Source organism: Muscardinus avellanarius (genome assembly GCF_963383645.1).
Source record: "Muscardinus avellanarius genome assembly, chromosome: 10".
NCBI lineage: Eukaryota > Metazoa > Chordata > Mammalia > Rodentia > Gliridae > Muscardinus > Muscardinus avellanarius.
The window spans coordinates 19020158-19160841 of record NC_137796.1 but is presented as its reverse complement, the minus strand read 5'-3'; the positions used below and the strand labels follow the sequence as shown (position 1 = coordinate 19160841).

General features: G+C 45.5%; 4 protein-coding genes across 9 annotated transcripts; 2 read left to right on the top strand and 2 right to left on the bottom strand.

Annotated features, from left to right (window-relative positions):
* Positions 1–19932: 19932 nt before the first annotated feature.
* CBFB (core-binding factor subunit beta) lies at positions 19933–81161 on the top strand (the record flags this gene model as incomplete). Of its 4 annotated transcripts, XM_080702169.1 has the most annotated exons (6): positions 19933–20010; positions 20171–20257; positions 31070–31186; positions 59818–59934; positions 66494–66589; positions 81093–81161. In XM_080702169.1, the coding sequence occupies 6 exons, from the start codon at positions 19933–19935 to the stop codon at positions 81159–81161; spliced, it is 564 nt and encodes a 187-aa protein (XP_080558295.1). The 4 variants fall into 4 exon arrangements, with proteins under 4 accessions (XP_080558295.1, XP_080558297.1, XP_080558298.1 ...); XM_080702171.1 differs by lacking the exon at positions 31070–31186; XM_080702172.1 differs by lacking the exon at positions 59818–59934.
* Positions 81162–97344: 16183 nt separating this feature from the next.
* PHAF1 (phagophore assembly factor 1) lies at positions 97345–127903 on the top strand (the record flags this gene model as incomplete). Of its 3 annotated transcripts, none has more annotated exons than XM_080704380.1 (16): positions 97345–97408; positions 106591–106673; positions 113138–113221; positions 115786–115829; positions 116645–116724; positions 116990–117084; positions 118139–118236; positions 118326–118438; positions 120623–120756; positions 121999–122082; positions 123938–124020; positions 124581–124624; positions 125078–125121; positions 125271–125329; positions 126563–126635; positions 127817–127903. In XM_080704380.1, 16 exons carry the CDS (start codon positions 97345–97347, stop codon positions 127901–127903), a joined length of 1269 nt encoding a protein of 422 aa, XP_080560506.1. The 3 variants fall into 3 exon arrangements, with proteins under 3 accessions (XP_080560506.1, XP_080560505.1, XP_080560507.1); XM_080704379.1 differs by having other exon boundaries at positions 124581–124646; positions 125055–125121; XM_080704381.1 differs by lacking the exon at positions 113138–113221.
* A 2095-nt stretch (positions 127904–129998) lies between these two features.
* B3GNT9 (UDP-GlcNAc:betaGal beta-1,3-N-acetylglucosaminyltransferase 9) lies at positions 129999–131165 on the bottom strand (the record flags this gene model as incomplete). The annotated part of the gene is made up of 1 exon (XM_080703498.1): positions 129999–131165. The coding sequence occupies one exon, from the start codon at positions 131163–131165 to the stop codon at positions 129999–130001; it is 1167 nt and encodes a 388-aa protein (XP_080559624.1).
* A 2666-nt stretch (positions 131166–133831) lies between these two features.
* On the bottom strand, positions 133832–135729 carry TRADD (TNFRSF1A associated via death domain; the record flags this gene model as incomplete). Its single annotated transcript, XM_080702929.1, has 4 exons — positions 135576–135729; positions 134578–134864; positions 134295–134496; positions 133832–134148 (listed from the first exon to the last, which is right to left on the bottom strand). The coding sequence occupies exons 1-4, from the start codon at positions 135724–135726 to the stop codon at positions 133832–133834; spliced, it is 957 nt and encodes a 318-aa protein (XP_080559055.1). The 5' UTR covers positions 135727–135729.
* Between the last annotated feature and the right edge of the window lie 4955 nt (positions 135730–140684).

The window sequence follows — 140684 nt, the reverse complement described above, 5'->3', positions numbered from 1 at the left end:
GGTTCTGGTCAGCCTCAGCAACTTTCTAAGACTCTGTTTCAAAATAAAGGAATAAATCAGGCACGGCGATGCACACTTGTAATCCCAGCATTCGGGAGGCTGAGACAGGATGATCGCAGTTCATGCACAGCCTCAGCTACTTAGTGAGGCCCTTTGCAACTCAGTGAGACCCTGTTTCAAAATAAAGAATAAAAAATAGGGCTGGGGGTGTAGCTCAGAGGTAGAATACTCCTGAATTTTACTCCCAGTACTGTAAAACAACAGCAACAATAACAATAATAATAAAATAATGATAATGATAATAATAAAAACCACATTTATTTATTTATTTACTGTTGATTGATGGATTGTACTGGAGATTGAACCCAGGGATGTTCTACCTCTGAGCTCTGCCCTCAGCCCTATTTTATCTTTTTCTTTTTCTTTCTTTCTTTTTGGTGGTACAGGGGGTGGAACCCAGGGGCTTTCTACCTCCGGGCTATCCTCCCAGACCTATTTTATATTTTATTTGGAACCAGGGTCTCACTAAGTTGCTAAGAGCCTCACTAACTAAGTAGCTGAGGCTGGCTTCAAACCCGTGTGATCCTCCTATCTCAGCCTCCCAAGCACAGGGATTACAAGTGTGCACCACCACCCTGGCCTATTTTATTCTTTTATTTTGAAAAAGGGTCTCACTGAATTGCAGAGTGCCTTACTAAGTTGCTGAGGCTGGCCACAAACCTGTGGTCCTCTGTCTCAGTCTCCCAAGTACTGGAATTACAGGTGTGCGCCCCCACGCCCAGCTTAAATATATTTAAAAGGTGGCTTCCCCACACCATCTCATTGGAAAGTTTCTAGCTCCAGCCAGACTCAGGTAAATTATGGGAGATGGCATTAGATGAGATTCTCATGGGAATAATCCCTTGCCACTGTCATAGGTTAAACTCTTCAGAAATTCCCTGCAAGGTATTTGTGTGCATGTGGGTCTGGGGATGGAACCCAGGGGCATTCAACCTCCAAGCTACACCTTCTGCCCTATTTTTTTATTCTTTATTTTGAAACCGGGTCTCACTGAGTTGCAGAGGGCCTCACTAGGTAGCTGAGGCTGTCTGCAAACCGTGATCCTCCGGTCTCAGCCTCCAGTACCACCAAAAACAAAAAACAAACAAAAAACAAAACAAAACAAAACCAAGAGTCTCGCTAAATTGCTAAGGCTGCCTTGACTCAGCCTCCCATGGACTGGGATTATAAACCTGTACCACCAAGCCTGGCTCAAGTGGACACTGCTGAATGAATGGATAAGAAATTCAGCTCTGATCTCTTGTATCCCTGGCTAACAACTTCTGTTGTCTAGCTTACCTTTTTCCATTTCCTGGCCAGGCGAATTCATACTCTTTCATCAAGTGTGGTTCGGAAGCCTATGAGCAGGCTTTATCACCACTGCCCTCCCTGAAGACGACTGAACTTCCTAGAAGGTACCCCAGAGTCTCAGTAGCTTCCCCACCCCTCCCTTATGCTAACTTCCTCTTGCTCCTTCCTGACCAAGGGGAGCTCCCAGCATGCCTTGCAGCTTAGGCAGTGTTGGTAACTTAATATAGACACAGAGATGTGCCACCCAGATTTCTCCAGTGAAGGACTTCTCACCTTAGCCCCTTTCATGATTCCTTGAGCTATAGAGAGCCACCTGCAGATCACTCCCTTCCTGGAAAGGTTACATCCAATGCCTAATCAAGGTCAGAGTACAACAGCTGGCCAGGACAACGCTGCTGGGCTCTATTCAGTCGGGAGATCCCTGTGTGGTGAGGCTCTTTGGGTCTGAGGTGTATTCCCAATCCTGCTGAGACCGGAGGATCACGGATGGAACCCTTCTGCCTCTGGGCTATACTCCCAGACCTATTTTATATTTTATTTGGAAACAGGGTCTCTTAAACTAGCTGAGGCTGGCTTCGAATCTGCACGATCCTCCTGTCTCTACCTCCCAAGCGCAGGGATTACAAGCGTGCGCCACCACGCCCGGCAAGACACTGTTTTTTAAATAAAAATAAGCCAAGTGTGGTGGCACACACTTATAATCCTGGCATTTGGGACCCTGAGACAGGAGGATCACGGTTTGCAGATGGCCTCAGCTACTACTTAGCGAAGCCCTTTGCAATTCAGTGAGACCCTGCTTCAAAATAAAGAATAAAAAAATAGGGCTTGGGGGTGTAAGTTGGAAGTAGAATGCCCCTGGGTTTCATCCTCAGTGTCAAATAAATAAATAAATAAATAAATAAATAAATAATAAGTATCCCAAGTACCCAAAAAAAAGAAGCTATAAATAAAATTAAAATCCCAAGTACCAAAAAAAAAAAAAAACCCACAGAAAACACCAATAGTGTCCCCACCTGAAGCCAGGTGCAGTGGCTCAGAGGTAGAACCCCCTGAGTTCAATACCTAGTAACACACACACACACACACACACACACACACACACACACACACACTGTCCCCTTGAGGAAGACAAAGGTTGTCTGCTTCATTAATTGTTCCTCCTTGTTCCTAGAAGGAAGGCGGCCTGGCAAGGTGGCGATGGGCTGGTAATTCTTTCTGCCTATTTACAAGGCAGCATTATAGCATGATGAGAAACCCTGCCTGCCTGGAGGGTTTAGAGCTCGAGACTGTTGGGAAGGAATCCAAGAACAGGACAGAATATCAAGGTGTCATCAGCAGGGACACAAAAGGAGAGAAGGTAAAAGGATGAGGCCTGTGGATCCCACAGTCGATAATGAGCCAGAGTGAGTGTTAAATTATTCAACCTCCTTTATTGATCAATTGATCGCTATCTGCAGGTCTTGGTTTATTCTTGGTTGGCATTTCCTGTGTCTGAGACACCGAAAAGAGAAACTGGAGGAGGAGGGAATATATTTTTAAGACTCAAGAACAGAGAAGAACCAGTGCCAAAGTGAAATTTGGCAACACGTATCAGGACCCATACAATGCCTACACCTTTTGACCTCGTGGTTCTACTTCTGGAAATTGATACTAAAAACATCCAGGACTTTTAAGAAACCGCCTGTGCACCACAGTATTCATAGCAGCTTTATTTGTAACAAGGAGTAACGGGAAACAACCTAAATGTTCACAGCCAGGGATTGTTGGAACAGTAGAGCTACAGATGCCATTAGGAATCTTAAGTGATAACGTGGGGAAATATTTATGCATGGAGCTAGGGTGATAACCCTAACAAAGCTTTCAAAAGTGCCAATACAGAAAGTCATAATTATGGAGGGGGGATGAGAAAATGAGGATGAAACAAAGCAGAAGGAAATCTACTAAATGTCAGCATTAACAGTTTTGGTGGTTGTTTTCCTGTTTTTGTTTTTCTTTTTTAATGAGTCTGGGGATGGAAGGCAGGGGCATTTGACCTCGGAGTTACATCCTCTGCTCTATTTTGTATTCTTTATTTTGAAACAGGGTCTCACTGAGTTGCTAACAGCACCACTAGGTAGCTGAGGCTGTCTGCAAACCGCGATCCTCCCGTCTCAGCCTCCGGAATGCTGAGATTACAAGCGTGTGCCATCACACCCGGCTTGTTGTTGTTTCCTATTGTTGAGATGGGGGCTCTATGTTGAGCTCAAGAGACCCTCCTGCATAAGCCTCCCAAGGAGCTGGGACTATAGGTGATCCCCAGGGGCAGTCTACTTTTTTTTTTTTTTTTTTTTTTTTTTTGCAGTACTGAAAGCCCTTCTACCTCCGGGCTACACTCCCAGACATATTTTATTTTTGGAAACAGGGTCTCTTAAGCCAGCACGGCTGGCTTTGAACCTGCGCGATCCACCTGTCTCCACCTCCCAAGCGCAGGGATTACAAGCGTGCGCCACCATGCCCAGCAATACCCTGTTTTTAAATCAATTCTTGTTGTTTTTTGCAGTACTGGGAATTGAGCCCAGGGGCATTCTATCTCTGAGCTACATCCTCAGCCTTATTTTTTATTCTTTTCTTTTTTTTTTTTTTTTTTTTTTTTTGCGGTACTAGGGATGGAACCCAGGGGCATTCTACCTCCAAGCTACACGCCCAACCCGATTTTTTCTTCTTTATTTGGAAACAGAGTCTCACTGAGTTGCAAGGGCCTCACGAAGTAGCTGAGGTTGTTTGCGAACCGCGATCCTCCAGTCTCAGCCCCCCAAATGCTGGTATTACAAGGGTATGCCACCACACCAGTTTATTCTTTCTTTCTTTCTTTCTTTCTTTCATTTTATTTTATTTTATGGTGCTGGGGATGTAACCGAGGGGCATTCTGCCTCAGAGCTACACCCCCAGCCCTATATTTTAGTCTTTTTTATGTTTGAAACAGGATCTCACTGAGTTGTAAAGGGCCTCACTAAGTAGTACCTGAGGCTGTCTACGAACCATGATCCTCTCGTCTCTGCCTCCGGAATGCTGGGATTACACCACCACGCCCAGCTTATTCTTTATTTTTGAAACAGGGTCTCACTAAAGTCACAGAGGGCATTACTAAGTAGCTGAGGCTGGGCGCGAAGCTGTGATCCTTCTTTCTCAGCCTCCCAAATACTAAGATTATGAGCAATCTTTACTACACCTGGCTGCAAATAAAATTTTTTGAAATTTTATTTCAAAATAGGGCTGGGGGATGCAGCTCAGAGATAAAATTCTCTGGGTTCAAACTACACACACACACACACACACACACACACACACACACACACACACACTGCCCAGGAGAATAAACACAAATTCTTAGGTAGCCAAATTCTCTTAAAACCTGAAGTGCTACTGCGCCCCAGCTGGGCGATCTCCTTGGCACAGAGAGTGCAGCTAAATGACAGAGTTAATAGCTGCTGAAGGGATGGGGGGCATTCATTTTGTGGCAGATAATCAGAGGCCCCCAAACTCATCTTTTAGAAAGAAGTCGGAGTTTTGGCCAGCAGAGAAAGGGAGTCATGTCAGAGCATGTGGGAAACAGGGGCAGGCCAGTATGGTTGGGTCACTGGGCGCCCGGGGAGAAATGATGAGATGGGACTGGGAAGGAATGATTGTCTGGGGGTCTCCAATGCTGGGCTTTGTCTTTCTGCCACAGTCAAATGGGAGGCGGGGGAGGGTCGTGAGCAGGAGGGCGGTGTGGTTAGCAGCCATTCCCTAGCCTCCTGTCTAGTCTGTTTCCCATCACTTCCCAGAAGCTGGGAGGGGAGGGAGGGAGGGGGTGGGGGAGCCAGCCCCGGTCAGCCCGGCCTCTTGACCCCAGCCTGGCCCTCTTCCCACCACACCAGGCTGGATCCCCATCCCCAGGCACCCAGACGAACCCCTCCATCCTCCCCCTCCCCATGACAGAGAGGCTCATTTGGAGCCTGGGCAAGATTTGCAAACGTCAAACTTGTAATTACAAGGATGAAATCATCTGGTTCCTTTTAAGCAAACGGGTTTATTGATCCCAACATTGAAGAAATGCTATTCTGGGGAAACTGGCTCCTCTCTGCCCTCCTTTCCTATGGCCTGGCTGAGCTGGTGGGGGAGGGTGGCAGGAGGAGCTAAAAAGGGGAAGAAGCCCCCCAGAGGATGGGAAAATTCTTTAGGACCCAAGGGTGAATTTTGTAATACACGAATATTATCTCAAAAAAAAAAAATGACTGGGGAAACGGCCACAGGCAGATGACACCCTCATCCTGAATTTAGACCCATCTCCTAAAATCTAGAAGCTGCAAGGAGTCAGGACGTTAGGCCTGGTGCCAGCCACTAATTTTCCTTCTCTCCCACCCCCCTCAAGTCTCATTTGTGGCTCCAGATCCTATTTCAGCTTCAAGATGGTATAATATTCTCTAAGGGACTGAGGGAAACAGTTTTCTTAGAAAATAATGACTAGAAGCTCAGACATCTGGGGGGTTGGGGAGACAGATGTCGCTGCTGACACCAGACCAGTAGATGTTCTTTCGGCCGACCTGGGGAGGCAGGACATCTAAGCTTTGACCTTCCAAGTCAGAGAGAAACAGAAGTTGGGCTCAGGGGTAGGAAAGAACAACTATCAAAGGAAGAGCCATATCCTCCCATGAAGCCTACAATAGGACCCCTTTATTCACTCTGTTGAAGAGCTTGGGATGTGGTGGGACACCCCCCCACCCCCCCCAGCCACAGCTCTCCACAAGATCGCAGTTTAGAGAGAGTCAGGCAGGGCTGTTGGCATCTCCACCAGCAGAGTAGAATCATGACAGCCAGAACCCTGGGGTAACTCACCCCTCTGGACCTGTTTCCTTGTCTATAGAGTTGGATCAGTAATGCCAAACTTCAGGGCGGTGGTGAAAAGCCAATAAAGAGGATGTACCCTGGCAGGCCTGTGGCACACTCCTGTAATTCCAGCTACTCGAGAGGATAAAGCAGAAGGACCACAAATTTGAGGCCAGCCTAGGCAATTTAGTGAGACCATTTTTTTCTTTTTTTTTGTTTTTTTGTTTTATTTTTGCGGTACTAGGGATTGAATCCAGGGGCACCAAATAAAAAGTAAAAATAGGGCTGGGGATATAGCCTAGAGGTAGAGGGCCCCTGGGTTCCACCCCCAGTACTGCAAAAAATAATAATAAATAAAAACTAAATAAATAAATAAAAAGGGAGGGAGCATAGCTCAGAGGTAGAATGCCCATGTTCAATCCCCCCTACCACACACAGAAAAAGGGGAGGTGAGCATCCCTAGGTATATGACTCAGTGGGAGAGGGTTCCATCCCCAGTACTTCAAAAGTAAAAAATAAAAAATAAAAAATGTTGTACCCCAGCTGGGCGTGGTGGCGCACACTTGTAATCCCAGCATTGAGGAGGCTGAGACAAGAGGATCGCAGTTTGCAGGCAGCATCAGCTATTGAGTGAGGCCCTTTGCAACTCAGTGAGACCCTGTTTCAAAATAAAGAATAAAAAATAGGGCTGGGGGTGTAGCTCAGAGGTAGAATGCCCCTGGGTTCCATCCCAGTACCACAAAAAAAAAGAAAGAAAGAAAGAACAAAAGAAAGAAAGAAAAAGAGAGAGAAAGGCTGTCAGCAAATTACACTCTGATTCAAATTTCAAAATAAAAAATAAAATATGGCTGGGAGTCTAGCTCAGGGGTAGAAGGACCCTGGGTTCAATCCCAACAGCACAAAAACAAAACAAAAACAGAAGATGGTAATGTGAATTTACTGAGGTAACAAGCATAAAAACACCCAGCTCAGCGCTTCATGGTTAGGCTAGACAAGTGAGAGTTCTCCAGCTCTTGCTCAGAATTATTATGTGTTCCCTACCCACTCAAAAACAGTTTGGGGGCCAGGTGTGGCAGCACACACTTGTAATCCTAGTACGTGGGAGGCTGAGACAGGAGGATCACAGGTTTGCCACCAGCCTTAGCTACTTAGGCCATCTGCAACTTAGTGAGACCCTGTTTCAAAATAAAATAATAAAATAGAGTTAGAGGTGTAGCTCAGAGTTAGAATGCATCTGAGTTCCAACCCCAGTACTGCGCACACACACACACACACACACACACACACACACACAGGCACGCACGCACACACGCGTGCACAAAAGCATAAAAAAAAAGAGATCAGAGCCGGGCATGGTGGCGCACGCGTGTAATCCCAGCATTTGGGAGGCTGAGACAGAAGGATCACAGTTCATGGACAGCCTCAGCTATTCAGTGAGGCCCTTTGCAACTCAGTGGGATCCTGTTTCAAAAAAATAGAGAATAAAAAATAGGTCTGGAGGTGTAGCTCGGATGTAGAATGGCTCTGGGTTCCATTCCCAGTACTGAAAAAGAAAGATAATTTTGGGGACCCTGCTAGAACAGCCACCCACACCCAAGAAAGTAGGAGGGTCAGAGGAGCCCATGGGCTGATGGGGTGTTTAAGAAAGAAAGGTTCCAGGTAGCAAAACTTCAGGGAGTTCAGTCAGGTTTTAGGACAGTGTGCAGCAGGTGCTTCTAGGCAGCAAGGAGACACCCCCAGGCTTCCATCTGTGGCCCTCAGGAGAGCTGGATTTTAGCGAATTCCTCCATAAAGTGGTGTGGTGGCATCTGAATCAATCCATGCCCAGCTGGACAGTAGCCAATGCAATTAGGAGCACAGCCCTAAATGTACCTGACTTGGGTGAAAATTTCCTTTATAAATTTTATTTTAATTCTTTTTTTTTTTTTTTGGTGGTACTGGGGGTGGGACCCAGAGGCTTTCTACCTCCAGGCTATACTCCCAGACCTATTTTATATTTTATTTGGAGACAGGGTCTCAATAAGTTGCTGAGAACCTCACTAAGTAGCTGAGGCTGGCTTCGAACCTGTGCGATCGTCCTGTCTCAGCCTCCCAAGCGCGGGGATTACAAGCGTGCGCCACCACACCCGGCTTTAATCCTATTTTTAAAGCAAGCAAGGAGGGGCCTGGTGTAGTGGTATACATCTGTCATGCTAGTACTTGGGAGGATGAGACAGGAAGATGGCAAGTTTGAGGCCAGTCTCAGCAACTTAGCAAGAACCTGTTTTATTTATTTATTTATTTATTTATTTATTTATTTATTTATTTATTGTGTGTCTGGGGATGGAACCCAGAGACATTTGACCTCCAAGCTACAGCCCCTGACCAATTTTTTATTTATTTTATTTTTTTTTAATTTTTTTCTTTCTTGGTGGTACTGGGGTTCCTGGAAGCCCGTCTATCTCCAGGCTACACTCCCAGACCTATTTTATTTTTGGAAACAGGGTCTCCTAAGCCAACGCGGCTGGCTTCAAACCTGTGCGATCCTCCTGTCTCTGCCTCCCAAGCGCGGGGATTACAAGCGTGCGCCACCATGCCTGGCCTTTATTCTTTATTTTGAAAGAGGGTCTCACTGAGTTACAGAGGGCCTCACTAAGTAGCTGAGGCTGTCCACGAACCGCCATCCTCCGATCTCAGCCTCCCAAATGCTGAGATTACAAGCATGCGCCACCACGCGCCCGGCTAAGACCCTGTTTTAAAATGAAAAATAAAAGCTAGGTGTGGTGGTACACATTTATAATACCAGTACTCGGGAGGCTAAGACAGGAGAATCACAGGCTCATTGCCAGTCTCAGCAACTTAGTGAGGCCCTCTGCAACTTTGTGGGACTCTTTTCAAAAAAAAAAAAAAATAGAGCCGGGGCGTGATGGTGCACACTTGTAATCCCAGTACTTGGGAGGCTGAGACCAGAGGATCAGGTTCTTGAGCAGCCTCAGCTACTTAGTGAGGCCTTCTGCAACTTAGTGAGACCTTGTTTCAAAATAAAGAATAAAAAATAGGGCTGGGGGTGTAGCTTGGAGGCAGAATGTCCCTGGGTTCTATCCCCAGTACCACACACAAAAATAAAAATAAAATAAAATAGGACTGTGGGTATAGTTCAGAGGTAAAACACCTCTGGGTTCAATTTCCATTATCAACATCCCCCCCCCAAATAAAGAAAGAGGAAAAAATTAAACAACAACAAAGGCACACAAGAGTTCAGCCAAGAAGAGCGCCTGTGGCTTACTTCCCAGTCGTCCCTGCCGGTTGGATGCTAGACGACACCAAGTGGGTTACCCAGCAGCCTGGGGTTGCCAGAGGTTTCTGCTGTTCTGGGTCTGCTTGGCAGGCTTGCCATCTCTTTCCCTGGTGACTGATAAGTAAAATAAAAAATTAAATGCGAGTAAAATAAAAATAATGTGCGTACGGCGGAGTGTGAAAAACACGAGAGAGGTCCGGTACACGTGGCATGTAAAGTTTTAATGGCACGGCTCTCCCGGGGATCAGGGCGAGGCACTGTGGGGCCCGCGCGCCTGTCCGAAGCTAGAGGACGCGGGCTCTCCTTTTAAAGGCATGCATCTCGCGAGATGGGGGTTTTACTCGTGGGAACGCCCAATTCTCGCGGGGGTTTCAGCCCCTCCCTTGCCCTGCAGAGGTCATGTGACACAAAGTCACATGAGTGCAGGACCCAACTTAACATTCCGGCCTTTTGATGGTAGGGATAATGGATGACGATTGGACCCTCTAGCTTCTTCCTGCTGTCAAGGGGCGTCGTCAGGGGCCCCAGGCCGGGAGGAGTCGGGAGTTCAGTCCCCCAGAAGGGGGTGCAGGTGGGTGCATAGCTGCAGTGCGAATTGGAGGTTACCCTGGACAGCTTAGTGATGTGCGCTTGAGGAGGCTTGAACAGGCAAGGGCTATTAAAGAAAAAAACAAATCATGAGATTGAGCAGGCGACCAAAAAGGAGACTGGCTTACTCAGTACCTGGAGAGCTACCCTGAGCTGGCAAAGAGGATGGAGGTTGAGGGATCCAGGAGCCATCAGTCTTCAGCCAGGCTGAGTAGGGCCAGCGGCGGGGCCTGGTCTGGAAAGGTGCTCCCCCTGTGTTGAGGCACCTGGGGCTCACCCTTTTCCAAGGGCACTGTTCCAGTGGCCCTCCTGGCCACACGCCGAGCAGTCTGATTGGTAGGCGTGGCTTTGCCCCACTTGAGGCAGGCTCCTGGAGGTAGTTGTTGTTGCAGTCCTCCACACCTAGGTGGCGCTCCAGGGGGCTGAGCCGCCACAGCCAACCGAAGGGCAGCTACCAGGGATCTGCTTTTTGGCAAAGTCGGAGTGTATGCTCCATTTCCGCCTGTTTCTCTCTGGAATTAAAACTTAGATGCTATGTTAAGGTTCTGTCAGCTATGACGGACCTATACTCACAAAGAGCGCGTCCCGGGGCTGGTGTCCGGCAAGAATGGCAACGCAGACTCCTCACGGGCAGAGGGTGTCGCCCCAGCCCCGGCGTTTCCCACAGCACCTAGGGCGCGCCCACGCGGGCCGCCCAGCAAAATTGCAGTCTGGCGCGGGCCAAGATGGCGACTGTGACATCACCAGGCAGTGACTACGCGCCATCACAAAATGGCAGCTGGCGGGAAAATAAATGGAAGCTGATGGGGGAGAGCATTTGGAAGGATACCAGACCGCTTATAAAAGTTCCTAACTATTCCTGGGCCACCGCAACCTATTTCCCAACTCGTATCAAGGCAGACAGGCTCTCAGGGCATCTGCTAGTATAAAGGTTCGACTCCCCATAATTGGTTCGCGGGCGGAAACGAAGAACAGGAAATGGGCGTCCCCGATTTCCCTGCTCAATCGTTCGGAAACAGAGGTTAAGAGATAGGGAAGAACGTCTTCATTCCTTCTCAAAACCGGAGGATGACCTGGTCATCCGCAGCGTGGTCCCAGTGGACCGGGGGACAATGGGTCACCAAGCGCTTGGATTTTTAGGTCCCAGTGGACCGGAAGACCCAAGTCCGGAACCCGCTAACCAAGGGAAGGAGGCAGTTTACCGGAGTATAGTGATGTCGGCCAGCGCTGGCTGTGACAGAAGCGCTGAGAAGCTGCTGGGGGCGCAGTGGAGCCAGGGCGCGCGGATGCCGGTGGCTGGTGTGGACGGCACTGGCGGCTGGTGGGATCAGTGGGGGCGCGCAGGCGGCATGGCTTGCCGGGCCCGCGGCGTGGAGACAAAATGGCTTCCAGGCACGCGCCAGACGCTGAGGCTGGGCCCCGAGGAGCACTGCCAGTGAGCCTGGCTCGGGGCGGGTGGGGCAAACCGGCCAGAGGTCCCGGCGGTGACCGGAGAACCAAGCTGGAATGGTGCTTTAGGAGGTCCAAGCGGCAAGCAGAGGTCCTGGCCCGCGCAGGCAGTTGGCAGGCAGAGCAAGTGCCAAGCTGCCTGGCTCGGGCCGGAAAGATGGCCGCCGACTCCTAGGATTGGTTAGGAGTGGAAAGTGGGAGGGATTAAAGATTGTGAGGCCTCCAGTGAGGCCATGAGGTGGGAGGGGTTAAGGATGGCGAGGCCTCCAGTGAGGCCATGAGGTGGGAGGGGTTAAGGATGGCGAGGCCTCCAGTGAGGCCATGAGGTGGGAGGGGTTAAGGATGGCGAGGCCTCCAGTGAGGCCATGAGGTGGGAGGGGTTAAGGATGGCGAGGCCTCCAGTGAGGCCATGAGGTGGGAGGGGTTAAGGATGGGGGCCTCCAGTGAGGCCATGAGGTGGGAGGGGTTAAGGATGGCGAGGCCTCCAGTGAGGCCATGAGGTGGGAGGGGTTAAGGATGGGGGCCTCCAGTGAGGCCATGAGGTGGGAGGGGTTAAGGATGGCGAGGCCTCCAGTGAGGCCACGAGGTGGGAGGGGTTAAGGATGGCGAGGCCTCCAGTGAGGCCATGAGGTGGGAGGGGTTAAAGATGGTGGGGCCAAGATGGCGGCCCCCCAGTGATTCCACGTGTCCAAGATGGCGGGCCAAAGCTGGCGACCCCCCCCCAGTAATTCCATGTGGCTGCTTACCGGAATGGCCAGGCCCAGGCAGCAGGGGTGGGCAGGCACAGGGTGAAGGGCGCCAGGGCGCGAGTCCGAGTGGAGGAACCAGCTGGAGCGCGGGCTGGACTTGGCGGGCTGGGGGCTGTTTAGCAGAGTGGCGGCCGCCTAGATGGAGGAGGCAGGCGGCCTCGGCAGGCGGGTCTAAGCAACGCCAGGCGCGGAGAAGACATAGGCGCGCAGTGTGGCGCAGTCCGCGGGCGGCATGGTCCCATTCCAGCGGCGGGCGGCGTGGGCAGGCGGGAACGGCGGTTTTAGGAGGTCCAAGCAGCAGGCAGAGGTCCTGGCCCATGCAGGAGGTCAGCAAGTAGAACAGGTGCCAGCATCACCCAAGGAGCCTGGCTCCGGGCGGGTGGAACTAGCAGCCTGGCGGCCGGTGGAGCCTGCACGCCCCGGCGGTGGTGGCCGCGGAAGATGGCCGCCGGCGCTCCGGAAGAGAGCACATGGGCGGGAAAAGATGGCCACCGGCTCTCAGCAGAGCGCGGGGCCGAAAAGATGGCCGTGAGCTCTCAGCAGAGCTCGTGGCTGGAAAGATGGCCGCGAGCTCTCAGCAGAGCTCGTGGCTGGAAAGATGGCCGCGAGCTCTCAGCAGAGCCCGGGGCGGGAAGAAGGCCGCCAGCTCTCCCGGAGAGCGCGGGGCCAGAAAGACGGCCTTGAGCTCTCAGCAGAGCGCGGGGCTGAAAAGATGGCCTACGGTCCGGGCAGGCACGGGGCAGCAGCGGCGGCAGTGGTGGGAGCAACGCCTGCAAGCGGAGCGCTGGTGTGGGACCTCACAGTCGAGCTGCTGGCGGGTCGGAGAGTCCGGGGCTCAAAAAGAGAGTAAAAATAAAAAGAGAAAACAAAGAAAAAAAAAAGGAAAAAAAAATGGGGAGGGACCCAAGAGTTCTCCCGGGTTTCGGCACCAAATGATAAGTAAAATAAAAAATTAAATGCGAGTAAAATAAAAATAATGTGCGTACGGCGGAGTGTGAAAAACACGAGAGAGGTCCGGTACACGTGGCATGTAAAGTTTTAATGGCACGGCTCTCCCGGGGATCAGGGCGAGGCACTGTGGGGCCCGCGCGCCTGTCCGAAGCTAGAGGACGCGGGCTCTCCTTTTAAAGGCATGCATCTCGCGAGATGGGGGTTTTACTCGTGGGAACGCCCAATTCTCGCGGGGGTTTCAGCCCCTCCCTTGCCCTGCAGAGGTCATGTGACACAAAGTCACATGAGTGCAGGACCCAACTTAACAGTGACGTGGTTCTCTGTACGTACCCATTCAGCAGACAGAGCAGCCGGGCCTGTTCTACCCTTCCACCCATCCAGGGGCATATTTTGTGTGTGCAGTACTGGGGATTGAACCCTGGGGCACTTTGCCTCTAAGCTACATCCCCAGCCCCTTTTTTTTTTTTTTTTTTTTTTAACAAGGTATCTCTAGGTTACTAAGTCTTTCTGTCTCAGTCCCACAAGTACTGAGATTGCAGGTGTGTGCCACCATGCCAGGCTTCCCCTTGCTCTTCACCTTTTTGCTTGCCAAAGCTCATGGTGTCTGCCTGCTGGCCGTTTAGACAACTCTAGATATCTTCTGATTTATTTATTTATTTATCTATTTATTTTTGTGACACTGGAGATTGAACTCTGAGGCATTCTACTTTTTTTTTTTTTTTTTTTTTGGTGGTGGTACTGGGATTCCTGGAAGACCTTTAGCCCTTTTACCTCTGGGCTACACTCCCAGACCTATTTTATATTTTTATTTGGAAACAGGGTCTCCTAAACCAGCGTGAGAGGCTGGCTTCGATCCTCCTGTCTCCGCCTCCCAAGCACCGGGATTACAGGCGTGTGACACCACGCCCAGCTGAGGCATTCTACTTCTGAGCTACACCCAGGATCATTTGACCTCCGAGCTACACCTCCTGCCCTATTTTTTATATTCTTTATTTTGAAACAGGGTCTCACTAAGTTCCAGAGGGCCTCAGTAAGTAGCTGAGGCTGCCTGCGAACTGCGATCCTCAGGTCTCAGCCTCTCTGCTGGGATTACAAGTGTGTGCCACTACGCCCTGCTATTTATTTATTTATTTATTTATTTATTTATTTATTTATTTATTGCAGTACTGAGGATGGAACCCTGGGACATTCTACTTCTGAGCTACACCCCCAGCACTATTTTTTAGTTTGTATTTGGAAACAGGGTCTAAATGAGTTGCAAAGGGCCTCATTAAGTAGCTGGGCTGGCCGTGAACCTGGACCTTCCTGTCTCAGCCTCCCAAATACTAGGATTATAAGTATGTGCCACCATACCTGGCTCCTATTTTACTTTTATATTTGTTTGTTTGTTTGTTTGTTTATTGCGGTACTGGGGATGGAACTCAGGGGCATTCTACCTCCAAGCTACACTCCCAGCCCTATTTATTAGTCTTTTGTTTTTTGAAAGAGGATCTCATGGAGTTGTGAAGGGCCTCTGCTAAATAGCTGAGGCTGTCCATAAACTGCAATCCTCCCGTCTCCACCTCCTAAATGCTGGGATTACAAGCATGTCCCACCACGCCCGGCTTTATTTTTATTTTGAAATAGGGTCTCACTAAGTTGATGAGAGTCTCACTACTTGCTGAGACTGTCCTCAAACCTGTGCTATTCCTGTCTCAGCCTCCCAAGTACTGGGGTTACAAGTATTTTTTACTTTTATTTATTCCACGTTTCTCATGGCAGAAACTATTTGTTTGTTTGTTTGTTTGTTTGTTTGTTTATTGGTGGGTCTGGGGTTCCTGGAAGCCCTTCTACCTCCGGGCTACACTCCCATACCTATTTTATATTTTTATTTGGAAACAGGGTCTCTTAAGCCAGCATGGCTGGCTTGGAACCTGAGTTATCCTCCTGTCTCCGCCTCCCAAGCGCGGGGATGACAAACTGTGCACCACCACGCCCAGCGCAGAAACAATTATTTCTAGAGTCTAGAGCCAAAGTTAGTCTGTGAGTCCTGCTTGAACCCACTTTGGAGTAACAGTGCTTCTTGTGGAATTTTTTCTTTTTCTTTTGTGGTACTGGTAATTGAACCAAGAGGCATTCTACCTCTGAGCTACACCCTCAGCCATCTTCCTTCCTTCTTTCCTTCCTTCCTTCCTTTCATTCATTCACTCATTCTTTCCTCCTTTCTTTAATTTATTATTATTTTTTTTTTTGTGCCAGGGATGGAGCTCAGGTGCTTTGTACCTCTGAGCTACACTCCCAGCCCTATTTTATTATTTTATTTGGAAACAGGATCTCACTAAGATGTGGAGAGCCTCACTAAGTTGCTGAGACTGGTCAAGAATCTGCAATCCTCCTGTCTCAGCCTCCCAAGTACTGAGATTACAAGCCTGTGCTGCCATGCCCAGTTTTGCTGAGGGTTTTGATCCCTTGCTGGGGCTATCTTTGAACCTGCAATCTTCCTGACTCAGCCACCCAAGTACAATGATTATAGGCATGCACCATCGCGCCCAGCTCTGTGTGTGTGTGTGTGTGTGTGTGTGTGTGTGTTACTGGGGGTAGAACCCATGGGCTTTTCTACCTCTGGGCTACACTCCCAGATCTATTTTATACTTTATTTGGAAACAGGGTCTCACTAAGTTGCTGAGAGCCTCACTAAATAGCTGAGGCTGGCTTTGAATCTGTGCAATCCTCCTGTCTCAGCCTCCCAAGCTTTGGGATTACAAGCGTGCGCCACCACACCCAGCTCTTCTTTTTATTTTGAAACAGGATCTCATTAAGCACATTTGTAATCCCGGTACTTGGGAGGTTGAGACGGGAAGATCACCAGGTTTGAAGCCAACCTTAGCAACTTAGCAAGGCTTCCAGCAATTTAGTGAGACCCTGTATCAAAATAAAAAATTGGGAGTGGGTGTAGCTTGGAGGTAGCATGACTCTAAATTCACTCCCCAGCACCACCGAAAAGAAAGAAGGAAAGAAGAAAAGAAGGAAAGAAAGAAAGAAAGAAAGAAGTGGCATCCTTTGCAAGATGTAGCTGATAGAAACTGTTCAGTCGACCCATAATGCACTCTGATATCTCCTTCTTTCAACTGTCAGATTCTTTCGAGGCTGCCAATCAGAGGCCCCCAAACCCTGGTGGGAGGGCATATGGTATAAACTGACCAATCATGTCACCATGTCTGCCTTGGCATAGTGTTGTGGCAGAAGGGAGAAGACATTACCCAGGATGGACTATCAAAGTCTTTCCCAGTAATTTTATGAGATAATGGAGGGGTGGCTGCTCCCATACTTTGCCAGAAAATGAATGTCATTGAAGAGAATTTGAGAGAATTAAGCAGTGAGAAGAAATGAAAAAGAGAATATTACATGAATGGTGTTCATCTCTGTCTCTCTGATATGCTTGACATAAAACAGACCTACCCTCCCTTTTTTTTTTTTCAGTACTGGGGATGGAACCCAGGGGCATTTTACCTCCGAGCAACACCCCCAGCCCTATTTTTTATTCTTTATTTTGAAACAGAGTCTCACTGAGTTGCAAAGAACCTCACTAAGTAGCTGAGGCTGACCTCAAACCACAATCTTCCTGTCTCAGCCTCCTGAATGTTGGGATTACAAATGTGCGCCACCATGCCCAGCAACAGATCCCTTCTGATTTTAAGTTTTTTGAAACTGAGTTTCTGCCACTTGCAAGAAAGAGGACTAAGGGGAAGATTCTGAGGTAGTTGAAGGCACCCGTGTCTATACCATTTTTGTTTGTGTAGACACAAATCCATTCCCAAAGGCTTGGTGTGGGTCAGGGGAACATACCCTATGAAGGAACTGTTTCTATGTTTGCTATTCAGAAGGAAAGTGTTTATCAAAATGACCAGACTACTCCTTCCTTCCTTCCTTCCTTCCTTCCTTCCTTCCTTCTCTCCTTCTTTTCTTCTATTATGTTGTGCAGACTAGCTTCAAACTCCTGGCTCAGCTGGGCATGGTGGCATATGCTTTTCATCCCAGTACTTGGGAAGCTGAGACAGGAGGATCCCAGGTTCATAGCCTGCCTCAGCTACTTAGTGAGGCCCTCCACAATTTAGTGAGACTCTGTTTCAAAATAATAAAAAAAAGAATAAAAAAAGAATAAAAAAGAATTAAAAAAAGAATAAAAATGAGGGCTGAGGGTGTAGCTCAGAAGGTAGAACGCCCTTGGGTTCAATATCTAGTATCAAAAACAAACAAACAAACAAAAAAACCCTCCTAGGTTCAAGTGATCCTCTTGCCTCAGCCTCTCAAGTAGCTGGGACTACACATATATGCCACCTCACCTGGCTGGCTTGTAAATTTGACGTTGCTGAAAAGCTTTGATCTTGGGCAATCACTACAGGCCTCAGAGTGACCAACTGTTCTGGTTTGCTAGGGACGAATTTGTTTCCTGGGGCACAGGAGACTTACATTGTTTAAATCAGGATAGTCCCTGGCAAACTGGGGCAGTTGGTTATCCTAGTTTAGTTCCTATCTCATTTAATATTCTCACTAATATAATCCAGAGCAACTGATCACACAACTTAGAGGAAGGAAGGTTTATTGGCTCACGGTATCTTGGAGATTCTGGGTTCAGTCCATATGAGGCTAGGGCCTGGAGCTCGGGGCAGGAAGCAGAGAGAAGAGAGGCTCTGCTCTCACATCATGGAGGCCGCAAGCAAGAGAGCATAAGTGCCAGGCTTAGTGGCACATGCTTGTAATCTCAGTATTGGGAGGCTCAGATGGGAGACTCACAGGTTCATGGCCAGCCTCAGCTACTTAGTGAGACACTCAAAAACTTAGTGAGACCTTGTTTCAAAATAATGAGTAAGCCGGGCGTGGTGGTGCACGCTTGTAATCCCAGCATTCGGGAGGCTGAGACCGGAGGATCGCGGTTTGGGGATAGCCTCAGCTACTAAATGAGGCCCTCCGCAACTTAGTGAGACCCTGTTTCAAATTAAATAATAAAAATTAGGGCGAGCTGGGCGTGGTGGCGCACGCTTGTAATCCCAGTATTTGGGAGGCTGAGATAGAAGTTCGCTGACAGCCTCGGCTACATAGTGAGGCCCTTCACAACTCAGTGAGACTCTGTTTCAAAACAAAGAATAAAAAATAGGGCTGGGGGTGTAGCTCAGAGGTAGACTGCCCCTGGGTTTCATCCCCAGTATGGGTGGGGGAGAGGAGAGAGACACACACAAGCAAGGAGACCAGGGACCATATATATATTCCCCAGCAATCTGTCTTCTCCAGCCACATCCTACCTGCCTAGGTTACTACCCGGATTTATCTGCTGATGAGATTACAACCCTCAGATTTAACTATATCAACCCTGAGCTCTCCAGGGTACATTCTATTTCGACCATAACAGTTCTTCCATATCTGTAAAAATCATATTAGACTGGATAGGTATGGGAAATTCTGCCAAATCCTGCTCTTGGGCAGACTGCCAGGTGACCTGGGCACTACTTCCGGTGAGTTTAGGTGTATCCTCACGATCCTTTGCCATCTGGCAGTGGTGGTACCTATTTGCTTTCGTTGGACTGAGTTTCTGATGAACTGGAACTGAAGAAACAGGATTTACTGAGGACTAACTTTGAATCAAAATTTGTCCTAAATCTGATGTCAGACTTTCTCCAATTTAGGCTAAATGACATCCCTAGAACATGTGGGTCTTGTTTTTGGAGTTGATCACACATTTGAATAAATGTATGGACTGACAAGACACACACACACACACACACACACACACACAATTCAGGCTGTTCTTTAGAAATGTAAATTTATCTAGTGTACGTTATGTTCTAGACTTACATTAAAGGCTTTCATGCTAACACTATGAGTTCATGAGTGTCTGCATTTTGAAAATTAGGAATCTGAGGCTTAGTGGTTCGTACTTGTCTAAGGCCCCAACCAGCAGGCAGAGCTGTGTGGGATCCCACTAAACCTCCCCAAACTCCAAAAGTTACCACCTTCCCACAACGTTTCAGTTGACTCTGGTGTACTTCCACCTTTGGTCTTTGATGTGCCCAGCCTATACCCCTCCCAGCCGGGTTTAGAGACGCAAAGTCCCCAGCGACTTGTGTTTCCTTGTATTCAAGTGGCCATCCGGGGTTGCTGCTCGTGTGTGTGTGTGTGTGTGTGTGTGTGTGTGTGTGTGTGTGTGTGTGTGTTTGGGGATGGGGAGTCCAGAAGTTCCAAATGGCCAAATAAGGGCAAGACAAAAAAGCCCGCCGGGACTGCTACCGGTTGCCAGCGGCTAGCAGAATCCCTGCAAGGCAGCTGCACGCCCGGCAGCGCGGCCAGCGAGGGGAAGAGGTCTGCGCCGCGGAAGGAGCCGGGCTCGGGCAGCCCAGCCGCCGCGGGCGGGCGGGCGGCGCATGCGCGGCGCGGGCTGCGGAGTTGTGAATGGTGCGTCTTGTTTGCAGGAGTTTGGGGCGGGCGGGCGCGCGCCGGGGACGCGGAGGGTGGGGCCGGCGGGGGCGGGGCGGGGCGGCGGGCGAGGTGGGCGGCGAGAGGAAGTGGCGGCGGCGGCCGGGGGCGGCGGGCAACGGCCGGGGCGGCGGCGGCGGCGTGGGCCGGGCCGGGCGCGGGCGGCGGCGGCTCCCAGACTCCCGGCGCGGGCGCCCACGCGGGCGGGCTCCGCAAACAAAGGGCGGCGGGAGCGGGAGCGCGGGGCCCGGCGGCCGCGCGGCCTGGGGCGCGAAGATGCCGCGCGTCGTGCCCGACCAGAGGAGCAAGTTCGAGAACGAGGAGTTCTTCAGGAAGCTGAGCCGCGAGTGCGAGGTGAGGCCGCGCCGCGGCCCGGGCGGGGAAAAGTTTGGGCGGCGCGGGCCGGGCGGCCAATCTGGCGGGCAGCGTCGCCGCAGGCTCTGCCCGGCCTTATCGGGCCGGGCGGCGCCGCGGATTCCGCCCCTGATTTCTTGGGGGCCGCCTCTGCTTGCAGATTAAGTACACCGGCTTCAGGGACCGGCCCCACGAGGAGCGCCAGGCGCGCTTCCAGAACGCCTGCCGCGACGGCCGCTCCGAGATCGTAAGTGGCGCGGGCACTTGTTGCGCGGCCGGGCGGGTCCGAGCGGGCGGGCGCCGCGTTCCTCCTCGGGGTTCGAGACGCGGGCCCCGCGCCGCGGCCCGGGCTGGGGGGGCGGGCTGCTGGGCTGACCGTGCACGGCGGGGAGCTCTCAGCCCGGCCCGGGGTCGGGGGGCCGGCTGCTGGGCTGACGGTGCAGGGCGGGAGCTCACTGCCCGGCCCGGGCTGGTAAACCCGGGTCTACCGTGCACGGCGGGAGCTCACTGTCCGGCCCGGGGTCGGGGACAGGCTGCTGGGCTGACCGTGCACGGCGGGAGCTCACTGCCCGACCCGGGTTTTGGGGGCGGGCTGCTGGGCTGACGGTGCACGGTGGGGAGCTCTCAGCCCGGCCCGGGGTCGGGGGGCGGGCTGCTGGGCTGACGGTGCACGGCGGGAGCTCACTGCCCGTCCCCGGCTCGGGGTCCGGCCGCCGGGTTGACCGTGCACGGCCCGGGGTCGGGGTGTCGGCTGCGGGTGTTGGGCAGGAAGAGAACACCCTCCGGGAAGGCGAGCCCGGCTGCCTTCGAGGTCAGGGAGACCTTGTTTCTTAGGAGCTGGATTTGTTGGTAAATGGGTGTGTGAAGCGATTTCGCTCTCAGTAGAGCTGAGAATAAATCTTTCTTTTCTTTATTCCAGTTATCTATTTATTGTCCTAAGAGAGAGCTGTGTGTGTGTGCGTGTGTGTGTTGGGGAAGCCCTAAAGGACATGCCATTTTCTTTTCTTAGAATTTCTTCAAGAGAATCCGAAAAAGACAGGCGGGGTAGAACACGCCTGTAATCCCATTACTTGGGCGGCTGAGACAGGAGGATACTTGGGCGGCTGAGACAGGAGGATCGCAGTTTTGAGACCCTGTTTCAGAAACAAAAAATAAATAAAATTGGAGGTGTAGCTTAGAGGTAGAACACACTTGGATTCAATCTGTAGTACAAAAAAAGAAAAAACACAACTGTTCTTAGGGCCTGCATGTATCTTGTTCAGGTTGCTGTGGATCCTAAGTAATTTTATTTTTAAATGGAACCCAGGGACATTCTGTCTCCGAGCTACACCCCCAGCCCTATTTTTATTCTTTATTTTGAAACAGGGTCTCACTGAGTTGCAAAGGGCTTCACTAAGTAGCTGAGGCTGACGGAGAACCGCGATCCTCCTGTTTCAGCCTCCTGAATGCTGGGATCACAAGCGTGCACTCCTAAAGAATTTTATGGATTTGTGAAACCCAGTTATTCGCCTAGGTGATAGATTGATTCCTCGCCTTCATCAAGCACTGTGTTGGAAAATATCTCAAGTGCCATCCTTTCATATCGCCTTTCAGTTTGTCCTATTGGAGGTGCTAATAGGCACTGTTAGGAAGAAACTATAGAATAGAGGTTGATTATATTTTTACAAAGTTGAAGCATTGTATAATGGAATCCTTCTAACTGCACCTGTCTTGGGCCAGTTGTTTGAAAGGTTAATAGTAGGAAGACATTGGAAAATTTACTCCTCTCCCTTTATAATCTGTTATTTATTTTTATCACGATGTAATTCTCCCTTTTTTGTTACCAAACCCAGATTTCTTCTTAGAGAATATTTCGTATTTAAATTATTTTAAGTATATTTTGGGATTATATTAGTGAGATGATACTGATTTATGAGGAGTTCTGGAGTATTTGGTCATTAGTGTGTAATACTCCAGCTTTTAGCCCACTTCCAAGTTTCTTGAGTAGTTGTAATGATATCTGTATGACTCAAATGTATAAGACAAATACTTTTTTGTTTGAGCATTGAGTAAAGAATTATTCATTAAGTTGGTCCAGTGACTGTATTATTACTTGCCTGCATTTTCTTTTGCAAAAGGTAGCTGATATTCTTTTTTTTTTTTTTTTTTTAATGTGGTATTGGGTTGGAACCCAGGGAACATTCTACTCTGAGCTACACCCCCAGCCCTATTACTTATTTATTTATTTATTTATTGCAGGTCTGAGCATTGGACCTCTGAGCTACACCTCCTGCCCAATTTTTTATTCTTTATTTTGAAACAGGGTCTCACTGAGTTGCTGAGGGCCATACTAAGTAGCTGAGGCTGTCCACAAACCAGGATCCTTTGGTCTCAGCCTCCAAATGCTGGGATTACAAGTGTGTGCCACCACACTCTGCTTTTTAATCTTTATTTTGAAACAGAGTCTCACTGAGTTGCAAAGGGCCTCCATAAGTAGCTGAGGCTGGCTGCGAACCAAGATCCTCCTGTCTCAGCCCCCCAAGTACTGGGATTACAGGTATGTACCACCACACTCAGCCTACTCCCACTTTTTTAAACCTGAGTTTTTTGTTTTTTTTTTTTTTAACCATTGAAGCCAGTAGGATGTTTTTTGTCATATCAAACTTTCCTGCATGTAATTCTGAATTGTGGATCTAATTCAACTCACAGTTGGTCCGAATAACTATATTATAATATTATAATATTTCTGTACTATCAGTGTTATAGATTACTATACTTGTTATACCTTTCTTTTTTTGTTTTTGTGGTACTAGAGATTGAACCCAGAGACATTCTACCTCCAAGCTACACCCCCAGCCCTATTTTTCTATATTTCATTTTTGAAACAGGGTCTCACTAAGTTGCAAAGGGCCTCGCTAAGCAGTAGCTGAGGCTGTCTGGAAACTGTGATCCTCCTGTCTCAGCCACCCAAATGCTGGGATGACAAGCCTGTGCTACCACACCTGGCTTAATTTTTTCTTTTTTTTTCTTTTTTTGTGGTACTGGAGGTGGAACCCAGGGGCTTTCTATCTCAGGGCTATACTCCCAGACCTTTTTAATATTTTATTTAGAAACAGGGTCTCACTAAGTTGCTGAGAGCCTCTCTAAGTAGCTCAGGCTGGCTTCGAACCTGTGCGATACTCCTATCTCGGCCTCCCAAGGGCGGGGATTACAAGCGTGCGCCACCACGCCCGGCTCACCTGGCTTAATTCTATAAATTTTAATAAGTTTAATTTGTTTTTTGAGAAATATTAAAGAAGGTAGATTGAGTCCTATGAGATTTGTATTTAAGATGCTACATCTCTTTTGAATAATGTAACTATTTGCATTTGAGAAGAAATTTCACATTTCCCTTTCGAGTCTCCCCTTTTTAATTGTTACACACATTTAAATTACAGGATCCTTAGCTCCTACAGGGTGAAGACTATAATAAGTCTGAATATACACTTCTAGATATAGGTACTTTGCTCAATGCCTTTTGCATCAGAGTTACTTTGATTATTTGAATTTAGAGACTACCTAGTGTAATGCCTAAAATATGTTATGACTTATGAACAGGCTGTGGTTTTTACCTGTTTAGTTGTGAAAATGGCATTATTTTGCCCCTATTTTGATAGTAGTCATATATCCAAAAGAATATATAATTTTCAAAACTTGCCTATCCTTTTTTTGCCCAGTTGTTGTTTTTCCCCCTCCCTTTTTACTTTGACTATGTCTCATGTACCAGTGAGGTCAGTAAATAATTTATCTTGAATTTTGAGGTGAAGGAAATTAAGGGTTCTGGGCGTGGTGGAGCATGCTTGTAATCCCAGTAGTTAGGAGGCTGAGAAAGGAGGATTGTAGGTTTGAAGCCTGCTTCAGCAACTTAGGCTTTCAGTAACTTAATGAAACCCTATTTCCAAATAAAATATAAAATGGAGCTGGGCGTGGTGGCGCACTCTTGTAATCCCAGCATCTGGGAGGCTGAGATAGGATGATCATGGTTTTCAGACAACCTCAGCTACTACTTAGGCCCTCTGCAACTCAGTGAGACCCTGTTTCAAAATAAAGAGTGAAAAATAGGGCTGGGGATGTAGGTGTAGCTTGGAGTTACTGGGGTTCCATCCCCAGTACCACACAAAATATACACACACACACATATACATACATATATGTATATATACATGTATGTATACAAACACACACACACACACATATGGGTCTGGGATGTTGCCTGGAGATAGAAGGTTCTGGGTTCTATCTCCAGTAACACACACACACAAAAAATAAAAATAAAAAAGAAAAAGAAAATAGGGGCTGTAGTGTTTTCCTCATTCACTACAAAATTTTATCAGCTTCCTCAGCACATTATGAAATAACACTGATGATAGAGACTAGTAAAATCTGATTTATTTCATTTATTTATTTACTTGTGGTATTGGAGATTAAACCCAGGGTATTCTGCCTCTGAGCCATACCCTCAGCCCTATTTTTCTTTTTCTTTTTTTCATTTTCTTTTCTTTTTTTTTTTTTTTTTTTTTCCGGTACTGGGAATGGAAACTAGGCATTCTACCTCCGAGCTATACCCCTAATCTTATATATTTTTTTAATGGTACTGGGGTTCCTGGAAACCCTCCTACCTCCGGGCTACCCTCCTGGACACCTATTTTTTATATTTTTATTTGGAAACAGGGTCTCAAGCCAGCGAGGGATCCTCCTGTCTCCGCCTCCCAAGCGCAGGGATTACAAGCGTGCACCACCATGCCCAGCCCTAGCCATATATATTTTTTTTTTATTCTTTATTTTGAAACAGGGTCTCACATCACTAAGTAACTGAGGCTGTCTGTGAACCGCCATCATCCTGTCTCAGCCTCCTGTCTCAGCTGGGATTGCAAACATGTGCCACGCCCAGCTTATTTTTCATTTTGAAGCAAGGTCGCTCTAGATTGCTGAAAGTTTGCTCTTTGCTGAGACTGTCCTTGAACCTGGGATCCTCCTGTCTCAGCCTCCCCAATTCTGGGATTACAGGTGTGCTCTACTATACCCAACTTATTCTTTTTAAGGGTGTTAGAGAGGTTGGTGATTTAGCTCAGTGACAGGGTACTTGCCTGGCATGAATAAAGCCCCGTGTTTGATCCTTGGCTTGATAAAAAAACAAGAGTGTTGGAGATATCTTCAATATAAATAATTAATAAAGAATCCTTATAAGCCGGGCATGGTGGCGTATGCTTGTAATCCCAGCATTCAGGAGGCTGAGACCAGAGGATTGTGGTATTAGTGAGGCCCTCTGCAACTTAGTGAGACCCTGTTTCAAATGAAAAAGAATAAAAAATAGGGCAGGGGGTGTAGCTCAGAGGTAGAATGCCCCCTGGGTTCCATCCCCAGACCTGCAAAAAAAAGAATCCTTATGAGAAGTATGGCGACTCTACTGTGGAACTGTGGAGGGAATAAAATATCGCGCGTGCTCGCTCGCACGCGCGCTCGCACACACACACACACACTCTCTCTCTCTCTCTCTCTCTCTCTATATATATATATATATATATATATATATATATATATATATTCCCCCCCTTCCCAGAACTGGGGGTTGAATCCAGGGGAATTCTATCTCCAAGCTACACCCAGCCCCCCTCTTATTTTTTTTTTTTGCGGTACTGGGGATGGAACTGGGGCATTTACCACCTAGGTACACCCCCCAGCCCTATTTTGTATTCTTTATTTTGAAGCAAGGTCTCACTGAGTTGTGGAGGGCCTCACTAAGTAGCTGAGGCTGTCCACAAACTTTGATCCTCCAGTCTCAGCCTCCCAAATGCTGGGATTACAAGTATGAGCCACCACACCTGGCCTATTTTTTATTCTTAATTTTGAAACGGGGTCTCAACTAAGTTTAGGAGGGCCTCACTAGGTTAGCTGAGGCTGGCCATGAACCTGCAATCCTTCTGTCTCAGCCTCGCAAGACTGGAATTACAAGCATGTGCCACCATGCCCCTTGACATATCTTTGATCCTGAAGATTGAATGGTAAAAGGATGTTGGATTGTCATGAGGTGTGTGGTATTAAAACTTAGAAAAACTATAAAATATAATTAAGACAACCTGGAAGACTTACTTTATACCACTGTAACATATTAATATTTTTAAGCAGCTGGGCGTGGTGGCTCACACTTGTAATCCCAGTACTTGGGAGGCTGAAACAGGAGGATCACACAGGTTCAAAGCCAGCCTCAGCTACTTAGTGAGGCTCTCAGCAACTTAGTGAGACCCTGTTTCCAAATAGAAAACTAGTCGGGAGTAGAGCCCGGAGGTAGAGGCCCCTGGGCTCCATCCTAGGAAACACACACACACACACCTTTTTTTCAAGAAGTTTTTCTTTTTGATGGTACTGGGGTTCCTGGAAGCCCTTCTACCTCCAGGCTACACTCCCAGACCTATTTTGACATTTTTATTTGGAAACAGGGTCTCCTAAGCCAGCGCACGTGGCTGGCTTTGAACCTGCGCAATCCTCCTGTCTCTGCCTCCCAAGCGCGGGGATTACAAGTGTGCGCCACCACGCCCGACTTCAAGCAGTTTTTCAACTCCACTGTATACACATACAGTGTATGTGTATACATACATAGGTATTCCATTTGAAAAGTTCCAGGTTGGCGTACTATAGCTCAGTGGTATGGCGCTTGCCTAGCATCGATGGGGTCCTGGGTTTGATACCCTGCACCTCAAAACAAATTAAAAAGAGTTCCCCACTCAAGTAAATTTGGAAAATGCTATTCTAGAAATATTTTAGAATAATTAGTTTTTACCACTCTATTTCTCTGATTTATCCTGATGAGATAATGGGCGTAAAGTGGTAAGGCAGGAACTCTCTCCTGCGGTGGTGATTCACACAGGAGGTAAGATAAGATTTGCAGAGTGTCTTTAGCGCACATCTGGTTTGGGGTACATTGGAGGTGGAAGGGTTGCTGCTGGGAGAACAGTACTGCTGGGAGGAAAATTCATGGGCTGAATTTCTGCTTTGCCACTACTCTGCTCTGGAAATTTTATTATCCGAGGCTGAAAAGGTTGCCCTTGTTATTAATTTCTGAGTTATCTTTCTCACACCGGGTGCATTGGCTGGTGCCTGCAGTCCCAGCTACTTGGGGAGGTTGAGGCAAGAGGCCCTTGAGCCCAGGAGTTGGAGGCCAATGTTGTCTCTTTTATTATTCAGCCAAAAGTGACATAGTGTTTACTTGGTACTTTTCCAATTTTTTATTTTATTTTATTTATTTATTTATTTATTTATTTATTTTTGGTGGTACAGGGGTTCCTGGAAGCCCTTCAACCTCCGGGCTACACTCCCAGACCTATTTTATGTTTTTGAAACAGGGTCTCTTACGCCAGCGCGGCTGGCTTCGAACCTGCGCGATCCTCCTGTCTCCGCCTCCCAAGCGTGGGGATTACAAGCGTGTGCCACCACGCCCGACCCTTATTTTTTATTTTGAAACAGAATCTTACTCAGTGGCTGAAGACCTCACTAAGTTGCCGAGGTTGGCTCTGAACTTGTGATCCTCCTGTTTCAGCCTCCCAAGTACTGGGATTACAAGCATGCACTACTGTGCTAGGAAGCATTTAAGTTTTCAAAGTACCTTTAGTAGCAGTAGTAGAAATAGGAAGGATAATTTTTACTCCTAAAGAATAAACTATTAAGCCAGGCATGTGCTTGTAATCCCAGTACCTGAGAGGCTGAGACAGGAGGATCACAGGTTTGTAGCCAGCCTCATCTACTTACCAAGGCCCTCTTCAAATTAGGGAAACCCTGTATCAAAATAACAGAGGTCAGATGCCCTTGGATTCAATCCCTAATACCCCCCCACACACACACAAACACACACACACAAATATTAACCATCATGGGAACTAGTGGATAGTTGTGTCAGCTAATGTTTTTAAATCCATTGCTTAAAATAACTTTTTTTTTTTTTTTTTTTTTTTTTTTTTTGCCGGTCTGGGGTTGGAACCCAGGGGAATTTGACCTCTGAGCTACACCCCCTGCCCTATTTTTTATTCTTTATTTTGAAACAGGGTCTCACTATTGTAGAGGGCCTCGCTATGTAGCTGGGCTGGCCGTGAACCACGATTCTCTGGTCTCAGCCTCTCGAATGCTGGGATTACAAGTGTGCGCCACCATGTCCGGCAAATATGAACTTCTTGCAAATGAAGACTGTACTTGGAAACAGATGATGCCAGGTGTGGTGGTGCATACACACTCGTAATCCCAGTGCTTGGGAGGCTAAGACAAGAGTATCTCAAAGGCTACTGTGCAGTAAATTAATGAAATCCTATTTCTTTTTCGTGTGTGTGTGTGTGTGTGTGTGTGTGTGTGTGTGTGTGTGTTTTATACCAGGGATTGCACCTAGGGGGTGTTCTATCTCTGAGCTGGGTCCCCAGCTCTGTTTTATTTTGATACTAGGAATTGAAACAAAGAGTATTCTACCTCTGAGCTAATACCTCTAGCCTAATTTTGTTATTTATTTAGTACTGGGGATTGAACTCAGGGGCATTCTACCTCTGAACTACACCCCTAGCCCTATATTTTATTTTTTATTTAGTCTCAGTAAGTTGTTGAGGTTCTCACTAAATAGCTGAGGTTGGCCTTGAACCTGTGATCCTCCTATCTCAGCCTCTCAAGTACTGGGATTACAAGCGAATATCACCAAGCCCTGCTCTTGTTTTTTATTTTGAAACAGGTTCTTGCTAAATTGCTGGGGGTCCGGCCAGGCGTGGTGGTGCATGCTTGTAATCCCAGTACTTGGGAGGCTGAGACAGGAGGATCATACAGGTTTGAAGCCAGATTCACTACTTAGTGAGGCTCTCGCAACTTAGTGAGACCCTGTTTCCAAATAAAATAGAAAATAGGTCTGGGAGTCTAGCCCAAAGGTAGAAAGCCTCTGGGTTCCATCCCCAGCACCAAAAACAAAACAAAAACAAAAATTGCTGAGGGCCTCCATAAATTGTTCAGGTTGACCATGAACCTAGGATCCTTCTCAGCTTCTCAAGTACTGGGATTATAAATGTGTACTACTATGCCCTAGTGTTTGTTTTTTTATTTTGAAAGTATGTCCTGCTAAGTTGCTGTGCAATCCTCAATAAATTGCTGAAGTTGGTCATGAACCTGCAATCCTCCCAAGTACTTGGATTACATGTGTGTATTACCATGCTCTGCTGAGACCCTGTTTCAAATAGGACTGATAGTGTAGCTCAGTGGTAGAATGCCCTATGCCCTGTTCAGTCTCCAGTACCATAAAAAGAAAAGTACTTACACACTGCATTTTTTTTTTTTTTGCGGGTCTGGGGATAGAACCCAGGGGCATTCGACCTCCGAGCTACACCCCCTGCCCTATTTTTTATTCTTTATTTTGAAACCGGGTCTTACTGAGTTGCAGAGCCTCACTAAGTAGCTGAGGCTGTCCGCGGGACAAATGCTGGGATTACAAGCATGCACCACCACGCCCGGCTCACACTGCATTTTTTATGAGCCCCACACTATTCAGTGTTTTCTTGAGCAAGGGAAATCGAAAAATTAAAATGTTAGCCCAGGTGTGGTATTGCATGCCAGTAATGCCAGTACTTGGAAAGCTTACAGGAGAATCACAAGTTTGAGTACAGCCTCAGTGTAGTGAGATTCATCAGCCTAGCAAGAATCTGTTTCAGTTTAAAACTAAAATAAGGCCTTGTGTGGTGGTGCACGCTTGTAATCCCAGCATTTGGAAGGCTGAGACTGGAGAATCGCAGTTCGTGGACAGCCTCAGGTAGTTAGTGAGGCCCTCTGCAACTCAGTGAGACCTGGTCTAAAAAAAATAAAGAATAGCCAGGCGTGGTGGTGCACGCTTGTAATCCCCGCGCTTGGGAGGCAGAGACAGGAGGATCGCGCAGGTTCGAAGCCAGTTGCGTGCGCTTGCTTAGGAGACCCTGTTTCCAAATAAAAAATGTAAAAATAGGTCTGGAAGTGTAGCCCAGAGGTAGAAGGGCTTCTAGGAACCCCAGTACCAAAAAAATAAATAAAATAAAATAAAAAGAATTAAAAAAAATAGGGCAAGGGGTGTAGCTTGGAGGTTGAATGCCCCTGGGTTCCATCCCCAGACCCACAAAAATAAAAAAAAAAAAAAGGCCGAAGGTGTGGATCGGAGATAGAATGCCCATGGATTCAAGTCCCAGTACCACAAAAGAAAAAAGGGGTCTCATATATAAATATATAATATATGTAAATATATAACTTTAAATTGTGGTGTGCTTTGCTGGGCATGGTGGCGCATGCTTGTAATCCTCGCGCTTGGGAGGCTGAGACAGGAGGATTGCACAGGTTCCAGGCCAGCCTCAGCTACTTAGTGAGGTTCTCAGCAACTTAGACCCTGTTTCCAAATAAAATATAAAATAGGTCTGAGAGTATAGCCCAGAGGTAGAAAGCCTCTGGGTTTCACCCCAGTACCACCTAAATAAATAAATAAATAAATAAAATCTCTAGTGCTTTGGGAGACTGAGACAGGAGGATCCCATAAGTTTGAAGGCAACCTTAGCTACTTGGTGAAACTCTCAGCAACTTAGTGAAACCCTGTGTCCAAATAAAATATAAAATAGGTCTGGGAGTATAGCCCGGAGGTAGAAAAGCCCCTGGGTTCCTCCCCCAGTACCACACAGACACACACACAAGAAAAAAAAATATATATATACATACATATATATATATACATATACATATATATGTATGTTTTAAAATGCAAGGATAGTGGCTTCTGGTTAGACATTACCAGTGTGAGATCCTAACATCAGCAAAAAAATTGACCTGAAAGAAAGTATTGATTCCATGTTTGATTTTATATCTAAGCAGCCAATGGCAAATGTCCTTAAAATGGAATCAGATGTTTGTAACTTAATACTTAAGAAAAATGATGAGTGCATGTTTTTTTTACTTTTAAGTATTCTCAGTGCTGCCTGGCTTAAGACATAAACTGATGTAAAAATAAATGACTGCCTGCATAATTTATGTAATGTCCTGCTTCTGATCCTGTTTGTATTGATTTTTCTAAAAGGCTTTTGTGGCCACAGGAACCAATCTGTCTCTCCAGTTTTTTCCGGCCAGCTGGCAGGGCGAACAGCGGCAAACACCTAGCCGGGAGTATGTCGACTTAGAAAGAGAAGCAGGAAAGGTAGGAAATATTTCTTTGCAATTTAAAATACTGCGGGTTTTCTATTAGAGGCTATCTGATGATTTACGTTATTAGAGACCATAGGTCTGATTACCCAGGCATATGATCATATTTCTTTTCCTTTTGTGTTATAAGAATGTAATCATTTTAAAAAGTAGTTGTTAAACTTATGTATCATATCATTAAGTGTATGTATATAATATTCATCACAGAAAGTTCCACCCGTAAGAAAGTAGTATGATTTCTTACGCTTAACATTTAAAACTTAATTACTTTAAAAGTATTGACAAATTTTTTGTTCTAAATATGTGTGACTATAGTACTGTAAGAAATGAAATTAAGAGAAAAATGGGAAAGCTCTGTAGGCTTAATTCAGAGTACTTAGAAATAGCTCATGGGTAAGTTTCTAATTTTATTAATGGAGCAAATTTTATTTTGAGACAAACTGAAAATTTAACTTGGAAATACTTCATTTTGAGGAAAAGTTTCTGGGAAAACATATATGCCTTGCAGTTTTTATATTAAAAGTTTAGGTTAAAATTACAAAAAAATACAGGTGATAATGTTTACTCTGAGAGTCCTGTTAAAATCTAAGAGCAGGTGTGGTGGTGCACGCTGGTAATCCCAGTACTTGGGAGGCTGAGACAGGCGAGTCACAAGTTCACGGCCAGCCTCAGCTACTTAGGTCCTCTACAACTTTGACCCTGTTTCAAAATACAGAATAAAAAATAGGGCTGGGAATATAGCTTGGAGGTAGAATCTCCCTGGGTTTCATCCCCAGTACCGGGGGTGGGGGGGAATCTGAGTTAGATGTATTAGATTATTTTGGTGAAATTTTACTAATAGTATCTTGGATTGATTGATCCTTGATGAAGAAGTTAAGGAATTGACTTCTTCAAATAAAATTCTTAGGTGGGCATGGTGGTGGTGCATGCTTGTAATCCCAGTACTTGGGAGACTGAGACAGGAGGTTTGCAGGTTTGTGCTCAGCCTCAGCTATTTAGTGAGGCCCTCCTCAACTTAGTGAGACCCTGTTTCAGAATAAAAATTAGGGCTGGGGGTACAGTTCAGAGGTAAAATGCCCCTGGATTCAATGCCTGGTACCACCCCCTATAAAAAATATTAAAGAAAAATGTTTTTTTTTTTATCCCATTTTATAATCAGTATGTTTCCTGTTTCCTTCATGTTTCTATACCTGTTTCTATCAACTTGCTAAATTACTTTTCTAATTGTCATTATGAATAGCATAACCTATTACTTTATTTGCAAAATGTAGGAAATATCTAGTAATTAAAAGATTTTTTATTACTCTATTAAAAGAATTTCTAATCTTGTATATATACAATGAGATATTTTTTGTTTTATTATATGAGATTATGTTTGATCTTTTATGGGTAACAAACCAACTTATCTCTGGGCTGGACAAAGGAAAATAGATTGTAAGATTTAAAATGAGTAATAAGCCGGGCGTGGTGGCGCACGCTTGTAATCCCCGCGCTTGGGAGGCTGAGACAGGAGGATTGCACAGGTTCGAAGCCAGCCTCAGCTACTTAGTGAGGCTCTCAGCAACTTAGTGAGACCCTGTTTCCAAATAAAATATAAAAAAGGTCTGGGAGTATAGCCTGGAGATAGAAAGCCTCTGGGTTCCACCCCCAGAACCACAAAAAAAGAAAGAAGAAAAAAAGAAATAAAAATGAGTAATAAGTAACTTGCTTTCCTGTGTATTAGCTTATTTAATTAGAAAATTAAAAGTAAATGTTGCAGATTTTTACTGTTTGGTCAGTCATATATATATATATATATATATATATATATATATATATATATATATATATATATATATATGGGGAAACTTAGAAAGCCACTGTAGGATTATTGAAATTTATTTTCCATATGGTTCATGTATGTGTGACTAAGAACTTATTTTTCCTTTGTTCAGAACATTTCCTTAGAACCAGGTGTGTGTCATATTGCACACCTGTAGTTCCAGCACTCTGTAATCGAGGCAGAGGAATCACTTGCCCAGTAGTTTGAGGCCAACAGGGGCAACATAGTGAGACCCTGTCAGAAAAAGACAAATAACCCACCACTTACTTCCTTAAAGTTTGCTTAATATAAGTAGATGGTTCAGATACTTAAAGGAATAGCCCTCCTCTTTATTTATTTATTTATTTTTATTGGTGGTACTGGGGGTGGAACCCAGAGGCTTTCTACCTACGGGCTATACTCCCAGACCTTTTTTATATTTTATTTGGAAACAGGGTCTCACTAAGTTGCTGAGAGCCTCACTAAGTAGCTGAGGCTGGCTTCGACCTGTGTGATCCTCCTGTCTCAGCCTCCCAAGCGCGGGGATTACAAGTGTGCGCCACCACGCCCGGCTAGCCCTCCTCATTTAAAAAAAAAAAAAATTGTTTTTTTGTCTTCCTTGCAGCTTTAATGCTAACTTACTTATGTATTTATTTTAAAATTTTTTAATACTGAAAATGGAACCAAGGGGCATTCTACCTCTGAGCTGCATCCCCAGCCCTATTTTTAATTATTTTGAAACAGGGTCTCGCTGAATTGCAGAGGGCTCAGTTGCTGAGGCTGTCCTCAAATCTGCAGTCTTCCTGTCTTAGTCTCCCAAATGCTGGCATTACAAGTGTGCCCCACCACGCCTGCCTATTGCTAAACTTTTTTTAAAGACTTTTAATATTGACAATTTTTTCTTTTTATATTTTTGGGAGAGGAAGGATAAGAGGAGATAGGCAGAAAAAGAGAAAAGAGAATATAAGAAAACTGGGGTGCAAGTGGAGGAGAAATACTAAACAATAGCAAGGAAAGGGGAAGAGAAAAAGGAAGGAGACCGGGTAAGAGGAGAAAGGGGAGGCGATAAGGGAGGAGTCGCAGAGAAGTGAAGGCTCCAGTGACATTTCAGTGTTACCAAAGTCTTCTGGTATTTAATTACAATAAATGGGTTATGAACGCAATGAGAAGGTATGTTTTACTTGAATTAATGATACACTTGGACCTTGGCGGTTGATATGTTTTCATTTATATGACCAACAGTAACACAAATGTTACAAGGTTTACTCTTTTATTTAGAAGATATATTTTCAGTTTGACCAAGGTAAGTAAGAGAACTGATGCATGCTATCAGGAAATTTTACATTTTACTAATATTCCTTTAGAAGTGCCCTTTTTTGCAAAGGGACAAATAGTAAATATTCAGTTTTGCAGGCTCTGATCTCTGTTTAGCTACTCGCCAGTGTTCCAAGAACGGTAGCACTGGCAGAAATCAGTATCTTTTCCTCAGGTGGAAATTTGTAAGTGTTCATGTATAGATCATGCATTTCTCAAATGTAATTTTGCCAACATCTATACTATACCAACAGGATCTAGAAGAATAAAGCATTTTAATGCAAAAAAATCTTTGGTGTGCTCTTGCATAATATTGGGATAAAGTGATCCAACTGAATTTAGAGAAAAGGTACTATCCTGTATTTTCTTATCCATGGGATTCAGATTATGGGGTCCCTTTATCGCCCCTCTTTTTGTGGTTCTGAGGATTGAACCCAGAGGCATTCTACAATCAAGTTAGAGCCTGATTTGGGAACAGGGTCTTGTTAGGTGAGAATCTCATTGCTTGCTGAGACTAACCTCAAACCTGCTAGGTGGTTCTGGCTCAGGGTCTTGCATGAAGTTGCAAACAAGCCGTGAGCTTCTTCTGGGACTGAACTGAACAGTCTCTTTTTTAAGAGTTGACTGGAAGCCGGGCGTGGTGGCGCATGCTTGTAATCCCAGCATTTGGGAGGCCGAGACAGGAGGATCTGGGTTCACGGCCAGCCTGAGCCAATTAGTGAGGGCAACTTAGTTGAGACCCTGTTTCAAAATAAAGAATAAGGCTGGGCGTGGTGGCGCATGCCTGTAATCCCAGCGCTTGGGAGGCTGAGACAGAAGGATCGCGCAGGTTCAAAGCCAGCCTCAGCTGGTTTAAGAGACCCTGTTTCCAAATAAAATATAAAAAATAGGTCTGGGAGTGTAGCCCGGAGGCAGAAGGCCCCTGGGTTCCATTCCCAGTACCACAAAAAAATAAAAAAATAAAATAAAGAATAAGGCCGGGCGTGGTGGCGCACTCATGTAACCCCCGCGCTTGGGAGGCAGAGACAGGAGGATCGCGCGTGCTGGCTCAGGAGACCCTGTTTCCAAATAAAAATATAAAAAATAGGTCTGGGAGCATAGCCCGGAGGTAGAAGGGCTTCCAGGAACCCCAGTACCAAAAATAATAATAATAATAATAATAATAATAATAATAATAATAAAGAATAAAAAATAGGCTGGGGGTGGAGCTCGAAGGTAGAATGACTCTGGGTCCCATCCCCAGTACTGCAAAAAAAAGTTGACTGGAGCAGAGGGGTCTACTTCCAAAGCCACTCCTCAGATGTCTTTAGCGCCTAGGTAGGATGCCTCTCCATAGAAAAAGAATGAAGTCGTCATGCTTTTTATTTTTTTATTTTTATTTATTTATTTATTTATTTTTGCGGGTCTGGGGATGGAACCCAGGGGCATTTGACCTCCAGGCTACACCCCCTGCCCTATTTTTTATTCTTTATTTTGAAACTGGGTCTCACTGAGTTGCAGAGGGCCTCACTAAGTAGCTGAGGCTGTCCGTGAACCGCGATCCTCCAGGTCTCAGCCTCCCGAATGCTGGGATTACAAGCGTGCGCCACCACGCCCGGCTCGTCATGCTTTTTATGACATGCTATCCAAGTCACTTGCATCTTTTTTTTTTTTTTTTTTTTTTTTTTTTGGTGGTACTAGGGGTGGAACCCAGAGGCTTTCTACCTCCGGGCTACACTCCCAGACCGATTTTATATTTTATTTGGAAACAGGGTCTCACTAAGTTGCTGAGAGCCTCACTAAGTAGCTGAGGCTGGCTTTGAACCTGTGTGATCCTCCTGTCTCAGCCTCCCAAGCACAGGGATCACAAGGCTAAGACAGGAGGATCATGGTTCAAGGACAGGCTCAGCTACTTAGGCCCTTTGCAACTCAGTGAGACCCTGTTTCAAAAATAAAGAATAAAAAGTAGGGTTGGGGGTGTAGCTCAGAGAGGTAGAATGCCCAGTCCCGCCAAAAAAAAAAAGAATGAAACTAGAAGAATCTTATTTTAAATAAGATTTTTTCCAGTATTCTGTGACTGCTTGCTTTTTCAGCCTTTTGCTTACTTTCCTGCAAGCTCTTTGTCCCAAAATAAATATTGTGTCTGTTTATATACCGTCCACAATCTGGCAGGATTTGCAGGACTCCTTGATGTTAGCTTTGAGAAATCCCAACTCATGCTTAACAAGTTCCTTCTCCTTTCTACAGAGACTAGTCATTCCAAATAAAAGATATCTGTGGTAAAGCTTTGGAATGTGATTTTCCCCAGTAGAAATTGAGACAGTTGCATACCTGGTTTGACACATCTAGATTTTAACTATTTCCATTCTACTAAAATTTCAAATATATTTTCTCTAGCAATTAGTTATTGTTAGTTTGGTGTATTGAAGTAAATGATTTTTTTTTTCTTTTAGTACTGGGAATTGAACCCATGCCCTTGCATTCTAGGCAAGTGCTTCACTACTGAGCAACATCACCACCAATCCTCAGCCCTTTGATGCAGTTTTTATTTTGAATGAGAGTCTTGTTAAATTGCCCAACTTGGCATTGAACTTAAGATCTTCCTGCCTTAGCCTGTCCAGTAGCTTGAAATACAGGCATACTCCAACACACGTGGCATCCCATTTTTGTTTTTGGGGGTTTTTTTTGTGGTACTGGTAGCTGAACCCAGGGCATTCTACCTTTAAGCTATACCCCAGCCCTATTTTTTAATTTTTAATTTTTTATTGTGAAGCAGGGTCTCACTGCGTTGCAGAGAACTTTAATGATAATGCAGCTGGGCGCGGTGGCACACACTTTAATCCCAGCTTCTGGGAGGCTGACTGGAGGATCAGAGTTCAGGGACAGCCTCAGCTACTTAATGAAGCCCTTTGCAACTCAGTGAGACCCTGTTTCAAAGTAAAGAATAAAAAATAGGGCTTGGGAGTGTAGCTCGGAGGTAGAATCCCCCTGGGTTCCATTCCCAGTACTGCAAAAAAAAAAAAAATAATAATAATAATAATAATAATGCAGATGTTGCAAGGATAACAACTGTTAAAATGTTACCAAGTGAATGTGTGTGTCTGTCTGTCTGTCTTAGCTACTGGGGATTGAACCCAGATGCCTTCTACCTTCAAGCTCTACCCCCAGATCGATTTTCTTACTTGGAAACAGGATCTCACCAGATTGATAAGAATCTCACTACTTCCTGAAGCTGTCCTTGAGCTTGCAGTCTACTGTGTCAGCCTCCCAAGTACAGAGATTACAGGTGTGCACCACCGCACTCGGTGGTAATGCATAATTTTTAGTAGGGTTCTTATATCTTAGATTTATTCCTTCTCATTTTCTCTTCTAATTTTTTAACTGACATTATTCAGGCTTTCTCTTTTTGTGTGTGTGTGGTACTGGGGATTGAACTAAGGGGCATTCTACCTCTAAGCTACACCTCCAGTCCTATTTTATTTTGAAACAGGGTCTTACTAAGTAGTGGAGGGGCATGCTAAGTTGCTGAAGCTGTCCTTGAACTTCTGATCTTCCTATCTCAGTCTCCCAAGTACTAGGATTATAGGCTTTTGTGCCCCATGCCTGACTTTTTATGAAAGTGTACAGTCTGAACATTTGGAAATTCATAATAAACTGTTCAGTGCCTGATGGTGATGTACACTTAATCCCAGTACTTAGTAGGCTGAGACAGGAAGATTGCAGGTGTTTGGTAGCCTCAGCAAATAGTGAGACTCTGATTAATCTAGTGAGATCCTGTTTCAAAATAAGAATTAAAAAAATAGGAACTGGGTGTGGTGGCGCATATGTGTAATCCCAGTACTTGGAGGCTGAGACAGGAGGATTGCAGGTTCAAAGCTAGCCTTAGCAATTTAGTGAGACCCTGTTTCCAAATAAAAAATAAAATAGGTCTGGGAGTGTGGCCTGGAGATAGAAGGCCCCTGGGTTCCATCCCTAGTACTACACACCCCCAAAAAAAGAATTAAAAAAATACAGGGCTAGAGTTGTAGCTCGGAAGTCGAATGCCCCTGAATTCAATCCCCAGTGCCACATATGCGCGCGCGCACACACACACACACACAAAATTAGAAAAACTCTTTAGATTAAACTGAACCTCCTCAAATTGGTATGTGTATAGTAATTAAGGATTTTAACTAACTTTTAAAATGTGCCTCTTTGTAATATTTCTGTGCTTTTAAAACTGATGGAGTATTGTATCCTAAAAAGGACAGGGCTGAGTCTAAGAATGCTTGGCTGGTTGTTTCTGTGTGTGAAACCTTTTTTCAATGTATACAATCAGTTTTGTTCATTTTGGTACTGGGGGTTGAACCCGAGGCATTGAGCCCTTTTTTTTTTAAATTTTGAAAAAGTCTTACTCATTCTGAGACTGATCTCAAACTTACCATCCTCCTGTTTCAGCCTTTTAGGTACTGGGATATAGGCATGTGCCATCACGCCTAGCTCCTTTCATCTTTTAAAACCTCAGGTGGGCCAGGCGTGGTGGTGCACGCTTGTAATCCCCACACTTGGGAGGCGGAGACAGGAGGATCGTGCAGGTTTGAAGCCAGCTGCGCGCACTGGCTTAGGAGACCCTGTTTCCAAATAAAAATGTAAAAATAGGTCTGGGAGTGTAGCCCGGAGGTAGAAGGGCTTCCAGGAACCCCAATACCACCAAAAAAAAAAAAAAAACCCTCAGGTGGTCTGATAGCCAGGCATGGTAGCGCAGGTTTGTAATCCCAGTACTTGGGAGGGTGAGACAAGAGGATTGCAGATTTGTAGTCATCTTCAGCAACTTAGCAAGAACCTGTTTCCAAATAAAAAATAAAATAGGACTTGAGATATACCCTGGAAGTAGATTGCCCCTGGGTTCAATCCTCAGTACTGAAGAAGAAGAAAAAAAAAAAAACTTCAGATGAAGCCAGCCATGTTGGTGCATGCCTTTATTCCCGGTACTTGGGAGGCTGAGACAGGAGGATTACAGGTTCAAGAACAGCCTCAGCATGTAGTAAGACTCTCATCAATCCCATGAGATCCTCTTTCAAAATGAAAATAAAATAGGGATGGGAATGTAGCTTGGAGATTGAATGCCTCTGGATTCAGTCCCCAGTATCACAAGAAAGGAGTGTGATGTAACTCAGAGGTAGAATACCCACGTTCAATCCATAGTACCCTAAAAAACCCTTCAGATATAAAGGCAGACTAAACTCTATATTTAAATAGATGGAAACATGTCACTTCACATGAATTTAGGTGTTTTCAAACATATTTTGTCCATATTATAGATTTCCAAAGTGTGTTCTGTGTAACAAAACTGATAATTTCTAGTAAGTGTCTGGTCTTAATTATAGAACATTATTTTAAATTATGAGCCTTTTGGAGAGGGGTGTGTGTGTGTGTGTGTGTGTGTGTGTGTGTGTGTGTTTTACTGAAGATTGAACCCAGAAGCAATACCTCTGCCTGATTTTATTTTTTCTTTGGAAACAGGGTCTTGCTAGGTTTATGAGAATCTCATTACTTGGTGAGGCTGTTCTCAAACCTGCAATCCTCTTGTCTCAGTCTCCCAAATACTGGGAGTACTGGGGATTGAACCCAGGGGAATTCTATCTTTGAGCAACACTCTTAGCCTTAAATTTTTTTTTAACATTTTTTTCTTTTCTCTTTTTCTTTTTATGTTTTGAAACAGGATTTCACTAGGTTGCTGGAAAGTCTTGCTAAGTTGCTGAGGCTAGATTCTGCAACTTTCCTGACTCAGCCTCCCAAGTACTACGATTACAAACATGCACCACCATTTCTGGCTTTCTGGGCCATTTTTAAGAATTGAAATACAGCTGGGTGTGGTTACACACATTTGTAATCTCAGCATTCGGGAGGCTGAGACCCGAGGATCACAATTCATGGACAGCCTCAGCTACTTAGGGAGGCCCTTCACAATTCAGTGAGACCGTTTCAAAAATAAAAAGACTGAGAGCCGGGTGTGGTGGCGCACGCTTTTAATCCCAGCTTTTGGGAGACTGAGACAGGAGGATCGCAGTTTGCAGACAGCTTCAGCTACTTAGTGAGGTCCTCTGCAACTTAATGAGACCATGTTTCAAAATAAAGAATAAAAAATAGTGCAGGGAGTGTAGCTCGGAGGAAAAAGGGCCCTGGGTTCCATCCCCAGACCCACAAAAAATAAAACAAAAAAAAGACTGAGAAATAGAGCGAGGGTGTAGCTTAGAGGCAGAATGACCCTAGGTTCCATCCCCAGTACTGCAAAAATAATAACAACAACAACAACAATAATAATAATAGAATTGGACTGGGGAGTGTAGCTTGGAGATAGAATATCTCTGGGTTCTGTCTCCAGTATCACGATATATATAAAAATTAACAAATTCACCATCTTATTCATCAATTGCTCAATTAAATGATCTCCCCCACCCCAGTATTCAGGATTGAACCCAGGGGCATTCTACTGCCAAACTACACCCTCAGCCCTATTTTTTATTCTTTATTCTGAAACAGGGTCTCACTAAGTAGCTGATGCTGGCCACCAACCTGCGATCCTCCCGTCTAATCCTCCCAAGTATTGGGATTATAAGTGTGCCCCCATACCCAGCAATTGAATGATTTTTAATATTTTTATAGTGTTATCACCTTATCTGCTTTTAGAACATTTTCAGAACCCTGAGCTATTCTAAATACAATTTTAACCACTGCAAACTAGTTCTTATGGTACTAACCACCAACAGTCACTGTTTCAGATGGTTTACCTCATCAGTAATTCTTTTTTTTTTTTTCCGGATCTGGGGATGGAACCCAGTATTCAACCTCCGAGCTACACCCCTTGCCCTATTTTTTTTTTTATTCTTTATTTTGAAACAGAGTCTCACTAAATTGCAGATGGCCTCACTAAGTAGCGAACCATGATCCTCTGGTCTCAGCTTCCTAAATGCTGGGATTATAGCATGCACCACCACCCAGCTTCTTTTCTTTTCCTTTTCTTTTTCTTTTTCTTTTTTCCTTGGTGGTGGTACTGGGGTTCCTGGAAGCCCTTCTACCTCCGGGCTACGCTCCCAGACCTATTTTTACATTTTTATTTGGAAACAGGGTCTCCTAAGCCAGCGCGCGCGGCTGGCTTCGAACCTGCGCGATCCTCCTGTCTCTGCCTCCCAAGCGCGGGGATTACAAGCGTGCGCCACCACGCCCGGCGATATATTTTTTAAATTTGGAAACGGGGTCTTTTAAGCCAGCGCGGCTGGCTTCGAACCTGCGTGATCCTCCTGTCTCCGCCTCCCAAGCACAGAGATTACTAGCATGTGCCACCACATATGGCGTTTTCTCTTTTTTTTAAGTTTTTTTTATTTTTTATTACTCAAAAAAGTTTTGTTTATTTACTTTCTGGTTCTTTGCTTGTGCCTTCAACCCTTTCACAACGATTTTCTGCTCCTCAATATGGAAAGCACGCTTGATCCTGTCCTGAACACATTTAGCGCTCATAGAACTATGATAGGCCCTGCTGACATGCTTTTTTGTTTTAGACAATGTCATAAGAACCTTAGGTCTCCTAGCATGAACCCCACACAATTGGACTGGGCACATACCACATGCAGATTTTGGTGCTTTCCCAGCCTTGTTGGCATAAAGGTAAACAATCCTGTTGCCAAGAGTTCAGGACAGCCTAGTTTTGTTAGAGGCTGTATTGTAGGAAAGCCCTATTCTTTATTTTTACTTTGGAACAGGATCTCATTAGGTTGATGAGAGTCTCACTACTTGCTGAGGCTGTCTTCAGACCTGTGCCCCACCACACCAGCTTGCTTGATTATACATTTGAAGAAACTGCCGTTAGAAAGACAATCTTTTTTTTTTTTTTTTTTTTTTTTTTTTTTTTTTTTTTTGGTGGTACTAGGGGTGGAACCCAGAGGCTTTCTACCTCCGGGCTATAGTCCCACACCTTTTTTATACTTTATTTGGAAACAGGGTCTCACTAAGTTGCTGAAAGCCTCACTAAGTAGCTGAGGCTGGCTTCGAACCTGTGCGATCCTCCTGTCTCAGCCTCCCAAGCGCGGGGATTACAAGCGTGCACCACCACGCCCGGCTGAGGCTTTCTGTCTAAAAGCTACACTGCAGGCCTTGTCTTATTTTTTTATTTGGAAACAGAGTCTCACTAGGTTGCTGAGAGCCTTGCTAAGTTGCCAAGGCTGCCTTTCAACCTGTGATCCTCCTTTCTCAGCCTCCCAAGTACTGAGATTACAAGTGTGCGCCACCATGAGTGGCTTGAGAGACTGAATCTTTCAATGCCATGTAGTCTCTTTCCTAGATAGAGCCAAGTTTTTTTTTTTTTAACCCTAGAGTTTGTGTTCTTTGTAGTTATCACACTGCTGCTAATAAACAATCATTATAGCCAGGCAGGGTGGCACATACTTATAATCCCAGTACTTGTGAGGCTAAGACAAGATCATAGGTTTGAGGTGAGCCTTAGCAATTAGCAAGAACTTGTTTCAAAATAAAAAGGATTGGAGGTGTAGCTCAAATATAGATTGTCCCTGGATTCAATCTCCTGTACCATAAATACATATACACATATGTATATATACTTTCATGATTAAAAATTTATAAAAGAATATTGAAGATTACCAAATTTTAGGTTAGAATAAAAATATTTTTAGCCGGGTGTGGTGGCGCACGCTTGTAATCCCCACGCTTGGGAGGCAGAGACAGGAGGATCGCTTTGGTTCGAAGCCAGCTGTGCTGGCTTAAGAGACCCTGTTTCCAAATAAAAAAAAATTATAAAAATAGGTCCCAGACCTATTTTATATTTTATTTGGAAACAGGGTCTCTTAAACCTGCTGAAGCTGGCTTTGAACCTGCGCTATCCTCCTGTCTCAGCCTCCCAAGTGTGGGGATTGCAAGCATGCGCCACCACACCTGGCTTCCCGTGCCCTATTTTTTATTCTTTATTATGAAACAAGGTCTTATTGAGTTGCAAAGGACCTCACTAAGTAGCTGAGGCTGTCTGTGAACTGTGATCCTTCTGTCTTAGCCTCCCAAATGCTGGGATTATAGGCATGTGCCACCACTCCCAGCGTATTTTAAATTGTCATATATTAGTTTCTTGGCTTAGGGTCTCATATTGTGAATCCCAGTTATTTTTTGGATAATGAGTGTATGGAAACAATTCTTAGAGCCTTTGCCTGTTCAAAATGTCTTTATTCTGCCCTCAGACTTTATTCTAAGTTTAGTGTTTGAGGTTGGATTTTTTTTTTTTTTTTTTTTTTTTTTGTGGGTCTGGGGATGAAACAGAGAAATTTGAGTTCCGAGCTACACCCCCTGCCCAATTTTTTATTCTTTATTTTGAAACAGGGTCTCACTAAGTTGCAGAGGGCCTTACTAAGTAGCTGAGGCTGTCAGCAAACCATGATCCTCTGGGCTCAGCCTCCCAAATGCTAGGATTACAAGTGTGTGCCACCACACCCAGCTGGATATTATTTTCATTAAGATGACCTTGTTCCATTGTCTTGCTTTCAGTGTTGCTATGGAGAATCTGAAGTCATTATTTCCTAATCTATTGTTTGTGACCAATTTTCTCCCTCAGCAAATCTATAAGGTTATCTTTATCTCTGTTTTGATTCTCATCTATGATCTAAGCTAGTGTGGGTCCACAGTGTTTGTTGTGCAGATGCTTGATGATCTTTCCACTGTGGCAAGTTGTATCCTTTTTGATGGAAGTCTGAATTTTGTTAACTTGTCCATTTATTAAGTATATGTTTATATGTATGTATACACACATTATGTTTAGACACATTCTCTAGTTTCCTATTTTATTATTTCGCTTTTCAACTGTAAGAAGTAGTTTACTAAATTACATTAAGTCACCATAGAAGTTATTTTTTACATTTACATGAAATCCAATTATGATTCAGAGGCAAATGAGATTGAATGACCGTCTTTAGTGATTATCTGGCAGTCGAGCAGCTGACGGTGCATTTATGAACAGGGAGGAACATGTGGCTAAAGGACAGTGAGTCACAACCAAGCTTTTTGGTTGTTTTTTTTTTTTTAACTAAAGCTTGAATCCAGGGGCATTCTACCTTCAAGCTGTACTCCCAGCCATGTATGTATGTATGTATGTATGTATGTATGTATGTATGTATGTATTTGGCACTGGGGGTATTCTACTAGGGGCATTCTACTTCCAGGCTATACTCCCAGCCCTATTTTTATTTTTTATTTTGAAACAGGGTCTCACTAAGAGCTGAGACTGTCCTTGAACCTAGGATCCTCCTGTCTCAGCCTCTCAAGTACTGGGATTACAAGCATTTGCTACCACGCCTGACTCCCCTATTTTTTATTCTTTATTTTAAAACAGGGTCTCACTAAGTTGTGAAAGGCCTCACTAAGTAGCTGAGTCTGTCAGCGAATCGCGATCCTCCTATCTCAGCCTTCCAAGTTCTGAGATTATAGGCGTGCTTTAATATACCCGGCTCCTTTTTTTTTTTTTTTTTTTTTAACTTTGAAATGAGACTGGCATCAAAGCTGTTTTCAGTCTCCCAAGTGCTGGGATTACAGTCATGGGCCTCCACACTATCCAGAACCAAGTATTTTCCTCCCCCCCCCTTTTATTTATTTTTTTTTAATTTATTTATTTACTTTTACAGTACTGAGGATTGAACCCAGGGGCATTCTATCTCTGAGCTATACCCCCAGCTCTATTTTTTTTTCTTTATTTTGAAATAGGGTCTCACTAAGTTGTGGAGGTCCTCACTAAGTAGCTGAGGCCAGCTGCAAACCTATGATCCTCCTGTCTCAGTCTTCCAAGTACTGGGATTCCAAATGTATGCCACCACGCCCAGCTCAAGTATTCTCTAAAGGAGTTTATTAAATAGTCTACAGAAATTATTACAACTCAATGGCAGGATACAGACTTCTTCAGTGGAATATCTTGTTTTCCTGGGTGTCTATAACCATCCTGGTATTACTGCTAGTCTGATGATTCATCGGTTTGTGGGTAGGAACAACTATTCATTGTCTGGGGGAAAAATAGCATCTTTCCCTTGGAAAAAAAAATTGCTATGTAAAGCATTGGTGAAAATGTATGTGTCAGCAATCAGTGTTTCTCTGGTGCTCTCTGTTTCATATATTTCATGTACATTGATTGTCTAATCGCTAGTATTACTTGTGAAGGAAGTATTACTTAGCCCTGATTTAAAGGTAATGAGTCCAAGTGTTACAAGCAGAGGATTTATAGTTTGTCTCAGATATATATACTTGATAGAGCTAGAATTTAGACCCAGGTTTAAATTTCTTTCTTTCTTTCTTTCTTTCTTTCTTTTTTTTTTTTTTTTTTTTTTGCGGGTTTGGGGATGGAACTCGGGCATTTGACCTCCGAGCTATACCCTCTGCCCTATTTTTTATCCTTTATTTTGAAACAGAGTCTCACTAAGTTGCGGAGGGCCTTGCTAAGTAGCTGAGGCTGTCCGGAACCGCCATCCTGGGTCTCAGCCTCCCGAATGTTGGGATAACAAGCATGTGCCACCACACCCGGCTCCGGGTTTAAATTTCTTTTTTTTTTTTTTTTTTTTGCGGGCTTGGGGATGGAACCCAGGGGCATTCGACCTCCGAGCTACACCCCCTGCCCTATTTTTTATTCTTTATTTTGAAACCGGGTCTCACTGAGTTGCAGAAAGCCTCACTAAGTAGCTGAGGCTGTCCGTGAACCGCGATCCTCCAGGTCTCAGCCTCCCGAATGCTGGGATTACAAGCATGCGCCACCACGCCCAGCTTCCAGGTTTAAATTTCAATTTCAAAGTTTTTTTTTTTTTTTTTTTTTTGTGGTACTGGGGTTCCTGGAAGCCCTTCTATCTCCGGGCTACACTCCCAGACCTATTTTTACATTTTTATTTGGAAACAGGGTCTCCTAAGCCAGCGCGCGGCCAGCTTCGAACCTGCGCGATCCTCCTGTCTCTGCCTCCCAAACGCGGGGATTACAAGCGTGCGCCACCACGTTCGGCTTCAAAGGTTATTTTGCTTTTACTCTTTCCATGATATCTTGAGGCTAAATATGATATTGATAGTCTTTTTAAAAATAATTACAAGCTGGGCGTGGTGGCGCATGCTTGTAATCCCAACATTCAGGAGGCTGAGACAGGAGGATTGTGGTTAGCCTCAGCTACTTAGTGAGGCCCTTTGCAACTCAGTGAGACCCTGTTTCCAAATAAAATATAAAAAAGGTCTGGAAGTATAGCCCGGAGGTAGAAAGCCTCTGGGTTCCACCAAAAATATATATATAGTAATAATAATTATTATTATTAAAAATTGTGGACGTGTTTGTGAATTACTGTGAAAGTACTCTGAGTATTGATATTAGATTTAGAGATTTAATGAATGGACAAGTTCACAGATAAGAAATTTGCAAATAATGAGGATTTATAATCATTGTGGACACATGTAGAATGACAAAAATGAGTTGCTTTCCGAGCATTTTCCCATTTGAGGTCATAAAAAAGCAATGCCTTACGCTGGGCGTGGTGGCGCACGCTTGTAATCCTCGCATTTGGGAGGAGGATTGTGCAGGTTTGAAGCTAGGCGCCCTGGCTTAAGAGACCCTGTTTCCAAAACTAAAAAAATAGGTCTGGGAGTGTAGCCCGGATATAGAAGGGCTTCCAGGAACCCCAGTACCACCAAAAAAAAAAAAAAAAAGCAATGCCCTCTCTTCTGTGTCACCTCTTAAACTGTAAGCAAGTATCTCTTTTTTTAAAAAAGAATTTTGTTTGTTTAATTATTTATTTATTTATTTTGGTCGTACTGGGGTGGAACCCAGAGGCTTTCTACCTCTGGGCTATCCTCCCTGACCTATTTTCTATTTTTTTTATTTGGAAACAGGGTCTCACTAAATTGCTGAGAGCCTCACTAAGTAGCTGAGGCTGGCTTTGAACCTGTGCAATCCTCCTGTCTCAGCCTCCCAAGTGCAGGGATTACAAGTGTGTGCCACCATGCCCAGCTGAAATTAATTTATTTTTCATTTGTGTGTATGTGTGTTGCTGGGGAAAGAACCCAGGTACATTATACCCTTGAGCTACAACCCTAGCCCTGTTTTGTTTTTTATTTGGATATAAGGTCTTGCTCAGTTGCTGAAAGCCTGGCTAAATTGCCAAGGCTGGCTTTAGACCTGTGATCCTCCTGTCTCAGCTTCTCAAATACTGGGATTATAGGTATGTGCCACCAAGCCCAGCTTTTTAAATTTAATATTTTTTCTTCTTTTATTTATTTATTTATTTTTGGCAATCGGGTCTTGATGAAATGCTTAGGCTGGCCTTGAATTTGTAATACTTCTGTCATAGTCTCCCAAGTACTGGAATGACAACCATATCCAGTTCAACAAGTGTCCTTTTTGAGGTCTCTTTAACAGTGCCATATTTTTCACATTTATTTTTGTGCTTTTTGTTGGTAATTTCACTATTTTAAAATGGTTCCACTTGTAATCCCAGCATTTGGGAGGCTGAGACAGGAGGATAATGGTTCAAGGACATCCTCAGCTACTACTTAGTGAGGCCCTTTGCATCTAAGTAAAACCCTGTATCAAAATAAAGAATAAAAAATAGGGCTGGGGGTGTTGCTCAGTGGTAGAATGCCCCTGGGTTCCATCCTTAGTAAATTAAAAAAAAAATTGCCGGGACTTCCGGGAAGATGGTGACCGAGAAAAGCGGGGCTTAAGAGCCCCGCTAACAACCAATCTCCATTACCACAAAACCAGCGCCTTTCATAGCCAGAAAACACCATCACCAGAAAAACAAAAAAACCACCAGGCTCCAGAGAGAAAGCGGACTGAGAACAGAGCTCAGAGCCACAGAGGAGATACACGCGCCCGAGGACGCGGCAGCAGCGCCATACTGCCGGCGGCAGCGGCAAACTCACCGGACAGCTACAGCAAGTCAAGGTGAGCCGCTGCGGAACAGCCAGGCGGGATCTTTCGGCGCAGAGAGCATTTAGAGCTCCCAGTGGCTGAGCTCAGCACACGCTGCAGGAACTCAAAGTGGAACTCAAAACCAGAGAAGAAAAAATACGCCAGCCTCACGGCCGAGGGCGTGGCAGCGGCGCCATATTGCCACCAGCGGCAGCAGCAGTGAATTCACTGAGTCCAGTACAGCTACATCTGCGTACTCAAGAACAGTGAGTCAAATTGTGGGCCACAGAGGAGAAATCCCAGTACTGTACCCCCTGGGACTTGACCCAGTGAAGGAGTGGGGGTGGCAGAGATATCACACCATAGGAGAACGTGCAACCTGGCACCCCCCATAGTTTAAAGCAGCCTCTATCGACTCCCTGGGTCAGAGACTCTGTGATACAACCCAGTAAAGGAGTAGTGGGGTCTGAGATACTACAGACTCGAGATCCAGAGCACCTTAAGTGAAGTCATAGTGACCCAAGGGAAGAACCCAGAGAAGGCACAAACCTCCGAAATCATGGGAAAGAGGAATAACACTGGGGCAATGAATGCCCACAACCCCACAACATCAGAACCTGATAAAACAGAAAATCAGAGATTTCTAGAAGATCAAATCAGGAAAATAACTATAGAAATAATAGAGGTGCTTCGAAAAGAACTCAGAGAGAGCCAAAAAGAGATAAAGGATGCAATTAATGAAGTAAAGGCCTCAATTCAAAGCACAAACAACCGATTAGACCACATGGAGAACAGAATCTCACTCTTAGAAGATGAGCAATCCAAAAATGAACGCATAGTTTCTAATCTAGAAAAAAATATACAACAGCAGGAATCTGACATTGAAGAAATATGGGCCCATCTTAAGAGAGCTAACCTAAGAATAATTGGAATAGAGGAGGGAAAAGAAAGTGAAACCAAAGGGATCAACAATCTCTTCAAGGAAGTAATAGCAGAAAATTTTCCAAACTTAGAGCAAGAGGTTGATACACAGGTCCAGGAAACTTATAGAACTCCCTTTAGACAGGATCAGAGAATAGGATCCCCACGCCACATAATTGTCAAAATGACCAATGTGGAAGCCAAGCAGAGAATCTTAAAGGCAACAAAAACAAAGGGCCAAGTGACATTCAGAGGCAAACCAATTAGAATCACTCCAGACTTCCCAAACCAAGTCATGAGAGCCAGAAGGGCTTGGAGTAACATATTCCAAACTCTGAAAGAAAACAACTTCCAGCCAAAAATGTCCTACCCAGCAAAACTTTCTATCAAATTAGATGGAGAAATAAGAAGCTTCCATGACAAACAGAAACTGAAGGAATTTATGTCTTCAAAACCAGCGCTAGAGAAAATACTCAAAGAGATTAACTACAAAGAAGAAATAGGTAACACTCACCAGAAACAGAGAAACAAGACTTTCCATCCAACAGACAACTAAGATTGGTTATCTGTGGAGATTCATTATTTATGTTAGTCTTTTACCTATCTCTAAATTGTATTGTTTGCCTTTATTGTTGTTAATTTTTAGGATTTCTAGTTGGAATATTAATATACCTTCAGATATAGCATTTGGAAATATTTTATCCAATTCTATTAGTAACTTTTAACTCTGTTTACATTGTCTTTGGATATACAATATTTTTTTATTATTTTTTAGGGAGTTTGTATATTCTTCTGTTGCCTGTGTCATTGAAATCATATCCAAGAAATCACTGCCAATTTCAATGTTGCGAGGTTTTATGACCCAGATTTTCTTCTAAAAGTTTATAGTCTTAAGATATATATTTAGATCTTTTATCTATTTTGAGTTAATACTTGTATGTGGGATTAGGTAAGGGTCCAATTTTATTCTTTTCCATGTAATTATTATTTTTCAACAATATTTAATTAAAAGATTATTATTTCCACCACCAAATGTTCATGGAAACCTTGTCAAAAATAACTTGGCAATATAGGGAAGAATTTAGCTCTAGGCTTGTATTTAACTCCAATGGTTTATATATCTGCCTTTAGAACAGTACTACACTGTTTCAATTATTGTAGCTTTATATGGTTTGAAATCAGAAAATATATATCTGCTAGCTTTGTTCTTTTTCAAGATTGTTTTGGGTATCTAGAATCCATATTCCATATTAGGATAGATTTTTTTTCTGAAAAATAAATATATAAATATATGATAGTTTCACCTAAAAAAACAAAAAAAAAATCCTCTGGTAGGAAAGAAAGCAAAAAGAAATATTGAAATGTTATCTTTAAGTCGTCAAAAGCTTGGTATCAGACAAATGAAACTGTTATGTGAGATTAACATTTTTAATTTTGGATAAATTGCTATAATACTAGATGTCAACCACTAAGCCAAGCATGGGAAGGAGGGATGGGGAGAGAATGGGGTGGGGATTGGGTGGGGGCTGACTGGGCGATGTGTGCATGTATGTCTACAAAAGTTTGTATCCCACTATGATGTATGAATACAGTGCACCAATAAAATAAAATAAAATAAAATAGGAAAAAAAAAATTGCCGGGCATGGTGGTGCAGGCTTGGAATCCCAGCACTTGGGAGACAGAGACAGGAGGATCGCACAGGTTCGAAGCCAGCCTCAGCTACTTAGTGAGACCCTGTTTCCAAATAAAGTATGAAATAGGTCTGGGAGTATAGCCCGGAGGTAGAAAGCCTCTGGGTTTAACCCCCAGTACCACCAAAAAAAATAAATAAATAAAAAGAGAGAGGAAGAAAAGAAAAAGGAAAGAAAGAGAAAGAACAGTTTGGGATTCACTAATTTGGTGTTCTTAGAAATTTTAGATCATAGCCATGGCAACTAGACTAGACTGCATGTGTGTGGGTGTGTAGACTATGTGCATATGTGTGTATAGGTTTAATACTTAAGTATTTTATTGTCTTTTTCATTAATACCATATTGTAAACACCTAACAAGTTCTTGTGTTAGGTAAAATTCTTTTTTTGGGGGGGAGGGTACGGGGGTTCCTGAAAACCCTTCTCTGGGCTACACTCTCAGACCTAATTTTTATATTTTAATTTGGAAACAGGGTCTCTTAAACCAGCGAAGGGCTTCGAACCTGCACGATCCTCCTGTCTCCACCTCCCAGGTGTGGGGATTACAAGTGTGCGACACCACACTTGGTGTGGTAAAATTCTTTTTAAAGATTATATAGCACTCGAATATTTATTGAACTTTTTATTGTTGCACACTTAGTTTATTTCCGTAGTTTTTTTTTTTTTTTTTTTTTTTTTTTCTTTTTCTCTTTCTGGTGGTACTAAGGATTGAACCCAGGGGCATTCTACTTCTGAGCTACACCCCCAGCCCTATTTTTTTTTTTTACCAGTACTGTGGATGGAAATCATGGATATTCTACCACCAAGCTACACCCCCAGTCCTATTATTTTATTTATTTATTTTGTGGTACTGGGGATGGAAACCGGGAGCATTCTATCTCTGAGTGACACCCCCAGCCCTATTTTTTATTCTTTATTTTGAAACCAGGTCTCACTGAGTTGTAAAGGGCCTCACTAAGTAGTAGCTGAGGCTGTCCACAAACCTCCCAAATGCTGGGATTGTGCCACCATGCTGGGCTCATTTTTTTTTGTTTTGAAGCAAGGTGTGAGAGTCTCACTATGTTCCTCAGGCTGGCCTTGAACCTACAATCTTCTGGGATTCCCTGCATCTGTTTATTCATTTTAAGGCCAGATAGAATCCATTTTGTATAAAATATTTTATTTTTCTAAAATAATGAGTTTAATCTGAGTCATATTTTAATAAATTTTCAGAGTTTGAAATAAAGCATCATTTTCAGTGAAAAATGTCTTTGTGTTTAAAGGACATTATTGAATTACATTACAAAATACCAAACTGTTAAGAGACAGAATTATATTTTTTCATACTTTGAGGTTTGTTATTCATGAACATTTGAAATAGCCAAACATTTACTTTGAAGATCTACACATAAACTATATTTATTTGAATGTGAACATTTAAATAAATCAGAAGGATCATCTAAATGTTATTTTTAATTATGATTCCAGACATTAGTCTCAATTAAGAAATTTAGCTATTTTCTAAGCCATTTAGGAATTTCTCTAAACAAATATGTAGTTTTCTTTGTCATGAGAGAACATTTGTGAAGAAGTAAAAACTGGGAATTTAAAAATTTAATAATTTTATAAGACTTTTTTTTACTATGGACATTAATATGAATAAGATAAGAGATTGGAATCTTTCATTATAAAAAATATAAAGTCTGGCGTGGTGGTGCAGGCTTGTAATCCCAACATTTGGGAGGCTAAGACAAGAGGATCATGGTTAGAAATGTGGTAAGTCAATTTATATTGATAAGAAATATACAGGAGTATTGTCTTTAGTTTTTGTGAGGCGCTGAACATTATTTCATTCAGCATAGCCACTTGTTTCAAGATGTACGTGGATGGAGTTTTAAATTCTCTGTGTGGAAGGGAATAAGCACTTATCAGAACAGAAGGAAATGTGTGGTTAAACGGTTTCAGCTATAACTGTACACTATTTCCCTTGGTCCAAATGGGAGGAGAAATGGAAGCTTACGTTTTTGGACTTTTTCCCCCAATATAAGTAGAAATCGGTTCAGCATAGTTTCTTGAAACCCTTAACAGAAATTGTTATGTTTAAGCTAGGCCTGGTGACACATGCCTGTAATCCCAGGACTTGGGAGTCTGAAACAGGAGGGTCACAGGTTTGAGACTAGCCTCATCAACATAGTAAGACCCTGTTTCAAAATAAAAAGTGAAATAGAGCTGGAGCATAGCTCAGATGTAGAATGCCTCTGGTTTTGAGGATCGTGGTTCGCAGATAGCTTTTGCTAGTTAGTGAGGCCCTCTGCAACTTAGTGAGACCCTGTTTGAAAATAAAGAATAAGCCGGGCGTGGTGGCGCACGCTTGTAATCCCAGCATTCGGGAGGCTGAGACCTGAAGGATTGCAGTTTGCAGACAGTGTCAGCTACTTAATGAGGCCCTCTGCAACTCAGTGAGACCCGGTTTTAAAGAATAAAAAATAGGGCAGGGGGTGTAGCTCGGAGGTCAAATCCTCTGGGTTTCATCCCCAGACCTGAAAAAATAATAATAATAATAATAATAAAGAATAAAAAATAGGGCAGGAGGTATAGCTCAAAGGTCGAATGCCCCTGGGTTCTATCACCAGACACACACACACACACACACACACACACACACACACACACACACAAGAATGCCTCTGGTTTCAGTCTCCATTACCACAAAATAAATAACTAAAATAATAATAAAACAAAAAGGGCAAGGGTTGTATCCGAGGTTGAGTGCCCCTGGATTCAATCCCTAGAACTCCCCCTAAAAATAAGTCATGTTTAGCAGTATAGGAGAGTGACATAAATATGTAGTGGGAAGGCATAAATTCTATAGATTTAATGTTATAGATGTCCCAGGAATACTCTTTCTAGCATTTCTATTTATTCATCTGTTTATTTTTGTTTGTTTTTGCAGTGCTGGAGGTGGAACCCAAGGGCATTATACCTCCAAGCTACATCCCCTCAGCCCCCCCCCCTTGTGTGGTACTGAGAGTGGAACCCAGGGGCTTTTCTACCTCTCCGCTATACTCCCAGACCTATTTTTTTATACTTTATTTGGAAACAGGGTCTCACTAAATTGCTGAGAGCCTCACTAAGTAGCTGAGACTGTCCGCAGACTGATCCTCCCGTCTCAGCCTCCAAGTGTTGGGATTAAAAGTGTGCGCCACCACGCCCGTCTCCTATTTTTTTATTTTTATTTTTGAAACATGGTCTCACAAGATGATGAGAGTCTCACTACTTGATAGGCTGTCCTTGAACCTACAGTCCTCTTGTCTCAGCCTCCCAGGTATTGAGATTACAGGCATATGCCACCATGCCTGGCTGCCCACCAATAATTTAAAATGTGCTAGTTGGTTATGTTGGCACACACCTTAATCCCAGTATATGGGAGGCTAAGACGGGGATTGCATGTTTGAGGACAGCCTCAGAAAGAAGGAAGACTCACAATTTAGCAGAAACCTGTTTAAAAAGGGGGAGGGGTAGCGTGAGCCTGGCATGGTGGTACGTGCTTATAATCCCAGTACTTGGGAGGCTATGACAAGAAGGTCAAGGTTCTCAGACACTGTTTCAAAATAAAGAATAAAAATAGGGCTGGGGGTGGAGCTTAGAGGTAGACTATCCCTGGTCTCAATCCCCACTACCAAAGTAAAAATAAAAAAGGGCATATGTAGCTCAAAATGCCCCTGGCTTCAAATTCAAATACCACAGTTAATTAATTGGTAGTCATTTCTTATTCAACATATCTCAAACCAAGGACCCACAATTCAATGCTGAGAAAACTGCTGACTTGAATAAAAAAATGATACACCTCTTTTCTCAAATTGAGAAACTGTTTTATTAATTTTCTGTAAGTATACGAATAATAAGATGCCAGCTTTTAGCCCACAGATACTGAAATTATCGAAAGAAAATATATCTGGTATGGGTAAATGAAAAACTTTGTTTATAATGATGTATTTGATTACCTAGAGTTTTGAAAACTTATTGAAATACTGCTTTTTTTGCATTTTAGAAGTCTTATTCAAAGCAGTAAATGATTTTTAAAAACTGTTGATTTTCATTCAGAAGACCATGTTATATAAAGTAGATGGGACTAAGCCAGGCGTGGTGGCGCATGCTTGTAATCCCCGCACTTGGGAGGCTGAGACGGGAGGATCGCACGGGTTCAAAGCCAGCCTCAGCTACTTAGTGAGGCTTTCAGCAACTTAGTGAGACCCTATTTCCAAATAAAAAATATAAAAAAGGTCTGGGAGCATAGCCTGGAGGTAGAAAGCCTCTGGGTTCCACCCTCAGTACCACCAAAAAAAAAAAAAAAAAGTAGATGGGACTTATATTTTTTAAATGTAACTAAATGTAAGAACGTTTGTAATTTGGGAGGCTGAGACAGGAGGATTGCAGTTTGCGGACAGCCTCAGCTACTTAGTGAGGCTCTCCGGAACTCAGTGAGATCCTGTTTCAAAATAAAGAACTAGCTGGGTGTGGTGGCGCACACTTGTAATCCCAGTACTTGGGAGGCTGAGACGGGAGGATTGCACAGGTTTGAATCCAGCCTCAGCTACTTAGGCTCTCAGCAACTTAGTGAGACCCTGTTTCTAATGAAATATAAAAATAGGTCTGGGAGTGTAGCCTGGAGGTAGAATGCCCCTAGGTTCCATCCCCAGTACCACCCAAAAAAAAAAAAAAAGAATTTAAAAATGGGGCTGGGGGTATAGTAGCTCAGAGGTAGAATGCTCCCTGGGTCTCATCTTTAGTACATGCGCGCGCGCGCGCGCACATATACACACACACACACACACACACACACACAATATATAACTATTAGAACAGTATGTCATTTAGGTAGGAAGATTTTGGAATTATAATAAATTTTCTATTCAGTTCTTATCTGTATCAAAATAACATATATACTTTGAGATAGTATTAACATTATCTCCTCTAAATGGATCCTTAATGATTTTTGAGAACAGTTATTTGTTTTTGTTTTTGTTTTTTTTTTTGTTGTTGTTGTTGTTGTTCTGCTCGAGAAGGGTCTCCCTTCCTTGTTGCCCAAATAGCCTCTAACTCCAAGGCTCAAACAGTACTGTCTCAGCCTCTAAGTAGCTGGGATTATAGGTGTGCACCACTATGCCTGGCAATAACAATTATATTTTGAACCAATATGAGAATTGATAGGATGATTGAAAATGTCTGAATCTGGAAATCTTAACTAAAGTGACTTTTGAAAAAGAATGGTAAAGAAACTGGTTATTTTTTCTGAAGGAAAAAAAAAAGTTAAAACTTTAAAACTTCAATGACTTCCAAAGCATAAAGATGTAAGTGTTGAGCCGGGCATGGTGGTGCACGCTTGTAATTCCAGCGCTGGGAGGCTGAGACAGGAGGATTGCGCAGGTTTGAAGCCAGCCTCAGCTACGTAGTGAGGCTCTCAGCAACTTAGTGAGACCATGTTTCCAAATAAAATACAAAATAGGTCTGTCTGGGAGTATAGCCCGAAGGTAAAAAGTCCCTGGGTTCCATCCCCAGCACTAAAATTAAAATAAAGATATAAGCATTTAGCCAACCGGGCATGGTGTTGCACACTTGTAATCCCAGCATTGGGGAGGCAGAGACGGGAGGATCGCGGTTCATGGACAGCCTCAGCTACTTAATGAGGCACTCTGTAAATTAGTGAGACCCTATTTTAAAGACATAAAGAATCAAAAACAGGGCGGGGTATAGCTTGGAAGTCGAATGCCTCTGGGTTCCAGACCTGCTAAAAAAAAAAGAAAGCGTTTTTCGTGTGTGTGTGTGTGTGTGTGTGTGTGTGTGTGTGTGTGTGTGTTCAGGGGATTGAACCAAGGGCATTCTTTTTCCAAGCTACACCCCTGGCCCTGTTTTATACTTGGAACAGGTTTTTTTGTTTTGTTTTGCGGTACTGGGGATCGAACCCAGGGGCATTCCACCTCTTAAGCAACACCCTCAGCCCTATTTTTTAGTCTTTATTTTTTGAAACAAGGTCTCACTGGGTTGCAAAGGGCCTCACTAAGTAGCTGAGGCTGGCTTTGAACCTGCGCGATCCTCCTGTCTCAGCCTCCCAAATGCTGGGATTACAAGCGTGGGCCACCACGCCCAGCTCGTAAACAGTTTCGTAACAGGGTCTTAACTGAGGATCTTGCTAAGTTGCAGAGGCCTCCTTCAAACTTGTGATGCTCCTGTCTCAGCCTCCAAGAGGATTGAGGCAATCATCATGCCTGGCTTGGTGATATGTTCTTATAAACCTAAGTGCATTCAATACCACACACCAAAAAAAATGCAGTTAAACTCCTCAGTGCAAAAACCATCATAAACATAATCACTAATGACTTGAGATGTTACTGCTGTGTGTGTGTGTGTGTGTGTGTGTGTGTGTGTGTGTGTTTACTAGGGGTTGAACCCAGGGGCATTCTACCTCTGAGCTACATGTCCAGCCCTATTTTTTTATTCTTTATTTTAAAACAAGGTCTCACTAAGTAGCCAAGGCTGGCCACAAACCTTTGGTCCTCCTGTTTCAGTCTCCCAAAATCTATTGAGATTATAAGCATGTGCCATCACACCTGGCTCAGGCTGTTAATTTTAGATGTTTTTTTCTAATGTATAATAAGCAGAATTAGACATTGGATGTGATATTGGAAGTCTGCTAATTTTCTCATTTAAAAGTATTCCCATTTATTAAGAATTCAAGATGCTTAGTTTAATTTTTTTAAAGTACTTATTAAATTTTAGCTCAACGTGGTAGCACACACTTGTAATCCCAGCATTTTGGAGACTGAGACAGAAGGATCGAGGTTTGCTGACAGCCTCAGCTACTTAGTGAGGCCCTTTGAAACTCAGTGAGACCTTTCAAAATAAAGAGTAAAAAATAGCACTGAGAGTGTAGTTCAGAGGTAGAATGCCCCTGGGTTTCACTCCCTGTTGCGGGGGGGGGGGCAACTTACTAACTTGTAGTACTTAAGAATTTCAACAGTGAGTTGAACTAATTAGATTTGGGTTAATTTACTGGTTTCTAAAGAAATGATTGATATTATGGATAGTCAAATCCTGTATAACCTTAAAACTTTTCTATGTTTTTTAATTCTTTAGTTGGTATATTATAATTGCAAACAACAGTGAGACTCATAATGATACTTATATACTTTCACAAAACATTGAAGTGATTTGAATTAAATTTCTTCTAAAAGACAGCAGTGTTTTTCCCTATATTATTTATGGCCACCTAAGTACAAACCACATATTATTTCATATGGCAGTAAATGTGTTACCAGTTAAGGTTCTTTTATCTAAAGCAATAGAAATCAACTTTGGCTAACTTAAGTTATAGAGAGAGAGAGAGAGAGAGAGAGAGAGAGAGAGAGAGAGAGAGAGAGAGGAAGGAGAGAAAGAAAGAAAGAAAGCTGGGCATGGTATAATCCTAGTACTTGGGAGGCTGAGACAAGAGGATGTCAGAGAGAGAGAGAGAGGGAGGGAGGGAGGGAGGGAGAAGGAGAGAAAGAAGGAGAGAAAGAAAGCTGGGCATGGTATAATCCTAGTACTTGGGAGGCTGAGACAAGAGGATGTCAGGTTCCTAGCCAGCATCAGCAACTTAGGCCCTCTGCAACTTCATGAAACCCTGCTTCAAAATAAACAATAGGTTTGGGAGTATACCTCAGGTAGAATGCCCTTGGGTTTACTCTCCAGTACCAGTAAAAAAGAAGAAGAAGAAGAAGAAGAAGAAGAAGAGGAGGAGGAGGAGGAGGAGGAGGAGGAGGAGGAGGAGGAGGAGGAGATGATGATGATGATGAACTGTCAGGAAGCTATGAAGTATTTTATAAAAAAAATAAAGGGAAGTTAGCCAGGCGTGTGGCACACGCTTATAATCGCAGTACTGAGACAAGAGGATCTTGGGTTCACAGCCACCCTCAACTACTTAGTGAAGCCCTCACAACTTAGACACTGTTTCAAAATAAAGAATAAAATATAGGGCTGAAGCCAGGCTGGTGGCGCACGCTTGTAATCCCCACGCTTGGGAGGCTGAGACAGGAGGATCGCACGGGTTCGAAGCCAGCCTCAGTTACTTAGTGAGGCTTTCAGCAACTTAGTGAGACCCTGTTTCCAAATAAAATATATTTTTAAAAAAAGGTCTGGGAGTATAGCCCTGAGGTAGAAAGCCTCTGGGTTCCACCCCCAGGACCACCAAAAAAATTAAGAATGAAAAGGAGGGCCAGGGGTGTAGCCCTGAGATAAAGTGCCCCTTGGGTTCAATCCTCAGAACCACAAAATAGATAAGTAAAATAAAATAAAGGGAAGCAGGAAGAGCCTGACCTGGGTGGCTGGAAGAGTAAAGATACCCACTTCAATTGTCATATTAGTACAAATAGTTCTTAACAATTCTGTATAATTTCCTTTTACCTTTTTTTTTTTTTCAGTACTGGTAATTAAATCCAGTGGCATTCTGCCTCCGAGCTACACCCTGGCCCTATTTTTTTTTTTTTAATTCTTTACTTTGAAACAATCTCACTGAGTTGCAAAGGGCCACACTATGTAGCTAAGGCTGTCTGAGAACTGTGATCCTCTTGTCTCAGCCTCCCAATTGCTGGGATCACAAGCGTGTGCCACCATACCTGGCCTATAATTTTCTTTTAAAGCTAATCTAGGGCAGGGGGTGTAGTTCGGGGGTCAAACACCCCCCACACACACACACACACATACACACACACACACACACACACACACACACATCTAGAAAAATCATGACTAGAAATAAACTTAGCATAATAAACAAAAGGTTCTGGGTTGGCTCCCCAGCACTATAAAAGAAAGAATGAAAGAAAATTCTAAGACAGATTCACGTAATTTATAGACTATTGTTAGAGGCTGTGATATACACAAACACACAATCAATTCTTATAATTTTTCTGAGAAAACTACTCATTGACATAAATATGCTTAATCTTTGGATGTTCACACATCTGATGGTTTTTCAATGGTTTTCATCCTTTTCTGTGTCTTAGGTGTATTTGAAAGCTCCCATGATTCTGAATGGAGTATGTGTTATCTGGAAAGGCTGGATTGATCTCCAGAGACTGGATGGTATGGGCTGCCTGGAGTTTGATGAGGAGCGAGCCCAGGTAGGGTGACTTCAGGCCTTGCTAAGCATGATGTCTCTTAATCTTGCCCTTTTGGGGTAAACCTGGTTTACCTAGTCTTTAAGAGTAAATACAGAAAGTATTATATTCAAATAATATTAAGGAATCTTGAAAATGTTGAGACCTCTACAGTGATCCCAATTTGGGGTATATTTTTTCTTCAGTGGTTCTCAATTTCATTGGATTACCTCTTTCTGCTTGGTGGGGACTTAAAGTCTCGTGAATGCCGGGTGTGGCGGCACATGCTTGTAATCCCCGTGCTTGGGAGGCTGAGACAGGAGGATCTTACAGGTTCGAAGCCAGCCTCAACTACTTAGTGAGGCTCTCAAAAACTTAGTGAGACCCTGTTTCCAAATAAAGTATGAAATAGGTCTGGGAGTATAGCCCAGAGGTAGAAAGCCTCTGGGTTCCACCCCCAATACCACACACACACACAAAAAAAAAAAGTCTTGTGAATGCTTTTTAAAAATATTTGCTCTTATAGCCAGGCATTGTGTTGCATTCTTGTAATTCCAGTACTTGGGAGACTGAGACAGGCAGATTACAAGTTTGCAGGTTCTTGGGTAGCCTCAGCAACTTAGTGAGACCCTGTTTAAAAAAATAAAAAAGGCTTGCCAGACATGGTGGCACACGATTGTAATCCCAGCACTTGGGAGGCTGAGACAGGAGGATCGCACAGGTTTGAAACCAGCCTCAGCTACTCAGTGAGGCTTCCAGCAACTTAGACCCTGTTTCCAAATAAAGTATGAAATAGGTCTGGGTATAGCCCGGAGGTAGAAAGCCTCTGGGTTCCACCCCCAGTACCACCAAAAAAAAAGAAGAAGAAACCAGCCTCAGCTAATTCGTGAGGCTCCCAGCAATTTAGTGAAACCCTGTTTCCAAATGAAATATAAAATAGGTCTGGGAGTATACCACGAGGTAGAAAGCCCCTGTTCCACCCTCAGTATCTAAATAAATAAATAAATCAAACAAGCAAGCAAGCAAGCAAGCTGGTGTGGTCGTGCACACATATAATCCCAGCATTTGGGAGGCTGAGACAGGAGGAGTGCTCAGGTTTGAAGCCTGCCTCAGTTCCTTAGTGAGGCTCTCAGCAACTTAGTGTGACCCTGTTTCCAAATAAAATATAAAATAGATCTGAGAGTGTAGCTTGGAGGTAGAAAAGCCCTGGGTTTCATCCCCAATATGAAACAAAGAAAGAGAAAGAAGGAGGGAGGGAGGGAGGGAGAAGCTGGGCGTGGCGGTTCACACTTATAATCCCAGTACTTGGGTGGCTCAGACAGGAGGATCACATGGGCTTGAAGCCAGCCTTAGCTACTTAGTGAGGCTCTCAGCAACTTAGTGAGACCCTGTTTCCAATTAAAAATATAAAATAGGTCAGAGACTTTACCCCAGAGGTAGAATGACCCTGGACTCCAACCTCAGCCCCCCACACACTAGAATGCCCCTGGGTTCCATCCTCAGACACACACACACACACACACACACACACACACACACACACACACACACACCTACTACTACTACTACTAATAATAATAATAATTATTATTATTATATAATAAAATAGGGCTGGAGGTGTAGCTCAGAGATAGAATGTCCCTGGGTTCCATCCCAAGTACCACAAAAAATAAAATTAAAAAGATCAGTGACAATCTGTGGCATGGTAGTCAGGAGCTGCTGTCATGCCACCCCAGATCTGTGGTCCTCGAGTTCTACATAGGCAGGACTAGTGGCTCTGCTGTTCTATCAGAAAGAACTAACTTTATTTTGACCAGTGCTTGGATAAAAATCAATGCCCAGGGATGTTGTTGAAAACAATAGAGAGCTCATTGCCCAACAGTCTGGCAAAGCTAATATTATAGGAAACAAGATAGCTGACCAGCCAGACCTTTATTATAAAGATCCAAGGATCTTTATAATAAAGGATCTTTATAATAGCCTTATTAAGATCACACTCTGCGGTTCATAAAGCTGTGTGCTTGTGCAGGGCTGTTGTTGCTCCAAAGAGAGCAGAGGGTCCTTGTAAGCTTCCTGGCTAATACAGAAGAGACAGGTAAATTCCCTCAACTACAAATGCACTTTACCTGAGCAACACACAGATTCACTGGCAAAGACCAGTGCCTGTTGGCTTAAGGTGTTTAAACAAAACCTATGACCAGTCACTGGCTTGACAGGTAAGCTTTGCTGACCCAGAGGTAGCCTCCCAGAAAGCAAGATTTAAAAATGAAAAAAGAAAAAGAAAAACACCAATAACTTAACAGTGGCATCCATGGCTTCACACTACTGGGGAAAGCAGACTGTACCATTAGTCCATACAAGTCACAGAGCAAACCAAAAACTCAGCAATAACAAACTGGAAGTAGGGACTGATTACGCCTGGCTAGAAACCATCTTTGAAGTGGCCCAAATGTCTGTTCTTAAAGATGTCAAAGTACAGCCGGGCGTGGTGGTGCGCGCTTGTAATCCCTGCGCTTGGGAGGCTGAGATAGGAGGATCGTGCAAGTTCAAACCCAGCCTCAGTTATTTCGTGAGGCTCTCAGCAACTTAGTGAGACCTTGTTTCCAAATGAAATATAAAATAAGTCTGGGAGTATACCCCGACGTGGAAATGGATGAATGAATAAAAATTATTTATTTGGAAAGGTATTTTCATGCTGTAAATAAATACGGTTATAGAGTTGTAGATTTTTTTTTTTTTAATTTTTTTAATTTGGGGGGGGGTTGTACTGGGGATGGAACCCAGGGGCCTTCTATCTCTGGGCTACACTTCCAGACCTATTTTATATTTTTTATTTGGAAACAGGGTCTCCTAAGTCAGCTGAGGCTGGCTTCGAACCTGCATGATCCTCCTATCTCAGCCTCCTAAGCGTGGGGATTACAAGTGTGCGCCACCACGCCTGGATTATCGTTGTAGATTTAGACAGTACAATAGAGGTAAAATCACTACATCTTGCAGTGGTCAGAATATTCTATCTATGCTCAGTGACAGGACTTTTATACCTCTTTCTCACATAAATTTCACAGACATCCAGCTGTATTATGTTGACTCCACCTGGCTACTTTGTGCAGGTTGTGGTATAGACCATGGAGTAACATGCTATGGCATGGTAAACCCCTCTCTCCAACACCCGAAATTGGATAGCGTTGGTTATCCCTAGCCATTAATCTACTTCGTGGGTGATCAGTAGTTGCATCAGCAAGATCTCTCCTTGAAAGGTAAATGTTGTTTGTACTGAAACAGGAAAGGATTGACGCTGGTAATTGCTTATCATCTTTCTGATTTAGCCCTTTGTTACAGTGTGGATTCTGGTGTATGGCTGCACATCTCACTTGTCACTAGGAGAAACCAAGACAGCTTGAAACTAGAAAGTAGAGGGCTACCAAATCTTTCACGGCTTGTTGTATTGCAACAATTAGTAGTACTTTTTAATTCTTTAAATGAAAAAAAATCTATGACAGGCCGGGCGTGGTGGCGCATGCTTGTAATCCCCGCGCTTGGGAGGCAGAGACAGGAGGATCGCGCAGGTTCAAAGCCAGCCGCGCACGCTGGCTTAGGAGACTCTGTTTCCAAATAAAAATGTAAAAATAGGTCTGGGAGTGTAGCCCGGAGGTAGAAGGGCTTCCAGGAACCCCAGTACCACCGCCCAAAAAAAATCTATGACCATTGCTAGAAGATGTTAATAGCTAATAACTTTCTTAGGGAATTAGATCACATCTCACATTGTATGCTCTCTCTTTATCCTTTCAGTTCCCTTTATTGCAGTTAATCACAGTTGATAATTTTATATTGATTTGCTAATTTTATATGTTTATTTTCCACCTGTCCCACTGGACCAGAAACTCCACAAGGAAAAGCAACATTTGTTCCCTCGTGTCCGTGGCACTAAGCACAGTGACTTGGACATAATAGAGGCTAAATATTTATGGAATAAATGAAAGAGTGAATAGATAAATGCATAAAACAGAAGGGTCGTTGGCAGATATGTCCCAGTTGATACCTAACTGATAATAGAAAGCCTTCAGGAACTGGGGATAGTGCTCTCTTGCAGGTACCTTGGGCCTGAATAGTACATTCTGAGAATACAATAGGTATGTATAATGGTATTCAATAAAATATATACATTTTACATATCCATAAATGCTTGTAAAAGAATACTAGCACTTATTGAATCCTGTCAGGTAGTGTGCTTAAGCACTTTTTATGTGTTGTCTTACTTAATCTTTAGAGTAGTGTTGTTGTGAAGTGTTACTATGCCCATTTTATGTGTGAGTAAAGACTTAGATTAATGAAATAAATATGTTGCCCTGGGTCCTAAAGTTAGTAGGTGCATTATAAGATTGTTTTTTCAGAGCTGAGAGTTGGACGTGGGGCCTCATGCATGCTAGGCAAGTGTTCTACCACTGACATGTGTTCTTGGCCCTAAAAATGGAATTTGATCACACTTTTCAACTCTGTTATTGACACTGCATCACTGAAAACTACAAGTGTTAAAAAATCCTAGTAAGTTGTAATAGTTTGGTAGGCTGAGACAGGAGGATTGCAGGTTCACAGCCAGCCTCAGCTACTTAGTGAGGCCATCTGCAAAATAAAAAAATAAAAAATCAGGTTGGGGGTATAGCTCAGAGGTAGAATGCCTCTGGATTCGGTCCCTAGGACCACCAAAAACATGAAAACAAACAAACAAACAAAAGAAACTAATATGCAGGCATAGTGACACATGCCTATAATTCCAGTACTTAGGAAGCTGAGACAAGATGATCACAGGTTCAAGGACAGCGTAAGCAATTTAACAACACTTGTATCAACCTATTGAGACCCTATTTCCAAAGAGAAAATAAAATACAGCTGGGGATATAACTTGGGATATAGAATACTTCTGGGCTCAATCTCTAGTACCACCCCCCCCCAAGAAAAACATAGGTATGTATGTATGTATGTATGTATATCCTAGTAATAGCGACAAAGGATTTATCACACAGAACAATGTATCCGGAAATCAGAGTTATGGCTTACTATAGCACATAATTATATTGTCAAAAGTTTTGGGTCTTTCCACCTTCCTGCTGTCCATGCACAGCATATGACTTTACCCTCGTTATTATGTTTGCAAGATGGCTGCTGTATCTCTGGGCGCACTGAGCCAATTTCCAAAAATAAAGGATGGTAAAATATTTCTTAAATTACCTCCTGGAAGGCCCCATGGCTGGAATTGAGTTACAAGACCACCCTTTGCTGCGGTGATTCCAGAAAAGTGAATACTGGTGACTTTTGCTATTGTTTTGGATCTTTTATTTACTTTAAGTGTACCATTAAAAATCTTAGCTGGAGTGGTGGCGCACGCTTGTAATCCCAGCACCTGGGAGGCTGAGACAGGAGGATCACATGGGTTCAAAGCCAGCCTCAGCTACTTAGTGAGACTCTCAGCTACTCAGTGAGACCCTGTTTCCAAATAGAAAACTAGTCGGCCCCACACACACACAAAAAGATAAAATTGAACACAACAGTTGTTTCCAGTGTGTAATGAAAACAAAAAGACTGGACTAAATTTTTCTTTTAAAAACGTACCCTGAAGCCAGGCGTGTTGGCACGTGCTTGTAATCCCTGTGCTTGGGAGGTGGAGACAGGAGGATCGCATAGGTTTGAAGCCAGCCGCGCTGGCTTATGAGACCCTTTTTCCAAATTTTTAAAAAGTATAAAATAGGTCTGGGAATATAGCCCAGAGGTAGAAGGGTTTCCAGGAACTTAAGTACCCCCCCCCCAAAATGTACCCTGAAGCTGGGTGTGGTGGTAATCCCAGCATTCAGGAGGCTGAGACCGGAGGATTGCAGTTCACAGCCAGCCTCAGCTATTTAGTGAGGCCCTCTGCAACTCAGTGAGACCCGGTTTCAAAATAAAGAATAAAAAACAGGGCAGGGGCTGTAGCTCAGAGGTCACATGCCTCTAGGTTCCAGACCCTCAAAAAAAAAAAGAACCATACCCTGAAATCAGTTGTTTGATGCTGATATTTTGAGAAATACTTTGCTGTTTGTTTGTTTGTTTGTTTAAAAAAAGAAAAAGAAAAACCCGAGCCAGGCGTGGTGGCGCACGCTTGTAATCCCAGCATTGGGGAGGCTGAGACGAGGATCGCGATTCACAGACAGCCTCAGCTACTTAGTGAGGCTCTTTGCAACTCAGTGAGACCCTGTTTCAAAATAAAGAATTAAAAATAGGGCAATGAGTGTAGCTTGGAGATCGAATGCCCCTGGGTTCCATCCCCAGACCCACCAAAAAAAAATAAAAAATAAAAACCAGGCCTGATGGTCCACATCTGTAATCCCATTACTTAGGAGTCTGAGACAGGATTGCAGGTTTGAAGCAATCCTAAGGGTCAGCTTAGCAAGACCCTTAGCAACTTAGTGAGACCCTCTTTCAAAATAAAAAGGGACAGAGATATGTAGCTCAATGCTCCTGGGTTCAATCTCTAGTACTAAATAAATATCCCCAAATTTAAAATTTTTATTATAAACCAATATTAAAGTAGGTATTTCGCATATTCTGACAGCAGGAGGATGCATTAGCACAACAGGCCTTTGAAGAGGCTCGGAGAAGGACACGTGAGTTTGAAGACAGAGACAGGTCTCATCGGGAGGAAATGGAGGTGAGAGTTTCACAGCTGCTGGCAGTAACTGGTTAGTACTTTCCCCAAAACTCTCAGGCTATGTTTGTGATATTTGTGCATGATGTTTTAATAGTTTAATTCTGTCTTTTTAAAATTGTGTTTGTTTACTTCATATTTATTAAATGCAATTGTTGTAAAGAAACTTGCTGTAATTTTTTTTTTTTTTTTTTTTTTTTTTTTTTTTTTTATTGGTGCACTGTATTCATACATCATAGTGGGATACAAACTTTTGTAGACATACATGCACACATCGCCCAGTCAGCCCCCACCTGATCCCCACCCCATTCTCTCCCCATCCCTCCCTCCCATGCTTGGCTTAGTGGTTGACATCTAGTATTATACTTGCTGTAATTTTAAGATTGTCCATGAATTCCTTATTTTTTGGTCTTCATAAAAGTATTTACTGTAATGGTATATTTTTCTCTTAATTCATTGATTGAAATATCTTACCTCTTTTCCTGGTTATTTTAAAGACTTTTTTTTTTACAGTTGTCTTATATTTATATAGAACATTACTAAAACTCTGGGAATAATATTCATATTTGTCTCTGAATATTTATTTTTATTTTGAAACAGTATAATCTTGTATCATTTATCTAATCTCATTGCTAGAGGAAATTTAATAATTTTGGACTCTAAAGAATGAAATTAGCAGACTTTTAACCTTTTTATTATATATATATATAAATCATTATAACAGGAATATGTAGCTTAATGAATTACAAGGCTGACTGACAGCCTTATACTTTCCTTCCAGGTTTAAAAAAAAAACAAAACAAAACTTTGACACTTCGGTAGCCCCTTCCACAGCTGGTTCAAAGTCAACCTCAGCAACTTAGACTCTTCCAAATAAAAAATAAAATAGGTCTGGGGCTATAGCTAGGTAGGATGCAGAAGTAGAGGTAGAAGGGAGTCTTTCCCCGGTACAGGAAGAGGAAGGGAGGGAGGAAGGGAAATTTTGATGTTTAAGTTTGTATGTCTGTGAGCAAAAATACAGTCTGTTGACAGAGGCACCAGATACTTTATTACTCAGATGATTTCCATTCAGCTTTTTTTTGTGGGTGATTGAGAACATGAACTTTGTACCTAGACTGAGTATATATTTCTGCTCTACCACTTACCAATTTCTCTTAGGTCCCAGTTTTCTTCTAAAAAATGTTGTGAGAAATAAATGGGAAAATGCTTGTAAAGCACTTAGTGAGTGCTTGGTATGTGTGTGCCTAGAGTAATAATAGCTCCGAAGTACTTCTTCAGTGCTAAAAGCTCTACCACAGTGTTGGTTCCAGTTAATTTAATTGTCTAGCTAACAAGAACATGCTTTTAGTTCTCTAAAGTGTATCAGGGCACTTTCCCTACATTATGACCTAGAGCATAGAGAAAACAGTTGAATTTTCATTAATGATTTAAGATCCCGTAGGCCCATCCAGCAGTAATTTGAAACATCAGTCCCCGTAGCGAGGTCACGGCTGGAGTCTCCAGAGCATGCGCTGGCAGTGCCATACGGGGTTTTGGGATTTGCTTGCCTTTTGGCACTTCACATATATATTTTTTTTCTTGCTTGCTTTCTAACCATAAATGCTGCTTAATGTCAGCTTATTTTCTCACAATTTCTTTTTTTCTTTTTCTAAAAGAATAGTGGGGTTAAATATTGTCTCCCTCCTGTAATTCAGACATCTCTAGGGATTCAAATATCATCTAATGTATCATTCTTAGTATAGATGATGAAAGCAAACTCCCAGAAAAATTGAGTGCTCTTTTTCAAATAGTTGATTAATGGAAGAAACTGTGAGGACTTCAGCCATAGTGGTGTACTTTAGGAGGTCTCCACAAATAAAGCCTAGTGGTGGGCAATTAATTTCCACACCACCCATAAAGAAGATTAGGCTGAAAAATAAAACCAGCCAAGAGGAGGTTAGAAACCATTTGCCTGGAATAGAAAAGGCTGAAGCAGAAAAGAATAATACTGGTTCCAGTGGGTGGTCTTGATGCCTGGCTAGAGACAAGGGGCCAGGGAACAGTGGTAGCTCGTGGGTGGCAGCGACTCAGTAAATGTCTTTAGAAGTCTGAGATTCTGGCAGCAGAGTAGCGTAAAGATGTCTGCCACTGTTTGGATAACCTTCCAGACCCCTATCCCTGTTATGCTGAACTTGTAATAGTGTGGCTCCTGAGCATATATAATGTATGTATAAAGTATGTATATAATGTATGTCCTAAAAGTGAGAAGCTGAACTTCAAAAGATTTTTATTTTCACCAGTATCTTTTTTTTTTTTCCTTTTTCTTGAGGTACTGGAGATGGAACCCCAGGGGTGTTCTACCTCTGAGCTACACCCCCAGCCTAATTTTTCATTTGTTATTTTGAAACAGGGTTTCACTGAGTTGCAAAGGGCCTCACTAGGTAGCTGAGGCCATCCTTAAACCAAGATCCTCCTGTCTCAGCCTCTCAAACCAAGATCCTCCTGTCTCAGCCTCCCAAATGCTGGGATTATAAGTGTGTGGCACCATGTCTGGCTCCAGACCTATTTTTTTATTCTTTATTTTGAATCAGGATTTCACTAAGTTGCAGAGTGCATGACTAAGTAGCTGAGGCTGGCTTCAAATCTGAAATCCTCCAATCTTAGCCTCCCAAGTACTGGTATTAAAGTGTATGCCACCCACTACCACACCTGTCCACCAGTGTCTTTTTTTTTTTTTTTTTCCTCGTGGTACTGAGGATGGAACCCAGGGGATTCTACCTTCAAGCTACACCCGCAGCTCTACTTTTCATTCTTTATTTTGAAACAAGGTCTCACTGAGTTGCAAAGGGCCTCACTAAGTAGTAGCTGAGGCTCTTCTAGAACCACAATCCTCCTGTCTCAGTCTCCCAAATGCTGGAATTACAGGTGTGCGCCACCATACCTGGCCCACCAATGTCTTTTAACCAGAAATTAATTATACAACCCTTTGAGCATGTTTCCATTTTATCATCTATAAAAAGTTGAAAGTTCTAGAATTCAACTAGGGTTTAGTATTTCCTTTTCCTGGTGTTTCAGGAAAAGGCTCTTTGAGTAGTACAGTATTTTCTTTACCTTTCACAGGTTAATGGCAGGTCATCACTATTTTGACAAATGAAAGACTATAGTGAAATGAAGAAACATGATTTATTTTAGTAACCTTCACCAAATGCTGTAGTCACTGATGTACAATAAAGTGATAAAGTGATAAATAAATATGTACAGCATAATATCTTACCCTGTAGGTAAAAAGGGAGAGGGAGGAGAGGGGGGTGAGAGAGAGAGAGGGAGAGGGGATGATGATGATGGAGATGGAACCCAGGGGCATTCTACCTCCAAGTTATACCTTCATCTCTGTTTTACTTTTTATTTGGAGACAGGGTCTTGCCTAAGTTGTTGAAGCTGGTTTTGAATCTACTGATCCTTCTGTCTCAGCCTCCCGAACACTGGGATTACAAGTGTGTACCACCGCACCTGCTGGAATACGTGGTTTTTGATTTTTTGAATGTGCATAGCTGTTCTCTCATAGGTTAAGAAATTGATCATAAAAACTGGAGGGGGAATCAGGTATCTGGAACAAAAACTGGAGGATTATTACTTTTCACTGTGTATTCTTTGTGCTTTATAAATTTTATATCATGTATGTGTGTTGTCCAGGAAAGAAAGAAAACTTGCTCTTATATGAACATAGAATAGTGAAAATGAAGATTCTATAACTTGCTTTTTGTCTTCTCTGACATACAGACTGATTTTTAAAGTGTAAAGCCCCCTAACTGGGTATGGTGGCACATGCTTGTAATCCCAGTACCTGGGAGGCTGAGACAAGAAGATAGCAGGTTCACGGCCAGCTTCAGCAACTTAGTGAGACCCTGTTTCTAAATAAAAAATAAAATATAAGCCAGGCATGGTGGTGTGTGCTTGTAATTCCAGTACTTGGGAGGCTGAGACAGGATTGTAGTTCGCACACACAGCCTCGGCTACTACTTGATGCCTTTGCAACTCAGACCCTGTTTCAAAATAAATTAAAAAATAGGGCTGGGGTGTAGCTTGGAGGTAGAATGCCCCTGAGTTCCATCCCCAGTACTGCAAATAAATAAATAAATAGTAAATACATAAAATAGTGCTGGGGGGTGTAGCTTGAAGGTTTAGAAAATGCCTCTCATTTTAGTCCACAATACCAAAAAAGGGTTTGAGGGTGTATTTCAGAGGTACAGTGCCTCTGGGTTTACTCTATAGTATTTTCAAAAATAAAATATGGCTGGAGGTAGAATGCCCCTGGGTTCAATCCCTAGGAACACACACACACACACACACACACACACACACACACACACACACACTCCGCCCCTTTCTTCTTTTGAAATTATATGCACAGCTGGTGACACAGAGGTAGGGATAATTCTAGAATACCTCTGAGGTTCCTGGAGTGTTTTCAAGGAACCCAGTAGGAGGCAGAAGGTAATTGAGGGCTTTTGTTGTGCTGGAATTGAGTCCAGAGGCATAGCTACATTCTCGGCCTTATTTATTTATTTATTTATTTATTTATTTATTTATTTATTTATTTTGCTGGTCTGGGGATGAAACCCAGGGGCATTCAACCTCTGAGCTACACCCCCTGCCCTGTTTTTCATTCTTTTGTGGGCTTTTTTTTTTTTTTTTTTTTTTTTTTTTTTTTCCTTTCTGGTACTGGAGATGGAACCCAGGGGCTTTCTACCTCCGGGCTACACTCCCAGACCTATTTTATATTTTTTATTTGGAAACAGGGTCTCGAGCCAGCTGAGGCTGGCTTCGAACCTGCGCGATCCTCCTGTCTCAGCCTCCCAAGTGCGGGGATTACTAGCGTGCGCCAGCATACCGGGCTTTTATTCTTTATTTTGAAACGGTCTCACTAAGTTAGCAGAGGGCCTCGGTAAATTGCTGAGGCTGGTCTCAAACCTGCAGTCCTTCTGTCTCAGCCTCTCACGTAATGGGATTACAAGCGTGGGCCGCCACGCCTGTCTGCCCGAGGGCTTCTGATGTTGGAGAATGAGCTTAAGATTTGTAATAGGTTGCCTAGTCTTGTGTGCTAACTCCACTACCTGTTGCCATGTGACTAACATCATCGGGAAAGTGCTTCCCCTCCTCCAGCCCCATTGTAAAAGCTACCTCACAGGTTGTTGCCTAGCTCAGCACTTGATGCTTAATGAGGGCTCAGTGGAAGCTAGTGTCTTACCCCTTCTCCCCTCACCCCTTTCTGTGAATTTGCTTCACAACATATCTAGAGTGACGGCAAAAATAGGCATACCCTAACCTTAAACTATGAAACTCATAGATCATTTTGCCAAGCTAGTTTAGATTCTGGTGTTTTTTGGTTGGTTGGTTGGTTGGTTGGTTGGTTGGTTGGTTAAGTTTGTGTTTCTTTGGGGGGTGTGATGAGGATTGAACCTGGGGTGTTCTACCTCTGAGCTACACCCCCAGCCCTATTTTTATTCTTTATTTTGAAACAGGGTCTCACTACGTTGTGGAGGGCCTCACTAAGTAGCTGAGGCTGGCCAGAACCTGCAGTCCACCTGCCTCAGCCTCCCAATTATAGTGGGATTAATAAATAAAAGATCAAGTTAGCAGTTAATCTAGAGTTCAGTAGTGACTGGGAGGGGCCTGAAGAGAACCTTTCACCTTCTGGTAACAGTTCTGATCTGGTTACTAGTTATGTGGGTATGCTCACTTTGTGGAAACCCATCAAGTAGGTTAATTTGGCACTTTCCTGTACTAATAAAAGAGACTTTATTTATTAAAAGAGACTTTACTTATTTACTTATTTATTGTAATGCTGGGGATTGAACCCAAGGGCACTCTACCTCCGAGCTGCACTCCCAGACCACACCTTTTTATTTTGAAACAGGATTTTACTGAGTTGCTAAAGGTAGCCACCAAGCCCCACTAAAAGACTTAATTTTATTTTTTATTTTATTTTATTATTTTTTTATTTATAAGTGGAACATAATGAAAATGGTGTACATTTAGGTTGTGCTTCATGCCCTTCCCCCTCATTTCCCTTTCCCCCTCCCAATAAAGAGTGTCCAGGTTAACCATGTTATATTTATACTATTACACATAAAAGACTTAATTTTAAAAAGGAAACTATAGCCGGACGTGGTGGTGCACACTCATAATCCCAGCAACTTGGGAGGATCGCACAGGTTCAAAGCCAGCCTCAGCTACTTAGTGAGGCTCTCAGCAACATAGTGAGACTCTGTTTCCAAGTAAAGTATAAAATATGTCTGGGAGGATATCCCAGAAGTAGAAAAGCCCCTGGGTTTCACCACCAGTGCCACACACACATAAAAAACTAACCATAGCCAGGTGTGGTAATGCATGCCTATAATCCCAGTAGAGAGGTGGATCACAGGTTCAAGGCCAGTCTCAATAGCTTAGCAAGATCCTGTTTCTAAAAAAGGGCTGGAGAGCCAGGCATAGCGGCACACACCTATAATCCTAGTACTTGGGAGACTGAGACTGGAGGATCTCAGGTTTGTGGCCACCCTCAACAACTTAGGCCCTCCACAACTTGGACCCTGTTTCAAAATAAAGAATAAGCTGGGCATGGTGGTGCACACTTGTAAATCCCAGCATTCGGGAGGCTGAGACAGGAGGAACGCAGTTTGAGGTGAGGCCCTCCGCAACTTAGTGTGACCCTGTTTCAAAATAAAGAATAAAAAACAGGGCAGGGGGTGTATCTCAGGTTTCGAATGCCCCTGGGCTCCATCCCCAGACCCGCGAAAAAAGAAGAAAGAGCTGGGGATATAGCTCAGAAGTAGACTGTCCCTGGGTTCAACCCCAGTACAGTCATTCAATTATTTAATAAATAAGGCCATAGGAGTAGATCAGAGGTAGAGTGCCCCTGAGTTCAATCCGCAGTATCACACATATACAAAAGGAAGGGAGGGAGGAAACTTGGGCATTATTTCCATTGAGTGCTCTCCATAGGTATCTCTTGCTGCATAGAAGTGGTCCAGTGTTGTTTGGGGTTGTTTTGTTTCTTTTTGTTTGCATTTTGGCTTATGTGGAAGGAAGATGGAGGTTAATAAAGGACAACAGACTTGTCATAAGTGAATTGGGAAGATGCCTCTCTCTGATATAAATTGTACATTGTGTCTAGAGCCTTTAACTTGACTGGCCTCCTAACCTAAACTGTGAGATAGCACTGTTGGCACTTATTTAGTTGCAGAGTGACAAGGTATTGAGAGATTTTCTCTCTCTTTATCTTCTATTTGGTTATAGTGTTACTGAATAATGGTTGTTTTTAATGTCAGAACGGATAAATAATTGTATATTCTATTAAAAGGAGTTTAATACAACTCAGCAAATCATAGAGGATTTTATGTGGAAACTATTTGGAAATAGAAGCAGGCAAAAAGCTTTATGTGGTTTTAGTATTTATGTTTTGCATGTTTTTGGAGCCTTCGATTCTGTGTGGTCCAAGAAAAGGAAAATCTCAGCTTCTATTTATTTTAAATTATCAAAGCCTTCAAATTATTTAACTCTACCAATAATCATTCTTTTGTAAGATTAAAAAAATCAACATCAGAACATGTCTATTGGAATTATTTTGGGAAATTCCAGTAGATGTGAGTGAACTGAAAAGATGAACTCAGAATGAGAGGTAGAAGAGAGTTCATAAGGGAGAAAAAGGCTTGCTCTTCTAGTCTGGGTGTGCTCTCTATCATAGGCGCCGTAAGCTTCACTGATGATTTTTAGATTATCTGTAGGATGTGGATATTTTTTAACATTTAGAAAGTTCCTTGAAGCTGAGCGTTCATATAGGTAAATTGTGAGATGATGAGATACTTTATTACAGGAACAGCAGCGTCGGGGCTCACTGTGTGCCGGGTGCTCTGCATTTCACTTTTTGCTTTACACTTCATAATTAAGGGGTGTGTGTGTGTGTGTTTTGCAGTACTGGGCATTAAACCCAGGGGCATTCTACCTTCAAGCTACACTCCCAGCCCTATTTTTCATTATTTATTTTGAAACAGGGTCTCACTAAGTTTCAGAGGCTGGCTGAGAACCTGTCATCCTCCTGTCTCACCCTGCCAAGTACTGGAATTACAAGTGTGTACCACCATGCCCAGCTCATAATTAAGGGTATTTATAAGTTATATCTCCATTTTGAGGAACTGAGGTGAAGAAAATATAGGAAACTTGCCTAAACTTCTATAGCTAAATTGGTGGAACCTCGGCAGGGCATGGTTGCATATGCCTGTAATCTCAGTACTTAGGAGACTGAGACAGGTGGATCGAAGATTCGAGGATAGTCTCAGCAACTGAGTGAGACTCATAGTAACCTAGCGAGGGACTACTTCAGAGGCGGAGACAGGAGGGTCACACAGGTTCAAAGACAGCCTTAGCTGCTTAGTGAGGCTTTCAGCAACTTAGTGAGACCCTGTTTCTAAATAAAATATAAAATAGGTCTGGGAGTATAGCTTGGCAGTAGAAACCCTCTGGGTTCCACCCCCAGTACCACCAAAAAAATAAATAAATAAAAAAGAGGGGCGAGTGTGGTGGTGCACACTTATAATCCCTGGGAGTGTTCAGTCCCTGGTACTACAAAAGTAAATAAGTAATAAATTGGTGGAGCCATCCCGTCCAAGCCCTGAAATGTAGATGTCCACTATTTTTTATTTTAAAATACTATGTTTTTTGTTTTTTGTTTTTTGGGTTTTTTTAGGTGCTAGAGATTGAATCCAGAGGCATTCTACTAAGTTGCTATAGGGGGAATACTTGGGATTGAATCCAGGGGCATCCTCTCTCCAAGCCACACTCCATCCCTTTTTATTTTTTGTTTTGAAACAGGGTCTCACTAGGATGCTGAGGTTGACCTCAAACCTGTGATCCTCCTGTCTGCTTCCCAAGTACTAGAATTACAAGTTTGTGTCACCACGCCCCAGCTTGATTTTACCTTTTTAATGAATTTGGAGAAAGAACATTCCTCATTCTCCTCTCAGAACATAACTTTCTGCTTATGTTCAGCCTTAGAAATAGGGAGAAATAGTAATTAAGGCAGCTGACGTACTGGGGATGGAACCCAGGGGCATTCTACCTCTGAGCTACACTCCCAGCCCTATTTTTTTTTATTTTATTTTATTTTATTTATTATTATCTTTTTTTTTTTTTTTTTTTTTTTGGTGGTACTGGGGTTCCTGGAAGCCCTTCTACCTCCGGGCTACACTCCCAGACCTATTTTATATTTTTGAAACAGGGTCTCTTAAGCCAGCAAGGCTGGCTTCGAACCTGCGCGATTCTCCTGTCTCTGCCTCCCAAGCGTGGGGATTACAAGTGTGCGCCACCACGCCCGGCTTATTATTTTATTTTGAAACGGGGTCTTACTGAGTTACAACAGGCCTCAGTACGTAGCTAAGGCTGTCTTTGAACCCAGATTTGCCTGTCTCAGCCTCCCAAATGCTGGTATTACAAATGTGCGTCACCATGCCTGGCTATTATGCTCATTTTAAGTTAAAGATCCATCATTTCCAAAGGTCTGAGTTTGTGTCCTGACTGCCTCTAGCTCTGTGATATGACCTTGGGAACATCATTACCCTTTTTTTCCCCCTTCTGGTACTAGGGATTGAACCCAGGGGCATTCTACCTCTGTGCTACACCCCAGCCCTTTTTTATTTTATTTTGAAATAGGGTCTCTCAGCTGGGTACAGTGACACACGCTTGTAATCCCAGCACTCGGGAGGCTGAGACTGGAGGAGCACGGTTCACAGACAGCATCAGCTACTAAGTGAGACCCTCTGCAACTTAGGGTGAGACCCAGTTTCAAAAATAAAGAATAAAACATAGGGCAGGGGATGTAGCTCGGAGGTCAAATTCCCCTGGGTTCCATCGGAAGGAAGGAAGAAAGGAAGGGAGGGAGGGAAGAAGGAAGGAAGGAAGGAAGGAAGATAGAGCAGGGAACCAGGGTTGTAGCTTGTAGGTCTAATGCCCCTGTGTTTCATCCTCAGACCTGCAAAAATAACAATTTAGAAAAGGGCGGAGCCATGCATGGTGATACACGCTTGTAATCCCAACATTTGGGAGTCTGAGACCTGAGGGCCACGGTTCACGGACAACCTCCACTACTTAGGCCCTCCGCAACTTAGTGAGACCCTGTTTCAAAGTAAAGAATAAAAAATAGGGCAGGGGCGAGGGGTTAGGCCAGTGCCGGGGCCAGCAGCCAGCATCGGAGCCTTCCGTGAAGCAAGGCCGCTACTGATGCCTCCGAGGCCTGGATTGGAGCCTGCCGAGAGGTAAGGCCGATGCCGGGGCCATCAGCTAGCATCAGAGCCTGCCGTGAGGAACGCCGGTGCTGGGGCCTCCGAGGCCAGGATCGGAGCCAGCTGAGGGGTTAGGCCGGTGTCAGGACCAGGAGACCAGAATCAGGGCCTCCCATGAGGCAAGGCTGCTGCTTGAGCCAGCAAGGTCTGGATCAGTCCACCGGGTAGCCAGGCTACAACTGGGGCCGTCAAGAGTGGGATCGGTATTTTCAACGCGGCATGCACAGAGAAATATCGCAGAAAATTAAAACCAGATGCTTCCCCTAATCAGCAGTAACTAGGAGGAAAGGGGCAACAGGAAGTGGTCGAGCTATAGAAAGGGCCCTATAGTGAAGCAATTAAGGTGACCAATCAGAGGGTATGGAATAGGGGAGAATGGAGCCTCTTTAAAAAGCAGGAGGTACATAAACATATGTATCAAAGTTAATCACCAAACAAGCATGGGATCTAGAGAGGGGGAGGGAATGGGATGGGAACTGGATGAGGGCTAATTGGATGATGTGTGCTTGTATATCCCCTCAAGTCTTATATTCCAATGTGATGTATGATTACAATGCACCAATAAAAATAAATAAAATAAAAGAAGAAGAAGAAAGATCATCAAGGGTCGAAGTCTAGACTCTAGTTCACTTGTTCCCCATTATGGCCTTGATGATATCTCACTGTCTTTTACCTTTATTCTTCCACTCACCTTTCAATTCCCATTTCTGTACTAATGATAATAAAATTTGCTGGATGTTTACAGTGGAAAAAAAAGTATAATAAAGATTATGACTTCCTTTGGAGCAAAAAAAAAATAAGGCAGGGGGTGTAGCTCTGAGGTCAAATGCCCAAGGGTTCCGTCCCCACACCCGCAAAAAAAAAATTTAAAAAGGGCTGAGGATGTAGCTTGGTGGTAGAATATCCCAGGTACAATCCCCAGTATCACGAAAAAATAAGATCACTTTTTTTTTAATAAAATCACTTTTAAACAAGACGAAAACTTTAATTGTTTTTTTCACAAAGTATTATTTGTAGGTTAGTAGGAATTTATAAATACATAATTAGGATTGATTCTTCTCAATACTTCTTCATTGCTCAGCCCCTTTCTAGCCTTCATTGACTGAATGCAGATGCTTCTGTTGCATCTCTGATTCTGCAGAATTGATCTGTCTTTCTTCTTCCACACTTAGCATTGATTGGATATGGAATATAAATTGGGGGGGGGGGTTGTGGGTTTGGTTTTTTTGTTGTTGTTGTTTTTTGTTTTTTGTTTTTTTTTGTTTGTTTGTTTGTTTTGCGTATTTAGGGATGGAACCCAGGGGCATTTGATCTCTGAGATACACCCCCTGCCCTATTTTTTTTATTCTTTATTTTGAAACCAGGTCTCACTGAGTTGCAGAGTGCCTCACTAAGTAGCTGAGGCTGTCCACGAATTAGGATCCTTCTGTCTCATCCTCCCAAATGCTGAGACTGCAGCTGGGCGTGGTGGCGCACGCTTGTAATCCCCGCACTTGGGAGGCTGAGACAGGAGGATTGTTCACGTTCAAAGCCAGCCTCAGCTACTTAGTGAGGCCCTCTGCAACTTAGTGAGACCCTGTTTCTAAATAAAATATTAAAAAAAATAAAAATGGGTCTGGGAGTATAGCCCGGAGGTAGAAAGCCTCTGGGTTCCACCCCCAGTACCACCAAATGCTGAGACTGCAAAAGTGTGCTGCCACACCCATCTTTTTTTTTTTTTTTTTTTAATGTGGTGGTACTGGGAATGGAACCCAGGGGCATTCTACCTCCAGCCCTATTCTTTTTATTCTTTATTTTGAAACAGAGTCTCAAAGCTGCGTGTGGTGGCCCATGCTTGTAATCCCAGTATTCCGGAGGCTGAGACTGGAGGCTCACAGTTCAAAACAAAAACAGTCTCACTGAGTTGCAAAGGGTCTCTCTTAAGTAGCGGAGGCTATCCTCGAACTACTATCCTTCTCTTTCGGTTTTACAAATGCTGAGATTACAAGCATTCACCATCATGCCAAGCCTTAATTCTTTATTTTGTTTTTGTTTTGGTTTGATTTGTTTTTTATTGTTGTTTTACAGGTCTGGGGATAGAACCTAGGGACATTCGAACTCTGATCTACACCCCCTTCCTTATTTTTTATTTATTTATTTTTAACAATTTTTTTATTGAACATAAATAGTATACTATATATAGTATACATATATAGTATACTATATTTGGTGCCCTCTCCCCGCCCCCGTTTTCCCTTTCCCCCTCCCACCAATGGTTGACCAGGTTAACCATGTCATGTTCATAATTTTACGCATGTTCAGATGTAGACCCTCATTAATCAAGATCAGCCTTCCTCCTCTCCTATCTTTCCATTCAGGCTTTGCTGGTATTTCCCCTCCATTATCTGGAGTTCCGCTGGTATCCTTTGTGTTTCCTAGTTTGGGCATATTAGAGGAAACATGTACCTTCTCCTTCTGTGCTTGGCTGATCTCACTTAACATAATGTTCTCCAGGGCTTTCATTCTTCTTGCAAATGATATAATTTTGTTCTTCTTTATGGCTGAATAGAATTCCATTGTGTGTATTTCCCACAGTTTTGCTATCCATTCACCTGTTGATGGTGATCTGGGTTGGTTCCATATTTTGGCTATTACAAATTGTGCTGCTATGAACATAGGCATACATATGTTGCTGTATTTCTCTGAATTCAACCCCTTTGGAAAGATACCCAGGAGTGGTATAGCTGGATCATATGGTGGATCTATTCCCACCTTTCTTAGGAATCTCCACACAGATCTCCATAGTGGCTGAACTAGTTTGCACTCCCACCAACAGTGTAAAAGAGTTCCTCTTTCCCCACATCCTCGCCAGCACTTGTTGTTGTTTGATTTCTTTATCTTTGCCACCCTGACTGGGGTTAGATGGAATCTCATTGTAGTTTTTATTTGCATCTCCCTGATGGCCAGTGATGAAGAACATCTTTTCATGTATCTATTGGCCCTTCCCTTCCTTATTTTTTATTCTTTATTTTGAAACAGGGTCTCACTAAGTTGCAGAGGGCCTCACTAAGTAGCTGAGGCTGTCTGTGAACCACGATCTTCTGGTCTCAGCCTCCAGAATGCTGGGATTACAAGTGTGCGCCATCACTCTGGGTTTAGCCTTGGTGTTTTTAATTGCCAAGCCTCTTAATTGTTATATAGTTGCATAGAGATACTTTTTGGAGCCAAGCATGGTGGCGCACACTTGTAATTCCAGCATTCTTGTAATCCCAGCATTCAGGAGGTTGAGACTGGAGGATTGCAGTTCGCGGTCAGCCTCAGCAACTTAGTGAGATCCTGTTTCCAAATAAAATAAAAGCCGGGCATGGTGACGCATGCTTGTAATTACAAAATTCGGGAGGCTGAGACCAGAGGATCGGATCTCAGTTCACAGACAGCTCAGCTACTTAGGGCCTTTCTACCTCTGAACTACACCCTCAACCCTATTTTTTATTCTTAATTTTGAAACAGGGTCTCACTAAGTTGCACAGGACTTCACTAAGGCTAAGGCCTCACTAAGTAGCTGAGGCTGGCTGTGTACCTGCAATCCTCCTGTGTCAATCTTCCAAGTATTGGGATTACAAGAGTGCATCACCATGCATGGCTATTAAAATCTTTTGACAGATGGGTGTGGTGGTGACCCTCCCCATCATAGTGAGACCCTGTTTCAAGATAAAGAATAAAAAGCCTGGCTTGGTGGAACACACTTGTAATCCCAGCATTCAGGAGGAAACCAGAGAATCATGGTTTGCAGACAGCCTCAGCTACTCAGTGAGGCCTGTTTCAAAGTAAAGAATAAAAAAATAGGGCAGGGGAATAGCTCGGAGGTTGATTGCCCCTGGGTTTCATCCCCAGACCCACAAAATTTAAAAAAAATAAAAATAAAAAATAGGGCAGGGGCTGTAGCTTGAAGGTCGAATGCCCCTGGGTTCCAGGCCCCCCAAAAAATCTTTTTTGACTATGGAATTATTTTAATTCTTGATTTTAAAGGAACCTTCAATAGAATATGTCATACATGATATTAATTGTTCTTTTGCCTGTGATTTGTAAAGATATTGGTTGAAAATTTTTTGATTGTGAACTTTTCTTATATGCTACTGTGTCTTATATTTTACATATTTAATATTTTGATTTTCAAATCACATTTTAACCCACATTATGATTTTTCATTGCAGGCAAGAAGACAACAAGACCCTAGTCCTGGTTCTAATTTAGGTGGTGGTGATGATCTCAAACTTCGTTAATATTAAAACAGCAAATGTGCTGTCCATCTTTACATACACATTGCTTCTAGTTGACAGAAATATTCATTAAAAGACCTGAAACTGTGATAACTGGAGGTACTACGGTCTATTTCTCAACCTAAGGCAGTAAAGGATATCACAGACTGCCATGGTTTTGCACTATGATTATAATACCTGCATTTCTAATTTTTAAAGCATGTAGCCAGTAATAATTTGATTTTTTTTTCTATGCAAGCTTACCTTGTTGGCATTATTATAGTTGGATTGAAGCTATCTAATTGTAAAGCCTTTCTTCCCTCCCTTTCTTCTGTGTGTGTGTGTGTGTGTGTGTGTGTGTGTGTGTGTGTCTGTCTGTCTGTCTGTCTGTCTGTCTGTCTGTCTGGTGGTGGTGGTGGTACTGGAGATTGAGCCAAGGGGCATTCTACTTCTGAGCTATATCCAGCCGTATTTTATTTTATTTTTGTGAAACAGTGTCTTCCTGGTTTGATGAGAGCCTCACTACTTGCTGAAGTTGTCCTCAAACCTGCAGTCCTCCTATCTCAAATTCCCAAGTACTGGAATTACAGGCATGTACCACCATGCCCAGCTGCTCCCTATATTTTATTTTTTATTTTTTTCTTTCAGGTCTGGGGATGGAACCCAGGGGTATTTGACCTCTGAGCTACACTCCTTGCCCTTTTTTTAATTATTATTATTCTTTATTTTGAAACCGGGTCTCACTGAGTTGCAGAGGGCCTAAGTAGCTGCAAACCGCAATCCTCTGGTCTCAGCCTCCCAAATGCTGGGATTACAAGCCTGCGCCTCCATGCCCAGTTCTTTCTCTTATTTTAATTTAAAAGTTTATGTCATTTAGCCGGGCGTGGTGGCGCACGCTTGTAATCCCCAGGTTTGGGAGGCAGAGACAGGAGGATCGCACAGGTTTCGAAGCCAATCATGCTGGCTTAAGAGACCCTGTTTCCAAATAAAAATATAAAAAATAGGTCTGGGAGTGTAGCCCGGAGGGAGAAGGGCTTCCAGGAACCCCATTACCACACACACACACACACAAAGTTTATGTCATTTAAGAACAAGAAGTTAGCCATGCATGGTGGCACACACTTGTAATCCCATTACTTGGGAGGCTGAGACAGGAGGATCACAGGTTTGCAGCCAGCCTCAGCTACCAGTGAGGCCCTCTATAACTCAGCAAGACCTAGTTTCAAAATAAAGAATTAGCCAGGCGTGGTGGCACACGCTTGTAATCCCTGCGCTTGGGAGGTAGAGACAGGAGGATCTTGCAGGTTTGAAGCCAGCCTTGGTGGCTTAAGAAACCCTGTTTCCAAATAAAAATATAAAAAAAAAAAATAGGTCTGGGAGTATAGACCAGAGGTAGAAGGGTTTCCAGGAACCCCAGTATCGCCAAAAAAAAATAAAATAAAGAATTAAAAATAGGGCTGGGGTATAGCCTAGAGATAGAATGCTTCTGGGTTGTTGTTTTTCTGTTTGTTTTTTTTGTGGTACTGGAGGTGGAACCCAGAGGCTTTCTACCTCCGGGCTATACTCCCAGACCTTTTTTTTTTTTGTTTGTTTGTTTTGGAAACAGGGTCTCACAAGTAGCTGAGGCTGGCTTCGAACCCGTGCAATCCTCCTGTTTCAGCCTCCCAAGCGCGGGGATTACAAGCGTGCAGCGTGCGCCACCACGTCCGGCTGCTTCTGGGTTTAATCCTCAGTACCACAAAGAAAAAAAAGAAAGTTTTATCAGAGGGTTTTTTTCTTTAATCAGTTGCTTTAATTTTTTTTTTTTTTTTTTTTTTTTTTTTTTTGCACTTTTGGATGTGTTGGTTATAAAGCTTCTTTTTAGAGGGCCAGGCGTGGTGGTGCATGCTTGTAATCCCAGCGCTTGGGAGGCTGAGACAGGAGGATGGCTCAGGTTTGAAGCCAGCCTCAGCTACTTAGTGAAACCCTGTTTCCAAATAAAATATAAAATAGATCTGGGAGTAGAAAAGCCCCTGGGTTCCACCCCCAGTACCACAATAAAATAAAAGTTTCTTTTTAGATAGCCATTCTTGATTTGGTTTTATTTTTTCTTTCTTTTTGTGTTTTTATTGTCTTATAGCATTTTAAAACTGTTGATATGTTTGCATTATTTACAAGCTAAACCTAGTAGCATAGAGCTGTCTGCCATAGCCCTCTCACACAAAGTTTACAGTTGTTAAAGTTGCAGTATCCTTTTAAATGCTAACAATCACCACCATTTCTTTTCTTTTTAAATATAAAATTTTTAAAATTGATATTAACTCTGTAATCTGCCCTAGATCTGTTCTAGATTCTGTCCTGTAATCATGAGTTTGGGTGGATGTATTTTCCATAGATGATAATATCCTACTGAAATGCCTAAAGAAGTCACAAAGCTGGCTTCTGTTTTATTCAGGGATTTTTTTAAAAAGTCAATCAGAAAAGGGATACTGGAGCTTCTTCGTGTATGTAACAGCATTTAGACTGGAGACAGTGATAAATTAGCTACAAAGGTAATACTGTATTAAAATGTTTAAGATAGCTGCTTTTGTGTGTGTTTTATATTGCATGCTTTTGTAAAAATAATACTGGATGATGAAAAATTAGTCTTAGAAATTGTTCATCTGTTGTGCAGACAGTACATTTTCTTCCATTTATTATTCTGGGTAAAAGATTAACAGTTATATATAGTATTTTGCAAAAGGACTGTTAATAGTACCTTTTGAGATGAATTAGTGTAAAGAATATTTTTTAAATAGGCTGTCAAATTGAGTGCAACTTTTTTTTAATACAAGACTGGAAAAAAGTGCTAAGTCATTTGGCACATCCTTTACAAATACTTTTCACAGTCATAGTCATTAAATGTTACTACATTTCTGCATTTTGTGGAAATATATTTTATCATAATAGAATGGCATTATTTTAGAAGTATGAAAACTGACATGGTCAATTCAAAAAATGAAATCTGAATAAGGTCATCACATTTAAAAAGCATATAAATATACTTAATGGAGGAGGTGTGACTTTCATTGTATATAGGTCTTATTCATAAACAGATGTCCTGTATCTCAGAATAAAAATATTTGTTATATATTTGAAGTCATGCATGGTAAAAAAAAAAAAAAGTATGTTTAAATTACTCTAAACAATAATAATCATAAAAGGCCTTGCTGATTTTGTGTCACTGAGTACCATGACTGAATTTGGTTGTTATTTGGAATTGTGCAGCTCACTTGTTTACACACTTGGTGCCCTAACTTCCCCTGAGGGAGTCACCTTTTAAGTGACCCTTACAGTGGTGTTTTAAGGTTTCTTTATCACAGAGCTCCTTGGTTTGTAACTTCTGCACTTAATTTTATTTTAAATAACATGATGGTACATTTTTTCTCTATTGCTTACAGGTAAGGGCTTTCAGTCCATCAATAAATAAGATCAAATGTTGTTAAATGTTCTTGTTGCCATCCTGTAAATACTGGATTTTTCCCTTTCATTTAGCACAGCACTGCTTCTGTTTGTCTTAATGCTGGCATTAAGATCATAAAGCCTTGCTCTCCAAAAGTACAGGCTTTGAAGACTTATAAGTTATTGATGCGATTTGATATTTTTCATAATCTATATTTAAACAAAATTACATCATTGAACCATCTTTTCTAAAATCATCGCCATTAAAATTTGCCTTAAGCTACCAAATTGCTTTTGCCACCATTAGCCATTCTGTGTGTTTGTATATTTCATTTATTTTCACAATAAACTTCTGTGTAGTGAAAACAGTCTTGACTCTTTATTGACTTGACAACTTCTTTCTTAATATTATGAAATGAAAATTGATTCTTTTTTTTTCTTTCTGAACTGTTCTTTGATCCCTTTACCTTATAAGAAAGCAACAGCAATCCCAGCATGGTGTACGATTGTAATCACAGCATTAAGCAGGCTGAGACAGGAGGATCACGGTTCAAGGACTACCTCAGCTACCCCTTTGCAACTCAGTGAGACCCCGTTTCAAAATAAAAAATAAAAAGTAGGGCTAAAGCCAGGCATGGTGGCGCACACTTGTAATCCCAGCATTTGGGAGGCTGAGACCTGAGGATCGGGGTTTGCAGACAGCTTCAGCTACTTAGTGAGGCCCTCTGCAACTCAGTGAAACCCTGTTTCAAAAGTAAAGAATAAAAAATAGGGCGGGGGGGGGTGTAGCTTGGAGGTCAAATGCCTCTGGGTTCCAGCCCCAAACCTGGGGAAAAAAAAAAGGCAACAACAGTGCCATCTAGTGTTCATTTCTGCTAATTTCAAAAACCATCTGCCCCCTCCCCCATGATGCTAGTGATGAACAGCCCTTTATTTTTTATTTTTTTTTTGCGGTACTGGGGGTGGAAATCGGGCGTTCTACCTCTCGGCTACACCTCCCAACCCTGTTTTTTATTCTTTATTTTGAAATAGGGTCTCACTGAGTTGCAAAGGCCCTCACTAAGTAGCTGAGGCTGTTCGTGAACTGTGATCTTCCTCTCTCAGCCTCCCAAATGCTGGCATTACAAGCATGCACCACCACGCCCGGCTCAACATAGCCATCACAAGGCAATAGTAATTTTCCAGTGTATGTTATGACTTCAAAAAGCAGTGGCTTAGCTGGCTGCGGTGAGGTAGAGACCAGAGGATCTCAGTTCTTGGACAGCCTCAGCTACTTAGTGAGGCCTTTTGCAACTCAGTGAGACCGTGCTTCAAAAATCAAATGACTAAAGCCAGGAGTGATGGCGCATGCTTGTAATCCCAGCACTTGGGAGGCTGAGACAGGAGGATCACACAAGTTTGAAGCCAGGCTGATCGCACAAGTTTGAAGCCAGGCTCTCAGCAATTTAGTGAGACCCTGTTTCCAAATAAAATATAAAATAGGTCTGGGAGTGTAGCCTGGAGGTAGAAAGTCTCTGGGTTCCACCCCCAGTACCACCAAAAATAATAACTAAAAATGAGGGCTGGAGTGTACCTCAGAGGTATGGTACCCTTAGGTTCTATCCCCAGTACTGCAAACACACACACACACACACACACACACACACACACACACACACACACACTCTCACAGTTCATGTGGGTCAGGAATCTGGAAGGAGCTACGTTTAGTAACTCGTGTAGGTTCTCTTAGGATAAGGTTAACACCAGCCCAGGCCATAGTCACCTGAAGGCTCGACTGGATAAAGGATCCCTTTCCAAACTCATTGATGTGGTCATTGACTAGCCTCAGTTCCTTGTACCCTGTTTGTTTTTGTTTTTGTTTTTAAAGGCCGGGCGTGGTGGCACACACTTGCAATCCCAGCATTTGGGAGGCTGAGACTGGAGGATTGTGGTTCACAGACAGTGTCAGCTACTTACTGAGGCCCTTTGCAACTCAGACCCTGTTTCAAAATAAAGAATAAAAAGTAGGGCCAGAGATACACATCGGAGGTTGAATGCCCCTGGGTTCCATCCCCAGCCCCGCAAAAATAAAACCTTGAAGCCACCAGCTGTGGCACATGCTTATAATCCCAGTACTTGGGAGGCTGAGACAGGGGGAACACAGGTTCATAGCCAGCCTCAGCTAATTAGGCCCTCTGCAATTTAGTAGGATTCTGTTTCAAAATTAAAGAGTTGGGATGTAGCTCACAGGTAAAATTCCCAGTACTGTAATCCATAAAAAATAAAAACGCCTTGATTCCTTGCTAGGACCCTTGCCATGTGAGTCTCCATAGAGCAGCCCACAACATGCACTTGGCCTTGGCTTTTCCCTTCCCTGGTGCTGATCCAAGAACAAATGTCCAAGATGGAAGCCACAAGATCTCAGTCTTAAGCTTCCATACTCATGTTAGAATTGAGTCACTAGAGCTGGGCGTGGTGGCGCACGCTTGTAATCCCAGCCTTTGGGAGGCTGACACAGGAGGATCACGGTTTGTGGACAGCCTCAGCTACTTAGGCCCTTTGTAACTCAGTGAGACCCTATTTCAAAATAAAGAATAAAGAGCCGGGCGTGGTGGCGCGCATTTGTAATCCCAGCATTCGGATGGCTGAAGCCAAAGGATCGCTGTTCCTGGACAGCCTCAGCTACTTAGTGAGGCCCTCTGCAACTTAGACCCTGTTTCAAAATAAAGAATAAAAAGGGCAGGGGGTGTCAGAGCTCGGAGGTCAAATGGCCCTGGGTTACATCCCCAGGCCTGCAAAGAAAGGACAGATGGAAGGAAAAGGACAAAAAAAAATTTTAAATAGGGCCAGGCATGTAGCTCCAACATAGAATGCCCCTGGGTTCCATCCCAGTACCGCTAAAAGTCACTAGATCTGGCCCACATTCCAGGGGAAAAGTGTTAAGCTTCACCTCCTGAACGGAGGGATATCAAGGAACTTGTGGGCATATTTTCTAAACCAGAGTAGCCATAATACCATATTTATAAAAATGATTATTTACAGAACAACTTTGGTGTTTTTAAACATCCAAACATTTTTACTGTTTTTTTTTTTTTATCATGATTTCCCCTAGAGAGCAACAGTTCCTTTTTTTGCATCATCATCACATATACATACGTGGCATTTCAGGAATGTTCCAAGCCGGGCATGGTGGTGCACTCTTGCAATCCCAGCATTTGGGAGGCTGAGACAAGACGATCACAGTGGGTGGATAGCCTCAGCTACTTAGGCACTTTGCAACTCAGACCCTGTTTCAAAATAAAGAAAAAATAAGGCTGAAAAGTGTCACTCAGCTTTTGATGTTTAGTGATCTCAGTGTTAAGGTCATTAATGTCTTTTTTTTCCCCCCAAGCCAAACTATCCAGCTTTATTAAAGATATTTTTCACTAACAATCATAGTATTTCAGGCAATACATGGTGAGATTATCTTTAATGGTACACAACAATTCAGAGGTCCAGCCCTAGCAGAGTTGAGGTTCGTGTGTTGGTGAGGGGAAGCCGAGGTCGATGAGAAAAGAATGACCACACGAATTAGATTCATGCTTCTCCATTTTATTCAGGATTTGTTATAACTTTTATACTTTATTTTTTGGCAGAAAAGCAAGGGCATAGCCATGCAAGCAGGATCGCCAAGGACAGGAAAAAGATATTTTTCATAAAGTTTAGGGCAAGGGTGCCAGACATTTAAATAATCATAGTACGCTTTGTCTCACTTCACAAGGCTGACTCAAACTTAATCTTATACAGTGGCTCAAACTAAGGTCAGTTTGAACTTAATGTTTGGCCAATAACTTTATCCTTGGGAAAAAAATCTTTGCTGCCCGAGTCTCTCATGAGCCGCTGCCCATCAGTTTCAGTTATAATGCTTAAACATAATATTCCAATTATACATATTAAGCCAAATAATCCTAAAATAATTTTTTGAAGAAAGGAATGCTAGACATACTTCATGGGGGATCTACGCCGTTGCGGATCCCCTGACCAAGTTTCTCAAGATCTGCATGAGATGCTGTAGCACAATGACTTTCAAACTTCGTTCTTGGGTGGACTACCAAAATCAGAAAGCCACTCTAAAACCCAGTGAAGTCATTTGAGGCTCCAGATAGGGAAAGTTTAGAGTGAGGATTGACATTTCACATTTAGCATGTTTATAACAGCTTTTCATAAGCCAACCCTGACTTTCAGGAAAAAAAGTGAAATTATCAATCTGAAGATCCACAATCAATAGTGGGGTGTGGTGGTGCAGGTTTGTAATCCCAGCATTCAGGAGGCTGAGACCAGAGGATCACGGTTCTCGGACAGCCTCAGTTACTTAGCGAGGCTCTCTCTGCAACTTAGTGAGACCCTGTTTCAAAATAAAGAATAAAAAATAAGCCGGGCGTGGTGGCACATGCTTGTAATCCCAGCATTTGGGAGGCTGAGACAGGAGGATCGCAGTTTGAGGACAATCTCTGATACTTAGGCCCTTTGCAACTCAGTGAGACCCAGTTTCATAATAAAGAATAAGCCGGGCGTGGTGGCTCAGGCTTGTAATCCCAGCATTGGGGAGGCTGAGACCCAAGGATCACGGTTCACGGACAGCCTCAGCTACTTAGTGAGGAGCTTTGCAACTCAGTGATACCCGGTTTCAAAATAAAGAATAAAAAAAATAGGGCAAGCCGGGCGTGGTGGCGCACGCTTGTAATCCCCGCGCTTGGGAGGCAGAGACAGGAGGATCGCAGGTTCGAAGCCAGCCGCGCGCGCTGGCTTAGGAGACCCTGTTTCCAAAATGAAAATGTAAAAATAGGTCTGGGAGTGTAGCCCCGGAGGTAGAAGGGCTTCCAGGAACCCCAGTACCAGCAAAAAAAATAATAAATAGGGCAGAAAGTGTAGCTCAGAGGGCAAATGCCTCTGGGTTCCACCCCCACCCTCAAAGAAAAAAAAAAGAATAAAAAAAAAATAGGACTGGGGATGTCACCTGGAGGTAGAATGCCCCTGGGTTCCATCCCCAGTACCGTAAAAATAAATCAGTGGTGGTGTAGCTTGGAGATAGAATGCCTCTGGTTTCAATTCTCAGTACCACAAAAAATAAATTAGAACAGTCATCATGGAGGTTCCTTAAAAGACTAGGAATGGGCTGGGGGTGGTGGCACAAGCCGGTATTCCAGTAGTTGGAAGACAGGAGGATCACAGGACTCTGCCAACCTCAGCAGCTAAAAGACTAGGAATGGAATCACCATATTATGAATAAGCTATACAACCCTCAATCCTGACCAAAAGAATTAAGTCAGAATGCTATAGATACATGCATGCCCATGTTTATAGCGGCACAGTTTATAGTACCAAGTTATGGAACCAATCTAGGTGTCCATCAACAGATGATGAATAGATAAGGAAATTGTGGTATATGCACAATGGGTTGTTTGTTTGTTTGTTTGTTGCAGGTCTGGGGTTGGAACCCAGGGGCATTCAACCTCTGAGCTACACCCCTTGCCTATTTTTTTTTAATTTGGAAACAGGGTCTCAGTTGTGGAGGGCCTCACTAAGTAGCTGAGGCTGTCCGCGAACCGCGATCTTCCGATCTCGGCCTCCTGAATGCTGGGATTACAAGCGTGCGCCACCACGCCCAGCTTCACAATGGGTTTTTACTCAGTCATAAAAAAGAACAAAATACTGTCATTTGAGCCTGTACAGATCCACTTGCATATTATCCCAGTACTCGGTGAGCTAAGACAGGAGGAACACAGGTTCAAGGCCTGTGTGCAGGAACTGTGCAAGACCCTGTTTCAAAATAAAAAGGGATGGAGCCGGGCATGGTGGCGCACGCTTGTAATCCCCGTGCTTGGGAGGGTAAGACAGGAGGATCACACAGGTTCGAAGCCAGCCTCAGCTACTTAAGTGAGGCTCTCAGCAACTTAAGTGAGACCCTGTTTCCAAATAAAATATAAAATGGGTCTGGGAGTATATCCCAGAGGTAGAAAGCCTCCGGGTTCCACCGCCAATACCACCGAATAAATAAATAAATAAATAAATAAATAAATAAATAATAAAAAGGGATGGAGGTGTAGCTCAGATGTAGAATGCCCCTGGATTCAGTCCCTAGTATCACACACATATTACAGCATTTCCAGAAAAATGGATGGGACTGGAGAATATGCTTAGTGAAACTGGACAAAAATCAGAAAATCAAAGGCCACATGCTTTTCTCTTGTATGGAAGCCAGGGGGAAAAAATTGGAAAGAAATATGACCTCATGGAACAGAGAGACCAGTAAGAGTACTGGGAGGGGATTGGGAGAGGGAAAGGAGGTTTGGAAGGAAACAACCAAATAATGTTATATACATATATGAACGTATCACTTGGAATCTCAGGATTTTGTAGAGAGGGGAGGTAAAAGGGGAGGAAACAGCCAAGTGACAGTGACGTGTGCATGTATGACTATATCACTAGGAATCTCATTGTGATATATAATCACAATGCACCAATAAAAGTTAATTAAAAAGTAAATAAAAGCTGGGTGTGGTGGCACTTGCTTGTAATCCCAGCATTCGGGAGGCTGAGACTGGAGGATTGCAGTTCGCGGACAGCCTCAGCTACTTAGTGAGACCCTCTGCAACTTAGTGAGACCGTTTCAAAATAAAGAATAAAACATAGGGCAGGGGTGTAGCTCGGAGGTCAAATGCCCCTGGGTTCCATCCCCAACCCGCAAGAAAAAGAAAGGAAGGAAGGAAGGAAGGAAGGAAGGAAGGAAGGAAGAAAGAAAGAAAGAAAGAAAGAAAGAAAGAAAGAAAGAAAGAAAGAAAGAAGCTGGAGGTATAGCTCAGGCAGAATGCCCCTGGGTTCCATCTCTGGTACCTCAAAAAATAATTAAAAAGGAAAGAAATTTAGAGGAAATTTGTGTATGTGTGGTACTGTAGATTAAACCCAGGGACACTCTACCTCTAAGCTACACCTCCAATCCCATTTTTTTTTTTTGATACAGAGAATGCAGGGGCATTCTGCCAGCCAGCTACATGCCCAGCACCTTTTATTCCTTTTTTTTTTTTTTTTTAGTACTGAGGATTGAACCCAGGGGCTACACCCTCCACCCTATTTTTCATTCTTTATTTTGAAACAGTCTCACTAAATTGCAGAGGGCCTCACAAGGTAGCTGAGGCTGGCTGCAAACATGCAGTCTTCAGCCTCCTCCCAAGTACTAGGATTACAAGCGTATGCCACCACACCTGGGTTCTAGTTCACTTTTATTTTGATTCAGGGTCTCTTAAATTGCCTAGTGTGTTGCCGGGCGTGATGGTGCAGGTTTGTAATCCCAGCATTCTGGAGGCTGAGACTGGAGCTCTAAAGTAGAATGCTCCTGGGTTCAATCCCCAGGAGAGAGGGGGGGGGGAGGAAGGGAGGGAGGAGGAGGAGGAGGAAGAAGAAGAGGAGGAAGAGGAAGAGGAAGAAGGAGAAAGAAAGAAAGAAAGAAAGAAAGAAAGAAAGAAAGAAAGAAAGAAAGAAAGAAAGAAAAAAGAAAGAAAATAAGAAATAAGTCCCAGCTGGTCAGACAGAGTTAGAGTTCTAGACCTAGACTCTGGTTATCTGCTCTCTACATAGCATATACAAAATATATATATAATTTTTTTTAATGGGCGGGATAGGGACAGTAACAGAAGCACTTCAATTAAGAAAGGGGGCCGGGCATAGTGGCACACGCTTGTAATCCCCGAGCTTGGGAGGCTGAGACAGGAGGATCTGCAGGTTCAAAGCCAGCCTCAGCTACTTAGTGAGGCTCTCAGCAACTTAGTGAGACCCTGTTTCCAAATAAAATATAAAAAGAAAGCCCCTGGGTTCCACCCCCAGTACCATTTAAAAAAAAAAAAAGGGAAGAAAGAAGAGACTGTTCTGTTAACTCTTCAATGTTGCTGGGAAGATCATTTGAGGACCCACTACCCTGAGAAAGGGAGTGCTCTTCATAAGGCTTTCATACTCATTCCACTCCTGCCTTCAGTTACTATGTTTGGCAGTTTTACCAGGTCTGGCATCCTTCCATCTTCTAATGACAGCTCCCCTAATGACAGCCATTTTCCCGAGTGACACCGCCATCCATTTGGCTACCCAAGCTGTAAAACTATGTCTTTCTTCTTGACTCCCATTCTCCCCCCACATCCAATGCGAAGTCCTGCCAGTGGATTCCATCAAGTCTCTGTCACTGTTCAGTTAAGAAATATTTTAATTGCACACAAAGCATTTGCCAAAAACTAGACACTTTCATAAGTGCAGACTTCCTAGCAAATCTGTGAGGGAACTTAAGGCACAGAGAAGTCAAGTAATTTGCCTAAAACAGAAAGCTATGATGTGGTAGAACTGGAATACATCTTCTTTTCAGACTCTTCCAATGTATTTGGTTTGCATGGCTACCTGTCTTTCTGAATACACTCTTCCAGAGCCACTTCATTATTTTTTCTGAACATTCCCACCCTGTTTGGGGGAATAGCTGTTGAAGACATTCTGAGTTGGCCTACTTCCCTGCTTTTAATGGGTATACTGGGCTGCGAGTTATGGACTCCTAGTACCACCATCCCAAAGCTGTCTCACCCCAGACAAAAACCTTGATGGATCTGCCTGGCATTGTGGTGCAACCCTGTAAGACCAGTACTTAAGAGGCCAAGGTAGGAGAATTGCAAGTTTGAACACAGCCTCAGCAACTTTGTGAGACCCTATCTTAAAATAAAACAAAAATATTTTATGGGATGGGATGTACCTCAATGGTAGAACACCCTTCCGTTCAACCCTCAGTAACACAAACAAATCTGGGTGGATCACACTTAAATGAGTAAAGATAAATTTTTATTGGTGACTAACTTTGTTCACAATGAATTTCTTTTAGGTCTCACCCACCTGGTTCTTCCAGTGTTTTGGTTTATCCAAACTAAAAAGCTCCTTTTCACTTTGTTTTGCAAAGACTTGTGGCTTTGTCTAGTCTCTCAAGGCCACACAGCCTACCCCACCCCAATGCAGGCCCCACCCTCCTTTCTCCACCAGAAATAAGACCAAGTATTTGTTTGGGGTACTGGGGCCTTCTACCTCTGAGTTATACCCTCAGCCATTTTTATTCATTATTTTATTTTATTTTATTTATTTATTTATTTATTTATTTTTGCAGTACTGGGAATGGACCCAGGGGCACTCTACCTCCAAGCTACACCCCCAGTGTACCAGTATTGGGAACAGCCTAGGAAGATTTGAGAAAGCTATGATTATTAATATATTTCAAAAATTGGGTGAGGGGCAAATCTGTACAAGGACTTGGTTTCTGCCTAAAAGCAGGCAACTATTCCAATGTAAATGTAAATTAACCTAGCTAAAAGTAATTAACAAGTCAATAGGAGAGGAGAACTAGGCCTTTCTTTAGCTAAAGACAGATCTACATGATTAGATAAGCTAGCTAAGTGGTAGGAGGGGTCGACCTTCATGATAGGAGACACCTTGCCACACCTTGCTGGGGGAAGCACCTTACAGGGTTAAAGGGAGGTACCTTACAGAGATATTTCTGTTTTCTATATTTCTGTCTTTTTAATAAACTTCCTTAAATCTTCAGCAACTGTCCAAGCTATGCATATTTATTCTTAGCTTAGGACAAGAACCCGCGGTTTTTTCCTGTTTTTGGTCGTTTTGGGTTTTGTTGTGGTTTGAGGGAAAGTGTGTCCAGGACCCTAACAGGGGTCCCCGGGAACAGTTTCCCCACAACCATACTCTCCCAATTTTCTAATTTTCCCTCTTTCTAAGGGCGCCAAACCGCAACACTAGGGATGGAACCTATGGACATTCTACCTCCGAACTACATCCCCAGCCCTACTTTGTGTGTGTGTGTGTGTGTGTGTGTGTGTGTGTGTGTGTGAGTGTGGTACTGGGGGTGGAACCCAGGGTCATTCCACCTTTTTTTTTTTTTTTTTTGCAGGTCTGGGGATGGAACCCAGGGGCATTCGACCTCCGAGCTACACCCCCTGCCCTATTTTTTATTCTTTATTTTGAAACCAGGTCTCACTGAGTTGCAGAGGGCCTCACTAAGTAGCTGAGGCTGTCCGCGAACCGCGATCCTCCAGGTCTCAGTCTCCCGAATGCTGGGATTACAAGCGTGCACCACCACGCCCGGCTATTCGACCTTATTTTGAAACATGGTCTCACTGAGTTGCAGAGGGCCTCACTAAATAGCCGAGGCTGCCTGCGAACCCCATCCAAGTGTTTTTAAAACCCTAGGACTAAAGCTGGGCGTGGGAGTGCACGATTGTAATCCCAGTACTTGGGAGGCTGAGACTGGAGGATCACAGGTTCACAGCCAACCTCAACAACTTGTGGGCCCTCTGCAACTTAGTGAGACCCTGTTTCAAAATAAAGAATAAAATAGGGCTGGAGTGTAGCTCGCCCCTGGGTTCAATTCCCAGTAACACACACACACACACATACACACACACACACACACACACACACACACACACACACACGGTCTCATTGAATTGCTGAGGGTAGCTGTGAACCTTTGATCCTCCTGCCTCAGCCTTACTAGCTTGAGCCACCACACCCAGCAGAGGTTTGCTTTTTAGGGAAGAAGTGTAGGAAGAAGTCAGGAGCATGGAGCTGGGTAACACCGCTGGTTCTGGCGGCCTGATCTTAGAGACTCTGGGGTGAGGCTGGTCTGCGCCAGGCTTCACCACATGGGCTGCGATCTGGAGATGGAGTTCCAGGAAGAAGCAGATGAGAACAGGTGGCAGAGCTAGGCAAGGCCTAGGGTTTCAGGCTCCAGGTGCCTCTCTGCCTTCCTTGGTTGACTGTCTTCCTTTGCTGACTGTCTTCCTTCAGGAGCCCCAGGCTGTGCCCATCCCTGCCAGTCGAGCCTGGTCAGCAGCGGCACAGGTATAATCTTGTCTTTTCTTTTTTCTCTTTTCTTCTTTCTTTAATGTGTGGTAGTAGAAATTGACCAGAGGCCTTCTACCTCCGAGCTATACTCCATTTATTTTTATTTTATTGTTTGGAAACCAGGTCTCACTGGTTTGCTGAAGGCCTGGCTACATTGCTAAAGTGTCCCGGGATCCTCTTGTCTCAGCCTCCCAAGTACTGAGATTACAGGTTTTACACCACCATGCCCGGTGAACGACTTCCAATTTTGATGGAGTCTCATGTTACACTGCCAATGCTTTATGGGCTTGACTAAATCCTTGACATTCTCAGGGCCTCAGATTCTGCATCTGTGAGTGGAAGAGGGCTTCCTCCAGCATTTTCATATTGGTTTAGCCTACATGCTCCAGGGCACCCTGAAATGGAAAGGTAGCCATGGCTCCTCCTCCTCCTCCTTTTTTTTTTTTTTTTCCAGTAGTGGAAATAGAATCCAGGGGCATTCTACCTGTGAGCTACATCAGCTACATCCTCTGCCCTATTTTTTTATTCTTTATTTTGAAACAGGGTCTCATTAAGTTGCGGAGGGTCTAAGTAGCTGAGGCTGGGCGCGAACCTGTGAACCACCTGTCTTAGCCTAGTGCAAGTGTGCGCCACCATGCCCAGCCATGGCTTCTGATGCCAACCCTTTAAGACCACAGTCTCTCAACTCATTCTCACAACTACCCTGGAATGTGAGAATATACCACATTTTACAGGTTAATGAGTGAGGACCAGAGAGGTCAAAGGCTTGCCCAAGGTTCTTCGTTCCTAGGCAGTAGGACCCAAATTCTTTCCATGACTTGGTCCCTCAAATAGAAAGCCTTATAGCCGGATGTGGTGGCGCCAGCTTGTAATCCCAGCATTCAGGAGGCTGAGACCTGGAGGATTGCGGTTCGCTGACAGCCTCAGCTACTTAGTGAGGCCCCCTGCAACTCAGTGAGACCCGGTTTCAAAATAAAGAATAAAAAATAGGGTAGGGGATGTAGCTCAGAGGTCAGAGGTCAAATGCCCCTGGATTCCATCCCCAGACCCGAAAAAAAAGAAAAAGAAAAAGAAAAGCCTTATAGCAGGAGGGTAGCACGTGACATCCCTTTGTGGCTGGTCACCTCTGGGTATGGGGGGAAGAGAGGAATCTCCTCCCTCTTCTACCTAGTCTCCTCCCTCAACCAACCTCCTCCCACTCGCATCTCCACCTCCCACACACTGTATAACTTCCCTCTTAAATTCAACCCCAGCCCAGGCTCTGCCGGTGTCAGCCTTGGCCCCTGAGGGAGTGGGCATGAGGGTGGGGCGCCCGCGGTGCTCGGGGACTCAGCCTCGGTCCTCTCCACCCGGCTGCAGACGGTGTGCCTTTTTGCGCCTGGTGAATGTTAGCCGAACATGTGTAGACGGCAGACCAGTGTTGTGCATGCGTGTGGCGTGTATGTTGCGTGGTGTACTCTTCCTAGTGCAGACGTGTGAAACGTGTGTGGGGTAAGATTTGACATCTGGGGTTGCACGCTCAGTGACCGGCAGCTCCAACTCCCGTCGCGATAGTCCTGGAGCCTGATCCAATCTTCGCGCATGCGCGGCTCCGCCCCCACGAGAGCCCCGCCCTTGCCCCGCCCCCGCCACGCTTTACGGCCCAGCACGCCACTTTTGCAGCAGTTGCTCCCACCGCCTCTGCTGTCCCCACCGCCGGGGCTGCTTGCCGGTGAGGTGTGAGAGGTAAGGTGTGGTGTTGGGCTGGTGTCGCCTCCGCGCCAGGACGGGGTGGAAAGCAGGGCCGCCATGGACTGGCGGCCGCGGCGAGTCAGCCGCTGCGCTGTCTCCTCAGGTCCCGGTCCTGTCTGCGCTGCCGCAGGGAGGCCGCCCGGGCCCGGGAGCCGAACCAATGCTGGACCTGGAGGTGGTGCCTGAGCGCTCTCTGGGAAACGAGCAATGGGAATTCACGCTGGGTGAGTGTGGGGTCCTCGGCCAGCCCCGTTCGCGGCTCCGTCCTTCCCTCTGCGCCCTTCCGCCCGAGAGCCCCGCGCCCCCGTTCCTCGCCTTTTGGTGCCCGCGGCTCTTTAGGTTCCAGGCAGTAGATAGTCCCTGCGACCCGCCCGATCCGCCCGTCCCTGGCCGGGTGCGGCTGCGACGCCCTAGCCTCGGGCCTCAGCGGAATCCCTCCCGAGGCCGGGGTCCGCGGGCACGCCCCAAACATTTAATGGGCGGGCGTTGCTCCTTTGAACTAGTTATCTTAGTTACCATCAGTGGGGGTCCTATTTTCATTGCTGTTCCCATTTTACCGAGTAAAAAATAGCTAAGAATCTAATCACCCTAATTACCTATGATCTTCGTCTCTCGTTGCCTTGGGGGGATAGGGCTGCCCTGGTTCTGAAGGGGAATCTAAACTCAGATCCCAGAATCAGATAATGGGGATATATAGATGCTCAAGAGAATTGAGTTTTTGTATGTTAAAGAAACTTCTGATCCGGCTGGCAAAGGCTTGTAATCCAAGTACTTGGGAGGCTGAAACCGGAGGATCGCAGGTTCAAGGACAGCAATTTAGTGAGGCCCTTTGCAATTTAGACTCTATTTTAACATTTTAATGTTAAAATAGGGCTGGGGGTTTAAGTCTGAGTAAATGCCCTTGGGTTCAATCCTCAATACCAAAAGAAAAAGAACCTTTGACTTATTTCCTTCTCTTTTGAAATGCGGTCTTATGTGCGATGGTGTAATCCTGAATCTATCCCTGTGCTTTGAGAGTTAAAAGTTGAGTGAAATAGGAATTAGGGGAAAGAACTGTGTAGTTTGTAGAAAATAGTTTGGTCGGTTTTAGGGTTAGTTGGCTCAGTTTTCTCCCACCACCCTCTTTCTTCCCAACATCACTTTTATGTGTATGAGGATGTTTATTTTATTTATTTATTTTTTGGTGGTACTGGGGGTGGAACCCAGAGGCTTTTTACCTCCGGGCTATACTCCCAGACCTTTTTTATATTTTATTTGGAAACAGGGTGTCGCTAAGTTGCTGAGAGCCTCACTAAGTAGCTGAGGCTGGCTTCGAACCTGTGCGATCTTCCTGCCTCCCAATTGCGGGGATTACAAGTGGGCGCCACCACGCCCGGCCATATGAGGATGTTTACATTCCATCACCCTTGTGTGTTTACTTGATGTTCTAGCACTAAGAAAAGGGGGTGGCAGCAGATATTGCTGCTGCTTGTTTGAACGGTCCTGAACTTTTGTCACTCTTGTGTGAACTACTGAACTGAGTCAGCTGCTCCATTGGATTGTACCTTATTCCTGAATGTGGAAGACTCCTATCTGTGTAGACAGCATATTGGTGAAACCTGATGGTGCAGATTGGCGGTAGGACCCTGCTGGTGCTTAGTGAGTGGCTCCATGTCTTTGCAGGTTGAAGAGGCCAGTGTTATTTGAGGGGTCCCATCCAACTTCTCTCATAACTTAGATCTCTCCTGCAAACTTCTTTCAAAACTTCAGCTGGTGTGAAATGCTCCACCCTCTTGTGAAGCACCTAGAGCTTGGTTGATAGGCCATTGCTGTCATTGGAATGCCACTTGGCTTCTAGTTAACTTCTTTCTTGCACCAAGATGACCTGGGGCTGTATAAGGAACCACAGCCATAGCTTTAAACTGTGCTTCACGGTATAGCTAGATTGTGGATCACTTTGTGATACAAGCATTCAGAGTCCCTTGGTCCAAAGTAGTAACTAGAAGCCAGGGGCAGTGACATGAGCTTTTATTCCCATTACTTGGGAGGTTGAGACTGGCAGATCACAGGTTTGAAGCTAGCATGTGGTAATTTAGTGAGACTATACTTAAAAATAATAAAAAGGGCTGGGGTTATAGATCAGTGGTAGAACAACACTGGATTCAATCCCTAACAAAACACACACACACACACACACACAGAGTGACCAAGATACAAGTTGATAACAGGAGAGAGCAGAGCTTCCTCTGGCAACTATTATTTTGACAACCTAACCCCTAAGTCCATCAAGGTTTTGGGTAGTTTTTTTTTTTGTTTGTTTGTTTTGTTTTTGTTTTTGTGGGTCTGGGGATGAAACCCAGGGGCATTCGACCTCCAAGCTACACCCCCTACCCTGTTTTTTCTTTATTTTGATACAGGGTCTCATTAAGTTATGGAAGGCCTCACTATGTAGCTGAGGCTGTCTGTGAACTGTGGTCCTCCAGTCTCAGCCTCCAGAATGCTGGGATTACAAGCGTGGGCCACCACGCCTGACTTGGGTAGTTCTTTCAAAATGGGACATTTAGGATATTTCTATATTTTAGGTCCAGAATTGAACTTTGGGAGAAGCTCATAGAGAAAACATGAGCCTTGATAATACCTTGTGGGTCTTTAAACATATATGTAGTGTGTGTGTGTGTGTGTGTGTGTATGCATGCACTGGGGATGGAACCAAGGTGCATTCTACCTCTGAGCTGCACCCCCAACCCTATTTTTTTATTCATTATTTAGTAACAGGGTCTCACTGAGTTGCAAAGGGCCTCACTAAGTAGCTGCTGTTGTCCGCAAACTATGATCCTATGATCCTCCTGTCTCAGCCTTCTGAATGCTGGGATTGCAAGCATGTGCCACCACGCCAAGCTGCTAAACTTACCTATGTGTGTGTGTGTTTGGGGGGGGTACTGGGGGTGGAACCCAGAGGCTTTTCTACCTCTGGGCTATACTCCCAGACCTGTTTTTATACTTTATTTGGAAATAGGGTCTCACTAAGTTGCTGAGAGCCCTCCTAAGTAGCTGAGGCTGGCTTTGAACCTGTGTAATCCTGTCTCAGCCTCCTAAGCGCTGGAATTACAAGCATGTGCCACTACGCCTAGCTAAACCTACATTTTTCTTTTTGCGGGTCTGGGGGTGGAACCCAGGGGCATTAGACCTCCGAGCTATACCCCCTGACTTATTTTTTATTCTTTATTTTGAAACAGGGTCTCACTCAGTTGTGAACGGCCCCACTAAGTAGCTAAGGCTGTCCGAACTGTGATCCTCCAGTTTCAGCCTCCCAAATGCTGGGATTACAAGCGTGCACCACCATGCCCAGCTAAACCTACATTTTATTTTATTTTATTTTATTTTATTTTATTTTATTTATTTTGCGGGTTTGGGGGTGGAACCCGGGGGCATTTGACCTCCGAGCCACACACCCTGCCCGATTTTTTATACTTTATTTTGAAACAGGGTCTCACTAAGTTGCAGAGGGACTCACTAAGTAGCTGGAGGCTGTCCACGAACTGCGATCCTCCGGTCTCAGCCTCAGGAATGCTGGGATTACAAGCGTGTGCCACCACGCCCAGCTTAAACCTACATTTTTAAATGGTGTAAATAATTTTTCCTCTCACAGTCGCCTTCCCGGTCCCCAACACATCCAAACTGTAGTTGGGGCTGTTGGGTAAATGGTAGACCTGGGAAATGAACCTGTGCTCTAGAACTATATTCTGAGGCTAGAAAACTGGGCAGTACTAAACTCATGACACCAAAACACTAAGGTAGGTTTTGTTCTCTCCATTTGCCAGGTAAGAAATAGGTCAGAGAGGTAGCTAGAGATAATAAACAAGTAACTGAACAGGGATTTCCTGCTTTCCACTGCTCTGCTCTTCTGAAGATAGTCTCAGTGTTGTGGCCAGTTTTCTTTTTTGGAATTTGTGCAAGTGCAGATGTTCCAGGCCCTTGCAATCATCTGCCTGGCATCACAACAGGGAGCTGCATCTATCGTCTTGGCTGCCTTCCTGGTCTTTGTATAATATTAGAAATTACAGAACTGCAACAGAACAGGGACTAGAGAACCTAGGCAAGAGGAATCTTTTTTTTTCTTGGATGGAACCCAGGGGCATTCTACCTCTGCACTATACCCCCTAGCCCTATTTTTTTTTTTTTTTTTTTTTAGTCTTTTTATTTATTTTTATTTTTTGCGGGTCTAGGGATGGAACCCAGAGGCATTTGACCTCCAAGCTACACACCCTGCCCAATTATTTATTCTTAATTTTGAAACAGGGTCTCACTTAGTTGTGGAAGGCCTCATCACTAAGTAGCTGAGGCTGTCCGTGAACCGCGATCCTTCAGTCCCAGCCTCCTGAATGCTGGGATTACAAGCATGCGCCACCACGCCCGGCTTAGTCTTTTTAATTTAATTTAATTTAATTTAATTTTTTGGTACAACTGAGGTTTCTGGAAGCCCTTCTACCTCCGGGCTACACTTCCAGACCCTTTTTTTTTTAAATTTGGAAACAGGGTCTCTAAAGCCAGCACGGCTAGCTTCGAACCTGCGGCGATCCTCCTATCTCCTCCTCCCAAACATGGGGATTACAAGCGTGCGCCACCATGCCTAGCTAGTCTTTTTATTTTTGAAACAGAGTCTCACTGAGTTGCGAAGGGCCTAGCTAAGTAGCCGAGGCTGTCCCTAAACCGCGATCCTTCAGTTTCTGCCTCCCAAATGCTGGGAATGAAGGGATTATAAACCTGTGCTATCACTCCCGGCCTTGAATTTACTTTTGTCTTTAAAATGCTTAAAGAAGACAGATTTTAAAAGTCACTGGATAAAATAGCCTTCCCTGAGATGACCTTTTCCACAGAGACTGAAAGCATACTCTTTCAAGAATAACATGTACCTCTGTGAGCTTTTTTATTTTTTATTTTTAAGTACTGGGGATGGAACCTAGGGGCAATCTACCTTTGAGCTACAGCCCTATTTTTATTCTTTTATTTTGAAACAGGGTCTCACTGAGTTACAAAGGGCTTCAGTAGCTGAGGCTGTCCTTGAACCACTATCCTCTGGACTCAGACTCCCAGACTCCAAAATGTTGTGATTACAAGTGTGCTCCACCACACCCAGCTCTCTGGGCTCTTCTCAAACATTGGAAATTGAATAAGAAATGGTCTTATGCCGTAAATAGCTTAGGCTAGTGGTAGGGAAGGATTACAGAAAATTTTTTTTTTATTACAACATGGTAGAAAATGTATAGGTTCTTTAGAGAAGAAGAAGGGAGGCTTGACCTAACCTTGTGGTTCAAGGAAGGTTTCTATCAACCCATAGGAGCTATAAATCTTCCAATGGGGGTGTGGGGGAGTTGGAAAGGTAAGTGGTATTTCAGGGGAATATATAAGCAGTTGGTTATTATAATTGGAGCATGCTTGTAATCCCAGTACTTGAGAGCCTAGGACAGGAGGATCATAGTTTCAAGGCCAGCCTCCGCAAATTAGCAAGACCCTTCTTCAAAAAATAAAATGAAAGCTGGTGTGGTGGCGCACACTTATAATAATCCCAGTACTTGGGAGGCTAAGATAGGAGGATTATGGATTCGTGGCCAGCCTCAGCAACTTGTGAGGCACTCCTCAACTTAGTAAAACCCCCTTTAAAAATAAATAATAGGAATAGGGCTGAAGGTGTGGCTCAGAGGTAGAATGTCCTTGGGTTCAATCCATAGTACCACAAAATAAATAAGTAAATAAATTATTAATTAATTAAAGGGCTGGGGGTATAGCGTGGAGGTAGAATGCCTCTGGTTTCAATCCCTGGTACCACCAAAAGAAAGGGGTGCTGGGCTAAGGGTGTAGCTCAGAGGTAGACTGCTCCTGAGTTTAGCCTCCAAGAACGAAAAAACAATAACCAAAAAAAAAAAAAATACATATTATGTATTTTTTTTTTTTTTGAGGCCTGGAGTGGTGGCATACACTTCCAATCCCAGTTCTTGAAAGGCCGAGACCAGGGGATCACAGGTTCACGGCCAGCCTTAAGTACTTAGTGGGGTCCAAGGGTGTAGTTTAGAGGTAGAATGCCCCTGGGTTCCATTTCTAGTACTACGTGCGCGTGCGCGCGCGCGCGCGCACACACACACACACACACACACACACACTGAGATGTGGGTCAGAAACTGGGTGGTTGGTTGAATGAGGGACAGCCAGAAGAAAAGCCTATTATCAAGATCTGGGAAAGTTAGAGGATCAGTAGGAAAGAATGGTATTAGTGGAAACATGATGGGAGACTTCAAAGTGGACAGGTGGTTATGAGGATCCATGGTATAAAACCTGTGTGTTCTAATTGTTTTGTCTCACAGATGTGTATGGCCACCTACAATTATGCCAGCAACTAAGTGCTGAGATACAATGTTGAACAAGACAGACAAGGTTCCTACTCTTTAGGAGGATACAGGACAGACTAACAAATAAATGGTATGGGCGACTTCATTAAATAAGGTATTTGGAGCCGGGCGTGGTGGCGCACGCTTGCAATCCCAGCATTCGGGAGGCTGAGACCTGAGGATCATGGTTCACAGACAGCCTCAGTTATTTAGTGAGGCTCTTTCCAACTCAGCGAGACCCTGTTTCAAAATAAAGAATAAAAAATAGGGCTAGGGGTATAGCTTGGAGGGAGAATGCCCCCCGGGTTCCATCCCCAGACCTGAAAAAAAATATATAAGGTATTTGGGAAGAGAGGTGTGAGCCAAAATTTGAAGTGTTGGAAGGAACCAGTTATGGGAAGAACATTCTAGCAACAGCAAGAGCCAAGTGCAAAGGCCTCAGGAAGGAAAGCTGAAGGTGGATTAGTTACAAGAGAGTTGGTGAGTAGTGGAAAGAAAGATAGTATTGAGCCAGGCAGGTGGCACGCTCTGGTAATTCCTGCTTTTGGGAGGCTGAGACAAGAGGATCACGGTTTGCAGACAGCCTCAGCTACTAAGTAGGCTCTTTGTAACTCAGTGAGACCCTCTTTCAAAGTAAAGATGGGGGTGTAGCTCAAAAGTAGACTGACCCCTGGGTCCCATCACTAGTACGCCAAAAAAAAAAAAAAAAAGATGGTGATGGACAGTGACCAGAATATGCAAGACCTTTAGGTGATAGCATGATCTTTTGAGTTTATTCCCCTGTAAAGCGAAGCCATTGGAGAGTTATAAGCAGGTAAGCCATAAGAGCTATGAGCTATAAGATACAGATCTGTATAACTTAGAAAGCTGACTGTTCTAAGAGCTAGGACAGTGCCCCCATTTCTTTGCCATCCATATAATTAGTTCCCTTTAGAGATACTTTGTAGACCTCCTTTACCATAGCTGTGATGACTGGTCACGGAGCTGTTTTTTCTCTCCTAAGAGTTTTCTCTCTTGTTGACTCTGAATCTGAAGTTGTTGAGACCAGGACTTTGGTATGGTTAAGTGAAAAGAACACTTCCTGGGAAGACTGCCATTTGTCACATGAATCAGAGAAGACATGTGGCTAAGACTCTCTTCATGCCAAGCTCTATACTAAAGGCTGAAATTATTTTCAGTAAGTTAATAATTGGCTGGGTATGGTGCCACATGTCTGTAATCTCGATACTTGGAATGGTTAGACAGGTGGATCACAGATTCAAGGACAGCCTCAGCAATTTGCTTATGTATGCAAATTCATATGTAAATTTTATATTTATATAAAAAGTTGCTTCTAAGCCAGGCGTGGTGGTGCACGCTTGTAATCCCTGCATTTGGGAGGCTGAAACCAGAGGATCGCGGTTCGCGAACAGCCTCAGCTACTTAGTGAGGCCCTCCACAACTTGGTGAGACCCTATTTCAAATTTAAAAAAAGAGAGAGAAAAAATAGGGCAGGGGGTGTAGCTCGGAGGTTGAATGCCCCTGGGTTCTCTCCCCAGACCCGCAAAAAAAAAAAAAAAAAGTTGCTTTTAGTCGGGGCAGTGGTGCAAACTTGTAATCCCAGCATTTGAAAGGCTGAGACAGGAGAATCATCATGGTTTGCGAACAACCTCAACTACTTAGTGAGACCCTTTGCAGCTCAGTGAGATGAGACCCAGGGCTGGGGGTGGAACTTGGAGGTACAGTGCCCCTAGGTTCCATCCTCTGAACCATAAAAGAAAGTTGATTTTTGTTAAGTGGGCCCTTATAGGGCATTACTTATTTATTTATATATTTTACTGAAGATTGGACCCGGGGGGGGGGCATCCTTCCTTTGATCTATACACCCCACCCCACCCCTTTTTTTTGCGGTACTGGGGATGGAACCCACGGGCATTCTACCTCGTGAGCTACACCCCAGCCCTATTTTTTTTAATTCTTCATTTTAAAGAGGGTCTCACTGAGTTGAAAAGGGCCTCACTAAGTAGTAGCTGAGGCTGTCCTTGAACTGCAATCCTCCTGTTGTCTCACCCTCCCAAATGCTAAAATTACAAGTGTGCCCCCACGCCCAGCTTCTTATATTTTATTTATTTATTTACTTATTTATTGTGGTACTGAGGATGGAACCCAGGGGCATTCTACCTCCGAGCTATACCCAAGCCCTATTTTTTATTCTTTATTTTGAAATAGGGTCTTACTGAGCTGCAAAGGGCCTCACTAACTAGTAGCTGAGGCTGTCTGAGAACCTCTATTCTCCTGCCTCAGTTTCCCAAATGCTGGGATTATAAACATGCGCTACCACGCCCGGCCTTATTTTTTTTTATTGAGCCCTAGGGCATTCTACCTCTGAGCTATGCCCCTAATCTTATTTTATTTATTCTTTTTTTTTGTCCTTTTTTGGGGGTTATCTTTTTTATTTGGGTTACATCCCAACCCCTTTATTATTTTTTTTTTGGGGGGTCTAGAGATGGAACTCAGGGGCATTCGACCTCCAAGCTACACCTTCTGCCCTATTTTTTATTCTTTATTGTGAAACAGGGTCTCACTAAGTTGCCGAGGGCCTCACTTTGTAACTGAGACTGTTCTCGAACCATGATCCTCTGGTCTCTGCCTCTCAGAATGCTGGTATTACAAGCATGCGCCACCATTGCCTGACCAACACTTAATGTTTATTTACTTTTTGGAGGGGGCAGTGGTGCTGGGGATTGAATCCAGGGCATTCTCTCTCTGAGCTACACCTCCATACACCCCAGCCGTTTTAGTTTTCATTTCTGGAACAGGATCTCACTAAATTGTGGAGGGCCTCACTAAGTTGCTGTGGTTGGCCAACAACCTGCAATCCTTTTGTTTTAGCCTCCCAAGTCATGGTATTACAAGGGTACACCACCACACCCAGATTTATTAATGTTTTCTATACCTGTAGCCCCACCATATCTGTAGGCTTCAGGCACCAGTGCCTAGCCCAGTAGTTGGTGTCAGTTATGGACAGCCCAAGTAACCACACAGGTATCCTTGCTTTATTCCAGGAATGCCTCTGGCTCAGGCAGTAGCCATTCTTCAGAAGCACTGTCGGATCATCAAAAATGTCCAGGTTCTCTACAGTGAGCAGGTGAGTGCGGCTGATTTGTTTACTGACACAGCATCCCTAATTTGTGAGTCATCTGCAGAAGTAGTACTGTGGGGCAGGCAGACTGGCAGGGATTGCTGTGCTCCAAGGGAGAATCTCCAGCAGTAGTCAATTATTAAGTATGTTGATTCTGAAAATTTTGGCCTGGATTATCTAATACTGCCAAACTTTAGAAGAGCAGTTAAAAACTAAAATCTGCTTTTTGTCTATACTTGACTTACCTTTTGACCTTAAAGACAGGGACTTTTTAGTGGGAGGTTACCTTAGGGACTGTGTGTGTGTGTGTGTGTGTGTGTGTGTGTGTGTGTGTGTGTGTGTTTTACTGGGGATTGAACACACTGGCATTCTGCCTCCAAGCTATACCCCTAAACCTCCAGTCATGTAGAGAGATAGGTAGGTAGGTAGATAGTTGTTATACTAGAGATTGAGTGGGGGGTATTCTACCTCTGAGTTACACCCCTAGCCCTATTTTATTTTTATTTTGAAACAGGGTCTCATTAGGTTGATTTTGAGCCTGCAGAGGACAAAGAATGTTCCTGGTAACCTTTTTGAGATCCTTTGAGTCCTGTTTGTTTGTTTATTGCAGTACTAGGGATTGAACCCAGGGGCATATTACCTCTGAGTTATATCCTCAGCCCTATTTTATTCTTTATTTTGAAACAGGGTCTTACTAAGTTGCGGAGGGCCTCACTAAGTAGACGAGACTGGCTGTGAACCTGTGATCCTCCTGTCTCAGCCTCTCAAGTACTGGGATTACAAGTGTGCGCCACCACACCCAGCTTGTCGCTATCTTCTAAGTAAGCAACCATAACCAGTTAGAAAGCATGGGTTTTTGAGGCTAGATCACTATTAGATTATTATTTTGAGGCTAGATCACTATTAGATCTATTTTTCCTGTTTCTTGGTTGTGTAATATAGTAAATTAATAAGCAGCCTGGTTTCCCTTTCTGTACTATAAGTATATTTTTAATAGAATAATCATTTGGTGAGGATCAGTAGATGACAGTCTCTCAGAGCTCTGTTTTGGAGCTTCACAAACATGGGTCCTGTCCTCTCCTATTTCCTTTATTTTCTTTTTGTATCTACAAGCTACACCCCCAGCCCTATTTTTTATTCTTTATTTTGAAACAGAATCTTACTGAATTGGAAAGGGCTTCACTAAGTAGCTGAGGCTGTCTGCAAACCACGATCCTCCTGTCTCAGCCTCTCAAATGCTAGGATTACAAGTGTGTACCACCACGCCTGGCTCAGATCACATCTTTCTTAGAGGGGAAAAGATGTTAATAACTAGTAGCAGGTAGTTTTTACTGAACTTTGTTCACCTGGAGAACAGCCAGGTAACTGGAAGGGCCTGCTGAAATGCCACATAATACATATGTATTTTGGTTCCAGGCATATAAGGTGGGTTTTTTTTTTTCTTTTTCGGTTTTTTTTTGCGGTACTGGAGATGGAACTCAGGGACATTCTACCTTTGAGTGACACCGCCAGCCCTATTTTTTATTCTTTTTGTTGTTGTTGTGGGTCTGGGGATGGAACCCAGGGGCATTCAGCCTTTGAGCTACACCCCTTACCTTTTTTTTTTATTCTTTATTTTGAAACTGGGTCTCACTGAGTTGCAGAGGGCCTCACTAAGTAGCTGAGGCTGTCCGCGAACCATGATCCTCCGGTCTCAGCCTCCCGAATGCTGGGATTACAAGTGTGTGCCACCACACCTGGTGGACATATAAATTATTAATAAAACATTGATTGTGATGGTGATCTGCTTGCTTTAGAAAATTGCTTAGTTATGTCCTGAATTGTAACAATGTCAGGAAAAAACATAATTAGTTCTGGGGAGAGCATTAGGAAATCCAGGTCTTCTAGCATTCCTCTTCCACACAAGATTCCTGAAAGAACTAAGATGTTGCCTCGTGCTTCTTACTCCATGCAATAGCCCTCTCAAAAATGCAAGTTTGTGTTCTGAGTGAGAATAGGTAACCCAGGATGGGGTTCACTGTTCTGTTACCTTGCTTAAGCCTTAAAGGTTTAGACATTCATGTGGCCCTTGCGAAAATACTAATATTCTTCTAGCTTTTGCCAAACATGATATTGCTTATGAAAGTCAATAAGGTAGAGGGCAGCAGGCAGTATGAGCTAATCCCAAAGGCTCAGAGGCTCATACAGGGAAACAAGTGAGCCCCATCAATCAGCAGTGCCTCCTGACCTCCTAGCCCAAGTAGCTTTTATAGCCACATCTCTGCCATATTCACTTGGTCTGCTTTAGGAAGAACTATTTAAAAATAAATAAAAAGTGTGTGTGTGTGTGTGTGTGTGTGTGTGAGAGAGAGAGAGAGAGAGAGAGAGAGAGAGAGAGAGAGAGAGAGAGAAAGAGAGACAGACAGACAGACAGACAGAGACTGGATAGAACCCAGGTGCCTTCTACTTCCAGGCTATACCCCCAGCCCTATTTTTTTAAATTTATTTTTATTGGTGCATTGTAATCATATATCACATTGGAATACAAGACTTGAGAGGATATACAAGCACACATCATCCAATTAGCCCTCATCCAGCCCTCATCCCATTCCCTCCCCCTCTCTCTATCCCATGCTTGTTTGGTGATTAACTTTGATACATTTGTTTATGTACCTCCTGCTTTTTAAAGAGGCTCCATCCTCCCCTATTCCATACCCTCTGATTGGTCACTTTAATTGCTTTACTATAGGGCCCTTTCTATAGCTCGACCTCTTCCTGTTGCCCCTTTCCTCCTAGTTATTGCTGATTAGGGGAAGCATCTGGGTTTTTTTTCCTGCGATATTTCTCTGTGCATGCCCCGTTGCAAGTACTGATCCCACTCTTGACAGCCCCATTAGTGGCCTGGCTAGCTGGTGGACTGATCCAGACCTCGAAGGCTCAAGCAGTGGCCTTGCCTCATGGGAGGCCCTGATTCTGGTCTCCTGGTCCCGACACCGGCCTAACCCCTCAGCTGGCTCCGATCCCGGCCTTGGTGGCCCCAGCACCGGCTTAGCCTCAGGGCAGGCTCCGATCTTGGCCTCGGAGGCCTCAGTAGAGGCCCCCAGCCCTATTTTTATTTTTATTTGGAAACAGGGTTTTGAGTTACTGAGAGCCTCACTAAGTTTCTGAGACTGGCTTCAAACCTGTGATCCTCCTCTCTCAGCCTCCCAAGTCTGGGATTACACGAGTGTATCACCACATCTGGCAACAAAAAACTTTTTGTCCTTTTTTTTTAGAAGCTGTGTGCCAGTTTCAAGAAGGGTAGGGTTTTTAGGGGGGACCAGAGGGTTTGGTACTGGGGTTTGAACCTAGGGCATTCTACCCCTGAAGTATACCTTCAGCCCTTTTTAATTTTTTTAATTTGGAAACAAGGTCTTGCTAATTTGCTGAAAGCCTCACTAATTTCCTGGGCTGGCTTCAAATATGAGATCCTCCTATTAGCTTCCTAAGTACTAAGTACTGGGATTCCAGGCATAGGACACCATGCCCAGCTGAAGGGTGGGTTGTTTTTTTTCCTTTTTTTGTGGTACTGGGGGTTGGGCCCAAGGGCAATTTGCCTCCAATCCCCAGCCCTATTTTATTCATTTTGGGGGAAAGGGGCCTGGGGATTGGTCCTAGAGGCAGTCTACCTTCAAGCTATGCCCCCAGCCTGATTTTATTTCTTTATTTGGAAACAGTCTCACTAGGTTTCTGACAGCCTCCCTATGTTGCTGAGGCTGGCTTTGAACCTGCGATATTCCTGCACCACCACACCCGGCCTTTTTTTTTTTTTTTTTTTTAGGTGCTGGCATTGGAACCCAGGGGCATTCTACCTCAATTATACCCCCAGCCCTATTTTTTTTTTTTCTTGCAGGTCTGGGGATGGAACCCCAGGGGCCTTCAACCTTTAAGCTACACCCCCAGCCCTATTTTTTATTCTTTATTTTGAAACGGTCTCACTGAGTTGCAAAGAGCCTCACTAAGAGCTGAGGCTGTCCGCGAACCGCGATCCACTGGGTCTCAGCCTCCCAAATGCTGTCCAGCCCTAATTTTTATTCTTCATTTTGAAACAGGGTCTCACCGAGTTGCAAAGGACCTCACTAAGCAGCTGAGGCTGTCTCAGCCTCCTAAATGCTGGGATTACAAGCATGTGCCACCACCCCTTGCCTTTTATTCTTTATTTTAAAACAGGGCCTCAGAAGTTGCTGAGGCTGGCCACAAACCTTCAATCCTTCTTTCTCAGCTTCCCAAACACTGGAATTACAAGTGTGCGCCACCATACCTGGCTAGGGTGGGGTTTTGGATGGTAGTGTTGTCCCTTCTTTTGGGTAGCCTGGGTCAGGGATGTGAGAGGCCTCCGACACTGAGTTCTTAGATTCATTGCATTGAATGCAAAGCAGCATGATTAGGGCAGACACCAGGAAAGAGTCCTGTGCTTGATGGTTTTGGCCTACTCTCTCTGTCCTCAGAACAACCCTGGAGGTAAGGGATAGGGGTATTCTGTGTAGAAACCAGAGCCCAGAAAAGTCTTTTTAAGAGTCACCTGAGGTCATCAAGGCTCTTCACTGTCCTGTGCTGCTAGCTGCTATTTTCCTTTTCCCCACATTCCGACCCAAAGAAGGGGCAAATGCAGAAATGTGACTCCATAGATCTCAGATTTTGGCTTTTCAGAAAGAAGCACATGTAGCTGAGCATGATGGCACACACCTGCATCCCAGCTGTTGATAAGGCTGAAGGAGGAGGATTGCAGATTCAAAGTGAACCTGAGCGACTTTGTGGTGTTGCACATTTGTAATCCCAGCATTTGGGAGGCTGAGGCAGGAGGTTTGCAGCCAGCCTCAGCTACTTAGTGAGGCCTTTTGCAACTCAGTGAGACTGTTTCAAAATAAGCCGGGCGTGGTGGCGCACACTTGTAATCCCAGCAACTGGGAGGCTGAGACAGAAGGATCTTGGTTCACGGACAGCCTCAGCTACTTAGTGAGGCCCTTTGCAACTCAGTGAGACTGTTTCAAAATAAGCCGGGCGTGGTGGCGCACACTTGTAATCCCAGCAACTGGGAGGCTGAGACAGAAGGATCTTGGTTCACGGACAGCCTCAGCTACTTAGTGAGGCCCTTTGCAACTCAGTGAGACCCGGTTTCCAAATCAAGAATAAAAAATAGGGCGGAGGGTATAGCTCGGAGGTTGAATGCCCCTGGGTTCCATCCCCAGACCTGCAAAAAAAAAAAATCAGGCTGGTAGTATAGCTTAGAGGTAGAATGCCCCTGGATTCGTTCCCAGTACTGCAAAAATAAATAATAATAGGGCTGGGGTGTGGCTTGGAGGTACAATGCCCCTGGGCTCAATAGCCAGTACCACTGAATGAGTGAATGAATGAACGTGCGGGCTAGGGGTGGAGCTCAGTGATAGAACTCCCTTAGGTTCAATCCCTAGTGCTGCAATAAATAAATAAATAAAACAAAGAAGCACATGTGCTATGGAATGGAGTAGAGAAGAAAGGAGTAAGAAGGCCATCTTATATAATCGGGTCACAAGATATTTCTTGGTCCTGGAACTTGGAAAAAATTTGTTCCCTGTGGATGATACAGAGAGCCAGGTATGGATGTAGGCTCAGCGAACATGTATAAGCAGTGTCTGTTTTTGAGTTTGGATCCTGGGCTTTTCATATAACATGTATTTTATTTATTTATTTATTTATTTATTTATTTATTTATGTGGTACTGGGGGTGGAACCCAGGGGCTTTTCTACCTCCGTGCTATACTCCCAGACCTATTTTATACTTTATTTGGAAACAGGGTCTCACTAAGTTGCTGAGAGCCTTCCTCAGTAGCTGAGGCTGGCTTTGAACCTGTGCGATCCTCCTGTCTCAGCCTCCCAAGCGTGGGGATTACAAGCCACCAAGCCTGGCTCATGACATGTATTTCTAACTGACTGTTGTGTAGTCAATGGTAGGATTGATGACAGAGAACTGACACATGTGGACTTTAGAACCTCAAAAAAAAAAATGACCTAGCCGGGTGTGGTGGCACATGCTTGTAATCCCCGCGCTTGGGAGGCTGAGACAGGAGGATCGTGCAGGTTTGAAGCCGGCTTAAGAAACCCTGTTTCCAAATAAAATATAAAATAGGTCTGGGAGTGTAGCCCAGAGGTAGAAGGCCCCCCCTGGGTTCCATCCCCAGTACCACCAAAAAAAAAAAAAAATGACCTATATACTCACATAATTTGCCCCTTTGGGGTATTTATATCCCTGGAAGGGATAGACTGTCAGCCAGTATTATGAAGCAGGAGCTGCAGGCTGGAAGTAGAAGACACTGCAATCATGCAACAGCTTTTCTGGCTTCCAAGCTAGGTGAGGTTAGAGGATCTGCCTACTCTTAGGTCGCCCTTGTGCGTTGAATTTATATTGTAAGACTTCCTCGTAGAGGCTGGTGAATACATTAGTTGTTCAGACTGTTTTTTGTTTTGTTTTGCAGTCTCCTCTAAGCCATGACCTCATCCTTAACCTGACTCAGGACGGGATCAAACTACTGTTTGATGCTTTCAATCAGAGACTTAAGGTAACCATAAATGACAACTATAGTTTCATATCCTGCTAAGCCAGTCTTTCTAGAGCTAATTAATATGTGAGATGTTTCAGAAACATGGGTGTGGCCTTGTTTGATTCTGGGACCACCATGATATAGGGGACTGAAGTTGTACCTGTTCCCCTAAAATGAGGGAAGATGGAAGTAAATTGGGGTCATTGAAAAAAAGGCTCAGAAGTGCAGTGTTTCCCAGCTCCAGGCCAGGGGAGAAAGAGCATTGAAGATTTGGGGAAAATGTTGTGGGGAAGAGAAAAGAGTTTGACTAGGAAAATAAGAGAAGTAACTAGGTGTGGGGTGCTCTCCTGTAATCCCAGCTACTCGGGAAGCTGAGACAGGAGGTTCAATAGCAAAACCTTTTCTGGAATATTGGGGCTTGGGCTTAATGCCACCAACAGTGAGTTGATTCTTTAACCCCATGGTGGAAATGTAAATAAACAACTTGCTGGTGTGCCAGCTGCCTTAATTGGCATTCAAGTGCAATTTGCTCACACCTGTTTCAGCCCGGGATGTTTATAATAAGGTCTGTTTTCAAATGCCTGGGCCTCACAGGTTGGTCATGTGACACCAGACTCATCCCTCACAGTCATGAGGGTAAACATGAGCTGCAGGCCAGAGTTTTTTCCTGGTTAGGTTGTGCAGTAATCTGTCCAAAAGTGTTGGGTGCCTCCCACTTCTCATTCCACCACAAGTGACCTGCTGTGGAGGAAAAACAACATAGGTTCCTTTAGGGGATTGTTGGGCTGCCTTAGGGCAGCTGTCGGGGAGGTATGAAGCCTGCCTTCTTCTTCAAGGAGGGCTTCTGGCTGAAAGTGAAGGCTCTCAGCCAGCACGAAGCCCTGGCCACTGAGGGAGTGGCATACTGATCACTGTTACGTCCAGACAGTCTTTTTTTTTTTTTTTTTTTTCCCTCGCTATTAGGGATTGAACCTAGGGGCATTTTATCTCTGAATTACACCCCGCCCTTAATATTATTATTTTATTTATTTATTTTGCGGGTCTGGGGATGGAATCCAGGGGCATTCAATCTCCAAGCTACACCTTCTACCCTATTTTTATTCTTTATTTTGGAACAGGGTCTCACTGAGTTGCAAAGGGCCTCACTAAGTAGATGAGGCTGTCTGTGAACTGTGATCCTCCAGTCTCAGCTTCCCAAACGTTGCGATTGCAAGTGTGTGCCACTTCGCCCAGCTTTAGGTCCCAGCATTGTGAAGGGGGCCCTGGCAATCTTCTGAATCACATCCTTTCCCCTTCCTTCCTTGCACAGGCCCTCCCTATTCCACTTTTCATGCTTTCAAGCTTCATATTGTCCTTAACTAGATGAACACCTTCCCTGTGCAAACTGAGTCAAACCTCAAGGGGCTTAACCTAGCGGGAACATTGGACAGTTTATACAGGAGCGAGGGAAAGGTTCATCCAAGTGCCGTAAGAACCCAGCAGAGAGGCAGGCCGGGCGTGGTGGCACACGCTTGTAATCCCCGCGCTTGGGAGGCAGAGACAGGAGGATCGTGCAGGTTCGAAGCCAGCCGCGCGCGCTGGCTTAGGAGACCCTGTTTCCAAATAAAAATGTAAAAATAGGTCTGGGAGTGTAGCCCGGAGGTAGAAGGGCTTCCAGGAACCCCAGTACCACCAAAAAAAAAAGAACCCAGCAGAGGGAGCCCTTCTTTCCAGCAGGTGGGACAAAATAGCTGCGTTATAATAGTCAAAGAGGTTTCCAGCTGGGTTCAGTGTTACGTTCTCTAAGCAAAACTAGGGACAGAGCCTGTAGCTAAAAGTGAAACACTTGAATATGAACGTCTCATCTCTGTGGCAGCACAACAGGCTGCTCCCCGGCTGGGCCCAAGTGGCAGGACAAAGTAAATCCTGAGCCAGGTCTGCTCGCACCTGAGGTGAAGGCCAGGCTGCCACCTGCAGGGTAGATGGTACTCCAGGCCCAGCTCGCTGTGCTTCTGGCTGCCAGGCCTTGATGCCGGCCGTGGAGGACTTCATCGTGCTTATTACTTGAAACCTCTAATGGCTGAGCGTTCAGTGCCTTTTCCTTAGTCTCCACACTGAATTCTCAGTATTCCCTCTGAGGCTGAACCCCTTTAAAGAGCAAACTTCACGAGGATCCTGAGGTTCTTCATGGGTTTGGGTATTTTGTTTTGTTTGTTTTTGGTACTGAGGCTTGAACCCAGGGGCATTCTACCTCTGAGCTCTACTCCCAACCCTTATTATTTCTTATTTTGAAATAAGGCCTCACCAAGATGCTGAAGCTGGCCTTGAACCTGCAGTCTTCCTGTCTCAGCTTCCCAGGTACTGGGATTACAAATGTGCGCCACTGTGCCCGGTTACCTATTTTAAAATGAGAGCAGCAGATAATGTGCAGTGCTGCAGGAGTTTGTTTGCTTTCTTTACACTGGGATTGAACCCAGGACCTCAGGCATGCTAGACACACACTCTACTCCTGAGCTGCAACTCCTAGCTTTATTTCTGATCTTGGTCTGTTGTCTTATCAGTTTGATTACATTAACAACTCTTAAACATTTGATTTTTTTTAGGTGATTGAAGTATATGACTTGACTAAAGTAAAGTTAAAATATTGGTAAGTCTTCTTCCCCACTGATATATGTCATACTTGATGGAGACAAGCTTTGCTACCTTCATCAAGTTAATAAGGATTCACGTCCACAGCAGTGCATGGATTACAGCCTGCTGCCATGGCTCCCTGAGGCAGCCTCTTAGGCTCCTCAGTTACCTGGAAAAGTAAACCTCATGAAGAACATGCTATGAGCTGGGTGTGGTAGCAAACACCTGTAATCTAGTGCTTGAAAGGCTGAAACAAGAGTCGCAGGTTCAAGGTCATCCTTGGCAACTTAGCTGGACCCTCAGAAACTTAGTGAGACCCTTTTTCAAAATAAAAAATAAAATAGGGCTGGGCATATCGTGAGGTAGAATGCCCCTGGGTTCAATCACCAATACAAAAAAAAAAAGAACATGCTGTCTGTTAAAACTTCACATATATGTCTCTAACCCTCTCAGCAAAGCAGGACCTCAGCTCATAGCTCATAGATAATATGTAAAAATAGGTCTGGGAGGGTAGCCCGGAGGTAGAAGGGCTTCCAGGAACCCCAGTACCACACACACACACAAAAATAAAATAAAATAAAATAAATAAAAGGTCTCACTAGGTTGTTGAGAGCCTCACTAGGTTGCTGAGGCTGGCCTCAATCCTTCTGCAATCCTGAAGAGCTACATCCCCCAGCCCTGTTTTATTTTGGAGCAGTTTAAGTTGCTGAAGTCCTCACTAAGTTACTGAGGCAGGCCTTGAACCTGTCATCTTCCTGTCTCAGCCTCCCAAGTACTGAGATTATAGGTTTGTGTCGGCATGCAGCTAAAAGCAGGACTTTTGTTTTTCAGTGGAGTGCATTTTAACTCTCAGGCTATAGCCCCTACCATTGAGCAGATTGACCAGTCTTTTGGTGCAACCCATCCTGGAGGTAAGCAAATTAATTTGATTCTTCTGGTCATCAGTGGCAGCCCCTAGAGCTAACCCTGGCGGGTGATGCCATCCCACCCCACTTGGGATTGTGGGGTTGGTACTTGGTGTGAAGGAAGCCCCTCCCCCTTGTTTTCAACCTGGTAGATCAGTTCAGAAACAAAGCAATAAGGGAGGTGTTGCCGCTTGCTGCTCCCTGCGGGGCTGGTTTGTTAGTGACTTCGGGTGCCACTCAACCATGTCATTTCTTCTCTCCCACCCCGCAGTGTACAACTCTGCTGAGCAGCTCTTCCACCTCAACTTCCGAGGACTGTCTTTCTCCTTTCAGTTAGACTCATGGACGGAGGCTCCCAAATATGAGGTGAGCCCTTCATGTTCCCTGGTATTTGTCGCCTAGTGCCGATGTGGGGGTCAGCAGTCTGCCATGACCAGGGGAGGACTGGATAGGCAACCTTTCTTTGGTTTCCTTGTTGTTGAGTTTTTAAGGGCCAAGGAGAGTTGAGTGAGTGGAGCTGACTGGAAGAATAAGGCCCAAGCTGGTGGCATTCACTACTGTATGGGGTGTTCGGGCTCGCTTTTTTTTTTTTTTTGCAGGTCTGGGGATGGAACCCAGGGGCATTCTACCTCCGAGCTATACCCCTTGCCCTATTTTTTATTCTTTATATTGAAACCAGGTCTCACTGAGTTTCAGAGGGCCTCACTAAGTAGCTGAGGCTTTCTGTGAACCACGATCCTCTGGTCTCATCCTCCCGAATGCTGGGGTTACCAGCGTGTGCCACCACGCCTGGCTAATCGGGCTCACTTTTGAGAGAGAAGTCCAGTCATGCCTTACTTTAAAGCTCCTAATTAGCCGGGCGTGGTGGCGCACGCTTGTAATCCCCGCGCTTGGGAGGCAGAGACAGGAGGATCGCGCAGGTTCGAAGCCAGCCGCACGCTCTGGCTTAGGAGACCCTGTTTCCAAATAAAAATGTAAAGCCGGGCGTGGTGGCGCACGCTTGTAATCCCCGCGCTTGGGAGGCAGAGACAGGAGGATCGCGCAGGTTCGAAGCCAGCCGCGCGCGCTGGTTTAGGAGACCCTGTTTCCAAAATGAAAATGTAAAAAATAGGTCTGGGAGTGTAGCCCGGAGGTAGAAGGGCTTCCACGAACCCCAGTACCACCAAAAAAAAAAAAGCTCCTAATTAATTATTGACATTTTCTCAGTAACCAAGAGTTGGGGGATTTCATCCTCCAGGTGTTCAGTTACCTAGATGAACTTGCATGGTTCAAGTGAGTTCATTGACCCAGAGCCAGGTTTGACCTTTGACTATGTTCTGACCCAACCAGTTCTTTAGAACCAAGTGTCAAAGACCAGAGCCCTAGTCACATGACCTGCAGTATGCCTTTAGTAAATACAACTCTTGTCCTGTCTTTGCAGCCCAATTTTGCCCATGGTCTAGCTTCTCTCCAGATACCCCATGGAGCGACTGTGAAACGAATGTACATCTACAGTGGAAACAGCCTGCAGGATACCAAGTAAGTGTAAGGGGCATGAGCTCTATGCTCGGCCAGGGGCGCCGTGGGAGAGAGGACCACGGCTCTGCTCATTCTTTGCCTGTCCCCAGGGCTCCCGTGATGCCCCTGAGCTGTTACCTGGGCAATGTGTATGCTGAGAGTGTAGATGTTCTTCGAGATGGAACTGGACCCTCAGGTTTACGGCTTCGCTTACTTGCTGCAGGTCAGTTTCTGGCTTTGAGGTGGGCAGATTGGGCATTTTCTTTATATAGAAACATTCCAAAATCCTGTGTACTTAAAGGTAATCTCCTATTCATCATAAGTTTATGTGGCTTATAAATGACAGAAATTAGTGAGACATGGTAGCAAATGCTTGTAATCCCAGTACTTGGGAGGCTGAGAGAGGATCGCAGGTTCACAGACAGCCTCAGCTACTTAGTGAGACCCTGTTTCAAAATAAAGAATAAAAATAGGGCTTGGGGTGTAGCTTGGAGGTAGAATGCCTCAGGGTTCAATCCCTAGTATTGCAAAAATAAATAAATGGCAGAAATTTATTTCTCACTGCTGGATGCTGGGGACTCCAAGATCAAGGTCCTGTGACAGACTTGGTGTCTGGTGGGGGCTCCACTTCCTGGTTCGTTCATAAATAGATGTTTCATATGTTGGAAGGGGGTTACTAGCTCTGTGATGTCTCTTTTTTTGGTGGTACTGGGGGGTGGAACCCAGAGGCTTTTCTCCCTCCGGGCTATACTCCCAGACTTATTTTATACTTTTTTTGGGAACAAGGTCTCACGAAGTTGCTGAGAGCCTCACTAAGTAGCTGAGGCTGGCTTTGAACCTGTGCGATCCTCCTTCCTCAGCATCCCAAATGCAGGGATTACAAGTGTGTGCCACCATGCTTAGTTCACTAATTGGGATCACCATTAAGAAGTACCTCTTCATAGTGCACACCTGAAATTTCAGCTTCTTGGGAAACTGAAGCAGGATGATAACAAGTTAAGACCAATCTAGACAACTTAGTGAGACCTTGTCTCCAAGTAAAAATGAAAAAAAAGGGCTGGGGATGTAGCTCAGTGGTAGAGCACCCCTGAGTTTAACCCAGTAGCACAAGAGAGAGAGAGAGAGAGAGAGAGAGAGAGAGAGAGAGAGAGAGAGAGAGAGAGAGAGAGAGAAGGGGATGGGAGGGGAGGGAGAGAGAGAGAAAGAAATAAAAAAAGAAAGAAAGAGGGAGGGAGGGAGGACGGAGGAAAGTACATCTTAACACAAATTCTTGCGTCTTGTCATGCCCATGGGCATTCTATCTCTGAGCTATACTCCTGGCCCCATTTTTGTTGCTATTTTTGTTTTGAAACAGGATCTCACCAGGTTGCTGAGGCTGGCCTTGGAACCTGCAATCCTCCTGTCTCAGCTTCCTGAGTACTGAGATTACAAGTGTGTGTCTACAAGTGTGTGTCGTCGCCGCACTCGGCTTTGTTTTACTTTTCTTATTCTGTGGTGCAGGAGATTGAACCTGGGATCCCAGGCATCCTTGGCAAGTGTTCTACCACTGAGTTAATACCCCTAGTCCATCTGGGGCTACGTTTATTTAGTGATACTGAGGATTGAACAGGGCATTCTACCTCTGAGCTACACCCCCAGTCCTATTTTTTGTGGTACTGGGGGTGGAACCCAGGGGCATTCTACCTCTGAGCTATGCTCCACCCTGTGTTTTCTTCTTTAGTTTTTAAACAGGATCTCACTGAGTTGCAAAGGGCCTCACCAAGTAGTAGCTGAGGCTGTCCTTGAACTGTGATCCTCTCGTCTTAGCCTCCCAAATGCTGGGATTGTAAGTGTGTGCCACCACACCTGGCTTCTGGTAGTACTTTTTTTTTAAAAAAGGGTCTCACTAAGTAGCTGATGCTGGCTTCAAACCTGTGCAGTCCTCCTGTCTCAGCCTCCCAAGTACTGACATTACAAGTGTGTGCTAACACACCTGGCTCTGGTAGTACTTTCTTTTTTTTTTTTTTTTTTTTTTTTTTTGGGGTCTGGGGGTGGAACCCAGGGGCATTCGACCTCCGAGCTACACCCCCTGCCCTATTTTTTATTCTTTATTTTGAAACCGGGTCTCATTGAGTTGCAGAGGGCCTCACTAAGTAGCTGAGGCTGTCCGCGAACCGTGATCCTCCGGTCTCAGCCTCCCGGATGCTGGGATTACAAGCGTGCGCCACCATGCCCGGCTAGTACTTTCGATTAGTAATTGCTTATAGAGTTGACTTAAGCCCTGGTATTTCCATTTGCATGCAGTGGTGCCCCTTGTCTAGACTTGATAATGTACCATGTAGCCAATAGCATCTCTGTGGCCCCCAGGACTTTGGGCTATAGTGTCTCCATCTTTGAGCAGCACCTGACAATCTCTTGTTTTCTGCAGGTTGTGGACCCGGCCTGTTAGCAGATGCCAAAATGCGGGTATTTGAACGTTCAGTGTATTTTGGTGATTCCTGCCAAGATGTTCTTAGCATGCTTGGTTCTCCACACAAGGTCTTCTATAAATCAGAAGACAAGGTAGGGGAAATGTGTCTGTACAGTGCATGAGCAGTCTGTGTTTCTCTCTCTCTCTCTCTCTCTCTCTCTCTCTCTCTCGACCGACCGACCGACCGACCGACCGACCGACTGACCTCCCTCCCTCTCTGTACTGGGGATTGAACCCAGAGCCAGTTTACCTCCAAGCTATATCCCCAGTGTGTTTTGTTTTTGTGGTACTGGGGATTGAACCCAGGAGCATCCTACCTCCAAGCTACACCCTAGCCCTATTTTTTTTTATAAAACTATATATATATATATATATATGTATATATATATATATATATATATATATATTTTTTTTTTTTTTTTGGTGGTACTGGGGTTCCTGGAAGCCCGTCTATCTCCGGGCTACACTCCCAGACCTATTTTATTTTTGGAAACAGGGTCTCCTAAACCAGCGTGGCTGGCTTCGAACCTGCGCGATCCTCCTGTCTCTGCCTCCCAAGTGCGGGGATTACAAGCGTGTGCCACCACGCCCGGCATAAAACTATATTTTTTAAACAGGATCTTGCTAAGTTACAGAGGGTCTCACTGAGTAGTTGAAGCTGGCCATGAACCTGTGATCTTCCTCTCAGCTTCCCAAGTACTAGGATTACAAACATTTGCCATCACACCTAGCTTATTTTATATTTGAAACAGGGTCTGGCTAGGTTGTTGAGTGTTTTACTAAGTTGCTAAGGCTGGCCTTGAACCTGTGGTCTTCCTATCACAGGTATGCCTGACTATGCCTGACTTGCCCTATTTTTTATTCTTTATTTTGAAACTAGGTCTCACTGAGTTGCAGAGGGCCTCACTAAGTAGCTGAGGCTGTCTGCGAACCGCGATCCTCTGGTCTCAGCCTCCCAGATGCTGGGATGACAAGCGTGAGCCACCACGCCCAGCTCCAGTTCTCTTTTTAATCAGCTATTTTCTCATAGAACCTATTCTACTTAAAGGTGATAGTGAAATGAATGGAAAGCACTTTTCTGAGCCCCGTTGATGAGGCAGCCATGCCTCTGTTGCTGTCAGTACTGGCCACTTTTTTTGGAGACCCTGGTCCAGTCCATCGTTGACCACATCTGGCCCCCTTTCCTCCCCAGCTCAGTCAGCAGCCGAGACTCCCCACACCCTTGCTATTCCAACAGCTTGATGTTACATAAGGAACACAACTTGTTGACTTGCTTTAACCAAGAAGTATATTAAGGGATTAGATTTTAATATATTGTTCTTTTCTCCCCACAGATGAAAATTCATTCTCCTTCCCCTCACAAGCAAGTCCCATCCAAATGCAATGACTACTTTTTTAACTACTTCACTCTCGGAGTCGTAAGTCGCGGTGCTTAGGAAGCATTTCATTTCTGTTGGGGTGGGCAGTGCACCTTTGCACACCGTGCGCATGTGCACTCGTGACCTTGCCTGGGCATTTGAACCTAGCCTCAGCTGACTTTGGCCAGTATTGTTTTGCATAAGCTCTGGTACCCCAAGCTAGGCCTTTCCTGCCACCCAGTTCTTTGGTAGGTCTTCACTTCTTTTCCTTGGGAAACATGCTTCAGAGAGGATGTAAAGATCATTCAGATTAAATTATTTTGGGATCGACCCTTTTGTAGATCATAGAATCCTTTTCTGGGATTATAAAACAGGGAAACTAAAAAGGCCCAGAGAGACTATGGAAAGTGTGTGTGTGTGTGTGTGTGTGTGTGTGTGTGTGTGTGTGTGTGTAACTGGGGATTGAAGCCAGGGGTAGTTTATCTCTGAGCTACACTCCCAACCCTTTTTTATTTTTTTATTTTGAAACAAGAGCTTGCTAAATTTATGACACTATCCTTGAACCTGGAATCCTCCTGTCTCAGCCTCTCAAGTATTGGATTATAGGCATGCTTATGCCACTACGGTCAGCTGCACTTTTCTTTTCTTTTTTTTTTTTTTTTTTTTTTTTTTTTTTTTTTTTTTCCGGGTTTGGGGATGGAACCCAGGGGCATTCTACCTCCAAGCTACACCCCTTGCCCTATTTTTTATTCTTTATTTCAAAACAGGGTCCCACTGAGTTGCAGAAAGCCTCACTAAGTAGCTGAGGCTGTCTGCGAACTGCGGTCCTCCAGTCTCAGCCTCCTGGATTCTGGCATTACAAGTGCCACCATGCCCGGCTACTTTTCTCTTTTTTAGAGAACCACTTCAGAGGCTTTGCTATAGCCCTGCGCTCTGGACTGGATGTAGCTGGTGGCTGCTGTCAATGCTGACAGTCTAGCTGGTGGGAGGATACATGTATGAGAAATGGTTGTATAAACTGCACCAGCAGGAAGTATCTCAGGAGGGGGCTGGCATGGACAATTGGTCTTCTAAATGAACCTTGAGCCCTCCATGGTTTGAGGTCCTAAGGCAGCAAAGGGTAGATTCCAAAAAGAAGAAGAAAGGAGAGACTGGGTCTACCTACATAAGAGAGACAAAACAAAAGCCAAGAGTCCTGGGGAGCCACTGTTGGGTCACACTGCTCAGGAGGATGGTGTTAGAGAATGGAGCTATGGCCGCTGGACCTCTAATCCAAGGCCAGTGATGGTAGGTAGCCAGAAGATGGCAAGGATGGATAGCTTTAGTAGGATGTTTTTGACTGCTGATACAGAGCAAGAGTCAGAGGTAACCCTGGGGCCCCAGGCCTCAGCAACTGGCAGGAGCTGGGAAGGGTGCAGGGGAGAGGAGGAAGTGCTCAGTGGGCAGCATCAAGTCCAAGTCCTGGTGTGAGGTCAGGTGGACTTGAGTCCTAGGGGTTGCCAACTTCCATAGAGGGTATTGTGGAAGCTAGAAGGGTCGTAGCGTTCAGAATTGCCAGGAGCATTAAGCCCCTCAGTAGTGAGGCAGTCCCTGAATCATTCTTGGTAATCTCTGCACCCCGGTTTTTTATTAGATGTTCTTGGCAGAGAACCTCTTCCTTATGTGCTTTGGTCTCCAGGCAGTGGAGCCCTGTGCCTGCCAAGCCTGCAAGTATTTGTCCTCCCCCTCCTGAAAATGCCCAGTTAAGGCTGCCTGGCCTTAGCTGCCCACTTGACTGTTATTTGGAAAAAAATTGGTGCCCACACGCATCCCCCATGGTGGTATTGAAATCACACTAGACATGCCTTTGCAAAGGCCCTGCCCTGCCTCATACTTCAGTAACTTCATACTCGATCACCCTTGTTTTCTCTCCCAGGATATCCTCTTTGATGCAAATACACACAAGGTGAAGAAGTTTGTCTTGCACACCAATTACCCTGGCCATTACAATTTTAACATGTGAGTATACCTATAACTGCCTGGGAAGTGAGCTGTGGGGCTAAAAAAAAATAGGAAAAAGAACTTCTGCCTTTGGATGTTCATTAATTTATGTCTACCCCAAAATTATTTATTTTTTCCCTGTGATGCTGGGGATTGAACCCAGGACCTTGTGCATGCTAGGCAAGTACTCTACCCCTGAGCTACATCCCCAGCCCTCAGCCTGAATTCTTGCTGTTGCACAAGAAGCGAACATTTACTGAATATCTGCAATATTCCTGCCATAGTTTCCCTTGTTTTACATCTCCATTTGTACCCATTTACAAATAGGGAGATAGGAACAAAAACCTTAACATCTTATTCAAAATGATAGGCTCTTAGACCTCAGGGCCATGCCCTTTTCTGTTTGACTTCAGTGCCTAAATGTGGCCTCTCGCAGTGAATGCTGTGTCAGGGATGCAGAGCCAGGGCTCTGGGGAGGTATGTTTGCTTCTGGTTTTTCTGGGGTGCAGGATTGGGGGATGCAGGAGCGTCAGGCCTCCCAGGAGGCCCAGCTTTTACTTTCATCTACCTTTCTCTAGTTATCACCGCTGTGAGTTCAAGATCCCACTAGCCATAAAGAAAGGTGAGTGGGGAATGCTGTCAGAGTAAGGTCACATTTTGAGAAGGGGAAGAGTTCAGGCAGAGAGGAGGGTGGCGATTAGGTTAATGGAGTCCTTGCGCCCCTCTGCCCATAGCCTCAGCCCTTCTGGAATGAGCTCCTTGTTCTGGGAGCTGCACTGGTCTTGATTTCGGGTCCCTTAGAGGTCCTCAAGGCTTTTTCCTATGACTGGTCTCTGTAGGGGAGAATTTCCCATCTATAGATGATCATCCAGTGCCCAAAACCCATCCTTGTTGCCTGCCACCCACTACCAGTTGATGTAGCTTCAACCTGAGCAGCCTACCTTCAGTCCTCCATCCTCTTCTCCCTGGAGCTCCAAAAGCCTACCTATGCTCCCTGCAGACTCCAGCCCCAGGGCAGAGGGTGGCTAGGTCTGCCTTGGGCCAGCTACCAGCCTGCCCCGTGTTCTCTCTTTAGAAAATGCAGATGGGCAGACAGAAACATGCACAACCTACAGCAAGGTGAGCTCCTATTTTCCTACCTGATGCAACCTGAGAATGAGTTGGGCCTGAGCCTGCCAGCAGTCTGGGGCTGTGTCCTTTTGGCCAGCCATTAGCCACAGGTATGTTTAGGTCCCTGTTAACCCCAGCTTCCCTCGTTCCTCTTACAGTGGGATAACATCCAGGAGCTCCTGGGCCACCCTGTGGAGAAGCCTGTTGTCCTGCACAGGTGAGTGGGCACTTGCTGTTAGACCACCCCATCTTGCTTCTCGAAGCGCAGAAGGCTCAAGGAAGCCTGCCAGTGGGAATTGCTTAGAAATTCTGGAAATTAGCCGGCTGTGGTGGCGCACGCTTGTAATCCCCGCATTTGGGAGGCTGAGACAGGAGGATCGCACAGGTTCAAAGCTAGCCTCAGCTACTTAGTGAGGCTCTCAGCAACTTAGTGAGACCCTGTTTCCAAATAAAATATAAAATAGGTCTGGGAGTATATCCCAGAGGTAGAAAGCCCCCGGGTTTCACCCTCAGTACCACCAAAAAAAAAAAAAAAGAAAGAAATTTTGGAAATTATTCAGGCGTGGTGGCACATGCTTGTAATCTCAGCATTCAGGCAACTGAGACAGGAAGATTGCGGTTCTTGGACAGCCTCAGCTACTTAGTAAGGTCTTTTACAACTCAGTGAGACCCTATTTCAAAATACAGAATAAAAAATAGGTCGAGGGTGTAGCTTGGAGTTGGAGGCAGAATATCCCTGCGTTCAATCCCCAGCACCAAAAAAAAAAAAAACCAGCCTTGGCAACTTAGTGAGACTCAACAACCTAGCAAGACTCTGTTTCATAACAGAAAATAAAATTGGCCTGGGGATGTAGCTCAAAGGTAGAATTCCCATGGGTTCAATCCCCAGTACCAAGATAGATAAAAAGGGCTGAGGATGTAGCTCAGAGGTAGAATGTCTTGGGTTCCATCCCCAGTAGGGATGGAAGGAAAGAAAGAAAAAGGGACTTGGTCTTAACTGTCCTGGGCTTTTTACCTTCTGAAAGCTGCTTCCTACTTGGCCATAGCTTCGTTTCCGGCGGCCATGTTGCCTGAGGCCCTCCCTCTCTCAGACTCTAGCCTTCCACTCCGAGCCTTCCACTCTGAGCCTTCCGAGCCGGATCGCGGTTCACGGACAGTCTCGGCTACTTAGTGAGGCTCTTTGCCACTCAGTGAGACCCAGTTTCAAAATAGAGAATAAAAAATAGGGCAGGGGGTGTAGCTCAGAGGTTGAATGCCCCTGGTTTCCAGACCCGCAAAAAAAAAAAAAAAAAAAAAAAAAGACTTCAAAACCTCTCACCACGCCTGTCTAGTTCCACAATAACTTTCTGGGCTGTGTAGGGTTTAGGCCAGTAAACCGCATCCCAAAGGGAACTGGGTGCCTTGCTGGCCTTGGCCTGTCTACCCCTCTAATCTGCTTCTCTGGCCTCAGGTCCTCCTCCCCAAACAACACCAACCCATTTGGCTCCACGTTCTGCTTTGGTCTTCAGCGGATGATCTTTGAGGTAAGTCCTGGTGTCTCTAGAATGAGCTGCTTACCAGGTACGTTAGCGCACATCTGTAATCCCAATACCTGAGAGCCAGACAGGATTGCAGGTTCCAGGCCAGCCTCAGCAATTTAGCAAGACCTTTTTTAAAATAAAAAGAGAAAGAGCTTGAGATTTATCTGGAGGTAGAGATCCTCTGGGTTCAATCCCCAGTACCAAAAATAAATAAATTTAAGCAGCCGAGGGTTTGGTGATCACAGCAGGACAGCAGGTTATAGAGAGATTAGGGAAGGCCTAACTGCCATTCTAGGCAGATGTTTTCTCAACAAACCTGTGTATACCTGGCCTACCCACACTTAACAGTGAGGGTTCAGGAATAAGTCAGGCTAGGGATAGCACTCAGTGGTCGAACACTCACCTAGTATCCAGGAGGCCCTGGATTTGATCCCCAGAACCACCGGGGGTAAAAAAGAAGGCTGGGAATGGTGGTGTACGCTTATAATCCCAGTATTTGGGAGACTGAGACAGGAGGATCGTGGTGCACGGCTACTTAGTGAGGCCATTTGCAACTCAGTGAAGATGATGATATTGGGTGGTTGTTATGCCTGTAATCTCAGGGTTTGGGAGGCTAAGACAGGAGGATCATGAGTTTCAAGCTAGTCTTGGCAACTTACTAAGTCCCTGTCTCAAAATAATAATAATAATAAAGTGCACCCCTGGGTTCAGTCCCCATTACCCACAGGCTGATGAAATCTATTTCTAGCAAATAAGAGGTAACAGATCCCAGATCTTGTTATTTGTACGAGGCAGGGTATAGCAGGGAAGGAGGCAGTTGGGCTGACCCTGTGTGTGTAGGGGCCCTTTAGTGCTGTATGAATGAACGTGCAGTGGGCAAGTGGCTCGAGAGCCCTGCCAACTTGGGGAGGGTGGGCAGCCCATTTTCCTTCTGATGCCACACATTCAGCAGTCTCTTAGCAGTTCAGGAAGGACTGACAATGAGCATGGCAAATGTTGCTTAGCCAGCGAGGAACCACAGATCCTCAGACAAGGGCTTCCTAGTGTGACTGGGGCTGGTCAAGGGGGGTCACAGAGTCCAGGCTTGTGTGTACAACCTCTGGCCAGTGCCCCCCCCCCCACACACACACACGGGACCTCCCTGCAGCCCTTCTCTGCCTTGACCCGCTGTCTTCTCGTACCAGGTCATGCAGAACAACCACATTGCCTCAGTGACCCTGTATGGCCCCCCTCGGCCTGGCGCCCACCTGAGAACTGCAGAGCTCCCCTAAAGCATCTCCACCCACGCTCCTCGCCCATGGAACTGTGTGTCGCACCCTGCTCAGCGGGTCTCTGCCACCTGTGGGGTTCCACAGGTGTTGAGGGCTCTGGGGGTATTCTGAGGTGGGACTCTGTCTGGGTGCTGTGCCATGGGACAAAGGGCCCAGATATTCTTCTGTCCGTCCTAAACCTGCTGCTGCCAACAAGGAACACAGACTGCAAAGAGAAGCACAACTTTGAGCCTTGACCCCTGGACACGGAGCTCTTGACTAACATGTTACAAGGCAGGACGTGTCGACTGTCCCATGCACACTGGGAAAACGTGGGGCTCTTTCTGTGGCTGAGGACACAGACACCTGGGATAAAGACAAGGTCCTGCATTGGCCCATTGCCACGTGACCCTTATGACAAGCAGGTGGTGTCTATAGTACTTGGTTGCGACATTTGCACTACATCCACTTTAGTTACTTGATAAGCTGGCTGAGGCCAAAGTGGCCCACCTGCCCTTCCCAGTCCTTTCTGTGCACCCACTCCCTGCCAGGGCCCGGAGCACACCAGCCGGCTGAGGCCTTCCTAGCACTCAAGTGTGTGCCCAGGCTGGAGCCAGCTGGCAAGGTTGCCTGTGCCCTCCTCTGCCCAGCCTGGCTGGTGGGCTGCATGTTTCCATCCTGTTTGCCTCTTTTATTTAATGCCAAAGTTTTAGCCAAAGACATCTTCCTCCTTTTGTTGTATTTCAGCATCTGTTCTGCACTGTAGGCCAGCTCCGCCCCAGCCCTGGGCACTATCCCCTGGCTAGGCCATTCATGGCCCAAGGCTTCTGGGAGCTCAAGTAAGGCTGAGCTGCTTGGTCTCTTCCTGGGTCTTGCTAACGGAAGGTAGCATATATATGCTTTAAAAATATTAATCCTTTTGAAAAGAATTGAGAGGAGAAATGTATAATTTTATCCCATTTTTAATATTTTGGTCTAGCAACTTGTGATACATAGATGACAATTTTGTGAGTTTTTCAAATGTGTGTACAGATTTTTGTAAATATGACTTTTGTAATTAACTCATGTACAGCCTCATCCTGTATAGTTCATGATGAATGTGCAGGGGATCTGCCCCGGTGCCTCTGGTTCCTAGGCCTACAGCCAGGCTTGTCGGCGTTCCCATGGCTTTGTGACTGACTGGTGTCTTCCCTTCTGAACCATGGTCTGGTCGGAGACCTGCACATCTGTCAGGGTTAGGCAGGACTGTTCCCCTTGGAATGGGGGAACCTTCCTCGTCCCCTGCCCACATCCCCTCTCCAATAAAGCACCTATACCCTCAGCAACCACCTGCCATGTGCTGTTGCTGGGATGTTTATACTAAGATAAGTGTGAGTGTTTTTTGTTTTTAAGAAGCAGTGGTTGGAGAATATTAAAAAATTTTCTAGTAGAGGAATCTTAGGGGAAAGGCTCCTAGCTCCTCCAGTGGGGATGGGATGGCCTTCAGGACATGGGCAAAGTTGTGGGAATGGGGAAAGCAGGAGGACCGCAACACAGTTGTCTTGTATGTGGCTCTGTCCCGGTGTTCCTGACACCCTGCTCCCAGGAGGGGTTTCCTCTAGGAAAGCGAACCGCAGAGGAGAACTCATGGCATGGACAGGACTGAGAACTGATTTGGAGGAGCAGCTGGGGGACAGAATGTCTCCTTTCAGATCAGGTTGTAGAAAAACGCCCGCCCAGGGCCAAGAACGCTGTGGGCCTGGCACTGAGGAGGAGACCCGCATGTGCCGTGTCCTCAGAGTTAAAGCCCAAGCCGCTCTCAGAACACGTACCTATTTGCTCCCAGAAGGTCTAAACATGTCCAGTGCTCTAGGCCGGCTGAGCAGGACATGGACCTCCACCACTTACTACGCCCTGCTATCTCCATGAGTCCCCATTACATTCTGTCCAGACCTGCTGCTCTTAAGTGGGCAAACAGGAGGCAAGCTTAATCTCCATTCCCCCGGCATCCTGTGGAGGCGGCTGGATCACTTGGGGAAGAGCGAGCACACACCTTGGTGACCCGTAGGGAACCCCCTTCAAGCGCCCTGCATCCTGGGGCTGAGTGAAAGAATCTTAGCATTGTGATGGTGGGTGGCTAAGAGTTCCACTGGAAGGGGCCCGCAGCAGCAGGCTGTGGGTGTGCACAGACTGGCGCCTGAGGCCCATGCAGCAGGCGCCACATAAGCCAGATGTCAGCCGCCGAGAGCCCGTGTACCACAACTAGCTCCCGGTAGAAGCAAGGGTCAAAGGTGTGCAGATGTGGCGCGGCGGAAGGCTGGGAGATGCCAAAGGTGCGGAAAGCCGGGTGAGGTTCGGGTGTGAGTCGCAGGCGCTGCAGACACATGCCCAGGAAGACGTCATCGATGGGGAAGAGCTCAACCTGTGCGCAGGCGTCGGCCAGCCGGTGCAGGGTAGCTCCGGAAAGAACAAAGCCACCGCCACCCGCATAGGCCGGATAGGCTGGCAGGCCGTACACAGCCTCGGGGATGTAGTACTTGCTGGCCCGCGCTCGGATCGGCCTCGCCTGCACAATCACATCACCTGCTAGAAAGTCCTCCGCCGGGTCCCGCGGCGCCAGGAACTGCAGCAGGTTGCCCACGTGCACAAACACGTCGGCGTCGCCCTTAAAAACGAAGCGCACATCAGGGCAACGGGCCGAGGCCCAGGCCAGAAAATGGATCTCCTTGAGCGTTAGGTTGAAAAAGGTGTCGTCGAAGGCCCAGAGCAGGATGTCGGCGTACTCGCGGCTCTCGGCGTGCAGCAGGCTGCGCCAGTGCGGGCCGGCCGGCGCCCCCGCGGCCCCGGGCACGCCGAGCAGGAACACGCGGCGCACGAGCGCGCCCCGCGCGCGGCCCTCGGCGCCCCACGTCTGGCGCACGGCCTGGCGCCGCTCGAAGTCGCCGGCCACCGACTTGACGGCGATGAGCAGGTCGGGCGCGCGGCCGGGGCCGTCGCCGCGGCACTTGTGCGGCTGGTCAATGAGCAGCGGGAAGCGGCGCCGGTCCTTGGCGCGCAGGTAGCCGCGGAAGTCGAAGGCGCCCGAGGGCGAGGGCGAGGCCGGGGCCGGGGCGGGCGGGTCCGCGTCGTAGGCCGGGGGCGCCCGGAACGCGCGCGGCCGCGGCGCTGCTCGCGCCCGTGCTCGTGCCCGCAGCGCGCTCGCGGTCGGGGCCGCGCCCTGGCGCTGCGCGTACAGCAGGAGGCCGAGCGCGGCGCCCAGCAGCAGGGTGAGCCCCGCGTCCCGGCGGAGGCGCGGCCGCCCCATGGCCGCGCGCGCCCGCCCCGCCGAGGCTCACCATCGGCCTCCGCGGCCGCCTGGGGCCAGAGGTTCCCTGCGGCCGACGCTCGGCCTCGCTCGCCCCAGACGCGCACTCACGCCCGGCGCGCCCGCGACCCTGCACGCCGAGGCCGGGAGGCCGCGCCCCGCCGGGCCAGCGCGGCGTTGGCAGGAAGGGGGCCGGGCCCACGTGACCCGCCAGCTGGCCTCGGCCCCGCCCCGGGGACCGCGTCCCGGAGGGTCCCGCACGAGGCTCTCGCCGGGAAGGCCCTGGCGCGGCTCCGGCTCCCTGAATCCGCCGGCGAGGCCTGGGAAGCATCGAGGCCCCGGACGCGCGCCTCTGCGGAGCTGGGGGCCGGGCTCTCCCAAATCTCTGGGGCCGAGCGTCTTGAGCATGGACCCGGCCACTATCCCTGCCCGTCCTTCGGAGTGCCTCTTCTTAGCAGCCCTGGTTCCGCCAGGCTCGGGCCATCAACTGCCCCTGGGGCTCAAGGCTGCCTCCCCACTCCTAGCTCCGCCATGGCAGCTACCCAGTAAGCGCAGACCCCCGGAAACTGGGCCGCTTGTCCAATTCTTACTTCGACCCTGCCAGTGGCTCTCACTGTTTGTATACCCAGATTAGATGGGACACTGATTCTCAGGGAGTTACATAAGTGACTTGTCCAGGCTCACAGAGGCAGGAAGTACTGCCCCCGGGTATTTTGGAATTGAGTCCAGGAATCCTCTCTGCATTGTTTCTTCTCCTTTTTATTTTTTACTTATTTGTTTTTTGCAGTACTGGGGCTTTCTACCCCCCAAACTACACCCCCAGACCTATTTTTTATTTTAAAAATAAAAACTCTGAGCAGGTATGATGACCCTAATCTGTAACTCCTGTACTTGGGAGGCTGAGACAGAAACAGATCACACAGGTTTGAGAACATTGTTAGCAATATAACTAGAATCTCAGCAACCTAGTAAAAACCTGTTTCAAAACAAAAAGCTGGGTGTGGTGTCACACACTTGTAATCCCAGTACTTGGGAAACTGAGACAAAAGGATCGCAGGTTCACGGCCAGCCTCAGCTACTTCGTGAGGCCCTCCGCAACTTGATGAGACCCTGTTTCAAAATAATGAATAAAGAAATAGGGCTGGGGGTGTAGCTCAGAGAACATACCTGGGTTCAATAATCCCCAGTGCCAAAAAAAAAAAGGCGCTATCCTCTGGCTTCCCCCTTCTGCTTCATTTCTCACCCTTCCCATGGTACAGCTCTGGGCTGCTCCCACCCAAAACGTTACTGAACAGTCACCCTTCTCTCTTGGCTAATTGGCAGCCTCCATTACAGCAGTGCTGTCCCCCATACTCCAAATCCCCTGGTTTTCTTTCTTCCTCTTTGGGATGCTCCTTTTCTAGTAGGTATCCTTCAGGATCAACCCCTGGGCCATCCCACCCAGTCCTACCTGCCCAATCACAAATCTTTCGCCCTCACCTTCTCCTGAGTTCAGAACTCACCACACCCAGTGGCCCTCTCTCTCCCTTCCTGGATGTCCTGCAGAAACATCATTCCCACCATCATCAGAGCTAATAGAGCCTCCCTAGGCCCTCATCCCACCAGCAAAGGCAGAAACTCCAGGGTCACCCCATTCCTTATCCAGGGCTACAAGGGCCTGCTCCTCCCTCCTGAAGAGGAGGAATTTATTTATATTAATTTATTTTTGCAGAACTTGGGGTGGAACCCAAAGGCACTCCCAGCCCTATTTTTTTTCTTTTTCTTTTTGAAACAGGGTCTCACTGTGTTCCGAACAGCCTCCCTAAGTAGCTAAGGCCCTGAGAACTGCGACCCTCCGGTTTTAGCCTCCCGAACGCTGGGATTACCAGCCACCAGGCCCATCTTAGAATTTAATTTTTGTGTTAATCCCTTTTCCACCGCCTCTAAAGCCACTGCCACAGTCTCTTTCCTCCCCAGCTTCCCAAAACCTTTCAAGTACTTTCACTGGCCTTATTACATCGGCATTCTGTAAAATGACACCACAGAGCTCCTGTTATCCCTCACCAATGGGAGACCGGGCAACCCCACACCCCAGTCTAGCCACTGCAAACTTCATGGTCTTCTAACACCCTTCCTCACACCTTCTTCAAGACTCCACCAGAGCCTGCAGAACACTGGCCTTCTCAGCTTCCCTCCCCACCCAGCTCTCCCCGAGCCTAAAGGGCTTGGGCTAGGCCGCCTCTGCACACCAAATCCTGTGAGCGGAAGAGTTTCGCTTTATTATCACTGCCCAGTGCCCAGGTCCCACGCTGTGAGCTGAGGGCAGGCAGGACTTGCCACCTTCCTCAACACAGCATTTGCAGCACCCAGGGGACCCCTGGACAACAACGATCCCATCTGTCACTGATCAAGGGGTGACAAGTCAGAGCAGGCCAGAAGCCCCTCTTATGGAGTGGGAGAGAGTGAGTATCACACCCACACTGTCTCCATCAAAGAATCCCCAGTGGGGCGCCCCAGGGGCTCCATGGGTGCTGGTCTGGCTCCTGGGGAAGGCAGTCAACTCTGCCCCAGCAGCTCCATGACGTGGGGGTATCGGTGTGGTCTCAGGGGCTCATGGATTTGGAAGGGGGATCAGTAGAAGGGACCCAGGTGCTCCAAATGCTGGCTGGGCTCCTGGCCGACTGGGCCTACGCCAGCCCTCCCTCGCCGTCGGGCCCCGCCAGGCCCAGCAGGTCCTCCGCCAGGCTGGTGAGCTCGTTCTCCTCCAGCGCTTCCACCAGGCGCTGCAGCGTGGCGCGGCGGCCCTCGGCCTGCACGAAGCGCCGCAGCAGCTGGAAGGCCTGCTCGTACAACCCTTCGCGCTCATACTCGTAGGCCAGCGAGTCGAGCACAGGGTCGCGGAGCGCCCGACAGCTGCGCTGCAGGGAGCGTCCCACCCGGCGCCACTTGAGGCCCACTAAGCGCGCAAATGTCTGTTGGTCCTGCAGGCTCAGCGGCCGGTTCACTGTAAGAGAGAGGTGGGCAGGTGGGTGAGTGCGGGAGACCCCAGAACCGGCACCCTCCCGTGTCCACCCAAGGCCTCCCAGCCCAGCCCTCGCTCCTGCCAAACCCCAGTCTCCCAGTGACCCTGCCTCTGCTCGTGCACCTCACCGATGGACTGCCCCTGGAACAGAAAAGTCTGGCCAGACAGGGATGGTGGTTTCTCCTCCACCGATGGAGAGGGGCCCAGGGAGTGCGAGGGGGCTGGGGTCGTGGAGACCTCTACTTCGCCACCCTGGTTCGCAGCGCCACAGGTCAGATTGCGAAAAGTCTCCTCCAGCTCAGCAAGTTCCTCGTCCCGGAGCCGGTCAGGCTAGGAAGGGAGTGCTCAGTCACTGGAAGTCCTCCATTGGAATCCCTCCCCTACCCCATCCCAGGCCCCAGCCCACCGCACCTTCTGGGCTAAGATGCAGTTCAGACAGCGCTCTTCCTGGGTCAGGCAAGCGTCCAGCTGCTCGGCGCCGGCGCGCAGCTCCAGCTGCAGCGGCACCGAAGGCTGGGCGAGGGCTGCGGCCAAGCACGTTTGCAGGGCGGCGCGCAGCGCCCCCTCGCGGTAGGCGCGGAGGAAGCGGCTGCAGGACTGGCGCCCGCAGAAACGCAAGTGCACGATCAGCTGCGGGTCGCTGCGGTGAATCTTCAGTATCTGTAGCACTTCCGGGCTCGCCAGGCAGTCCGCGCTCTCTGCGGAGGCGAGCGGTCAGGCGCCGGGCGGGCCCCCAGCGGGGCCCATTCTCCAAGCGGCCAGAGGAGGGGTGAAGCCGGTGGTCAGATCACCGGTCCCCATCCTCAGGCCAGAACCTGTCACAGAGGCATCATCCCAAAACAGAGGGGTGCCACCCAGCCTCAACTCTGAAGCCCCGCTTGAAGGCGCGCAAGAGGGAGGGCCTTCGCAACTCAGAAAAGAGGCATATTCCCTGGGCTGCTAGGCCATCTGGGGAGACAGGCAGAGGAGGCAGGGAGGTCTCGGGTCTTCAGCCTCCTCCCAGTACGACTCTCTCTGTGCCCAGAGCGGGAGGAAGGTCTTGCTGCTCTGAGGCTGGGGCTGGAGTGACTTCTGCCCTGAGATGGGTAAGGAGGACCCTGAAAGGTTGGTACTGGGAAGAGTCTTGGGCAGGGATGCTGCAGTGAGAGAGGAAAAGAGGAGAGAAACGTACAATTAGTAGAAAGAAGTGAGCTGGCTGGTAGAGAGGGCGGGAGAGGGGGCCGCATGGAACAGGGGATGTTAGTGCAGAAAGATCACACACTGGCACAGGTGCACCTGTGTCCGACACACAGGCAGGAAAACAGAGAGGGCAGAAGATGCTGAGCCATCAAGACCAAGGGTGGGGGCTCAGGCTTCACCCAAAGGCCCCAGGCTACAGCTTCCTCTCCCGGACCCGCCCAGCTACTCACCTCCCAATGCGGTCTGCAGAGCCCTGTAAACTTCAAGCTTCTTCTGGGGCTGTGCGTAGGCTTCGGACAGGACCACCTTGTCCATCAAGGATTCCAAAAACAGATACGCGCTGCCCACCCACTCTTCAGGCCCATTTGGCCCCGCAGCCATCTCACCTCCTGGGGATGCAGACAGATGTCCAGGTCATCCCGGCTTTGGAGACAACTGTCCAGGCCCTGGTGGCCCAGCTGTCCCCTCCACAGCACCCTCAAACAGCTGGCACACTTAAGCCTCAGCTCCGCACAGAGTGCCGCCCAGCCCAGACTTACAGTGCAGATTGCCCCTCCACAGCCATTCAGAAGAAGCCCAGGGTCACAGGGGCAGAAGGGTGGAGACCTCTGCCCGCTCCTCAGCCAGTGTCTCTCTTACCAAAGCTAACCCATGCCCTTCAGCTTGAGTGCCCTGGGTCCACAGCCCCACTCTTAGCTTCTTTCTTTTTTTTCCCCCAATACTGGAGATGGAACCCACGGGCATTCTACCTCCGAGTGACAACCCAGCCCTATTTTTTATTCTTTATTTTGAAACCGGTTGCAGAAGGCCTCACTAAGTAGCTGAGGCTGGCCGCGGAACCGAGATCCTCCTGTCCCAGCCTCCCAAAGGCTGGGGTTACAAGTGTGTGCCACTGCGCCCGCTTCACCCTTAGGTTTTCACCTGTATTCCCACCACACCTCCTTGCTTCACTTCCAAAGAAACCTGTAGCTTGGTTTGGTCCTACTCAGACTCCCGACCCTCATCCTGACTGACCTCTAGGGACGTCCCTCCTCCCTCTCCTCAGGTGCTGTCCATGTTGGGCAGAGGCGTCTGACTCCCTAGCTCCAAGTCTGGGTATGTGAAGTAGGCCTGGCCAGTCTACACATTCTATGGTTTTTCTTAGTTTATTTTTTACTGGGGATTGAATCCAGGACCATTCTAACAGCTAAACCCCTAGCCTTGTTTAGTGTGTGTGTGTGGGGTGTGTGTGTGTGTGTGTGTGTGTGTGTGTTACTGAAGATTGAGTCCAGGGGCATTCTACCTAAAAGTTACATCCCCAGCCCTATTGTTTTATTTTTTATTTTTATTATTATTATTTTTTCTGGGTCCGAGGCTAGAACCCAGGGGCATTTGACCTCTGAGCTACAACCCCTGCCCTATGTTTTATTCTTTATTTTGAAACCGGGTCTCACTAAGTTGCAGAGGGCCTCACTAAGTAGCTGAGGCTGTCCGCGAACCAAGATCCTCCGGTCTCAGCCTCCAAAATGCTGGGATTACAAGCCTGTGCCACCCCCGGCTCTTATTTATTTTTGCAGTACTGGGAAATGAACCCAGGAGCATTCTACCTCCCAGCTACACCCCCAGCCCTATTTTTTTGGGGGGCGGGTCTGGGAATGGAACCCAGGGGCATTCGACCTCCGAGCTACACCCCCTGCCCTATTTTTTATTCTTTATTTTGAAACCAGGTCTCACTGAGTTGCAGAGGGCCTCACTAAGTAGCTGAGGCTGTCTGCAAACCATGATCCTCTGGCCTCAGCCTCCCGAATGCTAGGATTATAAGCACATGCCACCACGCCCAGCTCCAGCCCTATTTTTTTATTCTTTATTTTGAAACAGGATCTTACTAAGTTGCAGAGGTCCTCACTAAGTAATTGAGGCTGTCCTCGAATCTCCAACCTTCTGTCTCAGCCTCCCAAATGCTGGGATTACAAGTGTCCACCACTATGCCTGGCTTATTTATTTATTTATTTATTTATTTATTTATTTATTTATTTATTCTTTTGGTGGTACTGGGGTTCCTGGAAACCCTTCTACCTCCGGGCTACACTCCCAGACCTATTTTTATACTTTTTTATTTGGAAACAGGGCCTCTTAAGCCAGCACAGCTGGCTTCGAACCTGCGTGCTCCTCCTGTCTCTGCCTCCCAAGTGCGGGAATTACAAGCGTGCACCACCATGCCTGGCGTTAATTTTTTTTTTTTTTTTGGCACTACTGGGGTTGGAACCCAGGGGCATTCTACTTCCAAGTTACACCCCAACTCTATTTATTATTATTTATTTTAAAACAGGGTCTCACTGACTTACAAAGGGCCTCACTAAGTACCTGAGGCTGGCTGCAAACCGTGATTCCTCCTGTCTCAGCCTCTCAAGTACTGGGATTATAAGCATGTGCCACCACACCCAACTTTTATTCTTATTTATTTATTTATTTATTTATTTATTTTTGTGGTACCGGGGTTCCTGGAAGCCCTTCTACCTCTGGGCTGGGCTACACTCCCAGACCTATTTTACACTTTTTTATTTGGAAACGGGGTCTCTTAAACCAGCGAGCTGCCTTTGAACCTGCAGGATCTTCCTGTCTCCATGTCCCAAGCGCGGGGATTACAAGCATGTGCTACCACGTCTGGCTTTTATTCTTTATTTTGAAACAGGGTCTCACCAAGTTGTGGAGCCCTCACTAAGTAGCTGCGGCTGTCTGCGAAACTGCAATCCCTCCTGTCTCAGCCTCCGAAGCACTGGCATTACACGTGTGTGCCATCCTCGTGTGCCATCCTGCCCGGCTTATTTTTTATTTTGAAATAGTGTCAGCTGGGTATGGTGGCACACGCTTGTAAGACCCTGTTTCCACATAAAGAATAAAAATAGGGCTGAGGATGTAGCTTGGAGGTAGAATGCCCCTGAGTTCCATCCCCAGTACTGCAAACAAAACAACACAACAAATATAAGCATAATTCTATAGGTGACAAGTAGGGCCAAGAGTGGTCAAACAAGGAGACAAGCCATGGAAAAGCGTCATGGGGGACCCGGGAGGCTATTGCTCTTTCCCACCTCCTAGCCCCCTGACTTGGAAGCACTGACCTCAAGGATGCCGACTCCCCCAAAGGGTGCAAGTAGCGGCAGAACGGACCTGGAGATGGGGGAGCTCCGACACACTCACTAGTCTGGCCACAGGGGGGCAGTCTGCCTGGCCGGATGTCCAAAGGTCAGTTCACTGGGCGGGATGGCACTCCTCTCCTGCTATGCCATTGGGAATCCTTCCTGCAGTGCCTTTCCACAGAAAACCCCTCCCGGGAAGCCCCCAAGTCTCACCTACCCTTCCTTAGCCGGGGCCCAGGCTTCCAGGCTGGGTCCTGGGAAGTTTAGGTGGGCGGGCATCATGGGGACACTTGGGTTACCAACCTAAAGAACATCTGCCCCTCCTACTGCAAACAGCCGGACACCACTGCGCCCCTTCACACCAGCCCCAGGAACAGCCATCACCCGTCCCAGGCAGTCCCAGCCCGCTGGGTGGGCGGGGGCGGCCCGCGGGTCCGGCCAGCAGCTCCCGCGCCCCGAGGGGGGTCCCCGGGTTTCCCCAGCCCCCCACAGGCGGGGGTCCCGCGCGCGAGGGGAGGGGTCTCGGCTCCGGGCACTGCTCAGAGGCAACCCGCCCTCACGCCCCCTCCCCTGCGGGGCCCCGGCGCCTCCCCAGCGCCCTGAAAGCACTTACCCGGGCCGGGGACCTCCGCGGGGCAGGTTCGGGTCTCCCCACCTCCCATCGCGGGGCCCCGGAGGCCGCCGCCCGCAGCTCTGGCCGGGGCAGCCATGGGCGTCCCCGGCGCGGCGCCCAGCCCCGGCCCCGGCCCGCCTGGACCCCCCGGCCCGCACTGACCTGGCCCCCCCGGGCTCGTCCCCTGCCCGCCGCTCGCGCCTCGCCGCTTCCGGGTCGCCGGGCGGGGCCGCCGGCCGCCCGCCTCCCGCACCGCCGCCGCCGCCCGGGCAGCGCCCTCGGGCCGCGGAGCAGGTAGGAGGCCGCCCGAGGTCGGGGGAGGGAGCGCGGCCCGCAGCCTGGCGCTGGCCTGCGGCCGCCCAGAGCCGCCCGGCGCCGCCGGCCTCCCCGCCCCCCGGGGATCGGGATTCCCCGGCGTCCCCCTCCCCCGGGATCGGCCCGATCTGAGCCTCGCTACCCACACCCAACACCCGGAGTCCTGGGGCCTAGCCTGGCCGAGGGTGGCTGAAACCCCAGCGCACACGGGGCGCTTATCCCAGGAGAAGCCACTGGCCGGGAAGAAACGGGAAAATAACCCTGGCAAGGAGCCGGGCGTGGCCGCGCGCGCTTGTCATCCCAGTACACGGAGGCTGAGACAGGGGGATCGCGGTTCGAGGACAGCCTCGGCTACTTAGGCCCGCTAGAACTCAGTGAGACCCTGTTTCAAAATAAAGAATAAGCCGGGCGTGGTGGTTCAAAATAAAGAATAAGCGGGACGTGGTGGCGCACGCTTGTAATCCCCGTGCTTGGGAGGCTGAGACAGGAGGATCGGTGCAGGTTCGAAGCCAGCCTCAGCTACTTAGTGAGGCTCTCAGCAACTTAGTGAGACCCTGTTTCCAAATAAAATAGAAAATAGGTCTGGGAGTATAGCGTGGAGGTAGAAAGCCTCTGGGTTCCACCCCCAGGACCACAAAAATATATAAAAAATAAAGAATAAAGAATAAAAAATAGGGCTGGGGGGTGGAGCTTAAAGGTAGAATGCCCCTGGGTTCCATCCCAGTACCACACACACACACACACACACACACACACACACACACACACACACACACACATTGGCAAGTGATGGGAAACGGTGTGTATAGACACCTTCAGGCACCGTGTGTGTGTGTGTGTGTGTGTGTGTGTGTGTGTGTGTGTTACTGTGAATTAAACTCAGAACCAACCCAGAGGCATTCTACCTACAAGCTACACCCCAGCCCAATTTTTTTTTTTTTTTTCAGTACTGGGAATTGAACAAGGGGCATTCTACAGCCAAGCTCTGCCCCCAGCCCTATTTTTTATTCTTATTTGAAATGGGGTATCACTAAGTTGCCGACAGCCTCACCAAGAAGCTGAGGCTGGTCACTAACCTGTGATCTTCCTGTCTCAGCCTCTGCAAGTACACAGGGGATTATAAGCATGCACCACCAGGACCAGCTCCCCCCAGCCCAATTTTATTCCTTCCTTCCTTTCTTTCTTCCTTCCTTCCTTTCTTTCTTTCTATTTTATTTATTTATAGATGAAACCCAGAGACATCCTACCTCCGAGCTCCACCCCCAGCCATATTTTTTATTCTTTTTTTTCTTTCA